The sequence below is a fragment of the Diadema antillarum genome, unplaced genomic scaffold (genome assembly GCF_040938485.1).
Source record: "Diadema antillarum isolate AM-2024a unplaced genomic scaffold, OU_Dant_1.0 seq00000446_RagTag, whole genome shotgun sequence".
In the NCBI taxonomy this organism is placed as follows: Eukaryota; Metazoa; Echinodermata; class Echinoidea; order Diadematoida; family Diadematidae; genus Diadema; species Diadema antillarum.
Window position 1 is genome coordinate 941 of NW_027271420.1, and position 108381 is coordinate 109321.

General features: G+C 37.8%; 2 protein-coding genes across 2 annotated transcripts; one reads left to right on the plus strand and one right to left on the minus strand.

The window, feature by feature from the left end:
• The first annotated feature begins 11544 nt into the window (after window positions 1-11544).
• LOC139732749 (synaptojanin-2-binding protein-like) lies at window positions 11545-18654 on the plus strand. Its single transcript, XM_071643598.1, has 4 exons — window positions 11545-11673; window positions 14839-14975; window positions 15976-16089; window positions 17483-18654. The coding sequence occupies exons 1-4, from the start codon at window positions 11628-11630 to the stop codon at window positions 17609-17611; spliced, it is 426 nt and encodes a 141-aa protein (XP_071499699.1). The 5' UTR covers window positions 11545-11627; the 3' UTR covers window positions 17612-18654.
• A 12969-nt stretch (window positions 18655-31623) lies between these two features.
• LOC139732751 (scavenger receptor class B member 1-like) lies at window positions 31624-82018 on the minus strand. Its single transcript, XM_071643599.1, has 13 exons — window positions 81805-82018; window positions 67230-67569; window positions 66075-66232; window positions 63922-64063; window positions 62178-62381; window positions 60765-60906; window positions 59430-59499; window positions 45668-45849; window positions 43053-43171; window positions 42110-42183; window positions 39943-39994; window positions 37664-37843; window positions 31624-31739 (listed from the first exon to the last, which is right to left on the minus strand). The coding sequence occupies exons 2-13, from the start codon at window positions 67458-67460 to the stop codon at window positions 31683-31685; spliced, it is 1611 nt and encodes a 536-aa protein (XP_071499700.1). The 5' UTR covers window positions 67461-67569; window positions 81805-82018; the 3' UTR covers window positions 31624-31682.
• Between the last annotated feature and the right edge of the window lie 26363 nt (window positions 82019-108381).

The following is a 108381-nucleotide window of genomic DNA, read 5'->3' on the forward strand; positions in this document are numbered from 1 at the left end:
TGCGAAAACATTTCCTGACATAGCAGTAGAACAATGACGAATACACACATACACACACACACACACACACAAACACACACACACACGCACACACACACACACACACACACACAAGCACATATACTGCCTGATTCACATCACTTCCACGACCGATGTTTAATCGTCTGGATCTGGCATCGGTGGATGTTGCCATGTTCTCCCAGATGATTTTCTTACCCGTTTCTCATCTCATTTTGTGTGATAGCCTCTGGACATTCCCCCTTGTTGAAACAAATAAGTTTAATTCCGATACATCCTAGGAAAACTGTCTTGTTGATTTGGGCCTATGCCACTCCTGCACAACTTTGGACTTTTACAAATGCCCCAGTTAAGCAAAAGCCCAAACTCGTAGTGTTACAGAGCCTGGAAAAAAAAAAAAACGTAGGCAATTGCCTGCGAGAACAAGCAAAATGTTTGTTTGATGATGGCGAATCATCAGTAGATGTCTACTTGAATGTGGAGTCCCTCAGGGCTCGGTGATGGGTCCTCTTCTGTTTACGTTGTATATCAAACCTGTACCTGATATCTTTGATCGTAGGCAAAACGTACGTTCATTATGTATGCAGATGACATACAAATCTACCTGACCTGTGACCCATCTCAGAGAGACAATGTAAACCAGACATCAAGGAAGATGTCAACTGTTATGTCTGAAATTAGGAAGTAGATGCTTGCGAATTAGTTGAAATTAAACCAAGACAAGACGCAGTTCTGTGTCCTATCTTCTAGATCACACCAAAAACATCTGCAAAATGTACGATTTCACTGGACAATGTAGTACTAAAGACCTCGCCATCAGTTCGCATACTGGGTGTTGTACCGATGACCACGTCACTAATATGTCGTGCAATATCAGATGTCATTTGAGGAACCTCGGTTGTATTAGAAAATGTCTCGATGAGTCTTCTGCACTCGACACAGTGAAAGCATTTGTACTCTCCAGACTATAGATCACTGTAATTGTTTCTTTTATGGCACTACATCACAAAATCTCCTATATCAGTATATCTTTACAGCTTCTCCAAAATCATGCTGCTAAATTAGTGCACAATAAGCCCAAGTTTACATCCTTATGAATGATCTGCATCGGCTTTCCATCTCTAAGAGAATTGATTTCAAGACTGCTACACTTGCATACAAAGTTCCCCCCCCCCCCCCCCCACACACACACAATGAAGTACCAGTGTATCTTTCTGAGTTCCTCCACATCCGCCAGTCAACATAATTAGCCTCAGGTCCACCACTCGTACTGTGCTTACCATCCCAAGAACCCGAACAACAGGCGAACGTCGCGCATTCAGTATGGCAGCACCTCAATCCTGGAACAGTCTCCCCACAAATCATATATCCAATCAGCAGTTAACACAGAAAAAAAAAACTATTGAAACCTAATTGTTCCAAAAGTAAAACCTTTTTATAGCTCTTACCTCATTCCATTGCTAAAGTGACCTGACAAGTTTCACGTCATTATTCGTCTGCTTTGCTTTGTACTTTCTCTGTTTTGTTTTGTTTGGTAAATATTGTTGATTTTTTTGTATTTTGTTTAAATTTTTGAAGCGCTTTGCGTCTGTTTAGAAAAAAAAAGAGCTATATAAATATTGGTTATTATTACGTACTAATTTTCAGTAAATCCTTGGTCTAGAGCACTTGCTCGAGGGCAGCAAGCCCTTGCTTGCATGTTCGTGATAACAAAAGCTTTTGCTCGCAAGCAACTGCACATTTTTTATGCTTCTGCAAATTCAAGCAAAAGGCTAGCACTATATCAATTGCATTTACTTTTTATGCATAGGACCGTGTGTTTGTATTTTCAGTTAGAGGCAACAGCGCACCGAGTAAAGTTCCATATGTAGTTCACATCAAATCGCACACAAAACATGCAAAATGAGCACATTATAGTGTACACTTACACTCACTCTCAGCGCAAACTTGGTGTACCTACGGAATGCTGTGATAACACTGCGAGAAGTTAATACCGTATCATTTGTGCAAAACAATGTCAGATGTAAACGATATTGTTTCTTCAAACTGCCCACCAATGCTATCTCCTCTCTCTCTCTCTCTCTCTCTCTCCCTCTTTCTCTCGTTAGCCTTTTGATTAAATCCTATCATGATTGTGATGTTAGTCTGCTCTGTTCTCTCTCCTTGTTCTTTCTTTTGTCTGTTTCTCTTTTCTTTAGTGCTCACAATCTTAGATTCAAGTAGACATGTAAGCAAAGACTGCATGAAATGTTCTCTCTCATTTGTGATTCTGGGTTTTTTTTTATATCACGAACCATTGCAAACAATTTTGAACAACAACAACAACAACAACAACAAAAATCAACTGTGATACTTAACGCAGTTTCCAGTATCATTCTTACTGGAGTGTGTTTTCATCTTGCACTCGTTCTTATCATTTCATTTCATCGTCAACTATGAACTGGTTCAACGCAATGCATCGTGTGTACAATTAGCTAAAAATAAATGGACTACAGCCACTGAATGGCACAAAGTACAGTGTTTTCTGACATGAAAATATCAAAGAATCGGTGAACAAGTAACTGTCTAACATCCAATGCATCGAAACACAAGCTTTGTGTGTTGCACAAATTTATCCATGGCGTCAAACTCCACCTACGTGATTGACAGAACAGTCCACACAGCGATCCTAATGAAAATTCGAAGCTGCCACTATTAACATTGTATACAAATCTTGAGAGCTATATCATTATGACCTGAACACTGGGAGGAGATTATTCCTCATACCAAAACGCTCCAGAAATGAATTCAATATGAAAGTTTCTTCAGCCATCAATCCTTTTGTTTAAACAATTTTCTCGTGTTCCAGTTCAATTCCCTTATTGTTGTGATATTCCCTGCCGTAACATGCTTTCATCATCCGTCTTAACCGTTGTCATCTATGCTACGGTACAAAGATGTAAAGTCACTGTACCGGATCTTCTCAACTTCGTAAGCTTACACTCGCGATACATGTATAAACAAGTAGATTTTGCGTTTGTACATCCTAATAGTACGCTTCGCAGGGGTTCCGAGGTATGGGACATGGTTTGACAAACTTCTAGTACAGTTCTCGTACAAATATTGTTGTATGCAAACTCCATCACACCCTTGAAGTTGTGCGCGAAGACTGTGTACACCTCGGTTTTCTTCGTTTTCCGAACAACCACTGACAAAATTCGTTGCCAGTGTCTTCTAACTTGAATACTTTTTTGTTCTCTTTGGTTTGTTGCACAGTGTTTCAAGGAGCAACGAGCAACAATTTGGAACACGCTTTCTGAGCAACGCAGTAATTTAGGATATGCATTCCTCTCTCTTGCGTGCATACAAAGTCAAACTCAAATAGTACAAACTTCGAAGCGCCTTTCTTTTTGGCACAGCTTTTTCTATTTTCTTTGTGATTTTCGTTTTCTTTTCCTTCCTGTGCTGTATATGAGGCTGGTCCGTTTTATCGCTCACAACTTCAACATCATCGACCTCATCTATGTATGCTCGGTTTTCTCCCCACCCCAAATACATCCTCGACGGACTGGATATTAGGAAACTTCTGTGTAGTATCAATGGGCTGCATATAACACATATGTCCCGGACATACAAACTTTTTACAAACCATACACAAAATCTACCCACACTCGTGAACCGTTTTGTATATCCTCAGCAAACTGATATTACGTAATAATTCTGTTACAAAGTGGACATTCGTAATATTTCCAACAGACTCTCGTTTCTTCACAGGTGAGAAACAATGATCATTCTCTAAATTTCAGCTGCTCCTATTGCAATATCGCAATGTTGCGTCTTGCGATGGTGCGGAACGGTGTTTACCGAGGCAAAAGTTGCAGACATTCTCACATTTGTGCTTAAACTTTACATCGTACCCCTTCAGACACTAATGCTCACAGATCTGCTATAAAATGCGCTGAGGGAGGTATCCAAGTCGAATTGTTTGTTATGCCAATAAAGATTCATGTGGCACGATCTCGGTCTACAACGCCAACATCATTGACCTCATCTGTGTAATAACTATGTGCGGTTTTCTCCCCACCCAAACTCCTAGGACTTGACATTATCTTACTTACGTGTATTGTCAACGGGCTGCATTTATAACACCTATGCCTCGGATATATTACAAACTATACACAAAATCTGCCCACTTTCGTGAACCGTATTCGACCTCAGCAATTGACATTGCGTCATTCTGTTACAAAGTGGACATTTTTGTAATATTTCCAACAGACGCGTTTCTTTGTTGGTGCGAAAACAATGATCGTTCATGAAATGTTAACTGCTCGTAGCCCAGTGTCGCTATGTTGCGTCTTGCGATGGTGCGGAACGGTGTTTACCGTGGCAAAGGTTGCAAGCATTCTCACATTTGTGCTCAAACTTTATACATCCTACTCATCAGGCACTTCTCACAGATCGGCGATAAAATACGCTGAGGAACGTAACCAAGTCGAAGTGTTTGTTATGCTAATAAAAGTATACCGGATATGGCATGCTCTCGATCTTCAGGAATTGAACACCCTATTGCGTTCCAAAGTTTCTTTTGAAATGGCAATTTCTCAGTAGTTCCGCGTTTTTGGAGTATTATCATAAGACCGGATCTCTTCTGGACTGCATTTCCCATGTGGGACATTTACTTCACTTTTCAAATCTGTCGCGTAGTACACTTTTTGTTCATAACTTTCCCTTATGGAGTACCAGTCTGGGTCTTTTTTTTTTTTTTTTAATTTTAAGGCAAACGATTCCCTTCACTATCGCTCTCGCGCAACACATCTCATCCACTACCCGATATTTGATTTGGATGATGCTACATATTTTCAGCAGGTTTTCGTTGAGGTTTAGAACCCTTTGATTTTATTCTTCCCCTCAGGCAGGGCAAAACGCGTGACATTAAACGTCCAAATTTCATCGAGTGACAGTTCCTTGTGTGATTAGAGCATTGACTGCAATTTGATGCTGAATGAATCGAGCTTCAACTGGTCCTTCAAAAGGGCATAAAAAGGCATACTGATCGGCTTCTCCAGTTTAGAAGTATTAAAGAAAACTGTTACGATTTTTTTTTGTCCCGAGCATCCTCAAACAAGTCATCTATTGTTGAACCCAATCACAAGAGGCAGCATGCCAATCATGGGTCTCTTTCTCTAGACCAGATTAAAAAACAAACAAACAAACAAAACACATGATGTATCAGTCATGGCGACATTATGTTTGCTACAATGTCTTTGACTGACCTTACCCAATTTTCTTACATTGTACATTAACGGTTGACTTTGTAGTTGAAGGAGAGTGTGTTCCTCTGCTTGCCGCTTCCTATCTGCGGTGGATAACGTACTCCCTCTCTCTCTCTGGATGTTTGAGGCCTCTCAACTCTACGTGTCGTTGCTGCTGGCATTGTCGTTGGATGTTCCTCCTCGATTGGATGAGTTGAACCGGCACCCATTGATCACGCTCCTGCGGTATGAGTCGTACACGGACCAGTTTGGGGACTCTTCCTCCAGCTGTGGTCATCTATGAAATGAAATATATCGAAGAGCGTATTAGCATCAACGCTAAGAAATACTTATAAAGAGAAAAGTCGCATCTAGCATACACACCATTTGCGTATTGCAACCTTGTACTCTCGCTGTGAACCTCTTTAACGTATAGTCCTACATGCGAAATTACTTTCAACGGCGTATTTTACATGTACCAGATACAAATTGAAACAAACGACAGAACATAAAAAAGAAAGAAATGATGTAACATACCTGTATTCGGGTGAATGCGAAAATTCTGCGGGGGTATCTCCTTGACATTGTCCTCGTGTAGATCAATCAGTGGAGTTCCCCCCCCCCCCATCCTATCCCCTCCACCAATCAAAACCACGTAACATTCCGACATTTTGTCCTTGCGCTTTTCTCATTGGTCAAAAAGTACAGGCTAAAACAATGCTCAAACACACACACACACACGCACACGCACACGCTTACATATACACACTCTCTTGTATACCTCATGTTTTGTTTTGTTTTTTCTATCTAAGACAATGACACAGACTTGCGAATCATAACATCCGGGAGATTCATTAATTACCTCTTCCATTGTTTTTTGCTGAAAGGAATCGTTCATTTACACATTCATATTTTGTTGGTATTCACTCTCATTGTTTTCTTTTTCTTTCACTCCTCCACAAACAAACTCTTAAAGATGCGCTAATTACCCCCTTCCATCATATACAACAGTGTACATGATAATGCGCTAATTACCCCCCTCTTCCAAAACATACACAGGAAGATGCACTAATTACCCCTCTTCCAGTGTATGCAGTATACCAGAAATCACACTTAGCCCAATTTTTGCTCTCTGCTGTATGCAGTATGCCGGCAATCACACTTGCCTTTGCTTTTTTCCAGTGTATGCAGTATGGCGGATATCACACTTGCCTTTGCTTTTTTCCAGTGTATGCAGTATGGCGGATATCACACTTGCCTCTGCTTTTTCCGGTGTATGCAGTAATAGGCCGGAAGTCACACTTGCCTCTGCTTTTTCCGGTGTATGCAGTAATAGGCCGGAAGTCACACTTGCCTTGCTATAAAGGCTTTACTCTCTTCTCACATCACACCGTCATTGTGTTAACTCATCTGTTACTATAATGCACTATTCCTTTCCTTAATCATTGACTATGATGACTGGCTTATACCTGCGGACAATTGCAGACGAGGGGGGGGGGGGGGGTGGGGTGGGGGTGGGACAAAATGATTGTATACTTGCGATGATCGTTCGGAGTGAGCAAACATTCAGTGCATTTTCCAAAATTAATGTCATGTAATAATTTTGTTACATCCTGCATATTTGGACGGTGAATAATGTATTTTTATCAGTTGAAGTGGAAATGTTCTTTATATCAATTATTAGGCATGCTGTGAAGAGTTATACGCATTCAACAACCGATGTCGGAGTTTGTAGACCTGAACGAGCGCAGCGAGCGGGCGTATTCTTTTTCACTTTTCTATATCCAATTCGGACAAACAATGTTAAGTCCAATATATTTAGCATTTCCTCTTTGCTGTTAAAGAAAAAATGGGGAAGGACTACCGAATGAAGATCTGATAAAATAGAGGATTTTTATTCAGGATTAAACGATAAATTTATTTGCCAGTAACGGGAAGCTGGTTGATGTCTGTAAGTGTTTCTTAATAAGACCAAGTGGCATTAGACCAAGTGAGAGACGAAATGGAATGATTAGACCTAGTGGTCATTAGACCAAACGATAATTAGACCAAATGAAAATTGGTCCAAGGGATATGTTGACCAATTAAGTGGCCTTATGATAGCCAAAATGGCTGTAGCCCAAGTGACTATTGGACAAGCATGTTTGAAGTGAATTAGACACTTTAGGCCTAACGAAGTGGAAATAAAACGAAGTTGCAATTAGCCGAAGTGGAAATTAGACCAAATGATGTAAGACCAATTGAGAATCAGACTAACTGGTATTAACCGAACTGGTCATTAGACGAACTGGAGTTGTTCATGAGCTAATGTGTTTCTTTGATGTTGTCAACGCCTCCAATCTTATCTATACTGGTATACGCTTTCTGCATTATAGCCTATTTTACTTCGGCCTCTCATGTTCCGGGCCCTTCCTTTCGTGCACGCTCTTCCCTCCTCAGTAGTTTCTGTCCATTGGATACATGTATGTCTTCCGTGTCACTGAACAGACATCCGCTGTCATCTAATCAGCGCATTCATGATCTCCTCTTGCAATAATGTGACTCTTCCCGCCAGCTCACTTGGACAAGAAGCAGTGACAGCGGTCACTAACACAAGAAGTTCACCCACGGTGTTAAAGCTAACACCGATCTTTTTGCAGTGTAATAGCAGTACAGTAATGGGCCCTAACAACAATGTCATGATAACAGTGGCGTATCTAGGGAAAACAGCGCCCGGGGCAAGCGCGGAAATCTACGCCCCTAATTTCTGAAAAAGTGTTCAACCCCAACTCCATCCCGGTAGGGACTTTATGCTTTTTCATGAAATTATATGCTTTTTCAAGCACTTAAAAGGGGTCTTTTGAGAGTGATTTAAATGTAATAAATTGTGATAAACTTTGGCGAGCGAGCGCAGCGAGCGAGCCGAAAATTTTTGTATTTCAGATTACAAAAAATGGAATTCTTGTCATTTTTTGCTTACTAAATCTTACAATTCTAATCAAGATATAGTAACGGCCTTATAGATAACGATTTATACCAACAAACTAAAATACTCAAACTTAGTACGCGCGAGCGAGCCGAAATTTGTATATTTCCGCGTCATCATCACGTTTTGTTCTTATCTTTTTTTGTGACAAATTTTGGCGAGCGAGCGCAGCGAGCGAGCCGAAAATTTTTGTATTTCAGCTTACAAAACATGGAATTCTTGTCATTTTTTTTGTTTATTAAATCTTACAATTCTAATCAAGAATAGTGACGGCCTTATAGATAACGATTTATACCCAACAAACAGAGGACTTGAAAAAATACTCTAAATTAGTACGAGCGAGTGAGCCGAAATTTGTATATTTCCGCGTCCCATCATCACATTTTGTTCTTTTCTTTCTTTTTTCTTTAATAAATTTTGGCGAGCGAGCGCAGCGAGCGAGTCGAAAATTTTGTATTTCAGCTTACAAAACATGGAATTCTTGTCATTTTTTGCTTATTAAATCTTACAATTCTAATCACGATATAGTGACGGCCTTATAGATAACGATTTATACCCAACAGACAGAGGACTTGAAAAAATACTCTAAATTAGTACGAGCGAGTGAGCCGAAATTTGTATATTTCCGCGTCATCATTACATTTTGTTCTTATCTTGTTTGATTTTTTTGCGCCCCCCCCCCCCTCCCCTTGTTCGAAACCGTTGGCGCCCTCCTTTGATCCAATCGGCGATCGCTTCAGAACGAAAGAAATTGCAGCCGCTGCTCCGTGTAACATTTTGCCTGCTAGATATAAAATGACATGTGTGAACACAATATACATTGTCATTTTGTCCGCATCATCATCATGTTTTGTTTTTATCTTGTTTGATTTGGTTTTCTGCAACCCCCCCCCCCCCGGTCCGGGCGAGGGTTTTTTCTTCTTCTTCTTCTTCTTCTTCTTCTTCTTCTTCTTCTTCTTCTTCTTTTTCTTCTTCTTCTTCTTCCTTTTCTTCCCCTTTTTTCTTTTTTTCTTCTACTTCTTCGTTTTTTTTTCGTTTTTTTTTCGTTTTTGGCGCCCCCAAGGAGTGGCGCCCGGGGCACGTGCCCCCCTTGCCCCCCCCCCCTAGATACGCCACTGCATGATAATAATGATGTCTAGATAACAATGATGATGACTGTATTATTAATATTTTCATACTCATCCTCATGATATCATCATCATTTCATACGCCGTATACTACCACTACCACTATAGGCCTATCATGCTGCTGCTACTATCACTATGCTTGTATGGATTATCATTGTTCTCGATCGATAATCATCATCATTCCTTCAAGCCTGTTATATTATTGTTATTATCTAGAATATGACCAAGAAATGACGGAATGTAAAAGATATCACCACACAATTCAATTCAAATTTTATTTCATTTTTCGACGAGACCATAGACATTTAACTTTCTTTGGTAACAGAGAACAAGGCATAAGCAAAACAAAGTAAACTCAGAAGAGTATACAATACAATAAGAGTGGAACCTTATAATACTGTATACGTGGTCATGAAAACTTAAATGATGACAATAATAAGCAAACTTCGAAAAATGGAGGGACCCACTAAAAAGACAAAGCTTGTAAAATAGAATGTGGGCCCCTCATGTATGATAAAACGTCAATAGAAAAATAAGTTATAAATGCTGCTTGCAAAAGAAAAAGAAAGGTCTGGAAGCCCACTACAAAGACAGAGTATAGATAACAGAGACACATGCATGTAGGCCTACATGAACATGAAACGAGACTGGCACAACAATGAAACTTCTTCATAGGAAGACTAATTAACAGACGGAAGACAACACAACAGACAAAAAGGCATGTTACGAACAGATCGAGCGATTCTCGACAAAAGTATAGGCCTCAACACATAAAAAAATAATAATAATAATGGGATATGTAAAAAGGGCAAGGAAATACAGAGAAATACATGCAGAAATAACATAAATAGAATCGAATCCTAGCCAGTAGTGTAAGTGTATACTATTAGGATAATAGGGAGGAGAAAATAAATGATGGTATATCAGCTGTCACTCATGTTCTTCGAAAGGGTAATAAAATAAGCCATGCAACAAGATAGTTCAATGCATATTCTGTGGAATCATTAAATCATACTACACTTGCTTACATTGAGCTGTTTTTATAAATAGGCCTACATAATATCTTAGATACAATATGGTTTGATGCACGATTGAGGCAGCAAATGATGGTGAAAATTAATGATGGTTGTGGGTCAGCGACAACAAGATAATGCCAAGTTTCAAGGTACGCTTGGTTCGTACAGTATCGGTCTACCCTCATGATAATGCCCCATATGACCATTGTTACCGTCGATGTCATGAGCGTATACTTCCAATTAATGTTTAACTTGTACGGTACATGCATTGTAGTTTTGTAAGATATGTATTAATGTATCGTAGTAATATGTAACGTGAGTAAGTGATGAGGGGACTGCACTATACAAGTTCGCTTTTTAGCAGCCCCTCAATTTTCTTTCCACCAAGTTCTTTATGAAACAAGATTATGTTGCAAGATATGTTATCATTTGACGCTTGTATTACCTATGTATAGTGATTGGAAATGCAAATAAATAAAAACATGAATGAATGAATGAATGAATGAATGAATGAATGAATGAATGAATGAATAAATGAATGAATGAATAAATGAATGAATGAATGAATGCAGAGACTCCAACCCAAAGTACCTTCTGATCTGGAGATTCTCCCGCCTGAAACCCCTAGCAAACGGGAGACTCAAAGTTGATGCGTGCGCGAAGCGCGAAATTCCCAGGGTTCTAGATGCTCTCTGGTGCTATCTAAGGCTTATTTTTCAACATACGATAGAAATATGTAAGGAATCCTTTCCAACGGGAGACAGAGAGCCAGGGTGGGAGAAATTAAATCTCAGACGGGAGAACGGGAGATTTTGCAAAAATGGGTTTTCGGCGGGAGATCTCCCGTCGAAAACGGGAGAGTTGGAGTCTCTGTGAATGAATATGAATGACTCAGAATGAATGAATGTCATTAGTGTGTTTGTTTGTTTTTTTCCCTTGCGTCTAGCACTCTTCACTCTAGTATTTTTACTTTAGTTAGCATGGAAGAGATGATGTTACCTTCTACGCTGGAAGATCGCGTTTTTGCGCGATAGATCGACAACTTTTATCGTTTCAAAACACTCTTCCCTCATATCTATACTTCTATAATAAATACACCCGTAATGTGTTTTCAGAAGTAAGTTTCAGGGAAAGGGCATTGAAAGAGGCTAAAGGTTTTGCACGTATGATTCATTGTAATATGGCTGAGCACAGGTGACGGGCTTCGAAGAGCACATCCTGTCGAGAGAAGTTAAGACCTGACATCCTAGTACCAGGATCTAAATTAAGAATGGAACTGAAGGACGAACGCATTGAGCTTCTGAGAGGCAAAGCAGGTAATATTTTGATGGACAGAGAGAAGGCTAAACCTTGAGATTTAATCAGCTCTGACTGTCCGATACTGCGTGAACCACATACACATTCCCATCATTGACAATACTCGTGGAGTGGGGCTGTTGGGTATGGGGGCGAGTTTTGCGACGCCGTGTGTGTAGTCCTACGTATAGTGTCTTGTGTGCCGTATATCATTCTGCTATGTCACCAATTTAGGCCGTGTGCACTCTCCAAAAAGTTGGGAAATGTGAAGGAGTTTGAATGCGTACACTGAAACCTAAAAAATTTGCAACTAAAAATAAAAAATTTGAATGAGTGACCATGCCACATGCCAATTTTCAGAGTGGATACGTAGACCTCTATCCATCAGTCACTCTGGCTCTGCTCTGTGTGCGTGTGTGCTGCACTGCTGGCGCTGGCCTGGGCCTGGCTGGATTTTTTATTATTTCTTTTGTTCAGATAAATGTTGTTTACTATGATTTGAGTTTGACCTAACCAGAGACTCCAACCCAAAGTACCTTCTGATCTGGAGATTCTCCCGCCTGAAACCCCTAGCAAACGGGAGACTCAAAGTTGATGTGTGCGAAGCGTGAAATTCCCAGGGTTCTACAGTCAGTTCGGGAAACCCACTCACAAGGGGGGCCCCTCCTTATAAGTAACTCGTCCCCCTTTTAAGTAACCCCGTCCCCCTTATAAGTAACCCCCGCGGCACCCCGTATAAGGAGTCTCCACGCTTTTTTGCAATGCAACGCGAAAATGAAAGGACTGCGGCAATTCGCTTGATTATGTCCATAAAGCTTCACAAGTTTCATAGTTACTCACGAAATTTGAGCAAAATCGGTTCGAGGCATCATATCTAAAATCATGGATTTAAATGCGATGTCAAACAACCCATGCGAATGCTGAAATGCGAGCGATTACTGGCGTGAGTGTCGCCAGGCGCGGCGGCGCGGCAATGCTTGAGTGCCGACGTGGCAACTGAGTACGGACGAGACTTTCGTACTCAGTCGCCATTGCGAAAGCACGTGAAAATAGCGGGCGCACATGCATTGGCCGCAAACAAGATTGCAATTCTGGCGGTGTTGTTGACGTCTTTCTCGTGCTTTTCTCATTTTTTTTCAATGGTAACATCCACTTTCCGAAAAAAATGGCGGCCCACATCGGCACGCGAAAGTTCTATTTTACGTGAGGATATGTTTTCAAAATCCATGAACATCGAGAAAACGACAAAAAATCCAGTTTCTTGGACCATTGTTTCTTAACTGTTATGTTAAGAAGTACCGAAAATTTTATTTTGGATGGGATATGTTGTCATTTAGGTGAGAAAATTTCACTTTCGTCAGAGATCATGCCTATTTTATCGGTTGGTTTTTGTTGATTGCTAGTGTGTTAGTATATGTGTAGTGTGCATGTGACAGAGCAATTCTGTGTTTAGCGGGATATTACCATGTATGTTGTACCTGCCGCGAACGGCTGCACGGCCGCTTACTGCCGCAGTTACTCTAGTCCAATTAGAGGTCTGTTGACAACAGGATACGGGGAACTTTTGGTTCCACTAATAGTCCATTTTTGTCCAAATCTATGACTTTAAATGATTCAGTCAGGAGGGATCTGCGAGAACGACAACTGCTCTGTTGGATGCATTTGAAACCTCTGCACTTGCACGAGTCGGTATACAGTGGACATAGCCTTTTGACTAGGCACTCTTGCTGCGCGACATCGTGTGGCGCCTGATCGCTCTAACTCTCTGCTTGTGTGGGCGTATTCCATTTCACTCAAATCCTTTCGCTTGCCACTACACAGTGCACAGCGAAAGGACGTTTTTCAAAGGCTAAAGACATAGCGACTCTCATGCATTAGAATCATACTGCCAATGCGCACAGTGCCACATGAAGGTTGCATCAAAAGTCAAAAGATGAATGGGAGGTATGGAGATGAACTCGTAGAAAAACGTCTTTTCAAAACCACATGGGATCAGTGTGGAGATGAACAAGTGAATGTACGGTATGAATTAGGTAAAAAACGTAAAAGTAAGCCTATTGCTAGTGAAATATGTAACTTACAGAGGCGCGAAAATTTGTGTCTCTTTTTCACCATACGCATACAGAGATAGCACTCTTTTGACTCAGGGCGTTGCCACAGTATAACTGTGTGAAGGAGTACCCAGGGGGCTAAGTTTGACCTTGTCATTCATTGGTTAATAAAGATAATGTATGAAATAAAACCAAATTTTGGTTAGACATAGTACTTGATAGAGTCTGTTACTTTAGTGATGAATTACTAACAACAACATGTAGAATGACTCTTGACTGACAGTTTAGAGTATTCTACAAGTTAAAGTGTAAGTAAAGAATGAAATTGAATAATGCCCAAATGAAGTTTTTCATCTCCTAACTTGTGAGTTGTGGATTATCAATGTACCCTGATATTTGTACTCAAAATATTGTTACATGGGAGTACTGAATCGCAGGAAAAACTTTTTTAATGGCATTTCGTAGACAGTACCCTTCTCTCTGTTTTCATACAGGCAAACACATGATTTGTCTTTTCATGCTTTTAGTTTTCACAATCAAGGAAATGTTGCATGGTCATTTGTACCACTGCTGAAGTCTAAACTGTAACATGATGAATATATGAAAATGTGCTGCGTATATTTGATGACTCAAAACCACAGATATAGACTAGTTAGTATCATGCAACTTGCTGAGTACCTCTATGCTACGTCATTCAGAGTGCACTACAAGTATTATCAGAAGCAGTAAGCAAGTACTGTTTATCAGTTCTCACCTGAAAGTAATTTTCTTGATTATGATAATACAATTGTACATCCCTCTAGTACATGTTATATGACCAATTTAGTACAGGAAGGGCACTAACTTCACAGGCTTTGTTTATATCAGTTTCTTAAATGATGTAACATTTACATGTATTTTTGTCCATATTTATGCATCATCCACTTCACTTTTTAAGGATACTGAGTATCAAACTGTCAATGACACCAGTATTTGCTTGACAAAAGACAAATTTTAGCAGTACTCTCATGATTACACCTTATTTTGATATTTCCCTGTTTGTGTATTAACAAGCTAAGATTTTGCAAGTAAGGGGAAGAATAAGTAATCATATGTAATTTCCTCACCTGTGATTCTTTCCTCTCTGGTCAATAGGACTTGGGTTTAACATCAAAGGAGGACTGGACCAACCTCTGATTCCAGGTGACACAGGTATTTTTGTGACCAAGATCAGAGAAGAGGGTGCAGCAGCTAAAGATGGTCGACTACAGCGAGGAGACAAAATCCTTGAAGTAAGATCACTGGTGGCTTGTGCCTGATGATAACATGAGTGCTTAAGAACACACAGTATAATGTACTATGCTTTTTCATGTCTTCAGATGACATTTTTGATTTTTTCTTTGTAATGCTGCAATTTGAGGAAACAAAAACTTGCTGAATTTGTGCATTTGTATCCATAAGACCAAGGTTCAGAATGTGCTACTACTACTGCCAGTATTACCTACACTGTTTGGAGGGAAAGTGTTGTGAAAGATACGATATTAGATGAGATGTTTTCTTAGTGTCTGACATGTTTGTTTTTGCCTGTGATTTCCAGCACAAATTATCACTAGCTATTGGGTACTTTCAAAAAGAGTTACAGTAGCTGCCAATTTGCATCACTCGCTCATCCTTCGTAAGGAAATACATGTACCACTAATGTTGCATTGCTACCATTCATCACAAACTGTATGGTTGGGTGTCCTATACATCGACACGCTAACGTTTTTCTATGAATAGAAAATTAAAGTATCTCACTATTTGCCTGAAATTTTACTCATATGTGAAAAAAAATATATACTCGGAATTCACAAGCGTGCATTGAAAATGCAGTTTGAGGTACGTGCTCTAAGATAACTGCTTTTAATGCGTGAGGTGTTATGTTCGGATACTCAGTTGTGCTATAATACTTTGAAACCCACACCCCTGCCCTCTATTGCCAATACGTTTAAAGTGCACGTAATGCTTTTCCAACATGTATTTATAATCTACGGCATCATTGTAGTGCTGTTTGTTTGTTTTTGTTTTTTATTATCAGGTTTTTCAGTAATACACCGTTGTATTTTGATATTTCCAAAATCCACAGTGAAGAATAGAAAAAAAACTCACTTAGTCTCATGTGTGCATGTTCATTCTTTACACGTGATGCTGTAAATGGAGGGGTGTCGGTTTCAGTGTACAGTGTTGATGTGTTGGACACCTACCATACATGTCCATTCTTTTTCAGCTCCATCTTATTTGTTGTCCTCACAGATTAATGGCGAAGATGTTAGGAAAGTACCTCACAAGAGGGCGGTGGAATTGTTTGTTGGTGCTGGCGAATCAGTGAGCCTACTGGTAACACACAATGCTGAGGCAGTTCTCCGGGTAAGTTGTCCATCCACCTTGGGACAGAGAGTTGTGCCAGATGGGGTCGGTTTGATTCCTCTGTTCTACAGGTGCCATTAGAAAACTTTAGAAAGTAGAACTCCACTTCATGTACAAGTTGTCTTATATGTGAGGAAAACGTAGAGTAAAGTCAGATGATGAGAGTGGCAGGTGTTTCATCAAACTTACACCATAGGATTAAAAAAGGCACAGAATAATAAGTTTAACATGTTCTTTGCTGAATACTAATACATGAAGTGACATTGATCGCAACCACAGATACAAATTAGAAGATGCAGGTATGCCAAAACTTCACAGCTCTCTTATAGGATTTGAATACTGTACACATAAAACTGACAATTTTATTTTGTTTTAAGTCGATGATTTAACAGCTACATCTCATTTCTCCCAAGCACTCACTTTTTGTAATAGGTAGAGAGAAGACTTGTATAATTAGATGCAAAGGATACAACTTATTCTTAAGTTATTAACTTCATGCATGCAAGGAGTTAGTGTGTGCATGTTTGTGTGTCTAGTGTCAACGTCTTTACTGAGACCTAGCCCCTGCAAGCATCTGCTTTTCTGTATGTTTCCCCACACATTATCTTTATTTCCAATTACAAATATGAAGTAAGTCAGACTGATCGAAGTGCATCAGCAACTTTGATTATTATGTAAAGTTCATTCTGTATATGTGGGGTTTTTCACATTTTAGTCGGTGGTATTGTTTAATCTGTGTGTGTATGTTATGAAGGTAATTGGGAAAAAACTCAGTTAATGAAAAAAATGATAAATAAAAATGTTGGACAAAAAAATTTAGTAAAGAAATTTATGTAGGTCAGTGGGAGACATGAGATGATGTCATCAACTCATCTAATCTGCATATATGTTTTGCCATCTAATATACATGTAGCTGTTTTGTGATACACATACTGTATATATATTTTTGTGATAATATGTGAAACTTTAAATTCTGTAACTGTTTTAGGTCTGATTTTGATAAAGCCTCTATCATTCTCTATTTGATGTTTACCACTCGTATGTTACTACATAGTATTACCAATGTGAACTACTTGGATAGTATTACCAATGTGAAGGTGATGTAGAATCACATTACATGTAACTCCCCATCCTCAGTAACAAAATACTCATGCAATTTATTCAATTGCTTTGTTTTACATACATGAATTATGCATTGTATTTTAGTGTCATCACATTTCCTACAATGTATCTTAGATTTGAAGATTGCATGCAATTTCAGTGCTTAATAGTGTACTGTAATGTATAGCCAGGTAAATTGTGTACAATGAATGTACATCCTTCCCTAGAGTAATGAGGGGTGTGTGTCTCAATGTACTTGAAAGGTTTCTGTCACGTCTGAATTCCCATGCAGAAGGAATACGAAGAGGCCCAGGCCAAAGCAGCAAGCTCCTCGGGTGGTTCTCGACTCCAATGGTTGGTGGTCATCGGTGTGGCGATAGCAGTGGGAGCATTTGTCTTGATACGGACAAGAAGGCGCTAGCCTCTCCCCAGATCTTTTAGAGTATTCAGATTTATATTTCTACCTATCTACTTTGTTACTTGACTTGATATGTTTACATGTTGACATCATGATACAGACAAAGGAAACTTTGAATCTTATACAGACTCTGACAAAGTCTCAGCTCTCCTTGCCATCTCTCTGCGCTGTTTGATAATTTTATATTTTTGGGGGTAGTCAGGTCAACTAACACTGTACAATGTTTTGTCTCTCAGCTTGTAGTATATGTGGGTTGATTAGAGGTAAGAGTATATGTTGCACTTCATAGTATGACAAAATGTGTAAACATGCCCATAACAGATGTGAACCAAGATGTGATGGGTAATGCACTGAAGTGCCAAAAATTCAGTCTTTTGTGTAGGCATATACTGAGTATATGTTTGGGTCTTGTAGGCGGGACCCCTGAGTAGCAGTTGTTATGTAACATGTTTATCTATGATAAAACAAGTATTACCATATCATTCTCTGTCCAAGGCTGGTATAAGCTGTTTAATGCATTTCAAAGCCGAGTATACAGTGAGTGGTACCCGTTTGTACCAGACACATCCTGTACAGGTGTCTCCGTTCTGTAACTATGGGTTAGGACAGTAAATGGAGCCAAGAAGATGATTTTTGTTTTCATGGAGTTTGGTCGGAGGAGCAAGTATTCCTTGGTGTGCTAAAAAAAACAAACAAATAACAAACATGATTTGATGAGTCAGGAATTCTGTATGGAATTTAAAGTATGTGGATGATGTTCTACTTATGATGTACTTGTGAAAACAAATTTCAATATGCATCAGCCATATAAAAATGTACTTGCAGCTACAATGCATTTGAAGGAAGGGAAGTTGCTCAATCTGTGTATAATTATGAATATCCAGCCACTGGCATTGTTTACAGTTCTTTTATGGAGTCTAATTCATATTTTGTTTTCACTGATCTTTAGTTGATAGTAAATTTTGTTTTTATTCATTGTAGTTGCAAATGTACATGGGCATACTGAAGCGTGAAGGCTGCTGTATACGCCATATATTTTATTAAATAGCGAGTCTAACTTTTTGCAAATCGTCACTTCCCAAGAAAGTCGTGAGTGGTTAAATTCACAATCTTGGAGTACAGTAATGAATGGAGAAATGTATGCATGCATGTCACATTCATGTTGGGATCAGAGTTAATGTTTTCACATGTTGTTAAATTGATGAAAAGCACCAGACTCCTGAAATTCATGAAATATATGGTGTATACAGTATTACACTTCAAAAAAAAAAAAAAAAAAAAAAAAAGACGGTGCTTTAACTGTTAAAAATGTACAAGTGTAGAAATATTCCCTTTGAGGATGTCTTTACAAGTCATTTTATTTGAATGAAATTTGGATATTTGCAGTAACATCAGGGTAGATGCATGGTTTTAATTGCATGAAAATGAATGCTGAATTGAACTGAAGTGGAAGTTTGATGCCTGTGGTTTGCAGAAATTGTGTTTCTCTGCAAGGGTAATGATGTCGCAAGACATACAAGTTTGCAGTCTTTAAATGAAAAGGTCATCATAACATTTGATACGGGAAACAGATAGCCTTCACATACAAACAAACACACATACACATATGTAGTATCTTCTTCATCTCACTCTAATTTTTTTTGTGTGTGTGTTCTTGTTTACCCTTAACTTTTTACGGTTTTAATGTATTGCTTCCTTTGGGCAAACAGATTGGACAGAGCCCTGACTAGTGGTGTCCACAAAACTCCTCCTATCAAGGCCCTGACTTTCTTGAATAGTTCAGTATTTGACTAGACATAAAAAAATCAGGGACTCGAAGTGTACAAGGATTTGCATTGATTTTATTTTTTTAAGGCAAATTATAGTAAAGGCAGTTACTGCTGTAACAACCAAAGTACTGACAGCTGAAAGGCTGTTTCACAGTTGCTTCCAAGGAAACTGCAGTGACTGTGCTGTTGTAAACTGTTTTGTTTAACTCTTTATGTGCCATGGTGGAAACCCCCTGTGTGCCACGTTATTCTGAGACACGAAGGTAGCCATGCTTTGAGAAAGAATTCTGTTTTTCCAATTTATATAACTTCTACAAATTTCTGTTAGGATGGGCATAATAGTAGGCAAAGTTAAAGAGGAATGCCAAGCTTCGTTTCGATATATTATTGTATGACGAATCTATTTTCAAATTTTCTTTTGAATGACCAGTTGCTACATTAGTATAAAGGCATGACTTTTGCATATAAAACCGTGACAGAAACTTAGAATGTACGAGCAAATCTAGTTGGGAACATCGCTTGATAGTCAATCTCCACATAGAATGCAAGCCGTATATAAGAGGAACAAAAGCACGAGAAACGCTTTCATTGTGCCGCGGGATTAGCAGTAATTAGCGGTTTATCGATCGGTCTTGGCGGCTTTGTTTGTTGAGCAGAATATGCGAAGTTGGCAAGCCGTCGACTGAGTCGGACGTGCGAACGTGGCACATAAAGAGTTAACAACTTGAAGATATTTAAATGATGTACGAAGTCCTGTAAATCAAGAAATTTTCACATGCGTCAAACTTTCACAAATTTTGGGAGGAAGAAAGATTCACAGAAGTAAAATCCATACTATAGTTTTTGTGTATACAATACATTGAAAGCCAGTTGCACTGTGCGAAAGTTTCATGCAGCGAAAAAGGCCGTCGGCTCCACTTGTGTTTCATTCAAGTTTCATTTTGCAAGGTTTCTGGTTTTACAGTACAGTATGTCCCAAAAACAATTACAATCAGATTTTTGCAATGAAAACTTCCAATATGATTAGGCTGTCTAAATGCTACTTCAGGTTCTTAAAATATAACATCTGAGCTATATTTTGCAGAAAACCCCATTCAATTTGGTTAAGTTGTCACAGAGAAATGTGGATCTTTGTAAAGCATGTCATGGGTCTGATTCTTCCAAATTTAGCACTCATGGATGCTCTTGGTAGTGCATTATGTTTGAACACAATGGACAGAACTTGGAGGGAAGGGATTCCTGACATGCTTTACAAAACTCCTCATTTCTTATTGACCACTGAAGCAAATCGGATAGGGTTTTCAGTAAGATGTGGGTAATAAGATGTAGTTTCATACCCTGAAATTTTATTTGGATTGATTCACTATTTCTAAAGTTACCATTGCAGAGGATCCCATTGTATTTTTTTTTTTTTTTGACATATGGTACAGTGTATTGCATATCGTATGGATGACCGAGAGGCACATTTCTTGCTCTGCACTCAAAGTCATAAGTGGGCATTTTACATCAAGGTCTGTCTTGACACGATATACATTATGCTGCTACATGGGTGTGTATTGGTGGGATCCCATTACTGTATTCTGATGTTTGCTTTGCAGAGGTTTCATGTGATTTTTATTTTCCTCTTTTTTGTTCAGCCACATGGGCAGGTTTGATGTGTTGGGCTGTCATGACACTTTGCATGCTCTTTGACCTGTCTGTCATCTGTTTGTGAAGCATCTACAATGTTCCTTTCTGGAACCACTTTGAGTAATAACAGGAAGCAATGTCGTAAAGGTGACTTCCTCCCAATTCTTACTAGTTCCCAGGTACTTCCCATAACAATGTTACATCTCCAGATCCTCATCAGACTCTTCTATCTGTATATTTCTGGCAACTTTCTACTTGGAGGGTAATGTAATTCCATGCCAAACTTTGTAACATACCCTGACAATGCTTTGTACATAATGATTGTAATACCCTCTCGATATAATCCAATGGTATTATATCCCGGTAGTCTGGGTGTATGCACTGTGTAAAATTACTACAGCCATATAAAGTACAATGTACATGCTACCAATATATTTTAATCTTTTTAATCATTTTTGTGTGAGAAGAGTGTTTCACACATCTCGGGCACATCAGTGAGCAGGAAGAAGGCCTCACTTTAAATGAGCCAGCAGTGTATGCTTCGTGTATATACTCATATATTTTCAGAAAATCTTCTTGTAACTGTTAGTGTTTCGATGCATGGTGTACACTGTATATGTGACCGCCATTTGGGAGTTGCTTGTACCCTGCAGACCATCCAGCCCAAGTGGAAATGGATGTCTGTGTAGATGACAAAGATTTACTATCCATGTCACAGAATTAGAGGCAAATGCCAAGTTGATCTTATTAGGATCAATGTAGACAATCGTGATTACACTGTACCAATGTTCCTTGAGAAAGTCGTTGTATTGGTACCATTGGTTCTGTTTTGACCTTTGTGTCTGGCTTAAGGATATACATCATAATTACTGCAATCGATATCAGATATTAAACAAAATGAGATGTCTGTGCATATAAAAAAATTGCAACACAGGACAACACAGTTGTGGGTCTAGAATTCTTGATGCCAAATGTTCCGTGTACAGAGGGGCCAGGAAGGAAGAACTTTGGGTGCCTCCCTCCCCCCCTCCCCCCCTCCCCCCCCCCCCCCCCCCAAAAAAAAAAAAATGGCTCCTTCATCCATGACACTGACAACAAAAATAACAGCGGGAGATTATGTGTGGAATCTGTGTAAGATGAATGATGTTTAAACACTGAATGACAAACACTACGATGTGAATAAATGATTGATGTGGTTATCCGGAGAGAACTTGTTTTCCGGTTCAGGAAAAGACAAAGAAAGAAAAAAAAAAACATTCTCAGTGTCCTTGCTTTGTGTTTTTGTCATGTACTGGTTGGTTTCTATGCCAGAGAGTTATGAATACAATGTAAGGTCAGGAAGAGGTCAAGAAAGAGGTCAAGAAAGAGCCTACAGAATGTACAGTGCAGAGGGAAATTTTATACACGTACATAACATTGTGTAATATACAAATAGTGAATGGTCACGAGTGCAATGGCACAAGATTTCGCACGAGGTGAAAGATTGAGGCGCTCTATTCAACGAGGCGAAGCTGAGTTGAATAGTGCGCCTCATCTTTCACCGAGTGCGAAATCTGGTTCCATTGCATGAGTAAAGACCACACACTATTTGTTTTATACAACACCTTGAACGTCAGCAGATTTGGTACTCACAGATTCTTGAATTTAGCACAGAAATGGCAACCATTTTCTGTGAAAGACTAATGAGTAGCCTCACAGTCGCAGTCACCGTTTATGTACATGTAAGCAGAGACTCCAACCCGAAGCACCTGATCTGGAGATTCTCCCGCCTGAAACCCCTAGCAAACGGGAGACTCCAAGTTTATGTGCGCGAAGCGCAAAGTTCCTTGGTTTATAGATGCTCTCTGGTGCTATCTAAGGCTTATTTTTGCAACATACGATAGCAATAAGTACAACATCCGATCCAACGGGAGACATTGAGCCAGGGCGGGAGAAATTAAATCTCAAATGGGAGAACGGGAGATTTTTCGGCGGGAGAAAAATGGGAGAGTTGGAGTCTCTGTGTAAGTATGCGAAACGAAGTTGTTTACAAAAATGAGTGACAAAAGTAACGCTTGATATTGCGCTTGTAATTGTTGAGTGCATGCGGCACATGTTTGTTTATTGTGACATCAGAGCGCGTGCAATGGAACATTTTGGTCAAACAAAATTGCACTGCTGACAGCCAGAGCGTGCAATGGAACTTTTCACTAAATGTCACGTGATGGGTAATCAACCAATCAAATAGCTACATTTTAAATAGGTGTTGTATAAAGTGTTACAATATTGCCATCAGAAACTTTGCACAATCTACATGTATTCGAGACTTTGCTCTCAAACACGTGAATGATGAGTTACATCCAAGGAAGTAGAAAAAAAAAAAGAAGGAATACCAATTAATGTATCAATTTCTCACTTGGGTACTGCATGCCGCTTTGGCTAACCTCATGATTACATGTACACTATTCTCAAATACTGCATTAAGACAACAATGGGAGGGTAATTTCATAAACGAGTTTGCAGTTTACACTGTAGTCTGCAGCAATTGTGAGCATGGCAGTAGCCAGCAAATGACTTATCAGAAATGAGTATTCATATTTTTGCCGTAGTAATGGCAATTACAGCTTTCAACACTTGTCATCTTTGATGAAATCAGCCTCTGCAATACTGAAGCTACTTTATGATTCCAGTGGTGCCAAACTTGGTGCATTGTCAAACTGAACTAGACAGGTTGGAATCCAGAATGTAGAATGGTACATTGGGCATAACATACAGTAGAGCCTACATTTACTTGAAGTTTTGGGATCCTAATTTTTTACTCACTAATAGAAGTTTCATATAATGACTGTTTTTTTACTTTTCTAACCATCACATAAACACAGAAATTCAGAAACTTAATCATGATCTCTACTAATCTTGACCATTCCCTGGCTTTAGTCTTGAAAATTTGAAGGTGTAATGTACACGAAGATACATGTACTGCGAACATTGCAATTCTGTTACGGCTTTGGCTACTGGGAAACCATGCAAAACTATGCATGTGGTTGAGGTGTGAGTTTTCTTTTGTATCCCTCTACGAATGAAATTAGACTGCTGATCTATAAAATTTGAACATGTGGGAAAAAAGAAACCATGGACTCAAACCTGTCATCTACTCCTTTCCTGGTAGCGACACTACCACCAGACTATCCCTGGTTGCCGGCAGTGACACAATGAACTTGGAACAAATACCCAAGCTCGGAAATTGCATCATTGTTATGTTAAGTAAACCAAAGCAGACATGGCATTAATGAAAGCATGGGATTATTAAACAGAGGGATGAAGGTTCTTAAAAATTATAGATAAGCAGTTGCGATCTTATAAATTTCATTCATAGAGGGAGACAAATTGAAGAAAAACTCACACCTCAACCTTTCCCTCACTCTCTGCTTAATAATCTCTCGCTTTCATTATGTGTGTGGTGTCCTAAAACTTAAATGTACTTAGAGATAAAATAGATAAAGGATACATAAAACCTTAATGAAAAGTACTCATCAGACTAAGATAATGTTCAGAGTTTCAGGTAATATCACGTCATTGACAGAATCTTGGTTTGGAATTTGTTTTTTATATTGTGGGTGTATCCAAGTAATCCAAAGATAAATATTTGAAAAATTAATGTAAAATATATAGCAAATATGAATATATTCATCATAAGTGATGTTGAGGGTATAATAAATCAACAAGCATCTGTACTGCATAGGTCCTTCAGTGAACACTAGACACAAACAAAGCAAGCTCTGGACTTCTAGAATGTCACATGTTTTCACAACTTGGAGATACATGTATTGTTACTGTAAGCATCTTTGCTGATCAGATGAGGTGAAAATGTCACTGCCTACCTCACAAGGCTCCCTTTAGCCTGCAAAGACAGCTTCGATTTCCCTTTATAAATTGAAACAATGTCAGAATGAATGATATCTACAACATGACCCGATTGAAGAGTTGTACATGTAATAGCTTTAAGGTACTGTATTGGAAGTTGCTAAATCACCAAGGAAGACATCATTTTCATATTTTAATCACATCATAATCTCCAATAATACTCTTGTGTGAAAACATGAAACAAAGATCTACAGTTTTTTTATTTATATATTAAGTCACTGAAGCGTCTTCCGTTTCATTAAATCCTAGTCAATTCAATATAACTTCTTGAATTTTTTTTTTCTCCCCACATTAGAGTAGCCCCAGCTTTCTGCACTTGTAGACGGACTCTGAAAAAGTACAAAGCTGACGAAGACAGACATGGAGGAACAACAAAGATTTGCAACAGCGCCATTTAATGCAGAGAATCACAGCAATGTTTCAGACATGATTTTTAACATACCAGGGGCCCATTTCATAAAACTTGTTGTCAGTGACAACTGCCACATTTCTGTGACAAATTTGCTCTCCGCCAATCAGATGCAAGGATTTCAGTAGCTTGTCATATCTATGACAACTTGCCACTGATGACAAGTTTTATGAAATGGGCCCCACAACTCCCTGCCCATCAGGGACACTCAAATACACTGGCCTCCAGTACAGGGAGGGGAGGGAACCCTCGCTCTCCCACACTCTTGTGTTTCTTAATTTCTTGAAGTATACTTTGGAGATAATAGGGCATGTTATTCGTTGGTTTAACATGTCCTTGTCATGTTTAATAATAAGAACACACGTACATACCTTCCAAATGATGTCTATTAATGATTTCACATTCAAGTTACAAAAAATAAAAAATAAATTTGGAAAGATTGTACAAATCACCAGAAATTTTAAAAATGTTATTGTCTAAAACTTTTTTTATGATCACATGATCATGCTCAGTAACATAAAGAAGGTCTCCTTTAAATAAACATGTATCATATTGTCATATGCCTTTAAGGCTGCTCTAAGTATACACGTATCACACACTTACACCTGTACTTTGTAACAAGACAATATTTCATGTGTTCATGATACCATGTAAGGCAAACAAAAATAAGCACTTCTAAAAGAGCTGAGAAGCCCCACATAAATTATCTATCATAACTTGATACATTACAAATAACATCAAACCTCAGAGGTTGTAAATGACAATTTTACCTTAAAGGCATTGGCAATTGTGAACTAGCTTTTTATATAATAAATCATAACAGATATATCGTTTATATAAAATTTGCTCAACATTTCATGAACTTGAAGTCATAATCACACGTATTCTAATGAAGAATCAATACATCCATGCTATCAAAAACACCCTACCGAACACATATGACTAAATGAAGGTCAAAATTGTTTGCCTATTTGTTATCAAAATACATATCCTAAGACATGTATGCTGTTCTTTGGAAATTTTCTGTACCTTTAAGGTACTGTTTACCATCGGGAGCAATGATTTAAAAAAATGTTCAAGATATATTTGGTGCATATGTGTAGGTCAGTTGTATCACAAAACATTATACCATATATGTAAAAAAGTTCATAACAAAGCCTAAAATATAAGGAGATATCACTATTTTCCTCACTAAACCATAACTGAAGACAGTTTAATCTAGTAACATTTATATTACAACTGCTGTTCACATTTTGTACATTTAACAGTACTTAACATTGATTATACAGATTCAAATTTGTGCATTGTTTTTTTTTATCCCAAACTCACACTTCAGCACTATTTTGAAGCACTGAAGCTGGGTTTTTGTTTCATTCGTAAATGGTAGATAATGCCCTTAATATACCTAATTTAGTGTACCCAGAACCATTGGCAGATCAGCAAGATGGAAAATCAAGGAAAAGAAAAGGGGCATCATCTGTCAGTACCTGACTGAACCCCTCCAACAAACAGCAAACAAACAAAACTCATTGTAATGCCATAGGTGGGTGCTTTCTCTCATCCTTTTCACTTAAGTTAGATCTTTGCTTTCTTGCCGAGCTGGGTGCAAATGGAAAGGTGTCTGTCGATGAACTTTTGATTTTTTTTTCTTCCAGATCCGAAGACCAGTATGGCCTTACCTGGTTGATATACATCTGTATACCATGTACAGTCATATCTCAATATTCATTGGCAGTGGGGGTGAGATGTTAATGATGGAGCACTGGCCAGCAAAGTATCTTTCTTACACTAATACAACTTAAGCACAGCAACACTGCATGCTTTTGCCCCCACTTCCATAGCATACATAAACATAACATATTGTATGGCCATGGAAGACCCATTGGGCACCAAGTAACACATATCCTCCATGATACAAATGTCAACCCCTTGTGAACAGTTGACTGGTTTTTCCTTTGCAAAGGCTACAGCATTGTCAAAATCTTGTATTAAAGAAACTGATTAACGTGCAACTTGCGACAAAATAGATATCTGTACTGGTGACACAAATCCTCCAGAACTAGGTAGTCCAGATTTTCTTATACTGCAATGTGCTATGTAAAATATTCTGCTCATTTATATGCAAAAAGTAATCTTTAGCTATCTACAGGTTTTAATCACTTCCTTGACATCTTAGAAACATGAATATGTTCTTTTCAAATGCAAATTCACTCATTGGTTAAACACAGCTGGGATACCTCTTAAATCCTTCCTTCTACAACAACAGAAATTGAAGCAGTATACAGAACATGACATACAATGTCACATGATTACCAAACCATTGACAAATAATCCCATTCAGTGTAATTGAACTCAACACAATGTTAATTCACAAGTTGTCAGTGAAGTTTTTGTCTTGGCAGTAAAAAATACAAACGCCCCACAAAACAGCAAATATCTTCAAACCAAATATTTTCTGTGTAATCATGAGAGTTGAAATCTTCCGGCAACAGGATAAAAAATAATCACACTTAGATCAAACTGCATGATTTACAACAAACTTTCCTGACATATGACTCAAACATACTGTATTCCTAAGAGAGAACATGATCAGACACTCAATGATCAAACAAGTCTATTGTTGTATCACTGGTTATGCTGATCACATTTCATCTGAGTAAAAAGGTATCTTGAATATAAATTTTAGATATCAGCAGAACACCAAGGGAATTATCTTTACAGCTTCATATTGAACAAAAAAAAACAACAAAAAAAAAACCAAAAACAATATGATATGCCTGGATGACAATCCAACAATGCCCCTAGGTGACACATCTTCATAATATACACAATCACTGTTCCTGTGGGACTTTACAGATCTGCTCTGCAATACTTAAAAAATATAATAGTATAAAATGAGTCTACAACAAGTAGATAACTACCAAAAGGCAACAAGTGCAACAATTTGGCACCTTTGATTCCTTGCTTATAATGATTTGGTGTTACAGAAATGGCACACACATCCAGTGTTTTTTTTTTCTCTCTCTCTCTCTAAAGCTATATAATACTGCCCAATTGATCATTGGTACAACAATCACCGCTTTTTACCATCAGTCAATACGATTTGTGCTGTGAAAGATCCAACAGTCCTTCTCAAGGTAATAACAAATTGTGCAACTTTGAGCCAAGAAATCAACAACCAGCAATATGGCAGTTGTTGCTTACAGCACAATTACTGATCTGACACTCACTCAAAGGATTAGTTTTTAGTGTCTCCTGGCTAATGCTTGAACATAAAGATCATCCCTAAAATAATATTTTAAAAAATGAACGGGAGGATCAGGACAAACACTCAAGTATGCAATTGCATGGCAGCACACTTTGGGCAGTGGTTCATTTCCCACTTAGACATTCTGACATCATTCTGGCAGATTATATTGAAGCCATAAGACAAAAAAAAAAAAAAGAAGGCAAATATATAAAAGAAGTTTGAACAACTAAATACCTGGTACAACAATGATGATTGGTATCTCCACCCTGCTCATTTCACTTCAGTGCATATATTTTACACCTTTCTGCTATTGTATAGTTATCTACCAAGCCTCAAATAAACACAACTTGCTCTGCTACTGTTCAAATTTAATCTGATTTGATCTTGAAGAAATCATTAGCAAAGAGACGTGACTTATGGCTTTCATCTTCAATCCTTCCACAAAATTATACTTCATCATCCATTACTTTGACAACATGGTACATTTCATCACCAAATTATTTCAACATCACTCCTAGAAGAAAATTGAAATTAAAAGATGAAGTGGTTTCCCCCTGCTTGTTCTCGCAAAATACAAGAAATACTTATAAGCTTGTGCCATATTTTGAGAACAAACAGGGGGTACAATGTTACAGGTAACTGATATCATAATGATAGAAAGTAACAATAATACCACGGGTGATGTGTCTCAATGTAACTAATACAACAGATTCAACACAGGACGGTATTTGTGATGTGCAGCGTAAACATTAAAAGCAAAGATTTAGTGGCTTACAACTTCTGACTAAACTTTTACAATGCTAACGACAACAGGAAACATATTCCTACAAATGCGTGATGGTAATATCACTACAAAAAAGGTGCTTAGTGTGAAAAGCATAAAGGCACAGTTCCATCAAAATCAGAGCAAGAACTGAATGAGGATTTATCAAATCTTTGGCGGCACTTCATGGCAATGACATTTCATTTGGGTAAGCTCATACAGTCAACCTTGCCTAAGTCAAATCAATTTGGACTGAAGAAATAGCTTTTACTTAGAAAACATTCGACTTATGAGGGACTATTCAAATCAGTAAAATATAAAGAGAAGAGGACATGAAAAGACCTGTTATGACAGGTCAACTTAAGCAAGTATGACAGTATCTGATATTTTCTGTTTGTTGCCAAACAAGCATAGCACAAAGTCAAATCATGCTCTTTATTTGAACTGAACATACCTAATTTTTATTTTTCATTTCTTCCCAACCCCACACAGTTTTGCTTACATTTTGTAGAAAATCTCACTCAATGCTGATATACCTTGTAAATTGTTTGCCAGGTGCAATTCAACAATTCCACTGCATAAAATTGTGGAAATTTGACACTATGAAAAATGAAAAAAAAAAAGAAAAGAAAAAGTAGCACAAGGCCATCACAAAATGCTAAAAAATTCATTTATGGAATTGTGGAAACTAGCATCATTGTGCCTGCATTTTTTCCCCTTACTTCTTTTTCTTCTGCCAATTGGCTCAAAACACAATTTAGGATATACTCCAGTATTCCTTTATTGATTGTGTGGAGATGGCACAGACTTTCACAAATTTGTTGCCCTATTGTGCATAAAATTATGCACAGGCATTGTGGGAAGCTTGTACTTTTATTAGACACGGGGTCAAACAACATCTGATCTGCGCTGCGAAGGGTACAGAGCAGCATGAACAGAAGAAGCAGTAAATCAGCATCCATTGCAAAATTGACTCCACACAAATCGGGGAGTCATCTATGCAATACATTTCATCAACTCAATGCTCCCTTAGAATGACTGAGAGAATTCTACCTTGTCTGGCAGTTAATGAAATTCATGCACATCAGGAGTGCAGTTTGCTGGTTAACTTAATACTAAAAAAGACACCAAGTTTGTCAGATAAAATCAAACAATGCAGACTACCTATTAAAGTAATGATCTTTACGATAATACTGCACCAAAATTGGCATCAATGTGAGCACCATTCTCTCGTTGCTGTACAAAAGAATACAAAAGATTTTATTTAAAAAAAAAAAACGGATATCTCACACACTGCAATGATGAGAATACAGGTAGCCATGGCAAAACCTTAACATGAAAGATTGAAATGAAATATGACATGGACAACAGCATAAGAAAAATACTTAATTTCATCACTACACTATTTAAAAAAAAAAAAAAATCTTCACATGCCACAAGGAATGTATGCATACACATACATTCTGTGCAGATCAGGAACCAAGTCACACTAAAAAATCTTGAAAGATACCTTTTACTTAATCACTGGCACTTCAAAGTACGCTCTAAATTTATCCCACATCAATGTAGTTGAGGAATGAAGTACAGAGATCAGGCAGGCAAAGGGGGGGGGGGGGACTTGAAAAATCATAGTCTCATTAGCTTACAGAGTATGACCAAATACTGAACATTAATTGGCAAAACCTTTGGTTGTTGTTCTTAGAAGCAATTGAATACAAATCTAAATCTGTCCGTTATTCCGTTTCTTTGTTACAGAGGTGGGCTGAAGAATATGTGTATCTCTCTTTCGTTTTTGTTTTTGTTTCGTTTTTTGATGATCAAATAAAAAAAAAAATGCCTCCGGTACCCTTAGGGCGGAGGCATACAATGTAAAAAGTAACAATGTAAATATCCCCAAATGGAAATGTGGGGACCTATGGCTTTAGTAAAATGTTACTAAGAGAAAATCAAGATGATACAACTACATGGCACATTTTACCGCAAGGAGCATTCTCACATGTAACATGTTGATGTGACATCTACTCTGTGGACCAGAATGTGTCCGTTAGATGGTGGCTCTCCTCCAGGTGCACATGAACAGCAAGCATGAGTCACTCTGACTAACAAGAAGCATGATTAGTCACTCTGACTGAGAAAGCACCACAGTCATAGAAGTCACAGTCACAACAGCATGGTGCACTGCTACCCTGTCCCATCAGTAATAAAGCAGAAAATGCCGTCACATTGACCAACGAGTACACTACACAGTGTGTCCACACTCATAAAGTCCTTTACAGTCAGCCAGCAAAACAGGTCAGTTTGGACTTCATTTTGAATGGAAGAGCAGTTGAAGTTGATGAACTTTCTCCTTTTTAAGCCTCAGGAATGTATGATCCATTTTCCAGAGCAGCATTGATTACCTTAGCATTCTAAAGAGTGATACAAGGAAAGGAAAAAAATATATATACATAAAAGCAGAAGTATACATCAAAAATAACTGCTGCAGGTGCACACTACCAAACAAGGCAAGTGCCAAATTGTGTCTTGCCCATTAGCGTAGAAGAAATTGTTTTTCTAACTCTCGGAAGTTCATTGACCCGCCTATGACCTTTGACCTGGTGGTGACCTTCAACTCCCCAAGGCACATTTATCATCCAAGTTTGGGTCACAAACGGACAAAGGGATCAAAAGTTATGAGCCATAATCGAAACGCGCCGTAAAAACTTAACATTGGGCCCTAAAAGTTCGTTGACCCCTGTCTGTGACCTTTGACCTTATGATGACCTTCAACTCCCCAAGGGACATCTACCACCCAAGTCTGGTCACAAATGGACCTAGGGATCAAAAGTTATGAGCCATAATCGAAACGCGCCGTAAAGACTTAACATTGGGCCCTAAAAGTTCGTTGACCCCTGTCTGTGACCTTTGACCTTGTAGTAACCTTCAACTCCCCAAGGGCATCTACCATCCAAGTTTGGTCACAAGCGGACATATGCATAAAAAGTTATGAGCCATAATTGAAACGCACCGAAAAAACTTAACATTGGGCCCTAGAGTTCATTGAACTCTGCCTGTGACCTTTGACATTGAGGTGACCTTCGTGTTTGGTGAAATGTGTAACTTTATATATCCACTCTTCCCTCCAAGTTTGATTGAAATGAAAGTCCTCAGTAGAGAGTTATTCAAGTTTTTGTAGCATTACGGACGGACGACGGACGGACAGACGCCGCAGGCGATCCCTTAGTCTTCCCACACCTCCAGTGGGCTCGACAAAAAGAACAAGAAAAAGAAAAGAAGATCAAAATGTCAAAAACAAAACCCAACCACCCACAATGTTAGTTACACGTACAAAAATGCTTGATGTACTGACAATACTTTTCTATACATAGAAGTGATAATTGTATCTCAAAGAAGTTTTATATATGGTATACGAGTAGGTACCAAAGCGCTTGCTCCGCACAAGCTGTGTATGCATGCTCTATGAGTGCATGGTGCAACGTGAGGTGCTAGGCTTACCCCTCATGGCAGACAGTGCTCCTTACTAGCATAGGAGCAGCCAAGGAGCAGCCAAATCAAGGAGAGCAGATTTCCAAAAAGTTCAAAAGTACACCCTTCAAAAAAAAGTTCCTTCTGAACGCAGAGCACATGCACAGGGCAAAATCCGCTACTACTAAATGGCCACCTTGACTTTTAAGTCTGTTTTTAATTAGATAAGAAATTCAGACTATCATGTAATTTTCCTACAAGAAACCCATTCCACATCAGATTTACAAAAAAGGATGGTTCATTCATTCATTCATTCAACTCAGTTTTATTGCAAATCAAAGGAAGCATAACAGTAAGTCTGCAGACTAATAGTGCCATGCGTACAGAATAAAAGTACATGCATGATTATAGAACATTCAGTTAAAAAAAAATTAAACTGTTAAAAAACCTATCAAATTATTCTATCATGCCAATGGTGTCAAGAATGGGGATATAAAATCATTTTCAACCATGGCCGACCTGACAGTGAAGGAGTATGTATGCCTCTGAAACCTTCTGCAACTTTTGAAATAGTGAACACTGTTTGAGATGACAATGGTAGAATATTGTTGGTCATCTTGAAATTAAATGCAAATTTGTTAACACTCAGCAATAATTATGGCCCCAATAATGACAACGATAGTTTTTTAACTGATCGACATAAACTCCTTGCAATACACGGGGAAGAACCATATGTAATTGGTGGTGATTTTAACACAATAATAGATGATAAGTTAGATAAATTTTTGAATTTGATGCAAAATCATCCACGATGCTTCAAGGCCATAACTGATATAATGTTAGCTTTTGATTTGATTGCTATATGGAGATCGTTTAATTTATCAATATTGAAATACACTTGGATGTCTCATGACAGTAAGATAGGAAGTCGTATTGATTTTTTTTTTGATATCCCAAAGCTTAACCACTTCAGTTGTAAAATGTGATATCCGCTTTGGATATAAAACAGACCATTCTTTGATTTCATTGATGTTAATGAAGTCCGTCGCAAAGCGGGGGCTGGGATTTTGGAAACTCAACACATCTATTTTTAGCTTCTGCGAAAAATGTGGAAAAGATGCAAAATGTAGTAGATTCAGTTTTGACTGAAAACAAATATTTGAACCCAATAAAGACTTGGGAATATTTGAAATATAAAGTAAGACAAAAGTGTATTCAAATTTCAAAACAAAATAAAAGTGATCATCAGAAAAGATTGAGTAAATCAGAATCAGAAATTAATGAATTGTGTAATATAGATAATTTGAAGGATGACAGTGTGTTATTGAATGATCTCAAAAGTAAAGAAAGGGAATATGAAGAATTACAGGAAGACGTTGTGCATTGTTTGATTTGGAAAAGAGAAATTTTCAACAGAAGTGTATTTCTCGATTATGTGCTAACAATGCCATCTTAACCGATGCAACAGATATTCTTGAAGAAGAAAGGATATTCTTTCTCCGGTTATATACCAAAGACGATCTGAAAAAGTTAGATGTTGATACCATTAAAAACTTGGTGTTACCTACACTGCATCAGAATGAAGAACGTGACTGGGGGAGAGATTTCAGAGAAAGAGTGTAATGAAAATATACTGTCGTTTGCAAATGATAAAACATCGGGCTCTGATGGTTTACCCATTGAGTTTTACAAAACATTTTAAAGATTTGTTATGTTCTATGTACAATAAATATTTGGAGGAAAAATCTCTCCAAATCTCTTCCACATTCAATGCAAAGGAGCATTATAACTTTGATTTAAAAAAAAAGGTAAAGACCTGTTACTTTTAAAGAACTGGCATCCAATATCACTTCTTGATAATGACTACAAGATTTTAGCAAAACTTCTCTCCCAGACTTAAAAAGGTTTTACCTACATGTAATACTGTATAATAAGGAGGGATCAATATGGTTTCCTTAAAGGTAGATAAATAGAAGAAATTATATGGTTGTTCATTGATATTAAACATTACTGTAAAAGGTATAACATGGAAGGTATTGCTTTAAGCACTGATTTTGAAAAAGCCTTTGATGTGTTAGATTGGGATGTCTTATATTATGTTTATACCTCTGGTTTTGATCAGTCCTTTATTCAGTGGGTCAAACTGCTATACTGCAAAATTGAGGGTTGCGGAATAAATAATGGGTTTTCTTCGAAATCGTTTGATATACAACGTGGAGTGAGACAAGGTTGTCCTTTATCTCCATATCTTTTTATAACTGCAGTTGAGTTACTTGGCTGTTTAATGCAACAAAATGAGGAAATAAAGGGATTAAAGATATACAATATGGAGGTGAAAATATGTCAATATGAAGACGACACAATTATGTTTTTGAAGCCAAATGAATTGAATCTAGACAATATCTTAGAGTGTTGGATAGTTTTAGACAAATGTCAGGCTTAAAAATAAACCTTGATAAATGTAATGTAGTCAGGCTTGGAGGTTTTTCAGAAATATTGTGTCGAGACGTTTCTATTTATTTGGCCGATGGATTTTTTTATGTATCTAGGAATAAAGATCCCCCTCGCTGATTGTATCAATTATTATGATTTGAATTTCAGACCTAAAATTGCACAAATAAGAGCACTTTTGAATTTGTGGAATTGTAGATCTTTGACACTGTATGGAAAATTGTTATTATAAAATCCTTAATAATTCACAAATTGATTTATCCTTTGAGAATATTGCCAAATCCTCATCCATCTTTTTTTGTTGAGTTTCAAAAATTATTTTCGGGGTTTTTATGGAGTTATAAGAATGATAAGATAAAACGTTCTTTGTTATATCATGATTATGATGAGAGTGGTCTGAAAATGCCGCATCTACAATCTTTTACCTCCGGTATGAAAATAACTTGGGTAAGGAGGTACCTTGATAAAGAAAATGAGAGTAAACATAAAGTTTTTCTTAGAATGTATGTAAAAACTATGGGCGGTGATATGTTCTTTAAATGGAATCTCTCACCTGGACACCTTATTCTAAATGAAAATGTTGACATTTTTTGGTAAGATGTTCTTATTGCATGGTGTCATTACAAGTACCACAATCCAGTCAAATTTAAGGATATTGTTTCACAGCCATTATTGTTCAATTCCCATATTTCAATTGATGGTCAGCCTATTTTTTCTAGAAATTTATTTGAATCAAATATGACTTTAATACATATGAGATATTATCAACCCTGATGGTTCATTTATGAATTGTGACCAAATATTACAGAAATTTAATCCAGGGTTATTTTTTTATTTATTTTTCAATAGTATATGCAATTCCTCGAGAATGAAAATTCACCATAAAACAAAATATAAATTGTCAAAATGTTGTATTACTTTCAAATCCTTGTGATCTTCTGCTGAACAATTTTCTTAAAGCCAAAAGAGTTTCAAAATTTTGTTACCCATACTTTGTAAAAAAAAAACATAAAACCACACTCTCAGGAGACAGACCATCAAGTAAAATGGGAAACTGGTTTACTGTGGAACTTTAAATACAAGACTCTTTGTTATGGAAGTCTTGTTTTCAGTTTTTCTTTGATCTATAGAGAATAGAATTCGTAATTTTCAATTTAAGTTCATACATAAAAAAAATCACAACTCAACATTATCTATGCAAAATAGGTATCAGTGATTCTTCAATTTGTAATTTTTGGGACTCTCATCCCCAGACATTAATACGTTTATTTCTGAAATGTACCCATGTGTCATCTTTCTGGTATGAAGTATTTTCTTGGCTCAAAGCTAAAATGTCCATAATGTTATGTTTACAGATGAGGAAATATGTTTTGGAACTTTACATGCTGAAAGAGGATATTTCGTGAATACAATATCTATTATGCAAAATATCTAATATTTTCTTGTAAAATAAAAAATATCATTCCAACTCAAAGTCTGTTTCTGTTTTCTATGAAGCATTTGGAAAATGCAGAACGTATCATAGCTATGAAAAAGAATCGTCTAGATTTTCATGTAAGCAAATGGCAAGCTCTTATGTTATACCATAGTTTTCTATGTTGATTTTTTTCCCATAATGTACTATTTATTATTATGCATGTATTTGGTATAGGAAGCAGCATGTGAATTGGGAAAACAAAGTTGAAAAAAAAAAAAAGTGGCCACCTTAATGCTTGTAATCACAGACATACATACATGCATTTGTATTACAAAGTTCGCCCTCTACAGTAAATGAGTATATAACTTCTTTGTTGTAACTCTGGTGTCCATTCTTGGTAAATGGCAGATCTGAAAATGCATCAGACTCCTAAACCTTCACCTTTTGTTAAAATTCATCAAATTATAAAACCAAACGAAAACAACTATTTTCTTTTTGTCTTTCTTTTTTGACAGGGACTATCATTTTCTCATCAAAATAATACAAAAGAAAGAACTTGCTTAGAACAGTCAGGACCAAACTCAGGGCAAAATCATTACTTCATAGAGATATACAATGCAAAATTCACCTGGACGGGGGAGGGGTTACTAATAGTTAAGCTCATGAATCCAAACAACACAACACTATTAGAGGCAAGAGAAAGGCAAGTAAAATATGCCACGCCAAATGAAGCAAACAAAGGCATGTCTACATTGTAGATAGATCTTATTCAATGCTCTGATGGAAGTTCCTTGACACCTTTAGCTCATCACACATCACAGGGGCTATTGTGGATCACAGGTCACTGCATATGCTTGAACCAAATCTACCTTTACCCTCACCCCTCCCCCATCCCCCTTCTACCCACACACACATGAAACAGCCACACAATCTTAAATTGACGAAAAAACTTAAATGTAACATACTTTACAGGATAAATGTTACAAGCTGGACACTAACCTTTTCCTCCTCTGGTACTGTCTTGGGGTACGCAATCCTTCGCCCAAATGAGATGACAGAAGCCACAAACACCACAATCCCAATGCTAAACATCAACCACTCAATGATAAAGGCGATGTAAGAAGTCAGGACGAATCCTTTCTCATAGTATCCAACTATTCGATCATCTGCCTCCACACTCTGTTTTGGGCAAAAAAACATGTGGGGAGGGGAAAAAAATCACTGATACACTCGTATGGCTCCAGTGTAATTCTTATGACAGAAATTAATTGTGAAAGATACTGGTTTGATCATGCAAATCCTACATTATACAATGGGTTCAAGAATGTAGCCAATAAGCACTGAAATGAGTCACATGTGCATTTTTTATTTTCTTACTAACATGCAAGGCTGTGCACAAAAAGTGTGCAAAAAATGTTCAATGAAAAATCAGGACAGCATGGCGCGTTATCCTATAAGACATTACAGAGAAATCATAACTGCACGGTCTCTGACGTCACAATGTATACAGTGTGCACTCAATCACTTGTTACAAGCGCATCAAGCTCTACTCTGTGTGCTCTCAATCACCTATTTCTGTAAGCAACTTTCTAGTTTGTGCCACCTGCCAGCCTTGTGCAGGTATGGACCTGCTACTGTGTACAATGTTTGCTGAGTGCACACAATGTATAGTGTTTGGGACGAGCATCTTCGGACATCTTTGCTTTTGAGCAAGTTGTACAAGTAGCTGAATTGGCATTTACCCATAAAGATACAGGAAAAATGTTGCTAATTTTCGCTCTGTTTATGAACCAAATGATGCATAGGTTTAAGTTTGTGACGTTAGTGGAGATGCAGTGCACTCTCAGGTATTCAGAATGTTGTGCATCATGCACTCGGCTTCACCTCGTACATGTTTCACTCCATGATGCCCCCTTCCCCTAGTCTTTCTAGGGTTTAAGGAGTACTTGTTGGATGATATCAAAACAGTCAATACTTCCACACACAAAAAAAATCAGAAAGATCGCGACATGAAAGGAGATATACAATTGACATATTGTCGTCTAGAGTGTGAGGAATACCTTGACATGTTGCGATTGAAGATTCTAATAAAGGTTATGTGAGCAGTGTCCTAAACTTCTCCTCCATTGTACAAGTTTAATGACTGATAACACTAACAATAATAATAACAATAATAATAATAATGATAATAATAATAATAATAATAATAATAATAATAACAACTGTAATAATAATTACTATCATAATAAAGACAAAATTAGTCTCTCATTTCTACAGAGCACAATACAATGTTTCAATGCTAATATAAAGCTCATGAAAATTAAAAGCCTTAGAATTACAATACGTACATGTGATGGAGGTCTAGCGACTAATTTGGAATATTCTTCAGCAGAAAATATTCAAAGGTATCATTAACATATTGAGCCATAATGGAAAGAAGAAATACATCCATTTTGTAAGTCCTAAGATTATACTATATATTTATATTCACACTCAGCAAAATAGAATGGCAGAAGGTTTCTGTGCTAGGTATTCCTAAGACTGGAGATTGATGCCTTATCCAGGAGTCCTGCATCTGCCAAGTGGCATTTGGCAGCTTTGATGGATGCATTCAACAGGGATGATGCACTCGATAAGGACAAAGAAAGCAGGGTCCTACGATACTACTTGCCCAATTGCTCCACAGATATCTATCAAACCTACAGTAATATATAATTACAATCCTTAACTATCAAGAAAGAAGAATTATTTTCACAAAACAAAACTATGTGGCCATAACTGCAGAGTAAGCAGTTCCCCCATGAAATCTTGAAACTGCTTAGCCACTCCATTTTAACACTGATTGTTTAGAGTGAAATAAAAATAAAACAGTGAGTGGCAGAATGTCATTAAACTCAGACGTAAATCGACAGTTATAAATTCTAAAGTTTCCATTGCTTACTTGAAACAGTGACATAAGTTGAAACCACATGCACATGCAAATTAGACGAAATCATGAGATTATCACTTCTCAACACTCCAATGGGTTTGTATGCCAGTACAATGTGGATTTTGTGTCTTGGTCAGTAATTAAGCAACTTTAAACTTTAACCCCATAAAAAGTCCTCACTTTCCCCATTTTCTTCTTTCTCAGTGAATTCTAATGGAATTTCTATCACTTTGTCTGTCTGATTTTAACTGTTCTGTGTCAATTCAAACATCAAACAGCATTGCATTTTATATTTCAACATGACTCATTCTTTAGAAAAGGATTTACAATTCTGATTACCATTACTCACCTGTTCAAACCATAATACCGGGAACATCATATCTGGCACTTTTTTCACCTCCCTGCATTGCCAACCATAGAAAACAAAAGAAAAGAAAAACAAACCATATCAGGGCTGCATAACAGTAGCACACGAGTCGCAAATCAAACTCACAAGGAGGTAAAGCCAATTGTCAAATATTTACCTTTCCTGTGACCCCATCAGGGATGACTTCGAATTTTGTAGATAAAGCCAGCGAATGCAAACAGATTAAAGTAATTTACCTCAAGAACAGGTCACTGTACTAACATGGCTAACTGTAAAGAGGCACATTCTCCACACAGGCTGTGTTGCTTGCCGTGACCTCATTCTCTTGATATGTTAGACACTCACAGGAACAGAAAGAGATAGCCCGGGGTTGTTATTACATACCAGATGAATGTCTGACCATCTCAGGATGCTATTACAGCAGAGTCCACTACTATCAGGTCACCATCGTGGACAGCATGTCTCGGTGGTGGGACACTGACCCCATCAGAGCCCATTGAAAGATTATCACTGACTACAACAGCACTGGCACTGACATTATGATACTGTTGTCCCGAGAGACTCTTGACCCTTACTTGCAACCTATCAAGTGACTCTACACAATCACAGTACATGTTTCCTAAAGAGGTAACAAATTCAAGTAACAGTCAGTTTATGACTAATATGACCTCCAAGAGAGAACACAATCTTAGAAGTATTGAAGTAAAACTGATGAACTCTCAAGAGATATGAGGAATCCCATGGACACTGAAGATTCTTATAGGCAGAGCGATAGAATATGACATACATTATCTACATCTGCTATGTAATGTCAATTGCACTCTACAGTGAAAAGTTTTGTGGACATTGGAATACTTGTGAAAGACCATCAGTAACGGCAGTGATAAATTTGACGGCTGATTATCAATTTACAGGCGCAGTATTGCACTAGCCTGCCATATTCTCTACTCATTACAGCAGGTATGCTGCTCATTGGCACCAAAGCATATCTCAACAAAAGGCCAATTTTGCCAACAATTTCTGCCATAAGCTATTTGTAGCCTGGTTCCAGAGGCGTACATTTTTATCACCATTATTACCTCCGCCAAGGAAGGAGGTTATGTTTTTGTTACCGTTGGTTGGTTTGTTAGTTAGTTAGTTAGTTAGTTTGTTTGTTTGTCCGTGTGCAAAATAACTCAAAAACTTGTACATGGATTTGGGTGAAACTTGCAGCAAAGGTTGAGAATGACACAAGGAATAGATGATTAAATTTTGGTAGCGATCCGGAAATCTTTATGGGTTTTATGAAGGATTTTCGATATTTTGCCACGTAGGGTCAATGATCTTGGGAGTTCTAGCTGCGCATTTTTAAAGTTATCATGCGCGCACTAAAGTGCGTGCTCTAGTTTCTGCTGAGGCGAGACGCGCCGCGCATCTGAGGGTTTATGACATAAAGGCATAAAAGGCTTCCATATTCCATGGAAATCACTGATCTCTATGGAAGAGCAAGATCATCAGTGGAAAGTAACTGCGTGGAGGAGGTCTGCACTCTCGGAGTGCTTTTCTAGTTCCGTCTTTTTTCCTACCTGCCATTTGAAAGGGTCCACTGCCTGTTTTCTAAGATTTACAACAGTACAACTGCTGAAGCCAAGCATATATTCCGGGAAGGTATTCAACGAATGTTGCCCAACTGTCCTTTGTTTTTTTCATTTCTATTTCGGTACAAATTTATAGCTTGCAGCTGTTCAAAGTCTTGAGACATTCCAATGATGCTTGAAGAAAGACATCAAGATCAAAAGGAGGATCTTTATTCATTACTTTTAATATTTTAAGTAAAACAATTGTGACTTTATTTTCATCAGGTTATGTATCACTGTCATATGATTTAATATGCAACCCTGCTCAAAATCACGCCAGATGACAGGTTAAACTGCAAGGGGAAAAAAACCAAAACACAAACCTGATATTGTTTACAATCTCAATGCACATGAACATAACAAACAATGTATTATGCATTGCGTCTACTCCAAATACTTTCCAAAACTAAGGAGACACATTCATGCAATAAACTTCATATAATCAGACAACAACAACAAAAAGAGAGGGGCATTAACTCAAGAGACTCTGCACAGTGTCAATGCCCTTCTATACAAACCAAGGATATACTCACGTAAGGTGAGCTACGGGCTCTAGCTTCATGTTTATTTGAAGTCTCATCTTCAGGACATATGGCATTCCCATCAGCTAATAGAGACAAAGAAAAAGAAATGCCAGCAAAATCACGGCAAAGGGTATAAATCATTGATTTTGAGTGATATTAAGAGAGCTCCCAATACGGTGTTCCATAAAGTGTACAGCTAATATAGTTGAATACACAAAATAACTAGTATGAAATATGTGTACATGCCATAATCCATTTTGCCATATTTTGAGCCTTCACTGTTTCTACATCAAGTGTGCAGGGTGCATATGAAGTTGTTTTTGAAAGTCTGAATGACCGCACATGTCTCTAGCTATAGACGTAAGATGACCAACGGAGGGATCACCATTATTGATAATTTAGCTTGAGAAGCCCACAGTCAAAACAGAATTCTATCACTTGACTCAACTGCTGAAGACACATCTACACATTTCGTATTTTATTGCATTTTTTTAATACCATTAAAAAAATACAGGTAGTTATGTATCCAAGAAGCTAATTGACTGTTGCAATTTTCAAATGGCACATATCATTATTACTGCATGATTCTAAGATATCCACAGTGCACATGCCTTCTTCACATAAAAAAAAAGGTCCTTCTGAAGGAGACAAACACTGTACAGGCAAGAGAAAAAAAAAATCATCAATTTTGCTCCATAGTCTTTTATGCACCTGGAAATGTGCATATTTTTGCAAAATGAATCTTATCTTGCTCTCATACAACAAAGAACATTTCTCATGTTGCTACTTTGCCGACTGTTAACATCTTTCTAATTGTAGTACACACTTATGTACTTTCCTACACCAAATATTTGAATGTTGTCATTTTACTGCCGGTATCACATTCTGCAAAGTGAAACCAAATTTCCACCCCATGTACTAGTCCACAAGGTTTATAATGAGAAGTACTCACAGGTTCTACCTCCATGTAATGCTGATGTAATGAGGCCTGTGGGTGAAGACCTATCACTGCCTCACGCAGCATTGGGTCCCCCTCAAAGAAGTGGGGATTTGAAATAGCTGATGGACTCCCTGTAAAACAGTAACAAGGAAGAGAAAAAGAGAAAAACAGAGTGAGAGATGGTGAGATTATAGCCATCTTTGATAGCACAGATGTTGTATGTATCTTTTTTTTAGCCTTTTTTTTTTCAATCTCTTCAAAATCATCGAGATGAATGCAAAAATTCCAGACACTGCAAAACCAGAAACGTTTGCAAAATGCAGCAGAACAGGACAGCTTCCATTAGTAAATTTTGGCAGCATCTTCAATGAAACTTAGCTAGCTTTAGTCTCAGGATCCTCATAGACCTGCAAGCTGCATTGCTAACATCTCTTCTATCTGTTTTTTTCCCTTTTTCGAGTGGGTGTAATCATTTTGCTTCAAAGACTTATCTCATCATTTTTTGATGTATCTGGAGTTTGGTAACAGCAACAATGTAATGTGATGTGAAATATATTTTTACCCACTGTCCTTATTAATAGTTCATGCATTGGTAACATCTAAAATCTTCAACATCTGATCAAAAAGGAAGTACATGCATTTACACACACTGGGCACATTTAAAGAGTTCACTTCTGTTTCATGAGAGAACTCCAGTGCTCACAAAAAATGGAATTTATCCTTTAAAAACTCACTGAATTTAATTTTTTCTCAAACAATACCACGAAACCTCACAGTAATCACAGTCTACTACTGGAAAAGTAGTCAGGTGGATTAATGAAGATAATGGGCTAAATCTTATTGATGCTACAGTGCACTCCCATCATAACGAACAAAGTTACAACGAAATTCTGGTTACAACGAAATACAAATTCAAGCTGCAATATTATCTGCTCTATTTTTTTTTTTTTTACTGTTTATTTGTTCGGTTATAGCAAAATTTCGATATAACGAAAGAAACTGCCGGTCCTGAGGACTTCTTTATAACAAGAGTCCACCATATTGTAAATTTCCTGGCTAATAGGGCTGATAAGGTGAACACCTTAACCCTAACTTACCTGGGCTATTTAGCAAGCTTGAATTCCTGGGGGGGGGGGGGCCATTATGGCCCCCCCTTCAGATCTCGGCCGTTGATCGCGCGATCGCCGCAAAATTTTGCGTGAAGATAAAGCCGGATGTAATCTACAAGACTGTTGAGTTAAATTTTCAAAAAATTTGCATTTTCTATTTTAAATTAATTAATTATGCAAATATATGCAAAAAACCTCATTTTCGTCTGTAATTGGCTTATAAAAGCTTATGGAATGCTGATTTTTGGTGTAAATATTCCTAGTGACATTCCGAACATTTGTGCGTAAAAAAAAATTCAGTATCAAAATTAATTTCTTATGTTTTTATTGTTTTATCATTTTTTATGTATTTCTTTGTTTTTTTGAACTTTTGTTTGTTGTTTTTTTAGCAGAATTTGTCATACACATTTTTAGAAGCATAATTATACTAAAATAAATTTATTTCAGCCATTAAAATTAAAAATATGAATCTTTATATGAATTAATGGAAAAAACACAATTTGTATTGACTTTGTACACAAAATCACGTTTTTGAGCAATTTTGGGGTTGACAAAATTTTTTTGAAGGGGCATGGCTTCGGAACGGTATGCCCGGGCGCGACAAATTTGGTCTCAAAAGTTGCGCGAGACTTGAAAGTAAAGAGCCAGCGAGCGGCGCGGTCAAAAAATTTTGCGCGGCGGAATGGTCGCGGAATTCGTCGAGGGGGGGGGCCATTATGGCCCCCCCCCCCCCCAGGTAAGTTAGGGTTTAGAGAATATCTTTTGAAGTGTTCTTTATTGAAGTCAAGATCTGTATTTTAGCTTTAGCAATTTTGAACTCCTGGACTACACTGTTGATTCTAAATAAAGCAACAGTTGCACCTGACCTTTAACTCTTTATGTGCCATGGTGGAAACCCCCTGTGTGCCACGTTATTCTGAGACACGAAGGTAGTCATCCTTCGAGAAAGATTTTTTTTCCAATTTGTATAACGTCTACAAATTTCTGTTAAGATGAGCATAATGGTAGGCAAAGTTAAAGAGGAATGCCAAGCTTTGTTTTGATATAAATTGTATGACGACTCTGTTTTCAATTTGTCTGTTGAATGACCAGTTGCTACATTACTGTAAAGGCATGACTTTTGCACATAAAACTGTGACAGAAACTTAGAATATATGAGCAAATCTAGTTGGGAACATCGCTTGATAGTCGATCACCACATAGAATGCAAGCCGTATATGGGAGGAACAAAAGCACGAGAAACGCTTTCATTGTGCCGCGGGATTAGCAGTAATTAGCGTTTTATCGATCAGTCTTGGCGGCTTTGTTTGTTGAGCAGAATATGCGAAGTTGGCATGCCGTCGACTGAGTCGGACGTGCGAACGTGGCACATAAAGAGTTAAAAGATGACAGTATCATCTTTTAACATTTTTGTTGCTATTTATCTATTTACATCATTAGAATGCTTCTCACCACCAATGTATGTAGAACTAGAAGTGATGTACTTGTGGTTGATCAAAACTAAGAGGTAAAACTTACCATAGCGACATGGATCTTGCCTCATTACACCACTTGGTCCACAAAGATCTTTGTCACCGCTGCAAAAGCCTGCATTTGGTGGGTAGCTCGTCCCATTGTCATAGGTGTATGGTGCCAAGACATACTTCAGCAGCGGCACTTTCTTGTAGACAGTGTCATTGTGGTATAGATACCTCACTGACCTACAAACAGAAAACAGGCAAGACCAAATATGACAGACTTTATCTTCTTTTTTCTAAAGAAGAAAAAAAAAGAAGAAAGACTCAACCTACTCACAAAGGAACATGGCAACGATCATGTCTTGACCTATTTGTTCACACTTCGATGAACTCCACAAAATTATTAATTGCTTTTGAGAAAGTTCTCATGATCTTTATTTTCACTTAAATTGTGAAGACCAGGCAGCTAGTCAGTAGCCACACAACTATGATTGTACATACAGTAGTTAGGCGGGATAGCTGCTATTCACAATTAACACATGGCCACAGGGAAAAACTCCAAATACTGCATGGCATATCAAGTGAAGCAACAAAATTTTTCAAGTTTTTTATGGTGTTTAGAAGCGCTCACAGCAAATTGTGACAATACACTTCATGTGAAACAAGTACAGATAGTTCCTCTGCTGCATACACATTCTCTGCTGTTTCAGATGGCATACAACTGCTTATTATCTTTTATTGTAATGTTACAATTTGTCTACATCTTGTGATTTCACTTATTAATATATCAAGATGGCCCAAAGAACATTACAATGCCATGACTTGATTCATGAACCTCCTCACAGAACTTAATGCAGTGCATCATCAAAAAGACATACCTGGTATTCAAGCTGTTGGTAAAGTTAGGCATGACTTTACAAACACCTGGAATATGCAGTGCCAATGTGTGCCTATTTTTTTTTCCTTACATTTCAACAAAGTACAACTGTGTCTCAATAATTCATCTACATTTGAGCAAAAATAGACTTTCAACTAAAAACGTGTGTTAAATATAAGAATAATTGTTATCATCTGCAAATTTCAACTTAGATATTGAAATTAACAATGATTAGGAAACACACTTTTGCTCATAAAGTCTTGTGTAACTTCATGAACAGCTTTATGAAACACGGCCTTGTTCACATTGGACGGGGGGGGGGGGCATTTCATGAAGTGTTTTGTCAGATTCTTCTGACAAACTGTTAAAAGCTACTGAAATCCTTGCATCTGATTGGCTTAGAGCAAATTTGTACGACAAAGTTGTCAGACCAAATCCTTCATGAAATGGTCCCCTGGGGACCATTTCATGAAGGAACTTGTCGGATAAAATATCTGACAAGTCTCTTCTATCCGAAAAGTTTTGAGAAATTCTTTAGTCTGATTGGCTGATTTCTCTGAACTTGTCGGATATAATTGACTTGTCGGACATTTTATCCGACAAGTTCCTTCATGAAATGCCCCCCTAGGTCTTCATATTTTAACAGGCTGGTCTGCTGAAGCTCCAACATGATACAAGTATTGACAAATGGGAAATGATTTCCAAAACAAACATCCTTGCCTCAATTATTCAAGAACCAGGACTTGCTGTACAGGTCAGCACTGACCTCACTCTGAATTGATAAGCTTAGATCCACACAAATATTGATGTACCAGCATGTCCCACTCCTGGTGGGGGACAGCACTACCCGGTAATTGCTGAATCAAGGTTGATACCATTCAAGTTCACTCTAAATGCACAGACTGAATGCAAATATATTCAGGTAGGGCAACACAAGGTCACAAAGTCAATTAACAGGAGCCTGTTTGAAGCTGATAGTATCATGCTTATTCACAAGTTACTTAGCCTGCTTACACAATTCACTTCAAAATAGTACAAGCTTACATCAGACTGGGCACAATGTGCCGTCATACTTAGCTGATATAAAGGATATTAGGAGAACTCAGCACAGAGGGCGTGTTCGAGCACTCTAAAGCAAACCAAAGCAAAGTGATGTAAAGTGTACCGTACCATACTGTGCCAGATTTGGAGCATTCTGTTGAGAAAGTGTACCTCATGAGTCATTTTTAGTGGAGATCATGCAGTTAGTAGCAAAATGGTCATTCACCTGGCGCGCTTGAACTACTTACAGATGTCCCGAACAAAGAGAATGAGGTCTTTGCGATATGACGTGGATGCATGCTACTTGCATTCTCACATGCGAACTTTTGGTATGCTTTTTGTACCCTTTTGGAGCACACAGGGAAGTGGTCCACTTAAGGCCCGGTACAGTATGGTACCGTACACTTTAGAAGTGTTTGAGTGCTCCTCTGGCTCGGAGTATGGTACGGTACAGTTCGCTCTAGAAGAACACTCAAATGCACCCAAAGACAGTTGAATATGATACTCCATGCGGTACCTCAATTTCGTAACTTTGTGACCAGGCAGAAAAGGACATTTTAGTTTCCTTCAAATCCATACAGACTTCGGGATGATATATGCTGACAATGTCAATCAATCAGTAGGCAATGTCGATGCCTTATAGATAATAATTGCTATCACTGTATCATCACATTCACTCTCAAAGGAAGATTATTTCTCATCAAAGAAAATATTTGTGAGTTTATTCAACTTTATATTCAAAGTGCATCTGGAAATTGTGCAATGTACATGCAAGACACAAAATGAGAGGAAAATTTTATTCTATTTTTATTTTATTATTATTTATTTTTTTTTTTTTTTTTTTTTTTTTGGGGGGGGGGGGGGAAGGGGGCATGTCAATGTCAACAAATCTTAAAGAAATTAATCATACTGAATCAATAGATGTGTTCCAGTCAAATCACTTTGCTAACAACAGCAGTTAAGCCATGACTACAAAATTTCACCTCTACTCTAATCACTTAGCATGAAACAATTTTATTAGCAGATGTTACATATTTTGCTTCACTAACAAAGTTTTTCTTGCAGCAGCTTTCATCAGCCTCAGGCTGAAAAACCACATAGTATGTGTCGTGTGCAGAATGTTCTCACAGGGATCTTTGATTTTAAAGGACAGAACAGATCGTGGACAGAGTAGATTCTAGCTTGAACAACTGAATATGAATGCCTTTTCATCCAAAAACAAGGCAAGTGCCAAAATGTGTCTCGCCCATTTGCGTAGAAGAAATTAATACTAACTCCCGGAAGTTCACTGACCCCGCCTATAACCTTTGACCTTGTGGTGACCTTCAACTCCCCAAGGGACACTTACCAGCCAAGTTTGGTCACAAATAGACATAGGGATCAAAAGTTCTGAGCCATAATTGAAACGAGCTGTAAAAACTTAACATTGGGCCCTAAAAGTTCATTGACCCCTGTCTGTGACCTTTGACCTTGTGATGAACTTCAACTCCCGAGGGACATCTACCATCCAAGTTTGGTCACAAACGGACATAGGGATCAAAAGTTATGAGCCATAATCGAAACGTGCCGCAAAAACTTAACATTGGGCCCTAAAAGTTCGTTGACCTCTGTCTGTGACCTCTGTCTGTGACCTATGACCTTGTGATGACCTTGAACTCCCCAAGAGACATCTACCATCCAAGTTTGGTCACAAACAGACATAGGGAACAAAAGTTATGAGCCATAATCGAAATGCGCCGTGGTGGGGTGTTCAAAAGAGGGTTTATGTTCCCGCATCGATGAAGTCAACCAGTTCAAGACATGTCAATTATATTCATGCTCTCACAACTGTCTCGTAATTTGCATGATGATGCAAAAAGAAAATCAAACGAAACACAACTTAAGACAGAATTCTTGGCTGACCTTATGACTCCCATGACTTCCTTTTGTGGAGTAGTATAAAATCATAGGAGAACCTTTTACCTTTTCATTCCTCTCATTTCATGTAGACAATTGTTTATTTATTCTTACTCTTCCCAGGAGTTCCAATCATAACATTACTGGAAATTCCTTGACAAGGGTACATCTAAAACATAACTATAATACAGTTGTACCATGGACCTAGTATGGTTGTACCATGTTTAGCCAAAGTTCATTGACCTCTGACCTCAAAAAAGTTTGCTCAACATGTAATCAGTGTCTTCACAATTCATAAAGCATGCCTGGGCCAGGTAATAGAATATACAAAGAACTATCTTTTTTTAATCATGACAACATCATGTGGGTAGAACAGACAGCTACACAGATATCCTGAAGACATTATGGCTTCAGATTCATTCAGGTTGGAGGCATTAACAAACAAACAAGCAAACAACTAGAAATGTCGCTATGGCGACTGGTATGCCTCCGCCATAATGCATGGTTCTCCTAACAGGTCTATAGGTCTATAGTACAATGTCTTGACAATGTGTGATGACAGTTCACATAATTGGCAAAATATCAAAATGGTAGGTTTGTCACAAATAAGTTGAATGTTCACTTTCCTTGAGCTAGGTTTAATTGATCGATGAATGGCTATACTGTCTAAGAGTGCAGGTATTTGGGGATTTGAGGATTTGTACCTGACTTTTGACCCTGTTATAAGTTTAAGGAAGAAGATAAATTTTGCACTTTCACTTGACCTTTGACCTTTTGGCAAGAAACTTCCAAGAGAATCTCTATTGGGTAATACATGCATACACTAAAGTTTCAAGAAACATCCTGCAGGCATTGCATAGATAAAAGGGAAATAGTGACATTTTGATGAGTTGACCTTCACCTTTGACCCCCTGACCTTTGACTCATGACCATAAATTCCCTAGATGATCACTGCCAGTTAGTACATGCATATGTACTAAGTTCCATGAAGATACCTTGAAATATTTGTGAGATATTGAGAAAAAAAGTGAAATTTCAACATTTTCACTTGACCTTTGACCTCATGACCCAAAACTCTCTCTGGTGAATCTTTATTTGGTAGTTCTTGTATACACTAAGTTTCAAGAAAATACCTTCAGGCATTGCATAGATATGGGGGAAATAGTGAGATTTTGCACATTTAACCTTGACCTTTTGACCTTTGACCTTGAGCATGTGCATCCAAAAGTTGATAGGCACAACTTTGCCCACTCATACATACACATGCCAAGTTTCATTAAGATACCTCAAACCATTTTTTAGTTACGCAGTCCACAAAAATTGATTACGGACGGACGGACAGACAACCCGAAAACATAATGCTTCAGGCGACACTTCATGGCGGAGGCATAAAAACATGACTACAAAATGACATGAGACATATTCAACCACAAAATAGTCATACATATCTATAATATATCACTTCCCTAGTGTGCACTTCTTCGAGATATGTCTGGTGCGGTGTCAAAGGTCAATTAGTATTGAAGAGAAAGCAATAACATGAACAACAGCTAGAGAAAAGCATGAAGTTTGCCTATCACAGTGTACACTCTGGACCAAGTGATTTATTGAAAGAGAATAGATAATCTACAACAGCATATTCTTTGTGCCCCCAAAGAGGATATTTTTTTTTTTTTCATTGGTCTTGTACCCATTATCGTGATAGGGCTTTTTCTGTCATTTCTCCATCTCTTTGGAACAAACTCTCTCTTTATATTCCAAATGCTGGAAGTGTAGATTACATTAAATCAATGCCTAAAACATATCTATTTACTCAATCCAAATTTTCTGTTATATATATGTATATCAATGGTAACTATATGTTGTATTGTAATTTAATATCTTTTATGTATTAATGCCCTATATAAGTGTTATTTATTATCATTATCATTATCATTATCATTATTATTATCTTTTTAAATATCTTTATTATTATCATTATTGGTCACTTTTATAGATTATATAATATATTACATTATATACTTTACATTATATTTCTTTTCAGAACTTCCTTTCCAGCTCAAATTTTGCGAAATTGAGAAGCAAAACAGGTGGATGCAGCATTGACAGACTTACATTGTACATTGTGCATGTAAATAAAAGCCCACAACAATGTAACCATTCTACCAATAGTGCAATTTCAGTCATATGGTGAGCACAATGTAAGGCCATAAAACTTAAAAACTAGTGACTCATAAATATTGGATATATAATATTCTACAACTGTTTTGTCATTGACTTCTTGAAGTTGAGAGACTGAGGGCAGAATATCTGTGTCGTGATTCATATTGTATGTAAATATGTCAATGATCTTTGAGCTATGACTGTCATAGGTTAATATCTGAAGTACATGTATCTCATGTTCACTGTTTGTCAATTGTGTAGATTTCTTTTCTCTCTTCTTCCCTCTTTGCTCAAGACATTATACGTTTAGGGATATTCTCTTATTACAGCAAAACCTTGGCCACAGTTGCACAGAAACCTTAATTGAAGTCTATCACTTGTAACACACAGAACTTAACTCACTGTTGCAGCACTAAGAAGTAGTAAACCTCAAGATAATTGTAGCAGCAAAATTACTTAAAGGGGCATTCCAGAAGATTTTCATAATTTCACATCATGTAGTACATAAATCAACAGCTCCATGCATAGATTTGTGGAATTTATTGTGGTTCTTAAGCAGAGAAACAATAGAACAAGTATGATGACATAGGAGGCTCACATATTCCAGAAATGTTCATAGCAGTGTAATTCTATTACAATACCGCTTGCTTGCGAGTTCACCTGTGTATAAATTCTATGCATGTCTTCACCTTTTGTTCTGCTTCGTTGAGCCCAAACTCATGCATTCTCATGGTGACCCTGCCATGTCATCATCCTTGTTCATTGAAATCCGTTGTAAATTTTGAAAATATTCTTCATCCCAACTATCATTAATTCTGAAACTCTGTCCTCTGTATAACTAATTTAAAGTTGTTCAAATGTACAAATCACAAAATCATCCAGTCTCATTTCATTGGTAAATGGAAAAAATATCAGAATATATTCACTGACACTGTCAGTTAATTTACTATCACAGTGACTAAAACAAGTTAATTTCATGACATCCCTTAACAACTAGAACTGAAGGAAATCCAGCTTGACCTCATTCAGGATGTACTCTCTCCTGAAACATTATTAAAGTCACTTTCAAAACCTGAGTTATTTAACTTAATGGAAGAAAAGATCCAACAGTCTCACTCTGTGAAAAGTGTGAACCACAAAACAATAAAGACAAGGGAAAAAAACCCAATAATAATAACCATGAACATAATCATAATCAGCAACATCAAAATCATAATAGCACAGGTTATCATGTATCATATGGCTGTGGACTCTGAAAACCAAATGTACAAGAACAGAATAACAGAATCAGGGAATTTGGGGAAGAAATATGTATTTCCATTAATCTATTGAATATTTTAGTCAGAGAGAGAGAGAGAGAGAGTTCAGAGACTTTCTGAAAAACAAAAAAGCAAACTCAGGATTAAACTCTATGGACAGTGTCCAACTTATAATACACTATCTTTTAAATCTGAACACATTGTGAAAGATCAAATAATGGGGATATGTTTAAGTTCAAAGGCTGCCTATCACACATTTTGCATGCAATCATGATCAACTTTAATACATTGTACAATGTACACAGTGTCATTAACCATTCATGCCATCATCTTCTGTATATCATGCTATATTTAGCAAGTCTAAATTTTGGCGAATTGGGACTTCCTGACGATTTCAATAGTGGTTTAATTCGCAATCATGGAGTACTGTACGGAACAGAAAAATGTATGTGTGCGTCACATTAATATGGGGATAACAGCCATTATTTATAATTATACACACATAATACTGTATCTTTAATTTTCCAAACAGAAGCTGACTCACGAAATTCACAAAAATAAAAAACTTGCAAAATATTTGGCATATACAGTATGTGTTGTAGTGTACACATCACAGGAAATTTTCCAGAAAGTTATGTCTGACAAAATGACATAAATTTACATGTCCTACAGTGTACCAGTGCTGTCTTTTAGCCCTAGTCTTTGTGTTACAAGTCTCATTTCTCTCCTGCACAAAATATGGCACGTAATCATGCAAAGCATACATTAAAGGTCTTTGTGTTATTCAAATACATCATTCTTGTGCCAAGTTGTTTGTATGGCAACTGATTGACACACTGCCCTTCAATATATGCTTAAATGTTGATGAAAGGCAATTTGTCAATCACACACAGTTTCGACCAATCACAGGCTTCAAAACTCATAAGCCAAAAACTGAGTTGGCCAGACTCTCTTTATCTTCGGCACTTTACGTATTGTACTGACGGCTGCAATGCTGAATGTGTAGTACCGAGACCCACTAACTGACTTTTTGAGTACAGCACAATCTATGCATGCTGTATTTATGCTCTGAACAAGCCATAAGATCTCATCACGCTGTTCCCCCATCCAGAGAGCTGAAAAGTGCCCGATGTGCCCTGATGAATCCCGATTCTACTGCCGATCCTCAATCAGTCAACCTATTAGCATGAGGAACCAAAGAAATAAACTGGTACTGTGGACCTCAGAGAGGCTCCTTAACTCATGGTTCTTCTGCAGCAATTCATTATTAATCAAAGATGTGCTGATCTTTCCAAGGCTTTTTCTTGATGTCCTTGATTTTATAGGCTGTCTGCTTCCTGTTGTAGATGATTTCATATTCTTCCAAATTCTGTGATGTCCTCCTCTGTTAGCATCACGTCCAGTCTCTCTTTCTTCACCTTGTGGGTAGCTGTTTCCCTGCTTTCTTCTCTTTTTTGTCTTCCTCTCTTCTTCCTCTTCTTCAAAAATTTGTGCTCCTTCTTCTTCATATTCTGCCCTGACAGGTGCAGTGACAACGTTCTCCCGCCTTCTCCTCAACAGTTTTGCTTCTCGATCTGTTTGATCTTTTTCTGGGAGACATTTTGGCTGTGAATTGGATGCATCCCTTTTAAAGTGGCGAGAGCAGAAGATGTGTGTAATTGAGTCTGGGAAAGTGTAGGATTAGCGTAGCGAAAATGGAAATAGCGTAACTATTAAAAAGCGGAAATGAAGCGTACTGAGAGCGTCGTAGGAACGGGCCTTGATTCTATGTGAGAGTAGAGAATGTAGTGAGAGCGGCGTTGAAGCAGGAAGATCATGTCTCGATCAAGGAAGAGCGACACAGCAGCTGGACCACGTCGGTGTCTAGTTTACTTTCCATTCTTGTGCAGATGTTACTACGCTCAGAAAGACCTTGTTTTGAACCTGTTCAAAATTTCTTACCGACCCAAAAAAATGCCCTCTCAAATCCCACCCTCTAAACGCTGCTGCTACGATGGTTCAGATCCCTATACACTTTTGCTGCTCTTGCAGATCGGGATAGATCAGGGTCCAGATCATATAAGTGTAACAGGGGCTTTACATAGAGGCTGGTGCGTAGGATTCTTGGCTAGCGGTATGAGAATAAATACACAGTGTCAGAGATTCTAACACAATGTGTGCATGATTTGTAGGTGAATTTGTGATGTATTTTTGCATGCCTACACTTAGTAGATATATAAAAGTCAATGTGGCAACTCAGAAAAGATGCGAATGGGGATATGAAACACAAATATTTGATATTTTTACAAGCATTTTGAAAAGTAGTACATAGTAACAAGAAATTGACACAGCACCAATTTCAGATGCACTAGTACAATTAATGCTGCATACATTAGCTGTTGCTATGTTGTTGGACAAATCTATCAAAAAAGAAGTTTCTTGATTACCAGGAAATAACTTGTTCCCCACCCCTCCTCACCCCCCCCCAAAAAAAAAACCCCAATGATAACAACAACAACAATAACAACAACAATAACCAAGACACCCAGTGAGTCTAGCGCTCATCTGACTATCACACATTCATCTGGGGGATGAGAGCGTGGTGTCCATTTGTCTATTCTATCACACTGGCAATAATGCTGGGATCTGACAAGAACAGATTTGAAACTGGACACAAAAATATACTTACTTCTAGCATTTTAGCTCAGTAAATCCCAGTTTTACAGAAGAAGATTTCTATGCATTCCGTAATTTGGGGGCACACAACGCACGCCTGCCAGATGCCGGCCAATGAATGATCGGAATGGCTTGGTTGAGCTAAAAATATACCCTCTTGTATGTACCTGATTTGAATGCAATACTCTATACACTGGTCTTTTCAAATTACAAGAAGTCATAAGAGGTTAGATGATGACCTAGTTTCTGCCCCCTTGATAGCTAAGTAAACTTTGAGCATTTGTTGACAAAAGTTAAGGACACCCTACTACGTACACGAGTTAGAAACTGAAGAAACAACTCAATGCAAACACCTGATATTACACTCATCTATAGGCTCATTAAGGAGAGATTGTTATCTCTACACTGCAGAAGCTGCAGTACATCTCGGGAACCTTTTGTAACAAGTATATCTACCATGGAGACCCCCCCCCCCCCCCCACCCCACCATCAACATACACACAAAGACAAAGACACAGACACAGAATGACAAACACACAGACACACACAGACACACAATCCCTGCAGCAACTTCTATGTTATAAATCTTTGAAGAAACCCTGTAGTCAGCATTTAGTGAAGAAACAGAACACATCTGACATGCTCTGAACTCTTGATGGCATACACGTGTACAAGGTGATACTAACTAGTCACAAACAAGCCATATATATGACTTCACAAGATTCAACTGAATTTACAATCTAGAACAATTGCACTAGTTTTCTTCACTATACTGGGCAAGCCTTTGGCAAGGTTTTTGGCTGTCAGTCATGACCCTTAGTAGGTATGCATACACATTGGATGTGTTAAAAACCAGGCTATTGTGAAAACTACTAGCCTATTGTGACAACTGTATGGCACACAAGACATTGTTCTCCAAGTATGCATTGGTCATGATACTAGTATGCTACTAGATGAGATGATACATCCCTTATGAGTAATCAAGTCACATGCACACAAATCTTCCATAATTTTTCTCTGTCTAAGAAATCAAGAGACCTAGAGGTTCTAGCACTCATTGGTGTGTCATAAGCTCACCTTCCACACATTCTAGCAGACCATTACTGATCAAGAACATAAAAAAAAAAAACCTTTTACACATTTTGGAGCACACATCACTTGCATTGTATCAAATTAGATGGCATTTGAAATTCATCCTCTAAACGAACTTTCCTTATGACATTTTATTTTTGTCTCTTTGATGTTCACTGGAAACACTGGAAAGGAATGTTTTTTAAGCACCTTATGTGCTACCATGATTCAAATTTCTGCAAATCTTTCATCCATTACTGTCCCTGTAGCATAAATTTCAACTTTTTATCATTACTCCTTGAAACTTCAATGTTTTAGCTTACTCCTTTTCACAATGGTGAAAATTTTCTGCATGGGAATAAATAGCCTGGACTTAGCCTAAAATAACCTGAGCAATGTCGCTGCAGCATTTTGGCAGTAATATCTAGAGATGTTGCACAATCTTTCAAAACAAAGGTGATGGTGGCTTGCAATAGGACAAGTACACTTGTACTTGACAATAACCTTTGTACTTTACACGTGGATGATGCAGTCATTATTATTCCTGGATGTAATCACAATAAAATGATAAGAACTAATATAGGGTCAACCACTCCGCAAACTTTTGAATGGGGTGACATCGTAAACTGGGTCTCCACATACGTATGCTAAATAATGGTGTACATTTGATAACTGTCTGAACCATGCCCATTGTGTGGGTTGACACTGCTCATCAATACATAAACACCATAGAGATTACAAGTAATCATTTTTAAATTATACAGACATTAAAAAAAACATCAAATTGATGTGTAGACTTCCACACAGTGTGAAGTTCATTTATTAACTGCCGCAAATATTCTCCACCCATAACTGAGAGAACTGAAGCTTTTTCAATGCACGTGCCATAGAGGATCATCTTGCATAAATCCTCATCACGCTAGCAGTGCATTCATTCATCAGGGGCCTCTTACATCAAACCATTTTTTTACCTGGAAAAAAAAAAAAAAAAAAAAAAAACTCAGGTAAGAGCTGAAAACTCAGGTAAGCATGAGTCTGCCAGCACCTTTCAAACAGCAAAAAGCTTTGTTAAAAAGTAACCTGAGTTTTCTCAGGTTAAAAATAATATGCAACAGGCCCCCTACATAAAATAAGTTCAGAATTCTTAATATGCAAACCAGAATGGCAAGTTTTCTTCACAGTCCATGATAACTTTACCCCACAGGTTTGTGTGGTGTCAGACACAAGGCACTTCAAAGGTACAGGTCAGAGTCAGTGACTCTTAGATAGACAGATATCTTTCACAAGCTCTAAATATAGCCACATTGTGAAATCAAGTATCCTCTGAACTATGCGACATCTACATGGGCTTCACACAGTTTTCAAGGCATATATTGAAACCTTTCACTACAATGGCACTGTCAAACGAGTGACCCTGCATCAGAAAACCAACAAAGAGTCATCAGACATGGAGTTTTAGCTTAGGGCAGATTCTGAAAGAGCAGACTTTAAGCTTTGCAAAGATCTAATACTCAATTCAAATGAACTCTCCTACCCTACCTTAACACTGGAAAGAAAACACACACTCTGGAAAAGTGTGCACCAAGAAAAGAGGTTCTGAAGTATAGGGTATATTCAAGCACTTAATCTTGCCAAGCCACAATCCATACAACTGAATGGGACACAAAAAAAAAACCAAAAAGATTTAAAACTTCAAAGCAACAACAATGAAGGGATTATTAGATTTAGCACTAAGTTAAAATTGAGCATGCTCGGTTACCAGTAACACATTCTATCCATGACTAATACCAACTTTCAAAGTACAGTAGTAGCATTATCCTTTCAAAAGTTATTACAGTTGAAAGAAAGACCGTGAAAAGGGCTTTTGAGAGATGAAAAGGGGCTTCTACAGCATACCTAAGGACACTACCATATAAAAAGTGTTCTTGACAAACTGCAAAGTGCATTTCCCATTCATTCCACAATCCCAAACTGTAAAATAATGTAGAAAAAGAATTGCTCTTTCAGAAAATATGAAAAAGTCAAGATTGACTGGGTTGACCCATTTCACCCATTTTGAGCCTTCACATAAAATAAGGGTGTACAACTTTTTGTTGGTTTTGTGATGCACGGTCACATATAGCAATCTCCTAATAAAAAAGAAAAAAAAAAATCAGGCTTGCAAACAAAGAGGGGCACCATCTTGTTTTGTGAAGCTTGTTGTGAATTCATTAGGTACTTATCACTTTAGATTCATATAGTGCCAGTCTGCATGTAAACAAGGTGCTAATTTGGAAATGTGCCATGCATCTATTAATTTGGCAGACCTAAAACATAATTTGCATGTGCCAGGGTTGTAATTAACTTTGGATTCTCTATCTGCAGTGCTCAAATTCATGCAACTTTAGTGTGCAGTGGCCGACTGTTAAAATATTGCATTCAAATGTTCTCAGCACAATTTGGACACACAAATTTCTGAATTTCTGAGATGCAATGTTGGCTACACACATCAAAATAAAATACTCTTGAAGGTACTGGTTATATCTTGACACACATTTTGTGCAACCTATAAACTGAACTTAAACCACCTTGGAGGTACATGGGAGTAAAGACATGCAGACAGTTGTATGGGTTTCTGGTTTACACGATCTCCCTGTATTATTCCATTTACCAGTACTTAAATACTTTAATACTTGAAATCTTTCTTGGTTATACATCCTGTATCATTGAAGGGTAAAAAGCATCACCTCACGATGAGATATTTCAAAGTTCACTGTCCATGATCTTCACCCTTCATAAAAATCTTGTTAAGCATTGTCATTGGTGCCAAATAATGAACAGCATAAATAGTTCCACATGAGAATCTCAATTAATCACATTACCTGCATAGATCTGGATGAAACAGGTAGATGTCTTCTTCTCTGGTCCTGTATGGATGATACATTGTTCCATCTGTGCAACAAAATTAGAAAGGTCACTCTAAGAATCTCAATAAAGATTAATTGCATCAAAAAGATTCAAAAGGAGCTTTTTTGTGTTTCATAACCACAGCACCTGCAAAAAGTTCGTGGTATTAAACAAATATTAAAAAAAGAAAACAATTAGTTGCGTTACATCAAAAACATTAGGTGAAAGAGACCACTCCAAGATCTTCTCAACTGGAAATGACATTATAAACCAATGTTTAGAATTCTGATGCATCCATATCACAGTATGGCTTTGGATGAAATGTACAGATAAGAACAGTGTGGATCCACACTCTCACAGTTTGAAGGCACATGTTTGCTAAATATTTGCCCCATCCTCCACAGCAGATCACAGCCTAATCCCTATTAACCCATTAAAGCTGAGTCCCAAGTAAACTCAGGCAGGTGTCAATTGGAAATGCGCATTGTAGCAAAATCAGTCCATCCTCAATCCATGTTAAGCTTTTAAGTCAAGCTCCCATGTGCCTAAATATCACAAATCTAGCTGCAGGCAAACAATTCCATTGTTTCACAATGGTCTCCATGAGGGAATATTGCACTCTTACACCATATAGAGGATTTGTCTTATTTTTACTTTCACCAAACATTGGGGAAATCAACACTTTAAAAGTAGAACAGCTTTATTCCCATCTCGGTATGGCAAGAAGTGCACACGCACATATGGAAAACATGAATGATCCAGTAGCTTTGGTCACACTGGCAATACATTGCTAAAGTTGAAGTTTGCAAAGTTAAGGGTTCTTGAAGTTTTGCAAGTGAAACCACAAACTTCCCCAAAACTTCTCAAGAAATTTCTCATGAAACTTCTTATTCAAACTAGGGAAATTACCCAAAATCCACGCCATTCTCCTCAAAGTTTGTGCAGTTTAAATGCTCGCAACAGAAACTTTATTAAGTTGATCATGTGATCAGTCCACCACCTGTTTTTTGTGGGCGGTGTCTCCAAAGCTTGTGCTCGATGGGATGTACAGGCATGCATTGTTACATCAAAATCATAGTTGTCAGATGGCAAATGCTTTCTTCTGTGTAGCGCATGCACACCAGTAACCCATACTGCACGAACTGAAACTTCACAAAGTGTGGCTGCCAGTGTGGATGGACGAGCAAACCTTGCAAAGACTTTTCAAAGTTAAACAAAATGTTTTGCCAGTTTGATAGTGGCTATGGACAGGTCAGGCATGACACTGGATACAAGAGGGCAAGAATGCGTGAAGACTAGAGAGTACCCACCCGTTCCTCTGATAGTATTGGCCTCCTCTGACCACCACCAGGGCAAGAGCGGCTCTCCCTGGTAGTTATTCACCACATTTAACATGGACTGATTCTCCTTACCAGTGAAGACTGTGAAGAGATGATCTGTTGTAGCATTGAACTATGAAGAGGAGACAAACCAAACAGCACGTCAGAGGGGCACTTTGTATGAGTGTACAAAAAAACTCTTTCTTGTGTGGTTAGCAACTGAACGGCAATACATGCTTAAGTGTTTCTTCATCCTTTTTTGCACCATTTCACATTTCAATTGCATGCACTTTAAAGGGTGTGTACTGTACACACCCTGTAACAGTTCTGGTCGAGGTGTAGATTTAGCTTTTAACATTTTGCGAGATATTCAGAAACCACTCAATGAGATATCAAAGAGCATGCAGTTCTAAGGGGTATCAAAGGTTTATTCAATGAAAATCGGTTTTGAAATGGCTGAGATATCCAAAAACAAAGTGAAACAAAGAGATCCTAATAAAGTTGGGGCATGTCGCCTTTTATTATTAGCACTTTTTTGGATATCTCAGCCATTTGAAAACCAATTTTCATCAAATAAACGTTGAATCCTTCTTAAGACTACATGCTCTTTCATATGTCATAAGAGGCTTTTCATTATCTCACTTAGGAATGTTCAAAACATGAATCCCTACCTCAACCAATACTGTACAGTCCCTTTAATCTTAGCTCTTTAGTAATACCTGCTATCAGAGAACCAGTTGGCTCTGCAGCATCAATAGTAGTATATGAAATGAAAAGCAAGGTAGATATCTATATTGATTCAATTTACTATTTGTAGGAGGTTTGACGTAAGTATGTAACAAGAGACATTTGAGGCAAAGGAACTCTATAAAAATGTATAATTTCTGGGAGTACTGTATTCATATCCTTAGACTGGCACTCACCTAATGCAGCACACTTTCCTTTCATGGCACTCCGTACATTGTATGGGGCAATTAAACAATTTTGAGATTCATGGATTGCTGCAAGCCCCTTGGGCAACATCATTCTAATCATGAGCATTTTGGTCCAACCAAAGGGCACTCCAGGGTACCACTGCCATGTATATAAACTAGAATCTCCTCCCCTTACTGATGATTCTTGAAGTTTGGTCAATATCTAGCTACCCATTTTCATGAAGATGAAAATGTGAAATAATTAAAACACAGTGCACAAGACACAATCGCAATAGCTCCCTTGAGCCACTAGGCTCGGGTGTGCTAAAAAAAAAAAAACCTCCAAAAGATGCAGATTCAATGCATAAACTGAATGCACTGTTGCTATCGTGGACAGGACCATCGTGTGGTAGTGAATGAAAGACAGAAAACTGGTGCTAGTCAGATGTGGAAGCTATTCTGAGAAGAAGGACAAAGGGATAACACTCACCCCAATAAGGAAGCCAAATTTGCCCTGATCAAAGCCAGGTATGGGGATGATATCTTGGATGAGCTCGAAGAGTGGCTCGTCATAGCCCCAGAGGAGCTCTCGTACAGTGAGATTTACAGCTAGTCTCTCACCCAATCTGTTCATCAGAGCATTGGCTAAACTTTGAACCACGAAACCAGAATTTCTGACAAAGTAGGCCACAGTCTATTGTTTCAGGAAATAAGCAAACAAAACAAACTATGACATTGATGACTGACAAAATGCAACACATGTTATGTAATAAGTGGCTTTATGCACACATTTTGTTTGGTAGTGTGTAAGTGCAGATTGTGTGTAAGCTCTCATTTTTTGCTTACATTGCATATTTTTACATTGTAATTCTAAATGCTGTGGTAAAAGCCACACATTAAGAAATCAAGAACATGGAATTATACAAAAACTTAATAACTTATTGGTACCATTGAATTGTATTTAACTTTTTATGTGCCATGTTTGCACATCCGGCTCAGTCGACGGCGTGCCAACTTCGCATATTGTGCTCAACAAACAAAGCCGCCAAAACCGATCGATAAATCGCTAATCACTGCTAATCCGGCGGCACAATTGAAGCTTTTCTCATGCTTTTGTTCCTCTCATATACGGCTTGCATTCTATGTAGTGATTGACTATCAAGTGGTGTTCCCAACTAGATTTGCTCGTACATTCTAAGTTTCTGTCACGGTTTTATGTGCAAAAGTCATGCCTTTACAGTAATGTAGCAACTGGTCATTTGAAAGAGAAATTGAAAAATAGATTCGTCATACAATTTATATCGAAATGAAGTTTGGCATTCCTCTTTAACTTTGCCTACTATTATGCCAATTTTAACAGAAATTTGTAGAGGTCATACAAGATGGAAAAATATAATTCTTTCTCAAAGCATGACTACCTTCGTGTCTTGGAATAACGTGGCACACAGGGGGTTTCCACCATGGCATATAAAGAGTTAATCATATCTGCTACTTGTAAATACACTTCTCGAAGGTTCCAGTCATTATTCAAGATCATTTTCTTTTTTTTGTATAGCTGGCAAGGACTCTATAATTTTGCCTCATCATAAACTCACTTCACTGCTTTGAACTGACTGATGATAGAAAAAATAAGTGAAAGCAAAACTTTGAGAATGAAAGTACAATCTCTCTGAATACTAAATATCAGAATAGTTTTAGCTATTGAGGTTAACTAATATTGCTGGAAGGATCAAGCAACAGGCACTTTCATATTTTCTTCCACTGTAAAAGCTGTTATTTTTGTTAGGGCTTAATTTTTGCAAATTTTATGAATCACAGTTGGACAGCAAATTCAATATCACACAAAAATATTGTGAACAGACAGGTATTATATAGTGCACTTATAATAGCCTCGAAGTCAAAATATGAAAACGTCTCACGACAATGTCTGTGACTCCTCATTCACAAATATACATCTGTAGGCAAAAATGATAGCTTTTACAGCATCACTCTTCTCCTATGGAGGAAAGTATAGTTTCCCACTACATTGTATTCTTCAGGCTAGACAGAGTTTTATTGGTTGTTGCATAGAACATCCTCATTCATAGAAATGAAGAACCAGAAACAATTTACTATGCAATACATCCACATAGAAATTGGTAGTCACTTGGATCAATCATAAGGGCAGTTGCTAATTGAGATCTCTTCTGAACTTCACAATGCAATATGACAAAAAGATATGTTTTGATTCTTACCACCAGCGGCATATTCAGCACCATCATGGAGTCAGTATCTGGTCCAACAGACTTTTCCTCATCAAAATAATAGTAATACATTGGTCTATGCGACAGTGTGCCATTGTCGTAGAACGTCAAATTCAACCGATCATATGCAAGCCTGCAAATGAAGCATTGAATACAGGAACATTATTAGCTTTCTTTCCCATACACGTATTTTTGCTTTTCTCTCCAGGGAAAAAACTCGACACTGAATAATCTATGGCAAGATGGAATGTGGAATTCATTTCACACCCAGTCCACAACTTAATTTTTCAGGTTAAGGTACAGATGACACATTTTGTCATACTAACAGTTTAGCCTATAATAGATGTCTGATTTCAAATGCCAATAAAATGTATTCATCACAGTCCTCTGCAGTCTTCTGCTACTGTTTTTACCACCACAAAACTGTGCATATCATTAAAATTCTGATAGCATTTAATAATTCATCTTCACTCTTTACGAATCATCACAAAGTGCATGTATATCAACAAAGCACAGCAGTTTATAAGAGCGTCTGAAGGGTGACGGCAGACAGAACCCAAACACTGCACTACCAGGTACACCCTTTGCAAATCATAAACTTTTGTTTTCTGCAATTCAATAACAGATCTGTGCATTGAGCAATACATTTGGTTTCATAACCACAAATTTGCAATTCTTTGGCAAGAACTTTTTGGTCACAAAAGATATTCATTATGTCACACAGGCCTCCAACACAAGTGTTTCAATGGAATACAAAAAACTCTTGTTTTTCTTGTATTCCTTTTCATTTTACCTGAACCAACTCTCTAACTGGTAAACGTACTATGTAGGTTAAACATGAACTGGAAAATAACACATTAACAGCAGTTTCATACTGGCTTGTACACTCATAGCTCACTTCTAAAGAAGGACAATTTCCCTCACCCAAAACCTCTGCCTTCAACCATTGAGAACGGGCTGATTTTGCTAAGACACAAATTTTCCCTAGACACATGCCTGAGTATACTCGGTACTAATCTTCCACAAGTTAAAGAACAAAGAGGTAACTTTAATTCCAGATATTGCCTTCCCACTGTTTATAATCAAAGTGCCCCCCTTGTGTTTTAATTTACACCACTGTAACTGGGAATCAACAGAAACATGGACAAATGAAGGCCGACCATCTCATCTCTTCTCTAGCAATGGCATCCATTTTGAACAACTACCGTACATCATTGGCTACTTGCATAAATATCTGCTTAAATGAATTTTGAGGCAAGTTTGAATGTTTGTTCGTTTGTATGTTCTTTTTTGTTGTTTTCTTTTCTTTCCTTCGTTCTTTTTTTTTCTTTTGAACAGATAAATGGCAATATATGTGACCCGCTACAACAAAAGGATCCGAAAGTTGGGGGAGGACAATTATCTGAAGATGACATGATATCATTCCCTTGCTCTTGCACTTTAATTTCATATATAATACGACTCATGAAAGTACTTTTTTTGCGGAAATATCGATGATTTTATTAGCGCATATCGAGTGGTTTAGGAAATCAGCGTTTCGAGAAAACCGCCTCCAAAGTTTTCTATTCCGACGCTATCATGATCAAGGGGAGGCAAGACAGTCTTCACTGCTTCTGCTTGACAATAGAAGGTATGCTCTTAGCAACCTCCATGATGTTCATTGAAGCTTAGCGCCAGCGGTCTACACACGACCAATCAGTAACCAGGATGCCACGCACTGACCAATAAGATCACTCCCTCATTGCTAGGGGCGGAGTCTACCTGCGGAGCTAAATCCAAATCTTCGGACACATTTCTGTTCTGTTGAAAGTTGAAAAATCATGGCCCAGAAGAAGGTTATATTCTTGCCTTTCCTTTGGCCATTTAGCTTCGAAATTTCGGCAGATGATAGATGATACATTAGACTACAAAATTATGCAAAAAACAGAAAACCGATAGTTGTGACCGATTTTGATGATCTGATTTCAAACTCGATTTTCTCGGCTCAGCCATCAGCGACTTTAGGATCCTTTTGTTGTAGCGGGTCACATATATCAGCTATGCTATTCATCATCACCACCGTTATCATAATCTCTGAAATTGTGATTTATACACCATTTTAATGAAATCAGCCAAGGAGCAGTCCATTTACAGTATGTACTTACCTGTAGACGTATGGCCCTCTCTCTTTCACGACTGGCTTAGCACCAGCCTTGAATTCCTCTGGGTTTTGGATGTCAAAGAAATAGTAGGACTGGAACATGGGGATGTTGGGAGTTACCCATTCACTAAATAGGGGTGAGGATGGATCAAGCACCATCATCTGAAGTACCGGTAAATGAAAAGAGACAGATTAAAGAAAGATGGGAGTAAAACATATTGCATGTGTAAATAACAGTCTTGTATCTGCGGCTACACTCTCCATTTATTGCACAGCACTGACCAAAGTTAAACAATTAAAACAGCATAAATAACTGGTTATGTCATCATTTCAGTGCATATACATTCATCATTATCACATAGTCCACAGTTCGAAAAGAGCAAAGCTGAAGCATCAGATTTGTAACATATATGTAGAAACCTCAACAGATCTAAAGTACTGAAAATCTGAACCACTTGAACACTCACAGGTCTGCAAATATTGTTTTCATTGAGCAACTTGTCTTGGTGAAGCTACAATCAAATTGTAGAACAGATTAGACACATGGTGATCACTCACCATAATCAAACATCACACTCCCACCCGACGCTATTCAATTCAAATGTCTCTCATGTTTCACTGAAAATTATTGAAAATTTTCAAAGTTCTACTACCTGCATACCTTTCCTCCCCATATCAGGGCAATTACCCCCCATGAGGACAACTACACCTGGCTAAATACTGGTCTGTGATAAGGTTAGAGTAAAGATTAAGGTTAGAGTAAAGATTAGGGTTAGGGTCAGTCAGGGGAAGGGTCTGGGGTAATTGTCCTAGAGCCTTCTGTCAACGACTGCCTATCAGCCATGGCCTAAAGATGGTATCACAAGCATGACTGTTTTAATGGGAATTCAATAAGAATTTGGCAATCAGTCATCAGTACTTGGAAGAAAAAAAAATAACACTATAATCACAAAGGGAAATGGTTGCTTAAATGAACATACTTTAATAAAAAAAAACACACACAAATGCAGATTCTAAAGCAAATATCAAAAATCTAATGCTTCCAACAAAATTACTGAAATTTTACAGAGAAGCCTGGAAATGATAGTACATGTAATACAAACAAACGAACAAACAAACAAACAAAAAACATTGGTGGGCCTGGAGGCACAGAACTTACCTTATCAATGACATACTTGTAGATTTCACTCATTATAAATGGCAAGAGCAGCAATCCCCCCAGCACCAGAAAGAGAGCCAGGATGATGAGGATACTATGGCAGGCCACACACTTGGCTGTCATGCTGACACAACGGCGCTTCCCCGAAAACTGAGAGCTTTCGGTCGGACTCTTCGGTAGAAGTAGATCCTCCTCGCTGCCTGCCCCTGAAGCCTGGCTAACTGGCGTCATGGTGGTGAGTACAATGTACACAGCGTTATCGGGCCTATTGGTCGTGTAATCCAAAAAGCAATCACGGTTGGTCCACAGATGGAGGTCTCTCTAATTTTCTTCAGTCACCCTGATTTGGACAATGACAAATAAATAAACATTTACAGTGAGCCAAGTTCATCACGTAATGTCTCGTCTATTTGACTTCCTGGCTATGCTGTCAACAGTAAATCAAAGTGAAGAGCATGTGGTAGGTAAACAAGGACATCCCCCCCCCCCCCCCCCCCCCCCCCCCCCCCCATGGGAAGACTGCGATAAACGATCCAGGCAGACAATAATATCAAACATCAAAGATAAAAGGCAAGGCATATGCTGGTTCTTCCAACATCTGTCATTGTCCTGAAGGAGAGCATGATACGATTAATATGAACTGGTTTGGAAGAAATATTGGACTTTGTTCATACTTTCAAATTTTGGCAACCTCTGACCTTGAACCTTTGAAATTTACTTGTAATTTTGGTCAACTAATTGCTTATTCAGTTTTGTTTTTTTGTTTTTTGACACAATATTTGCCAATACTAGACATTCCAAGCTCAAATTTTTGGCTTAAAAATGACATAGTTAGCCAAGAACAGTGACCTTTCACCTTATCCTACACTTAAAGTTACTACCCCATGTTCAATGTTCAAACAAATATCTGCCACTTCATTTCTACCCTTACAGTATCACTAGACTTTCTAAGCTGAAGTAGTGGCTTGAAATAACAGTTTCTCTAAAGTACAGTGACCCTGACCTATCAAAACTACTGTACCACTAGACATTCCAAGATGGAATTAAAATGCCAGTTTTAGTCAAAGTTCAGTGACTTTTCTCCTCTGGTTTTCAGGTATTTTTGCCCCAAATGTGACATAATTCCAAGATGCCTCCAGGCCAGTCCTGTATTAGGTATCTTGTGGAGTGGGTCAGCTTAAGTTGGATAACGTATGATCTGGGCTGCATCTCTTAACCCGTTGAGGACAGGCTTTATACAACAGTCATTTCCCATAGACCTCTGCCCGAGTATACTCGGGACTCGTCCTCAATGGGTTAAAGTACACAAACAGTATGCAAGAACAATTTTTACATGTATGCTTATTGCATAGAGCTAGCAACTGTACATACAGTACCTAATACTCGTGCTATGCAGAGTTTTTTGGAGCTATCATGCCACTTATCACGCAATGTTCAAAACACACCTACAGTATGTACACGTACGAACGAGCAGTGTTGACTTTGGCTTTTGCTTTGTCTGCCATCTTTGTGTATCTTTTTAATTTCTATGACGCCATTTGAAATTCACGCAGATGGAACACTCATCTCGGAACAATCATCTAAGAAATTTGTGGTAATGACAGTCCCTGAGCTGAAAACATATATTGGACTGAGAGAGGGAGGACTAGGATCCTTCCCACGGAAAATGCAAACGTTTGCATAGAGGACATGACAATGTACTTAGCGCCCTCTATAGCCCTACCATGGGCAATTTCAAAGCCTAAGCAGCATTTTGAGATTATAGAAATACTTAAAAACTACAAACTTTGTCCTATACTCCAGAATTGGGAAGAGTTCTAAAAAGTGTCAAATATGAATGAGCACTTCATCAACATTTCATTTTTCTGGCACCATGGTATAATCATGAAATAAGGAGAAAAACTACACAATACATGATTTATTTTTTAACAAATGATTCCCTGACACAACCCATGCTTTAGGAGGATTCACAGGCCCAATATCGTACTAGGTTCTTAACTCCCAACAACCTTGGACTACCTGTATCACTAAAATGGAAACCCACGAAGTACATACATGTACATTCCAACAATAATAGTCACAGATTTCACAATGAAGGTACTCAGACAAAGGATGTGGATGGGACTGAACTCAAAACTTCACTTCCTGGATTCATCACACTATCACAAAAAACAAAAAACAAAAAGAAAAATCACTACAAGACTAAAGTCAGGACTGCTATTCAGACATAGGCATTCTTTCTATGATCTCAGACGAGCCAAGAACACCTTATTTCCTAAAGAGTCGTCTTGCTAGCTCTTAAAAGCAAGTAATCTATGATATGCATCTTCACTGGCCAAAGCATTCCACAGTACCTCAGTCCTCCTACTTCTGAAGAGCAGGAGGTCATGTACCTTCACCCCTAAAGATAAGTGCTTTCTCTTGCCAACACCTTAGAAGAGGGGGAAGTCCAAGATAACGCACAAGTTATGCATAGTGGTAGGACATTTCAGTGTAAATGGCCTTTGATAAAATTGAACTTCATCATGGTGATTGATACTGGGAGAAGAATAATCATGTAAAAAATGGCATCAAATGACCTTGACAATCATACTTCAGAAGAGACAATATGTGCTGTAACATACGGAACCAAAAAAACAAAATCACTTTCTTAAACTTTTTTTCCCAACCTGAAAATCCTCTGAAAGTATTCTATTTTACAACTTGTAACTAAGAATGATTGAAGTCACAGCACTCAAGTTTATCGAAAGTAAGTTTCATGTCATAGGAAAAAAGCTTTAATTGCAAGCTCTAATTAAAGAGAGATACAACATGTTACGTATGGGACATTTTTTACCGTATTCGTGGTGTGTGGACAACCATATTTATAGGTACCGATATTTAATGTAATTACAGAAGTACACTGCAAATTATTGAAATATTGATGCAGATTGTCACCAAAAAAAATCAAAGAATATTTGTTATCATAATCATATGCAGTTATATTTCACGTTTTTATAACAAACCCCAGTATGTACTGTATGCTCATGATCTTTACCGTAGTTACTACTAAAACATGGAATAGTCATGTGTTTATTTTAATCGATGAAGGCCAGTTTGGCATTCACTTGCAAGAAAAAACAGCCCAACACAAGAAACATTAATTTGTGCAGTAAGTACTGCACAGAACCTAGTAAGTAGTCTACGTACTGGTAGTACATACATGTATATGACACCTATCTAGCAAGCAGGAGATTCAAGTCAAGCATCAAGAATGTATGTCCACGATTTTTATCAAAGCTAAGTAAAAGCACTGAATAATTTGTGTTTATTTCACCTGAATGAAGGACAATTTGTTCATCATACATTTGCATAGTAATTTTTTTTCCTTCATGGAAAATTCTGAAACTTCAGCTCATTAGCTTCAAAATGATACCAAACATGTCAATATTGAGCAAATATGAAATTTTGTATTCACAGGGGACCTTGGCCTTAGACTTGCCCAAATGTAGGCCAAGCAATTGCACTGAATGCCATGTACAGTGCACTCCCGTTATAACGAAATGCTCGGGACCGGCAGTTTTCTTTCATTATAACGAAATTTCGTTATAACCGAACAAATAGAATATATAACGAAAACAAGGAAGCCAAGCATATATGATATTCTGTTTGTTGAATACTCGTCATACACTGAAAATAAAACAAATAGTTATTCAATTTCAGATTATTGTATTACAATAACGCAAGTTCCCCTCGAAACTGCGTGTGACACACCAAGTGAACACACAGTGATGTGACGCATTCGCCCATGCAGTGACGCAGCTATAAATGCTTGTTCCGCTACGTATTTTCGAAAGCGATCCTCAGTTCGTTATAACGGAGCACATTTCTTTTGTTTTTCTTTGTCAGTGGTGTTCGGAAAAGACTTCGTTATAACGTAAATTTCGTTATAACCGTGTTCGTTATAAGCGAATTTTGTAACATAGACTTTAATGGCGATAATTTTGGGACCAGAAGTTTTACTTCGTTATAACAAAATTTCGTTATAACCGTGTTCGTTGTAATGGGAGTGCACTGTAGTAGCCCTATCAGAAAAAAACAAACAACTAAATTGTAAACTATTGAATTCCTGCTGAAATGGCAAATCTTTGTGATAAGCAATCGCCGTTTGTTTGTATGTTTGTTTTTTACCCATCTACCAAAAACATGATAGGTGGAAACTTACTGAATAAATTTGTAGGATGCATGTATTTTCATTTGACCTACACTGTATCATGTGTACATTTGTCTGCATTGTGTTTATTCATGATATGAGTGATAATGTCAATGATAATGACTACAAATTTCAATTTACTCCAATGTCCTGGCACTCACCGTTTTTGACCTTCATGACTGATAAGCTACAATCTCTGGGTAAGTTGCTCAATGAATGATCATAACCCCGGTTCACCGAGACTGGTACCAATACCTATACTGAGGTGGTGCCCCACTTTTTTTTTACCCCGGAAGTGGCACAAGGAAAAAAATCATATGAAACCTTTAGCGCGGTAAGGCCTTTTTTTTTTTTTTTTTGGAACAATAGATAACATGTGTACAAAAAATGGGTATAAACACACTTGAAGCAACAGAACAAAGCACTGAAAAATAAGGCATAAGAAAGTAATAAAGGAGAGAAAAAACAAAAAAACCAACAAAAAACAAAAAACGCAGTCACAGTTAAATAAAGATATATGCTGACCCGCGGGTATCCACTATGGCCTTTTTGTGTTTTTGCTTGTTAGCTGAAGAAACCTGGAAGTGGCACCCAATGTTGTGCTCATGACACCTGGAAGTGCCCCCCCCCCCCACCCCACTTTTGAAAATGTGGCACTGGCCATGTTATGTCTTGGCACTGATGCCAGCAGTGAGCTAAAAAAAGAGGTGAGCAAATTTCTCTTTTTCAGTGTTGTGGGTCAAACTTTCTTGAAACAAAGCAGGTTATGTAAATTACTGATACTTGTTAATACTTTTTTGTTTAGGTACATTTGTATGGTTACACTGTACATAATGAGTTTATAAATATTGTGTACATTGCAAATCAAATGTCTTCATCAGCAGTCCCATTATGTACTGTTGGCTAAAGGCCCGGTCACACTGCCCAAAAGTCGCGTAAATCATGTAAGAAATTTGAGGCTTATACGATACATGCGCGAATTGCACATTTCATGAGTTTGTCTGACGTGGAACCTTCGTAGTTGTCCGCCGATGTGCACCGGATCGGCACTTTGCGCGTTTCCAGGTTTGAGCAGCTCAAAACGCGGCTTCGCATAAAGTTTACGCAGTATTGCGCTATTTTACATAATTTTTGCGTAGTTTGCGTAGTTCTTACGAAAACAATGCGCTAAATATGCATGGAATATCAGTGATCGTTCGCAAAAATGTTGTCACTATCGCGTTCATGCCTGAATCATGCGCGATTCATACTCAGTTCATTAGTGATAATGTGCAGATTATGCGTGGTTTTCTGTGGACCTCAGTCGTTGCACCCAACCATGTATTCGCCCTGTTTGGGGCCTTTGCGTGCCTATGAGCTGAAAGTGCATGGTTTGGAAGTGATTTTTGCGTGATCTTTACGTAGTTCTTGTGCAATTCATCGCTGATTTTCATTGCGTAAATAAGCAAAAATTCTCAACGAACAAGCACGCACAACCAAATTTTTTTCGTGATTCATGCGTTTACACAACTTTTGGGCAGTGTGACCGGCCCTTTAGACAAGTTCAACACTCTACATACCATTAAATTGCCCTCTTTGAACTGCTCTGTTATTTATCATCTCTTCTACACAGTTCCCATCCCCATTTCCATCCTTGGCTACAGATACAATGAATGTTGGTTTCTTACAAGTGGCTTCAACACATACAAGATTTTTCCCTCTGCCTCAAACAGGCTCTAACAAGTACAGTCTATTGAGAACAATCACGCTAAACAATATTGGAATTCCATTCAGTCAAAGAACAAGTACAGTCTATCGAGAACAATCATGCTAAACAATATTGGAATTCCATTCAGTCAAGAACAAACCGCAGACAGTATAGTCTGCTGGGTAGGACACTCCTACCAGGGCATCAAACATTTACATTGTAGCTAGAATTAAAGGGGCGGTATAGTTTTGGTTTAAGTCAGAATTTAGCTTTTAACATTTTGCAAGATATTAGAGACTACCCTATGAAATATTAAAGAGCATACAATTCTAAGGGGAAATGAAAGTTCATCTGATGAAAATCGGTTTTAAAATGACTGAGATATCCAAACACAAGGTAAAACAAAGTGATTCTCATAAAACTTGTGGCCTGTCACATTTTATTATGATCGCTTTGTTGGATATCTCGGTCATTTCAAGACCTATTTCACCATATAAGCTTTAAATTCCTCTAAGAATTATATGATCTTTCTTATTTCACTCGAAGGTTTCTCATTATCTCACAAACACACACACACATACACACAGACACAAAGATGGAAACCTGCAGCTCCATCTAAACCAAAACTGTACCAGCTCTTTACTGTGTGTGTTGTTGTTGTTTTTTTTTTCAATTGAGAGCAATGAGGGTGAATAGGATCACCATAGCATGTCATGCATGTAGACAACAGATGAAAGGAAGCAGTCACTTCCCACCTAACAAAAAATTCCCTGAAGCAAGACTGTACATGTATGTGAGAATTATACAATTTTTTTTTTGTCTTGCACTCACCTTCAGTATTGCATGTTCACCTTCCATGCATTCTTACAGACTCTCACCTGCTAACATTAGAAACTTGGGGCGAGGGGCAGCTTTGAGTGCTGCGGGCATGGTGTCCCTTTACATATTCCATCACACTGGTAAAAGTATCTGCTAAGTGTACACTGTACAATTGTACTTTATAGAAAGTTGGACTATGCAGTTTGGAGAAAAAAAAGAAGACTTCAACTCTATTACTTCTGATTCTAGAGAAGATTATTATTGAGTATTCCTTAATTTAGGATGTTTGGGCGCCTGGGGTCCCCAAGGAAAGCTACTTGCCAAGTTTGGTGAAAATCCATTATGTCGTTTACAGCAACAAGATGAAAATGTACAAGTTAGGTCCGCATTTTATAGGGGGGGGGGAGGGAGGGATCCAAATGCGGACCTAAATTGCGGACTTAAAAGGGGGGGGGCAGCCCTGGATCTGCAATGAACAAACTTGGAACTACAGTCGTCAATGTAAAAACTCATGGTATTAACTTTGCTTTATCACTTCTGGTTCTAAAGAAGAAGATTTGTAAATATTCCTTTTTTTTCCAAGAGGAGCATGGTGCCCAGTTGAACAAATTGAGATCTTAATCCCCTGGCATGCTACTTGTCAAGTTTGGTGAATATTCATCACTTGGGGTTTCAAGATGAATATGAACATGTAGAAAATTTAAGTCCCCATTTGGACCCATCCCACCCTACTCCCCTGGGTCCCAAGGGGGCGGGGGCAACCCTGATTCTGCCATAAACAAACCTGAAACAACAGTCATCAATATATTGACTCAATGTTACTCTAAAACTTAGCTCGATCACTTCTGGTTCTAAAAAAACAAAAAAAAATCTTTAAAGATTCCTCATGGGGGTGGGGGGGGGTGATGGGGGACATGGTGCCCATTTGAAGGAATTGAAATTCTGTCCCCCTAGGGATGCTACCTGCGAAGTTTGGTGAAAATTCATCAGAGAGTTTTCAAGAAAAAGATGAAAATGTACAATTTTTGCCCCATTAAGAACCCTCCCCTGGGTCATAAGGGGGGCACAAGTATACCATGGACAAACTTGAAGCTACAGTCATCAATGTACTAACTCATAATGTTAACTAAGCTCTATCACTTCTGGCTCTAGCAAAGAAGATTTTTTGAAGATTCCTTAATTTTGTGGCATTTGGGGACCCCTGGGGACCCCCAGGTGGGGCATGGTGCCTATTTGACGAAATTGAGATCCAATCCCCTGCTATCTGTCAAGTTTGGTGAAAATCGGTCATGGGGTTTTTAAGAAGAAGATGAAAATGTAAAAAAGTTTCCGCACGATGCACAACACATAACGCATGCCGGACGAAGAGCGATCGCAACAACTTACTTAAGCCTTCAGCTCAGGTGAGTAAAAAACATGATATAGGTACTGTATTCATGTACATTGGTTCTTTTCATACTGACTGGCACCAGTCATAGATCTGTCATACCAGCTCCAGAGTCAGTGTGAGACATGTGCTCAACCATTACGGAAATATGGTAAACAATACCTGTAGTAATTGTTTTCTACAGTGAAGACAGAGTGCATACTTTAATACCCTAAAACTGAATCTGCACATATACATGTAAAACAGTGCAGAGTACTGTATGCTACAGCTATAAATCTTACTGGGCTACTGTAAAAGCTGTTATTTTCACGAAGGTTTAATTTTTGCAAATTTCACAAATCACAGTTGGATCGCAAATATAACAACACGCAAAGATGTCTCCATGCACTTGGGTAATAGCGCATAACTTTAGGCGACGGCGTCAATTCGCGAAAACAACATCTCACAAAAACATTTAAGGCCTCCTCATTCGCGAAAATATCTGTATGCGAAAATAACAGCATATTATATAGGACTTTATCAGGTCCGCCGATACGGTGCAATTAACTCCATGATAAGAAGCGAAAGCTTTCAAATTTGTAACGGTAATGGAAGCACTGTGCGAAGTGAAGGACGAAAAAATCTCGAAAGTTCACCTCCTCGTACATTGTTACTCCCTTATTTTACCACCAAATCCCTTGAAACTTCACATTATGTCATCATTCATATGATTTTTGGGCGAAAATGCTAATGTATCTTTCGAAATATTTCTATTTTTCTGTTTGAGTCAATCAAGGGAAAGGGTTAGGTCATTTCCTGACACAAGTCTGCTACGGCATGAATATACTGTATGCATTTGATTAACATATTGCTCGTCTGTATACCTGCAAAGTTTCGTGTTTGTGCAATAAGGAGTTAGGTAAAAATCAGAGCAAATAGACAACCAAGTTTGAAAAAATACTGGACATGAACAACTAGATCATCCTTCTGCGCATGCATTCTCTACTGGTCAGCGCACGCTTTATAGCTAATCAGCAGTGTCAGGTTTGGGGACACAGTTCAGTCTCACTGTTCAGTCCACAGGGCGGAGGGCACGAACCCTGCAATGTGCTTCAACTGTTCAACGCAGCACAGAAACCAATACATTGGATTGCGCAACACTTACGCTATAGATTTTACGATGGGCCATATTTTAAAATGACGGTGATCTCAATTTTTTCCCGTCATAACCGTGCGAGAAATAGAAAAGTCAGAAATAGAAAAGTCAGAAAACAGAAAAGATATTTGGAACAGAGTATGGGCATACTACCACAAGCCATATATATAATTCTTGGGCAATAAAGAAAATGTGAGAAAATAACGCTTTTTTAAAGACGAAATTTTCTTTCTTGGAAGCCAAGTTTCACCATTAATTTCACAGGTTTATCCTCAATACAACCCAAAATAACTCACATTGTGAGTTAGAGAATAGTTTCTCCTTCAATTTGCTGTATAGATTTTATCATTTGATGGCTTCTGAGGCGAGATATTGCGATTGTCCTGCAACACTTCCCCAGCAGTTTTGTGTAAGTTCCCCCCCCCCCCTGATGAAAGTTGAAATATCACCAAATCTTGCCTTCAATACATCAATAGCTGGGGCTTCCTTCATATTTGTTGGTATTTTACATTAGCACAGTTATTTTACAATAGCACAGTTAGCACATGTCCCCATGAATGCTTACAGCAAAGAAATGTACTCCAGTCAGCCTTGTGGTACCATATATGCCTCACATCCTTACTGGCTGAGAGACAGGTGCCATCGCTGAACATTTGAATTCATACCAAGATAATCAGTTCCATGACATTTGCTCCTGCGACATTTGCTCTCATGAAATATCTGCACAGTAAGCCAAACATAAATTCTACCCACACCCACAACCCTAACCATAATCATAATCCTTAAATATCAAATTATTAACCCTAACTAGGCCCCTCCACATTCCGTGTAAAAAGCTGTCGCCGCAATGTTCAAATACTTATTTTCTTTTGAGTCTCCTGCATCTTTTGGCACCAAATTTGCGACGCCCGGACAAGCGGTTCCTAAGTTACACATAAATATGTACATAATATGCATGTCAGACCAAAAATTGCTCAAAATCATGAATTCTGAAATACTATTCAATGCAAACTGTGATTCAGTCAAATTTCATAAAAGCACATGATTATTTTGCAGTTTTACTGATTAAAATCCATTCATAACAATTTTCATGTGCAGAACAATGTCACAGACAATTAAAAAAAACAATAAAAAACAAAGAAAAACCAAAGAGTAAAAAAAACAACAACTCAGAAATTAAAAAACAATCAAATACTTAGAATTTTTTCTCATGGCACAATCTTTCATCTACAGTGTATATTTGCTAGGGACACTTTAAAGAATATTTACACACAAAAGATGTGCCTGTTTAGACAGGTTGGTGATTTATACAGCAAATAGTCTAATTTCATGCAACATTATGGATAAATTAGCATAATCTTTTTTTTTTTTGGAAAAATCAACTTTATAGCTTCTTAGATTACATCACAGGCAATGTGTGTGCTGATTTTCGTTGCCATCACACATTCAATTGCCGAGATCTGGATGGGGGCCTGGGAAGCCTACTTGTACCTAAACAGCCCAGCCTAGAATAGGGTTAAAACCAACCCTATCACAACCCCAAATACTCTAACCCTTGGTCCTTGGAGAAAATTAAATCAGAGCAATTATCATGAAATATCTGCAAGCTAAGCCAAACATAAACTCCACCCACATATATAACCCTATCAATGTAACCATAATCATAATCCTCACATCAAATTAAACATAAAACCCTATCACACCCCTATAAACTTTTGACCCTGAGTCCTTGGACAAAATAAGATCGGAGCAATTGTCGCAAAAGCAGATGTCAGGCCACCCAAGATAAAATAAAAGGGAGGTGGTATGTTGAGCCTTTATAGGGCAGCATGAAGATGTAAGAATTGTAACACTCAGTCCGTTTTCATTGTATTCAAATTCATGCATTGTTATATTTCCTCTTTTTTTCAATTACCAATCACACTCAGACCACATGTTCTTATTGACTATAGGTCTATTCAAATACTCCTGGGAATTAAAGCATTCTCCATTCAATTCTGGTTCTGTGTCTATACTTACTTCTGCATAATGTGAATATTTTTTTTTTTTGCTATTGAAATTATGCAAGAAATTTTTTAACCCTTTATTTGTTTGTTTGTTTTTATTTTTCTACACCCACCAAGCTCTCTTGCCTTATGTGATGTCATCAACAGCAAGGTCAGCTGATACAAGTCTAATAGCATTTTACAGTGTGCATCTTGCCATGACGAAGATAGAAAAACAGGTTTTACATTAGTCTTCCACCCCATTTCTGACCATACTTTCCCTCCCGGAATAATATCCACATTCACTAACATGCCATCATGCAACTTTCTGAGGTGTTTGAGACTTATCTCACTGTTGTGAGTGCAGTCATTGCTCAAAGGGTGCATTCAAGTGCTCGTCCCCCTTTGATTTTTTCCTTTATTTTCCAATAAAAAAGAAAACAAAAGAAAATATTAAAGGGGGGTGCACTGGGCGGCACCCTCTTTCTGATTTAAAAAAATAATAATAAAAGTCTGCATGAAATCGTATAATGACCGACATAATACAAAAATCTCCCTACTGTGGGAGGGGGGACCACCCCCTTGTCAGCCGATTGAAGTGGTAGCAGAAAAATTGCACTTTGCAAGCTTCCCCCCCCCCCCCTTTTTTTTTTCTTTTTTGCTTGTCAGCTGACAAAACCTAGTAGTGGCAGGACAAATATAAACTGGGCCCCCCTCCCCCTTTCAAAAACACAGCACTGGCCCTGGCTCAGGCTCGGTCCCGGTCCCTACGCTCCCTTGCTTTGCCCCCCTTATGGAATTCCTGGATCCGGACCCCTGTTATTACAGACCTTGGTGATGTCATTTAGGGGTGCACTTTTGAGTAGTCTAGCTCCGATGTGTCTGGATGAGGATTGGTAACACATTGTGTCTGAGCACCCCCCCCCCCCTTCCTAGGAACTACATCACCATTTTAATGACAGTATGTAGAACACAGTATGGCGAATAACATGACCTCTTCTACTGCTCATTGGGCCGAGTCAGAATTAGCCAAATTAATATGTAAAGAAATATTATACAACAAATATTTGGTATTAAATCACATAGATAAAATGCGGTACATGACAGAAAATCTGTCAGCTTCACAGCTGATACAACTGACAATTTTTTTCGCCCTGCTTTACAACTTTTGTGTTATTTGTCTGTTTTTCCACTTTTGTTGAGCAAGTTCATCACAAACAAAAATGCTAAATAATCATCCAGCTACACAAACTTGTTTTAAAAAGTATTTTGAATTCATTCACAAAAGTTATGTATGGATACTCAATCTGAGTGTTACTGCATGATTAGCATCCCATGTGAATCCAATTATCAACTTTTACATCCACCCTTTGTATCATCACCTTATGTATTCTTTCCCCTGAGGGTATGATCACTGGGTATACACACAGTGCGTAATTTTTCACAAAATAAATCTATTGATTCAATTCCTCAAGCAACTGCTCTGATGACTGCTGGCCAAACATGATAAATTACATTGTGTGGCTCTGGCAAAACAACTACATTAGTAGTTTCTCGTACAATAGTCAACCACCAGATCTCCCATCAGTTCCATGACATTTCTTAGCTCCTGTGACAATTGCTCCCATGAAATATCTGCACGCTAAGCCAAACATAAATTCTACCCACAAACATAACCCGAACCCTAATCCATAATCCTCACATCAACCTAAACCTAAAACCTTCGATCACAACCCTAACCCCCGAGCACTCCTTTGCATTCGGGCTGGTCGCAGTTTATCACAACCCTAACCCTATATAGCCCTTAAAGTCCTTGGAGAAAGTAAGACCGGAGCAATTGTCGCAGGAGCAAATGTTGTGTCACCCTCCCACCACTGTTACGACATCGTACATATGTCAAACTTAGTGTGAATCTGATATTGACCACGCAAATATTTGTACACAACAATCATGTCCCCTTTTTTCGCCTGTGTTACTGAGAGATGGCAGAGATAGATAATAGGTGACATACTGACTCGAGTAGGGTAAATGTCTTATTCCTGAAGTCATTTTAGTGGCCCTTCTTTGGACATTTTCGATTTTCCTTTGCCCACCAAGCTTGAATGGTGACCATATAGCCACAACCTGACCTTATTCCAAGAATCTGTGTCCTTGACAAAGATTACAGAGTTTTATCTACTTCTATGTCGAGTTCTCCAGTAGATTCATCTAGAAGGATGGCCCTGGCCCTCGTGCTGGCACTGGCTGGGCCTTACCTTCGTGCAAACACGAACTGTGTATCCATGTCTAGAGTAGAAGAACTAATAAGTACCACGGTAATCTAGTAGACTAAATGACCATGTTAGACAAATGATCTTCTGACATTCACTTTCATATATGACCAAGCGTTGTGGGACCGGACATGTACATGGAGTCACTTTGAAGGGGAAATCCAATGGTTTAGCAGGTTAATTCTCACGCCGTTTTCTGAGTATGTTGTCTACTATGAGGAGTCTATATCAAGTCTTTGAGGTAAAGGGTGCATATTCTATGTAAAATAGGTAAGTTTTCATGTGCGAACTTAAGTGTCCGGAAACCCAACCCCCCATCATACATGTTGATTACGATGAGGCAGCAATAAAGTAGAATAGAACACATCAGTGAAAGTTTGAGGAAAATCGGACAAAAAAGTTATGAATTTTAAAAGTTTCTGTGCAGTAACTGCTGAGAAGTCTACTAGACCTTCAGTTGATGTAGCCTGACCAGACCGCTGTGCTTCGGCTGCTTGTAGTTACGGTTGATGATGTCACATGCGTAGAACGATATCAAAAGCTCACGTAGTAACATATCCAGCGATCGCAGAACTGAAACTTCAAAAATTCAGAACTTCTGAATGGACTGTCCGATTTTACTCGGTCACTTTCACTAAAATTGCTGCATTCTCTCAATCCACATGTTAATTTAATAAACGTGAACTTGCCCTTTAACGTAAAGAACACCAGAATTAGAAAGCAGTATCTCTCGATATTATCTGCCATCATCTATTAACGTTAGTGTATGATCACCTTTACTTTTACTTTTTAGCCAAAGCCTGAAGAATCTGTTATCACCAATTGGCAAATCAGTGTATTGTATGATCACCGTTACTATTTTGCTATCATTCAACTTAAGAATCTGTATGATAAGTAAATTCAGTTGTCATGAAGAAGATATCGTTTTCACTTTCCCTTCTCAAGTGTAACTACGCTAGGTGCCTATCGCTACGATGTGATAAGTAAACTTTAGAGAAATTCACGCTGCTGTACAGAGAAGTCGCGCTGCGCTGGGCAACACTGGGCATCCGCACAGCATGCAGCACGGCCTCTGCCTGGTCAGGCTAGCGGCTAGTTACCTTTAGAGATCTCCGAGGACGAGGTCAAAGCACATCATGCATGCACCATATCTCAGGTCCTCTCAACTCGGTTCTAGTCGTTGATCGCGTAACGATTTCTTCCAACAATCACTGTAGTGTAGACACAGCTGCAGCAACCAAACCAAAGATCGTGTCCATTGGCTCTACTAGCTCTCTTGTTGTCTAATACACTCTTCGCTCCCCGCCCGTCTGTTTTAGCTCTGTGTGGTCGCTGTACAATACAAGCGTGTCTACTATGTGAGGCCGAGTTCTATTGTGTCACGGCGCGCGTCTGCAAATTTTGTGTGGTATAGTAGACGACTTGGGGGGTAAACGCTGCATTTTTTAGTACTAATGTCCTACTCGGCACAGATGTTCCCTAGGGCAATTGAAAAATTTTCATCTAAAGAGACACTCTGTATCTATGCAAATAAGCCTTAATTTGCATAATTTATGCAGAAATACATATACAAATCATAAAAAATATATGTGCATCCAGCAGAAGTACCTAATTTGGTATAGAGTATTAGTGGAAACAATTCCTGTCACAAAAATTGATTTCATACTATGTAAATAAACATAAAATTTGCATAATTAATGCAAGTTATTGTGCAAAAATCTGCTTTTTTGAGAGAATTTCTCAACTATTAAGCACTGGATCTTGTAGTACAAAGTTTGAACCTGATATGGATGTTCCTTGGGTCAAAAGTAAATGATTCATCTGAAGAGACAAACTGTCTCTATGCAAAAAAAAAAAAACAAACAAAACAAAACAAACAAACAAAAAAACCTGTTATTATCTTTGCATAATATGCATATCAATACCTACACATCTACAGATAATCAGAACAAACAAAAAGCCTTAATGTGACAATGTCTTAAATTGCTTTGAACTTAATATCCAAAAAGCTAATAGAATAAGACAATATTCTCACAAAAACACTTTTCAGTTGCTTAAATTGTTTCCATATTATTTGATTAACGTAGGCATTTTATGCATGAATTATGTAAATAAATACACCAGACGTGAAATTTCAAAACATATTGATCTTTGAAATGATTTTTGCTATCAATTTTCCCTCATTGCATAAATCTTGCAGGGTGGGAAAATAGCAATCGATAGTGACACTCTTTAAATATGATTATGCAAATCTAACAGTAATAGGGCCTACATACTTACATGTATATTATGAACAGATGCAAATCGGAACAATATTGCTTACAAAAAAAAAACCCTTGCAAACAGTACACAACTGAGGTCATGGTTAGAAAATCATTACAATCCCGGAAATCCAGGAATCTCCTACATTTATGTTGAAGTTGTATTTTTTTTCCAGTTTTTGAAATTAATGTATGAATATATTTATAAATGAAGTCAATGGTTGGATGATTATATTGGAATTGTATTTTGTTTTTATGTTTTGAAGTTTGATATGGGCTATGGTGTTAAGGGGTTGGGATCGGGGGTTGAGGGATAATTTTTTAATGATTGTTAAATGTTTCTCAGGGGCAACCTGTGTGGGTTCACATGCCTATGGGCAATAGTAAATATATTTACTTTTGTGTGCCCTGACCCTCATGTAGTCTCCATTCATTTCATTTTCATTTTGTGTAACGTGTACAGTATACAGTGTATAATGTTCATTCTGGTTTTTGTTTCATGTTTGTAAGGTTTATGATATGTATCCTATATTCTTATACCTGGTCGAATAAATAATAATGATAATAATAATAATACAAAAAACACTACCATAGTGAAAGTGTGAATTCTGATTTTCATTGTATTTTGTAGGCAATCAAGCGAATAAGAGGCTTTTTACATCAAACTGATTATAAATTTGTGCAAGTTATGTGGATGCAAGGGTATCTGCATACATTAAGAACTTACAAGCTTGTTAGAAGCAAAGTCTGTTTCTGAAAAAAAAAGAATGTTAACTCAGTATACTATGAGCTACTATGGCATGGAAACTATGCTAGGAAATTTATAAACAATAACATTTTGATAGGGCAATGATATATGCAAAACTTGTCATGTGAACCATAAAGGAGATGTTATATTTTAAGTCGAATAATCTCAGTCTCTGACTTAAAATCAGTCAATTCCAACCATAAATCAAAGCAGAAATAATATGCTCATAGCCATAACAGAGTATATTCGATGGCTTTTACAATTACTAGGATGTGATTTGTCAACAGATCGTCACAGGCTACTGTTTACGAGAATCGTAAATGTCATATTCTCTCTGGTTGTGATTGTTTTCCCTATAGGGATAATGTAATTCCCAGGCGGTCCAAAGAATGTTATATTCCACCACATATCAGCTAATACCTGTATAGATGATCATGACCTACATGATCTTGAACCTTTTTCCCAAAAATGATTACGTTAACTGGTTTAATGTAAAGATGTCAGAGGTTAAATTAAAAGAAATACACAGGTAAAAATGTAAAAGGCAAGAATGTCAGAGGTTATACATGGGTGCATCAAAATTAACTTCCATGCGACCCATACATTAAAATTATATAATGTAATGATGGTGCACCATCATGATGACTATACCATGTCACTGAATTCCATGTCCTTTCCTACTTATCAAGAGGAAACAAAAACACTTGAGAAGGGAGGGCTTAACATTTTTTCGATAACCAACAAAGGTATCACTGTCAGGTAGAACATGCACAATTATGATTTTGTACTAAGTTTCATGATACCTTGATTCACATTCAAGATATGAAAGAAAAAGTGAAATACATTGTATAGTACTTTCATCAGAGCATTGACATTTTGGCAGGAAATTTCTCAGAGAATACCCGTCTAGGTAATACATTGTAGTTGCTCCGCGTATTGGCAGTACTAGATTAATAGCAATGTTCTTGTTTGGTTACACTGAGATTGTGCGTGCTAGTACAGGGGCGTCACCAGCTTTTTTTCAAGGGGGGTGCGTTTTGACACTAAATGTAACGATATTTTTTGGACAGACATTTGGAATATAGGAAGCTCTCAATCCCTATAACTTTTACTGTTTTTTGAGGGAAACCAAGCGGGGAAAGGGCACCGGGGTAGCTAGGATTTCATCTTGGGGGGGGGGGGGGGGGTAGTATGCGAAGGAGCGAGCAAGGGGGGGGGGGAGGGTGTGGAAGTGCCTGTTGTCCCCCACCCCCCCCTCCCACGGTTAGAACTGAAATTGCATTTTGATGTTGTAAATGGTGCAATTTGATGCATGTTTTGCTTGTTTAACGACTTGAAACAGGCCCACTTGTTTAAGGTAGCAGTATATTTTGTTCTAGATTATTATTCAACAATTTGCCTGTAAAATAGTATCATCCATATAAACTTCCTGTTTTAATATTTACACTGAATATCATGAACGTGGCCAAGCAAGAGCGAGAGGAGTGAGCGAGGGGGGGGGGGGGGGGAGGATGTGGGAAGGAGTGTCCCGGCTCCCATGGTAAGCACTTTTTTGCATTTTGATGTTGTAAATAGTGCAATTTGATGCAAGTTTTTTGCGTGTTTTATCGACTTGAAACAGTCCCACTTGTTTAAGGTATCAGTACATTTTGAAGTAAATCGTTATTGAGAATGCATGGCATAACGATTACATGCGAGCGAGCGGAGCGAGCGAGCTTGAAAATTTTTACATTTTACAGTCCAAAAACTGCCGTTTGTAGCCGTATTTTTTATTTTTTTTTGCTGTGGAAATTAAGGGGGGCGCACCGGGTGCAACTGCTGGCAATTACTGGCAGCAACATCAGGTGAATGCCATAACAATTAAATGCGAGCGAGCGAAGAGAGCGAGCTTGAAAATTTTGACATTTTACAGTCCCAAAACTGCCGTTTGTAGCTATGTTTTTTCGCTTTGGAATTTAAGGGGGGTATATAGGGCGCATCGGCCGCAACTGCTGGCAATTACTGGCAGCAATGTCAGGAGAGCATAACGATTACATGCGAGCGAACGGAGCGAGCGAGCTTGAAAATTTTACATTTTACAATCCAAAAACTGCCGTTCTTAGCCATATTTTTTCGCTTTGGAAATTAAGGGGGGGGGCGCACCGGACGGAACTGCTGGCAATTACTGGCAGCAACATCAGGTGAATTGCATAACGATTAAATGCGAGCGAGCGAAGAGAGCGAGCTTGAAAATTATACATTTTACAGTCCAAAATCTGCCGTTCTGAGCCATAGTTTTTCGCTTTGGAAATTAAGGGGGGCGCACCGGGCGGAACTGCTGGCAATTACTGGCAGCAACTTCAGGTGAACTGCATAAATGCGAGCGAGCGAAGAGAGCGAGCTTGAAAATTTTGACATTTTACAGTCCCGAAACTGCTGTTCTTAGCCATATTTTTTCGCTTTGGAAATTAAGGGGGGGGGGGGCGCGCACCGGGCGCAACTGCCGGCAATTACTGGCAGCAACATCAGGTGAATTGCAGAACGATTCAATGCGAGCGAGCGAAGAGAGCGAGCTTGAAAATTTTGACATTTTACATTAAAAAAATTGCCGTTTGTAGCTATTTTTTTCCGCTTTGGAAATTAAGGGGGGGGGCGCACCGGGCACAACTGTTGACAATTACTGGCAGTAACATCAGAAGAATTGCATAAAGATTCTTATTTCTTGATCACCCTTTCATTCAAAAGCAGTTTACTAGCCCTTGAATTACTATTTTGGTGCGCCCTCAACCCCCTCCCCCTCCGTAGTTACGCCACTGCTTTTGGGTGAAATAATTGGACAGATTTCTAACAAAAAAGCAAGAAAATCTTTTCATCGCGGGAATTATGATTATTTGGGATGGAGCAAATGCAATGGTGCGCTTAATTGCCTTCCACTATTTTTTATGGGGGTAACATTTTTGTTTTCTTTCAAAAGCAAGGAAATCTTCTCATTTCGGGAAGTATTAATTATGGGGGGGGGCAAAATTACAATATGCTTGCCCCTCCAATGTTTTTATGGGGGCAACTTTTTTTTCTGTCAAAAACAAAAAAGATGAAAAAATCTTCTCGTCTCCGGAATTATGGAGGGGGGGGTGGGCAAAATGATATGCTTGCCCCTCCATTCTTTATTTTGTTTTTTGTTTTTGTAATGAGGATAGGGCTCGAATTGTTTTTGCCAACGATTTTTCTTTTGTCCCTGGTGCAAAATAAAAAAATAAAAATAGAAAAGAATAATTATTTAGCGTGCGGCGTTGACATCGCTCGCAGACTGAAGTTTTTTTTTCTGTTTTTTTAAGGATCTGAAGGGGGGTGCGTTCGCACCCAACGCACCCCCCCCCCCCCTGGTGACGCCCATGTAGTATATGGTATTAACACCTCACTGTTACTATCACTGTGAAAATTCATTCGCACTGTTATCCCTGACGAAGGGGGAGGACCCCCGAAAATTCGGATTTTTAATTAGAATCAAGACAATTGGCATTTAGTGCATTCCTCTATTGTGACATTATTATTGCCATTAGGTAATACATGTATATATTAAGTTTGAAGTAAAATCCTATACAAGCATTGCAAAAACATGAGGGAAATAGTGAAATTTTGAAGGCCCAATTGACCTTGATCTTTGACCCCTGGCCTTTGACATATGACCCCTAAATTTCCTAGAAAATCCCTGCCAGTACCAAGTTCCATGAAGACACCTTGAACCATTTGTGAGATACAGAGAAAAAAAGTGAAATTTTAACATTTTCACCTGAACTTTGACCTTTGACCTCTTGACCTGAAACTCCCGTGATACGGAGAATCTTATTTTGGTATAGTATAGTACATTATATGCAGTCAGTGAGTTTGAAGAAAGTACCTTCAGATGTTGCATAGATATTAGCAAAATCATGAAATTTTAGCATTGACCTTGAACTTTTTGACCTTTGACCTCTTGCCGATTTTTGCTTAAAAACTGCTCAATCACTTGCCCCATCATACGTCATCTTTGGATCAGGTTTGGTGAAATTTGCATAATCCAGTCTTAAGTTATTGCGTAAACTGATACAATTTCTTAAGTCACCTTGACCATTGACTTCTGGTACATTCGGGTATTGATATGCACAATATGCTAATGAGGTGGTATTTGCATAGACAAATAGTGTTTTGATTATACAAACCATTCCTTTTGACTAAGGGAAATGTATACTACTTCCGTAGTTTTCATTATAAAATGCAGTTCTTTGGCTGTAAGAAAAACTTTAAAAATAATGTTTTTACTTTACCGGCTTTCTTTAGTAATTATGTAAATTAGCTGGTAATGATGGTTCAATTATTCAAATTCTTTTCTCATTTTGTTTCATAAAGTGTTATGTCTATCTAGGACGAGATTTTAGGGGAGTTTCATTAAGGCTTCATTTAGGCTTTTTGTTTGTTCTGATTATAAAATGTGTGTATATGCATATTATGCAAATAACAAGTTGTTTGCATAGAGACAGTTTGTCTCTTCAGATGAATCATTTACTTTGGACCCAAGGAACATCCATCCCAGGTTCAAACTTTGTACTACAAGATCCAGTGCTTAATAGTTGAGAAATTCTTTCAAAAATGCAGATTTTTGCTCAATAAATTGCATAATTATGCAAATTTTGTTTATTTACATAGTACAAAATCAATTTTTGCAGGAATTGTTTCCACATACTCTGTAGAATACTTCTACCAAATTAGGTATTTCCGCTGAATGCACATGTATTTTTAAAAATAATTTTTATATATATTTCTGCATAAATTATGCAAATTAAGGCTTATTTGCATAGATACAGATTGTCTCTTTGGATGAAAAAAATTCCAAATGTACAAAGGAACATGTGTGCCAAATAGGACAATATTTGTACTATAAAATGCAGCGATCACCCCTTTTTTCGCCCTTACCAAGCCTATACTATGATGGTTTATGTGGTGCGCTGCAGGCCGGTGCTGCAGCTCATATTATGCACATTCATGACATCAACACGACATCAATTTGATTGATTATGTAATAATCCAGGCCATCAATCTTGTATAGCCCGCCCCAAATCCCATGATGAACTCCTACAAAGTATAACTATTGTATTTATTTTTGAAAGTTGAAGTTACCCCCAACCCACCCTCCCTTTATGCTTCAAGCAAACTAATAATTTTGGTATTATGTTTTTGCATTATTTATGAACCAGGTTTAACTGTGTATTTGTTATCAACCGTTTTTAATATATACATACACCCCATAATAGATGATTAGAATAATGTTGTATTTGAATCAAGTTCTTTTCTCAGCGATCCGTGGTATTGTTGTGCTACGGCGTACATAGGCCTTCTGTCTGCGGTGCATGTAGAGTTCTGTGGAGAAGGGTCATTTCTAGACCCCGAAGTTTTATGTTGGACACCTGTAAATCATAAATGTGTTGGATTGATAGGAGGTAATCAAGTGTACATTTAATTGTCATTAACTTTGTATTGATAAACACGGATTATTACGTAAGAAATTGAAAATGGTTATATAGATTACTTAAGAAATGGCGCCTTAATTATTATTCACAGTACATAGCGCCCTCAAACCAACCACCCGAAAAGCTATGTAGTCAGAATAACCTGTTCTGAATTGCCATTACGTTGCTACATAGCGTTGTATACCCATTCTCACTCCTGGTACAAATACCAATGGTTAAGTTAATGTGCACCAGATGTTGTATGATTAGCACCCCTGTGTGTTTAAAAAGATCTGATTGACTCTATGTTTCTTGTTGCTAGGCAATCCTTGAATACGAAAAAGCTGACATACATAGTAGTGAGCCAATACGGTCAATACCCTCATTCTCACTATTGGTACACATACCAAGGGACAAAATCCTGCCCACCAGTTGATACATGATTAACGCCTCCAAATATGTGTAAAAGAAGCTCCAGCTGTCATTATTATTCTTGTGATTATATAGGCAGTCCTTTGAGTATCATAGATGTAGCATACACAGTACTGAGTCACTGCGGTCAATGCGCTCATTCTAACTTTTTGCACAAATACCAAGAGGTAATTTCTGTCTACCAGATGTTGCACGATTAACACCTCGATCTGAATACGTATAAGAAAAACTCCGACTGCCATTATCTTTCTTGTTGCTAAGCAGTCAATTCAGTATGAAAAATTTGGTATACGTAGTATTGAGTCAGTACGGGCAGGTATCGGACACATTTTTGCCTCTTTAAGGTATTTAGTAAACACTGGTCGACAGGTTATCTATATCCGCAATAGAGCTTGAGCCCCGGTCGACTGGTATCACATTTTATTCAGTGATTAGGTTTTAAATAGATAATTTTAGTATGACGCTCGGTTTAGTGAGCTTAACCTAGCATATGTGTTGATACTACTGTCGCCCCAAAGACAAGACTGAAAACAAAACAAAATTAAACAACGGCACAGTTCGGCGTTTTTTTATAATTTCTCGCTATTGTATCCATTCACATTATTGATTACTACATCATACAATCGGGTGTATTTATGAACTACAGTTTCTATGTTGAATATCTCCAAACTGTTTGCGAACAGTTTCTATGTTGAATATCTCCGAACTGTTTGCGTAGTAGATGGTAAAGTCTGTATTCTTTTTTCTTTCTCTTGTTTTACGAGGCAAAGTTTGATAGTCGTAGGGTGTATTGCAGAATCAAATCGGTCTTTTATCCGACCCCAATTTCAATCCGTACATACTGTTACAGTCGTTAGCAATGCGGAGGCCCATCCATTATGTACTGTTTAACGCATGTCCGCATTTCTCCTGTCAACTGCCGAAGTGATGGTGCTTTAGTTTATTCAGCGCATTGCAACCAAATATTTATTAGGTGATACGCTTTTAGCGTATCACCTATTGTGTTTGTCAAAATCTTCCTTTCTTTCTTTTTATTCTTCTTTCTTTCTGGCACATTTTGTGTCGTGAATATCTCAACATTGACATGACGGAATAACATGACATTTTCAGTCAACATGTCTCATGACAATATCTAGCCACAATAAGGTTTTCATGACAGTAACATATCTATGACGTCATCTAGGCGCCATTTTGTGATTTTCGGACCATGTTACATGATCGATCATAACTTCATAACTAAAGGTCATTTCTGTATCATTTTCGCTGGACATAAAGTTCAGGTCACGCTCTATCTTACTTTTTAATGCTAATTACCTAGGACATCATTACACGCGCATTAGCGCGCGTCAAAGTTTTTAAATGCTTAAAACGACTTCCCAATGGGAAATCTCGAAGTTTCAGACAATTTTAAGCGTTCCGCGCGTTCGCGTCCGTCCGCGCATTTCCGCGCGCAGTGCGCGTAAGCAACATGAAAATGTAAATTTTTTGACAGATTTGGATTCCTGATACATTAAGTAACAATATCCATTGATTTCCGATCAATTTCGACCTATAACAAAGGAATGCGCTGGCGTCAAAGTTGAAATTTTGTGTTCGCGTCTATGTGGAAATATAGCGAAAAACATGTCTTTGTTTATTTCGCCATAGCTCTTTAAAACGTCAGGTGACCCTATGTTTTTATTGCATATTACAAAAGCATATGAATTGAAAATAACGTTTCAAGTATCAATATTTCCCTAAATACATTATGACGTCATCATATCATAATCTGAAATCAAAAAAGTGGAATTAATTTTTTTGAGGTACTGTTTCTGACATTCATTTGCTCGTATCTCTGTTGTTTAAGCTCAATATTATCCCAAATTCAGATATGTTGTACTTTGAACATTTGCCTTTTAAGTCCAAGTCATGGTTTTGAAATTTGATGACGTCATCATACCTTAAATTGTGATTAAAGGTAAAGATGCAAAATCGGACAAGTTTACGTGTTATGTCTATGGGAGGTGATTTTTTTTAAAACCATGCATTGACTTGACAACGTTTAAGCACCTTTATCTCAGCTGATTTTGCTTCATTTCCTCTGAAACTTAAGTATGTTGTAGCTGAGACAATAAGCTTCAGTAATCATGCATTTTATTTTTTGAAATCTCATCATCAGGTTGACAATTTTGCAGTTTAAAACTGAAATTGAGAATGGAATGTGGACAAAACGATTCCCGATTCAGCTTTCACATACATAAGTTTACGTTCCTCATATTTTCTCACCGAGACGTATGGCCGAGTGGTTAAAGGCGACGTCTCAGAGACGTGAGGTTGCGGGTTCGAACCCCACAAGATCACGAAACAAAATACTTAGCTATTTTACTTTTTTTCTTCAATTTTGTATTATATATTCGTCCATGTAGAAATCACGTTCGTATATAAACGCACCTATACACACACACAGACACACAGACACACGCCATATCCCTCTTTTCTGTGTGTTGGAGACCACATTGCTTCGACTGCAGCAACATTTTGCAGGTTGACTTTGTCAAACCGATCATAGTATGTAATGACGACGACTGAGGTGTTGTACTTTGAACATTTGTCTTTCAAGACCATGTCATTGTTTTGTACTTTGATGACGTCATCACACTGAAAATTGTGATTAAAGGCAAGGTATCAAAACCAGCCGATTATAGGCTTTATGTCTACGGCGCGTATTTTTCCCAAGTTGCCAGAAATGGCATAGCGACATCAGTCGTTACAAGGCCGCATTTCCGTCTAGCAATGCAATACATGTTCACGCGGCCACGATTGTTGAGTGGGCATTGACTTTTTCCCCCTGTAATATCCATACATTTCTTTTTTGCCTTACCATTTCCGGGGATGTCCCGTGGCCGATTGGTTAGAGAAACGGTTTTGCATGCACGCTCAATATAACTTCAAGGTGCCTATATCACATTCTTTTCTTTGTCGATCACAGATGACCGACACCTGATGACCCCAAGCGTATCACCTAACTCGTCAGCGTGACGAGTTTCATATCTCGTTTTTTTTCTTTTTCCTCTACTGATGTAATATATTGTCAAGGTATGGTGCACATTGGGGTGCATTGTGGGGTCGGCGTGGTTGGCTGCCGGGCCCCCTTCCACTCCCTTCATATGGTATAAAACCATGTGGAGGGGGGGGGGGGGGTCCGGTGGTTGACCGTGTTGGCCCTGCGGTGTGCTCCGGAGTGTCACTAACCCTTAATATGTTAAGTGTAGTCCTCTTCACAGGTCAACAGACAACCGGTGATTCATTTTACAAACTACTACAAGTGACGCTTTGTATGTTGGACTAGACACCTGCACTACATCGAAAACGGAAACTTTAGAAAATGTCAATGGTTGGTATGCATGCGGTGTAATTGCGAAAGCAATTATTACACAGGATGATCTGAAATAACCGCATTTCAACGTTTCACACCCCTTATCAAAGAGCTCCATTTGTGTGTTACAGGTGAACCAGATTTATGTTCTATTCTTATGATAGTAAATCCAGTGCAGGAGTTTTGGTAGAGTTTGCATTGAGGACTCAATGAGGTGAATAATAGTTAAATGTGCATTTATACGCAGATTTATAGCTAAGTTCCCCTGTTTGTTTGTTGTTGTTTTTTATGACTACTAGTAGTAACGTAATTATGTTGACTCTGGCTCTAAGTATTTCGTTTCAATTACTCCTTTATAGTTTGTTACAGCACACCACGCACCGATGCACCTCATCGTATACACCCCGTGCATACGATATGCACTGCACTCCACGTTGCACCACGATATGCAGTTATCACATAATGTCACTCATTGTAAATGAATTTTGATTTTGGAATAGATGACCAACATGCAGCTAGTGAACCACACAAGCCAATACTTCACTATCAACGAATTTAACAGTCAATTTCCTTTCAATACCGCAAATCAGATTTGTGCTAATTTCAGTTTAATTCATTTTAATATAAGAAGTTTAAATAAAAATTTTGAAATATTTGAATTATTTTTAAGTTCCCTCAATGATTTCCCATTTTCCGTCATAGGAGTTACCGAGACATGGTTGCACACCAATTCCCCGGACCTATTTGGCATTGAAAATTACAATTTTATTCGTAATGATAGAAAGTATGGCAAAGGAGGTGGGGTTGCCATGTACGTCAATAATCAAATTGAATTTAAAATTCGAACTGATTTGTGTATTCAGGAAGCAGAAAGTTTATTTATTGAAATCCTAAATGAAAATGAAAAAAATATTATAGTTGGTACTATTTACCGTCCTCCACAAAATGACATTCAATCTTTTTTTGATAACTTCGACCATTGTGTTAATGAAATCTTTGGAGAGAGAAAATCCATTTTCTTGATGGGAGATTACAATATAGATTTATTGGAACCTACCCATTTCCACGACATATTATTTTCCAATTCAATGCATCCCCACATCAATAAACCTACCAGAATAAATAACACCACACATAGCAAAACATTAATAGATAACATAATGTCTAACGTAATAACGGAAACCTGTACGAACGGCATTATTTACTCAGATATATCCGATCACCTACCAATTTTTTATGATAAATGATAAATCTGTAACAACCCCAATACGTCACCAACCCAAACAATATTTGAAAATGCATAGAAATGTAACGCCACATAATATTGATTCATTGAATCAAGATTTATTTGAAGAACAATGGAATGACGTCTTTGAACTCCAAGATGTTAATTCTTCTTATGAAATTTTCTTACAAAAATTATTAGATTATTGTGATAAGCACATTCCTTTAACTCCCAAAAGAAAAGGAAGGAAAAAAGCTCGGCAACCCTGGATTACTCAAGGCCTTATACGTTCCATTCTCACTCGAAACCGTCTTTATAAAATATCTTTGAGAAAACCTACTCCTGAAAATGTGAAAAGGTATAAAACATATAGAAACAAATTAACTACCTTGATTCGAGTCTCACGTAAATCATATATTTCAAATAAACTCGAATCTAATAAGGATGATAAAAGTGCTCTTTGGCGGACTGTTAATGAAATACTCAAAAAGAAACCTACGGAATGTCCTGACAGCATTACTCATAACGATAATGTTATTACCAATCCTGACCAAATTGCAAATATTTTTAACAATTTTTTTGTTAATGTTGGTCCTTCTTTAGCAGCATCTATTCCTGCAAATGATGCAAAGAATTATAAAGATTATTTATTTGAAAGTAATCAAAATTCTTTGTTTTTTACTCCAATTAATGAATCGGAAATTATTGATACTGTTCGATTTTTGAAATGTAGTAAATCCTGTGGGTCTGATAATTTAAGTGTGAATTTGTTGAAAAAAATAATTTACCCCCTAGCAGCCCCTCTCACCCATATATTCAATCTATCCCTACTCAACGGAAATTATCCAGACTCCTTCAAAACGGCCAAAGTTATCCCCATTCATAAAAGAGAAGATCCCTTAATGGTGAAAAATTATAGACCCATTTCATTGTTACCTGCAATATCGAAAATTTTAGAAAAAGTAGTTTACAAGCGTCTCCACTCGTTCATGATTGAAAATGAAATATTAAATGCGAATCAGTTTGGTTTTTGGAAAGGATTTTCTACCGATTATGCTATAATTAAATCTGTTGATAATATTATTGATGCGCTTTCTAAAAAGGAGCACATAATTGGAGTTTTTATGGACCTTAGTAAAGCGTTTGACACTATTGATCATGATATTTTACTTGAAAAATTATATAACTATGGTGTGAGAGGGATTACTCTGTCGTGGTTCAGAAGTTATCTAAGTCATCGAAAACAATATGTTGTATTTAAATTCACTCACTCAACATATTCAAACGTGTCATGCGGTGTCCCTCAGGGATCTATCCTTGGGCCCCTACTCTTTTTGATTTATATCAATGATATTATCAACTCCTCTCCTCGTTTAAATTTCATCTTATTTGCAGACGACACCAATGTTTTTTATTCCCACAAGGACATTGTAACACTGGTTGACACATTAAATACGGAATTAAGCAACATCTCGAAGTGGTTTAGAAGTAATAAGCTTTCATTGAATATTGATAAGACATGTTTTATACACTTTCATACGTTGCAATCCCAACCCACCCTTCCTCAAAGTATTTTTATTGATGATATAAACATTGCTGAGAAACATTCAACCAAGTTCCTAGGAGTAACCCTAGATAGCAATCTAACTTGGAATACTCATGTTCAGAATATTACAACAGCAATATCTAAAGTAACTGGTGTTTTAAGAAGAATAAAATATTTAATTAATGATCAAACTTTAATTATGTTATACAACACTTTATTTTTACCATATGTAATGTACTGTAATATTGTATGGGGCAACAGTAGCAAAACAAAATTGAACACAATTTTTCTTCTCCAGAAAAAGGCTCTTCGTATATGCACACATTCACATTTTTTGGCTCACACTGACCCCATATTCTATCGCCTAAAAACTTTGAAGGCCCATGATATACATTTATACCTAACTGCCATATTTATGTATAAACACACTCGAAATGCATTACCATTTTTTCATAATACCCTAGTAACCAATGACCATATTCACTCATACCCTACCCCGTCGTTCCCATGATTTTCACTTAAGTAATCCGAAGCTTTTACTTGCTCAAAAGTCGATTAGACATCAAGGTCCGGATACATGGAACACTCTTCCTGAGGAGTTGAAACAGTGTGCCTCCTTGTTTTCATTTAAAGCAAACTTAAAGAAGTACATTTTATTACAGTATATTTCAAATATGAACTAAAAACAAATAAATTATATAAACCTGTAACTAATGTTGGTCTCCTGATAGCAACAGCGCATATCGTCCCCTCTTTCAGTAAACCAATTTCACTATTCTAAATTCCAGCCTATCTGCTATTGTGCACCCTCAAGCACCTGCACACACATTCACCACCACCACCATCGCACACCAGAGTTTATTTTCCCCTGCTACCTTCGCAGCAGAATTTATATTGTTACGAATTTAGTACGTCCTTATCTTTTCCTCGGGCCGGCCATCTTTTCAAGCAATGCTTATAATGGCGGCCCTCTGCATAATCGTTTCTTAACTATAAATGTTATTCTTATCACTGCTGCATAGACATGCATACTGTATATTAAATTTCTTTCATATCGTTGTTTATGCAAGTCAAAAGACTGTGTTAAATTTACATATGTCCTACGTGTTCATGATTATGTACTTAGTATGTATCTTGGTTTATGCAAGTCAAACGACTTTGCGTTTAATTTACTTTGTATATTTCCTGCATTTTCATGATTATGTAACTTATGTATATTGATTTGCAGAAAATAAAGTATCTATCAAACAAACAAAATGTTGGCAGTCGCAGGAGTTGCTACACGTGACAACCATAAAACCATTCTGTTTTCGGTTTTGTTTAAACTTGCTAATAAAGTAGTAGGGACCTATTGCACCACACCAGTTTACCATAACATCTTTTTTTTTAAAGAAATATTTATACCTTTCTACCTCTTTGTAGGGTACATGCAGGTAATATGAGACTGCAGGTAATATGGCACGCGTGACTTAAAAACCCTTATTACTCCACCTGAACCCCTTCCAAAATGCATATAGCGCCATCTATAGTTTTATATCATCACTGTGCTTAGTTCTTGATGATTTTCCTGCTCGCTGACTGAAAGTTTGGTGAGAATATCACCAAATACTGAAAAGATATGTAAAAATTACAGTATTTTTTAGCCTTGATATAAGATTTGACATTTCAACAATTACACTGGTGTAAGTAAAGTTATTGTGTGTGAAATCAATTCTTTGCATTTTACGTTAGGTCATTGATTGGTTTAACCAAAGAAAGTGTGTTTTGGTCTATGTACTGTACTAAATATGTGTTATATGGCTTCAAAGGGGACCAACAAGACCCAACAAGCTGCAGGTAATATGAGACGTCAATATGGCGGACAGGTTTTATTGACGTCTCTGATTTCAACTGACTTGCCTAATTAGATAGAAGCCAACATCAAAATACCTCATTTTCTTCTCTGACAGTTTTTTATATTCAAAGTATATAAAAAATGTATCACAAAGTACAACACACAGCTATATGAACATGTATGTAAATTAATATTTGTGTACTTTAGATAGGGTGCTTCCAAATTGATGCCACAATTAATTTGGTGTGCTATAATCTTTAGTTTAAGTGTTATTTTATATGTGTTAGATACTGTACACGATTACTTCAAACATTTGAATTCACAATTTTCATAGTCTTAACCATAAAAGACTGAGGTCTCAACGCTTTGTGTGATATTTCCGCGGTTTTTATTATTTTTTATTCAATTTTCTTTTTGCAACTGAGCTAGGCCAGGCCTAGCTCAGCTGCAAAAAAAAAAAAAAAGAATAATGAAATATAATAAAATGCCCATCAGGATTATCTTTTTTTCTTTGAACTTTTGTGCAACATTTGATACCTATTTTGTAAAAATAAAAGTAAAAGACCTTTACGTAATAATCTCATGTCGGTAATGAAATCTCATGTCGGCGTCAAATTTGAGAATTTCTGAGATTTGTGTACAAACACACACAAAAAATGGCGTTTCATGCTTAAAATCAATTTTTGGCTTAAAATTGTCTTATTTGTCTCAGTTTTAGACAATATTCATATGATATCTATTAAAATTAAATAGTCAAACAACACCAATAGAAAAAATTCATGAATTTAAGACATAAGATTGTCATTTTAACATTGACACAATGTCTACCATGCACAGTCTCATATTACCTGCACATGCAGGTAACATGAGACTTCTGCGATGATGTCATAATTTGCATATTAACTGTCAGCAAAAATATTTGATTGGAGCAAATGCTATATAAAAGGAAGGATGAATAGTTGCTAATACCCAAAAACAAAGTTTGATGGGTTTCTCTGTATGCATCTTCATGCCATTTATGCAAATGAGCTTAATAGTCTCATATTACCTGCATGTACCCTATATTTATTTCATTTAATGAGCTTTGGAACAATTTGCCAATTGATAAATCCGCCCCAACACTTGCCCAGGATATATGTATTCAAGCAGGGAGGTGCGACATCGCTGATTCAAGCAAAGATTTAACAAAACACCTCCTTGCATCTTATGTTGATTGATGATAACATAATACATATGACCTTTAATTAATGGGAAAAAATGTGTATATTTCAATACGTCTATTTGTAGGCACTGTATGTCACTACCCTCTCCGGGGTTTTTTTCTCTCCCCCCCCCCCCTCATATCCTCTTGTTTTTGTTTCTATATAGGCACCTCAGCCCTTTATTCATTTTGCAATTTCCACTCATCAGCGCATGAAATATTTTTCGGGGGACCTTGTTTAACAAGCTGTGCTTTTTCAAGGTTCAACATTCCATGTAAACATCAACCTGGTTCAGTTTTTATAATTATACAAAAACAGTATGTAGGCCTACTTGTCCCCACAGGGGGTTTGTGTTACATGAGAATGGTTTGTGAAAATAGATTGAAATTGAATTGAACTGAATGAATTTAAATGAATTTAAACCCTTGTTCTTAATCTTATTGGTAGTATCTCATCTGATGAGTATTCGAAATAGTCATTTTGTGATTGTTCTATGTTGTATCCGATAACGAAAATACAGTATGTTACTGAGTAGGCCCTGTAAATTTTTCATACTCCAGAGGACTCGAGGGGTCGAACGGAAATAGCCGCAGAGTGCTGTACATGCATTTGTGTAGTGTGTTTGTAATTAAGGGGAGGGCGGTTGTGTCAAGGGTCAATGCCCCCTGAGATGAAAGAATCTCGTTTTCTTCGAATTTTGTCCACTTTTTGTAACCATAAGTAGGCCTATAAGAGGGTGGGGTGGGAGCTCTCATACACCCGGTTCCTTTGGGACCCTGGATGAGATAGGACCTACTGCGCGTATTTTGATGATCATAATATGACCATTGTTTTGCGTTATTCCTTTGTTATCAACAGTGGTTCATAAACCACATGCTTTTCGTTACTCAGTAACCTAATGGTTTGGTGCAGTATAGACGTTGCAGTGATGTTCAGTCTTGCCTTTATTCCCCAAGCTTTCGGCTGTTTCACCAGCCTTTTTCAAGGGCTTGATAAGACATAACATAAAAGCAAAATAGCAACCAATTTGCATGCATTTGAACAGAAATAGAAATAGTAATAACAAGAAGCCAATCAAACAGAATGTATAGTGTATATAGACAATGGTGTCTGTCATGAATGACTGTATCGGCCTATCGATATGAAGCGCCATATAAAAGAAGAAGTATAGTGAAAGCTAGTTGTGTCACACACTAAATTTGTCTATGTGGTGGCATTTCAGTGCAGTGCCTGATGCATAGAAATAGGTGAAAGACGGGGCAAACACCAACCCGCTCTCAACTGTCAGGAGGCACAAAGTTCATCTAGATTTCGGAAGTGTGGACTCCACGAATAGTATGTGATCCCTGACTCGGTGTGTGTGTGTGTGTGTGTGTGTGTGTGTGTGTGTGTGTGTGTGTGTGTGTGTGTGTGTGTGTGTGTGTGTGTGTGTGTGTGTGTGTGTGTGTGTGTGTGTGTGTGTGTGAGGGTGGGGGTTGTTCATCTAAATTCTTTTTGGCGCCATTTTTTTATAGTTTTTACCAGTGAGTATTCTCTTGTGCAGTAGGACACCTGTCTATTGCGGCAACTTATACCGTTTCCCTAGGATGGCTGCTATAGACAGGTTTCACTGTATTTTTCTGTGCTCGACGAATGCGCATCCGTGGCATGTCCTGTATTCAGTTATGCGCACTTGTTTATTTTTTCTCTTTCTCTCTGTCGGTTATTTTCAAAGATCGTTAATGATAATTATCAAAACATTCAAATCCTATTCAATGTATGCAGATTTACAAGGGCGCATGGCTATATATGGCTTCAAATCCACAAACAAAATTTTGAAGACCCACTTATTCTGAAATCTCCATGCACTGGACTCGTACTGCATGTCACTGCCTGGTAATTTGTATAAATATTGTGTTTTATCTCTGGCGACCCTGGGATGACATCTCAGCGCTCTGTGTATATATCCAGGGGGAAAGGGCTAAAAGGCGACATAAATATGTCAACTGCATATTAAATGCATTGCATTTTCGAGTGCAATTAATAAAATTTACTTAAGTATAATTGGCCATGGAGCACTAATCTCTATATACTACGAGAGATAATATTGACAGAAATCTGTTCTCTGCAAGAAGCAACCACTCTCTAACCCAAACAGTCTTTCTTTTCTTCGTCCTTTCTTCCTTCTCTTCATCGTCTTTGCACGATAGCTGCAGCAGCAGCAAGGCAAAGCAGTTCTTCAAGGGCAGCATCACTTTTTGGGCCTCTCCCTTGTAGAAATCCATTTCATTCTGGATATCCATCTCGAAAATATTCTTCGATTGGGGTCGGAAGAAATCGGAGTGCTGGGGAAGGTTTGCTCATCCTTTTTACAGGGTCGGGTTTTTTTTTCCAGTAGTTAGCAAAAGTTCCCGAATATTCACAAAGGCAAATACCGTAGTTGCTAATCTTCGCGCGCAAAAACTGTATCTAACCTTTGCTTACGGTTGCTTAATAGTCGACAACTGCCTTTCGCAAACGCCAGTTTCGCAAACATTTGCTCATAGTATGTTGCTATGTTATTAAACAGCGCTAAACGTCGCTAAATTTTGCTAATGGCAGAAGCGAAACCTGATTTTCGCCAGCATTCGTCAAAATAATTAGCGAATCCAAAATTCACAACGTTCGTAAGCATTCAGTGAGATATCCCCTTAGTTACATTTTTCTTTTTTGCGGCAAAAATTACACGGAATAATTTTTTACGTCTATACATTGAAATCTGCTTGCACATTTCATAAAAATATTGTTAACGAACTTGATTGCTGAACAGATACTGTTTAAAGTTACACGGACCAAAACCAAGCTTAAAATTCCCTATACGTTCGTAAACATTAGTCCTTATCAGTTAGAGCATATAGAATCGTTATCTTTAGCCACATAACTAATTTGTTTCATTGATGACGTATACCCGGCGTGTTTCTACCAACTCAGCAATTCGGACGTTCATCTCTCTTCAAGGTCGAAACCTCATGAAACTTGTTGAGAATGACGAGTGTGTCGAAGAATTTTGCTTTCGCCAAGGAAAACGTACGTGTGATGGGCATGATGGGCGAGATAACATTTCTAGAAGTATTCACATCTCCCTCGGGGGGGGGGGGGGCGCACCGAGCGCTCCTTTTATTTGTTGTTAAAACAAAAAAAAAATAAAAAGAAAAAATGAGATGAAACCCGGAAGTAGCATCAGAAATATCGTTTGCGCCCCCCCCCCCCCCCGCCCCCTTTACGGAATTCCTGGATCCACCCCTGCGAATCCTCGTGACCTCGGACAGACGTCTGACATCTTGCTTCCTCGGACCGGAGAGAAGACGAGACCTCGCAAGTCGACCTCTTCATCATGGTTCTGAAAAGACGGATCTCGCCTTCTTGACTTCTCGGGCCCAAGGAGAAGTGCTTAGACAAGATATTTCCTCACCTTCTCCGAGAAGGTGAGGAAATATCTTGTCTAAGCACTGTGTGCCCCCCCCCCCCCCCCCCACTTCTATATACCGAAGCCGCGTCCCCGTTGCTAATCTTTCCGCTCTTGAAGTCTTATCATGAGCTCATAACATTAACGATTATCAACGATAAGCGATACACACTAACAGGTGAGCGCATGACATCAAATACACACACCAAGGAGGTGTGTCTCTCACACCCCTGCACGCACAAATACACACGCACTTACACAACATTATGCACATCCTGTTTATCCCACCCGTGCGCGTTATCATCTCTGGCTTCATATCACCTCATTTGGTTATTCCATTTCCATTTCACCTTATATTAAAAAAAACACCCCATCTTATGACCCATGTAATCAAATCATGATACTTCGAAATATACGTAATCTCGTTTTTATGATTCTTTTATTGTTACTGTTAAACATTTTGTTTGTAGGCCTGTAACCTATGTATAAGAAATCTTATACAAAAAAAAAAAGATAATCATGAAAATCCTTCGCGCTATAATAGGGTCATCCACTCTTTCAAAGGAAATGTTTAAAACGCGTACATTCAGTAAAAGTAATCGATAAAAATATATAATAAATAAACGATGCGTAATAGCCTCATGCAGATTAGAGCTAGGTAGAAAGTTGACTGGGTAGGCCTATACTTGAATTCACAATGACGAGGTTTGCGATTCCCCTCATGTTTAAGTTGGTTTCACTAAATTCGAGAAGATATGATAATGTCTCATGAAATTTTTGAACATAAAGTGTGCATCACCATGGGACTTTGAAAAATCACACGTTTTCAAGAAACAGTGGGATCAGTCGTAACCGGCGCATATGCAAATCAGATGAATAAGTGATGATGTCATCAACTCATTGATCTCTTTGAAATCCAAATAATTTTCACTGAACCTAATCTCCAAAGCACCGCCAAGCCCTCCTCTTACGTAAACTTACCACAATTATTTTCATCACTAATTGATGGAATCATTAACACTGTTTTGTACACTTCATTGAAGCACCATTATACGCACGGTGTGGCTTTGAATAAATGAATCTTAGAGTTGAATGGTCATATGCGTTTAGTAACTATCATTGACCATGACATCAAGTTGATGCTATACTTCGTAATCTAACAAACACTTCAAGGCCCTGTTCAATGAGAAGGTGTGATTTATTTCACGCTTTGAGGTCCTTTTCTTTATCACCGTCGACAATCTGTTACTATGATCCTCTTTAGATTTACGAGGCCATGAACAGGCCAAAATTATCGGTTGAATAATATGAATAAGCCAATTCGTGGTTAGCTCATATACACATTGGTATACAGAATTGTCTTCCTTTTTTCTGAATTGGTTAGTCACTTCACTCGTTTACAAAGTTGAAAGCGGCATAACAGTGGGATAAACACGTACACGAATCTCGAAATTTTCATCGCGATCGTTAAAGGGGGAGGCTAGTTAGTAACTGATCAGTGGGAATCAGTGCGAATGCTGGGGGATGATTGTTTCAATTCTTGTGGGATTCATTTCAGAGTACATTATATATCTATTGTTGGGTGAACATTATTTGCTTCAGAACGGTCTCATATTCAAGTAATGTGCAGCTTAATGCCCCGTCACTGACCAGGCATGCTAACCTGGAAACATTAAACTGCACATTACTTGAACGAAGAGACCACTCTGAAGCAATTAATTTTCACACAACAATAGATATATAATGTACTCCTGAATGAATCCCATAAGGATTGGAACAATCATTTCCCAGCATTTCCACTGATTCCCACTGATCAGTTACTAGCCTTCCCGTTTAATCCCACTATTTCTGACCGTCTGAACGCTTGAAAAAGGGGAAAAAATTCTTGAGATTTGGATCGCGATCATTATCCCGCCGTTTCAGACCGTGTGAACGTTTGCCAAAACATAAATAAATAAATAAATGAATAAGTAAATTAATCTCGAGGCTTAGATCGCGATCGACATCCCGCTTTATTGTAATTTTATGTGAATGCGGCTGTATTGAATGTGGTAGGCCTATTCCAACAAACTTTTTATATCAACATTGCCAAACACATGGCTTGCTGTCAGGTGGCTGCGTGCTGAGAGTCCTAAAAAGGATGACATAAGTAATCATTACCTAATAGATGCTTATCTCAGTGAATTAAAAAAACAACCAGTTGGTTATATACAAACTCCGAAATGGCTTATTGAAGATCAATCTGGCGGAAACCGGGAAATTATCGCAGTGGCCTCAATGTCGAGTACATCGCGTCGTTCCTGTATCAGCAGGAGAGCATGCAGATCTTTCAAAATTAACAAATCCCCAAGGAAGTAGGATACGTTCACGAACGAAACTTCGGAATAACGGACAGGAATGACGAGCCATTGCTTAATGTAAAACATATACGTTTCCCACGAAATATGACAATAATAATGATATAATAAGTAACATTTTCACCGCGCTTAATACAAAGTGTGTAAGCGTCTTATACGTCATGTATCATGATTACACCAAAACATATATAATCTTTTAAACGTAACAACAAACTCTACGATAATTCACGTTGCTCAATATGCTTTATAGCAATAATAAAATAGTAAATTAGCATGCTTAATTGCGCACAAAAAGAAGAAAACGTATCATAAAACATAAGATCATAAGGGCCTATCAATTTATATTGACTTCGGTAATGTGCCTTCAGCATGGTCTTAAACGTACGTGTATTGTATTTAGCAATTATGATGTGAAGGGGAGCTTGTTCCATACATGGAAGTGTCAAAGTTTATCATAAAATGTGTCATATCCACACGGGATACTGTCGACCTATAGATGAATCCGACTTCAGAGCACTGTAACTTATGGCGGCCATGATTTGTTGACTTCCAAAGAACAAAGGCACTTTCAATGGGTTATTCAATGAGCCAGGTCAGTGCATAAAAATTATCTTTGTTAAACATACTTGAATCCCCCAGTTATAAGAAATCATCATCAAGAAAACAGTACCCAAACCGAATTGCTTACGTCAAGATGCTGACCTGACCTGTTTAATGCTGACCCGTCTAATACGTATATAGGGCATACCAATCCCCGATCTTTGCCAATCTTTTAAAGCATAAAGAAAATTACAGCCACGAAGATAATGATTACAGGCTATATAATGACTTGAATTAAAGTACATTCTTGTCCAAGGCGATTTTAAAAAGAAACTGTAGAAATATAGAAATTAAAATATCGGGTATACCAGTGGCGTAGACAAGTCCTCACACCTGGGGGAGGGAGGTGGTGGGAGGTATGATTTGCGTCCGAGAAAGGCAATCATGTATGTATAATGTAATACCCCCCCCCCCCCCCCACACACACACACACACGCATACACATGAATGTACGCAGGAAAAGTGGCAGAAATATACATGTATATCGCGTATATATGTATTTTTTGGGGGGCGGAGGGTGTGAGAGGGGGTATCACACTGGGGAGATATTGCATTTTAGAACTGATAATCAACAGTGTGGTGTACTACGATGTCTTGGGAAAAATACTTGGACAATTTTCAATCAAAAAGTAGGAAATTTATATTCAAGGACATTGGGGATGGCTAAAGTGTGGTATCTATCACCTCTTTTCCTCGTGTGCGTGTTCCTTACTGTGTACTACATCTACGTAAATGGACAGAAGGGGGAGGGAGTTGGCATTTTTAGAAGTAAAATTCAAAGATCTGGTGCATGCTTTTAGGGGAGTATTTCGAAAATTGCCAATCAAAAAGAAAGAAAAATTAGCATTTAAGACACTGTGAATGGCTACTTTTCCACGTCTCTGTGTAGGCCGCTCCTGTAAGTTTTCGGAGATCGACAGAAAAGGGAGGGTGTGTGACGGGGAATACCTCACGAGGGGACTTTTGCATATAAGATTTGAAAATCAACGATCTGGAGCATACTTTTTAGAAAATATTAAGATAATTTTAAATCTCAAACAGCGAGAAATTAATATTCAGGACAGCGTGAAAGGCCAAATTGTGCTATTCAGCGTGTGCGTCTTTTCACTGTATACGTTTATTGAGGTGGATGGATTATTATTTTTTTTTTAAATTGAAATTCAACATTCTGGTGCACACTTTTGGTGGAATTTTAAGTCAAAAAGTAAGAAAAATAAATATTGAGGGATATAGTAGCCTAGGTCCTAACTATAGTAGTTTAGTTGTAAAACGCTTTTTAAAGAGGAATTTCAGTCCAGCCATAAGTTAGTCTGATAAGAAACAGTAAAATCTTACGAGTACAACAATGAAAATTTAATAACAATCGGATAAAAATCAGGAAAGTTACAGAATTATGAATTTTTCACTAATTTCTGCAAAACAATTCTCGTACAGTTGATATGAATATGCATATAGATGAGCTAATGTCAATCCTCACAATTTTCCATTGATAGTGTAAACAAAAATGATAAAAAATCAATGTTTCTGTTCTTGTAAAACATGTTATTCCTGGTTGAATAACTTCAGAATAAAGATCAGATAGACACACAAATGTATCTTAATTGCGTTTGAATGAAAAACAGGAAAGTTCAACATTTTACATACAAACTATGGGGCAAGTTGTGAGGGGATGACATCATCACTTCACTATCTGCATAACTATCTGCATATATGCAGACCTTAATAATGAAATAATGAAGGTTGTTTGTGATTAGTCATGGCAGCAAGAAAGCTTGCCTGTTCACGTGAATGAAATAGATTATTACAATGTCTTTAGAAGAAATATATTCTTACATTTGAAGATATTTGTGAATCATCAAATTGGCCAAGGTTGCATTTGTACATGGAGTGCTCTGGATTTCACCATCATTAAAAAAAAAAAAAAAAAAAGGAGAACAGCTGCTTGGATAACATCACACCGGGCACAACATTATATTGAATGTACACAATCACTTTTATTTCCTCTACCATGACATACTGACAACAGATGCGAATTCTCAAGGACGAATAACAATGTCCCCCTTTCTTGCTTGAAATGTATCATCACATGTCATACTGTAGTTCTGCATACACCCCCATCCATTATGTCATTGTATCTCATTTCATGTAATTGATATTTAAAAGAAAAATGCTGAAGATTGAACTAAACTGCATACAGATATAGCAATGAGGATTATCATGGATTAGGTTAAGTCTTCTACACTGATTTTCAGAGTTAAAGCAATGATATAAAGGAAACAGCAGGTAAGTCAGAGTGAACTTGAACAACACATCAAAGCAATGGAATATCAACAAGCCTAACAGTGTGACATCCTTAAGTCAATTTGACAAAGCCAGTATGTTTACAATGTCAACGATATCCCTTGATTCAAACCCTTACTTAAATGTTTATTTACTGACATGCTTTGTGTCAACACTTTCAAGGTGTTATAACAACAACTATCACAAATGTTTCTTGCCAAACAATGTGTAAAGACAAATCTACAGACTTTGTATGTAAATTCCTAATTCCAGCAATGCTAATAGTTTGGTCTTTTCACAAATACAAAGAAGTGCCCCAGCAACAGTAACGTCACAAAGACAGCTATTTCAAAATGCCCACATATTCGTGTTAGCAGATAAACTGAAATCAAAAGGGTTAGACATTTTTTACTTGCTTAAATGTTGCTCAAATTCTAAAATGATCTGTTATTTTTATTTCACATTTTTTTCAATCAAATGCCTCTCTAGGAAAAACTGTTTCACAGGCTTTGTATGGCAGGATCTGACTTATCGCTACATGATGCCCACTAAAAGAATATATGCATTTTGTTTTGAGTGGATATTAAAGAAATATGATGGCTGCTCAGCTTGGGATCCTGCACTGAAACATGCACAGCAAATGAGTAATATAATACATAACAGTTGCCTATGAAAACTAGGAGGTATGGACATGTGATGTAAACTAAGTTGGGTGTGCAGTGAGTGCCTCATGCACCCTAAACTGATGGCAAACAGTAGCTTGTTCTTATAATTGTATATCCTGCCTGTCTTCGGATATTGCTCTTCTGGTAACATCCTGTCTGATCAGCAGAACATCTAAATGAGCATCTCAGTGAACAGGTTTTTGTGTGTACATGGAATCCCCATTATGCAGTGGTTGCTGGGACCACCACTTTTACTTCAATATAATGGGTACATCATTGTAAACAA

Coding starts and splice junctions, on each gene's coding strand:
- LOC139732751 (XM_071643599.1), bottom strand. CDS start 67,460: ATGACGCCAGTTAGCCAGGCTTCAGGGGCAGGCAGCGAGGAGGATCTA. Junction 64,064..66,074: donor AGAGGGCCATACGTCTACAG/GTAAGTACATAC, acceptor CTTCATTTGCAG/GCTTGCATATGATCGGTTGA. Junction 43,172..45,667: donor GCAAGATCCATGTCGCTATG/GTAAGTTTTACC, acceptor ACTGTTTTACAG/GGAGTCCATCAGCTATTTCA.
- LOC139732749 (XM_071643598.1), top strand. CDS start 11,628: ATGGAACTGAAGGACGAACGCATTGAGCTTCTGAGAGGCAAAGCAG. Junction 11,674..14,838: donor GCTTCTGAGAGGCAAAGCAG/GTAATATTTTGA, acceptor TCTGGTCAATAG/GACTTGGGTTTAACATCAAA. Junction 14,976..15,975: donor GAGGAGACAAAATCCTTGAA/GTAAGATCACTG, acceptor TTGTCCTCACAG/ATTAATGGCGAAGATGTTAG.